The 144179-nt window shown below is 43.5% G+C and overlaps 2 protein-coding genes across 13 annotated transcripts; both read right to left on the bottom strand.

The window, feature by feature from the left end:
• Window positions 1-29899: 29899 nt before the first annotated feature.
• DNAAF11 (dynein axonemal assembly factor 11) lies at window positions 29900-102353 on the bottom strand. Of its 8 annotated transcripts, none has more exons than XM_020908623.2 (12): window positions 102161-102316; window positions 88245-88412; window positions 82245-82322; window positions 74648-74820; window positions 71441-71667; window positions 65104-65295; window positions 63187-63264; window positions 57857-57922; window positions 55849-55918; window positions 54921-55016; window positions 36084-36169; window positions 29900-30298 (listed from the first exon to the last, which is right to left on the bottom strand). In XM_020908623.2, the coding sequence occupies exons 1-12, from the start codon at window positions 102168-102170 to the stop codon at window positions 30121-30123; spliced, it is 1422 nt and encodes a 473-aa protein (XP_020764282.2). In that variant the 5' UTR covers window positions 102171-102316; the 3' UTR covers window positions 29900-30120. The 8 variants fall into 8 exon arrangements, 7 of the variants coding, with proteins under 7 accessions (XP_020764282.2, XP_070333092.1, XP_070333093.1 ...); XR_011491393.1 differs by lacking the exons at window positions 29900-30298; window positions 36084-36169 and adding exons at window positions 45162-45609; window positions 45697-52286 and having other exon boundaries at window positions 102161-102353; XM_070476991.1 differs by lacking the exon at window positions 54921-55016 and having other exon boundaries at window positions 102161-102325.
• Window positions 102354-116062: 13709 nt separating this feature from the next.
• TMEM71 (transmembrane protein 71) lies at window positions 116063-142800 on the bottom strand. Of its 5 annotated transcripts, none has more exons than XM_070476985.1 (10): window positions 142522-142784; window positions 140952-141033; window positions 139452-139512; window positions 136766-136978; window positions 134976-135148; window positions 128051-128236; window positions 123865-123940; window positions 119865-119926; window positions 119691-119751; window positions 116063-116288 (listed from the first exon to the last, which is right to left on the bottom strand). In XM_070476985.1, exons 1-10 carry the CDS (start codon window positions 142672-142674, stop codon window positions 116273-116275), a joined length of 1083 nt encoding a protein of 360 aa, XP_070333086.1. In that variant the 5' UTR covers window positions 142675-142784; the 3' UTR covers window positions 116063-116272. The 5 variants fall into 5 exon arrangements, with proteins under 5 accessions (XP_070333086.1, XP_070333089.1, XP_070333088.1 ...); XM_070476988.1 differs by having other exon boundaries at window positions 142437-142611; XM_070476987.1 differs by lacking the exon at window positions 128051-128236 and having other exon boundaries at window positions 142522-142800.
• Between the last annotated feature and the right edge of the window lie 1379 nt (window positions 142801-144179).

Below are 144179 nucleotides of genomic sequence, written 5' to 3'. Positions count from 1 at the left end.
AGGGAGGCCTGGCATGCTGCAATTCATGGTCACAAGGAGTTGGACACGACTGAGCGACTGAACTGAACTGAACTGAACTGATTGAACACAGGGACAAGACTCTGCGCTGGGCCCTTCGGCTAAATAAAAGATTGCATTTTCTTGAAGCTTACACTTTAGGAAAGGAGAGAAATTAAAACCTGCAGGCAAACAGCCACAATCTAATATTGAAAGTGATCCAGAGAGATAGAAAAAAGGCACATGATGTTCAGAGAAAGGGAGAGATTGCTTCCATGTCATCACCCAATTGTCGTAATCATCTTTGACTGACACTAACCCCAACTGTGCTCAGTTCCAATGGAACAAGAAGGAGAAAAACATAGGTTTACCAGTAGGAAGGCCTCAAGCTGCCCCCACTGTCCTGCTTGTTCCATCAGCTCTTGTTCAGGCTACCACCAACCTCCTCCTTGCCCCACCCCTGAGCCTTTCCTGATTCTCATCTATGCGGTCACTTTCACATGATTTGTCACCTTCTGCAGGAAGCTGGTCTTTCTTCAGTGTTTCCTGGTTCAAGCCCCACCCTGCTCTCTGTCCTATAGGTTCTCCCTGAATTACCCTCCTGTGATCATGCCCACAGGTAAGGGTCCCTTGGACCTTTTTTGCTTCTCAGGAAAGAGAAATCTCTAAGATCATACAAAATCCTGCCTTATCCTAAGATCATTTATTTTATTAGTAGCAATAATATTAATAGCTTTGTAACAGTCAGTATAACAAAATACGACTAGAGACCCTGATGGGTTCCCTTATGATTTGAAGACAGGGTGTAAACGGAGCCATTATTTCCCTCCTGAAGCTCAGGTGGACACATGAAAGCAGATTCTAAGGGTGCTTAAATGTAAGGGTGTTTCAAGGGGGACAATACATAAAACTGGATAGGGTTGAATGACTCTGATTCAGTCCCTTGAGCTACAGAAGTTAATATTCTGCCATAGATTCAAGGAGATGGTGTGATTTTGTGATCCTGGAAGCGTAGGAAAAGCAGTGTCTTAAGCTGAGCAGGGGCCTTCCCAGGTGGCGCTAGTGGTAAAGAACCTGCCTGCCAATGCAGGAGACAGAAGAGAAATGGGTTCGTCTCCAGGTCAGGAAGAACCCCCAGAGGAGGGCATGGCAACCCACTCCAGCGTTCTGGCCTAGAGAATCCCATGGACAGAGGAGCCTAGCAAGCTGCCGTCCATAGGGTCACACAGAGTTGAACATGGCTGAAGTGACTTAGCACACAGGCACACAATGTGAGCGGAGTTGAAATACTACGCTTGCCTTGACAGGTGGTAAAAGGAGGGATAGAAAGGTTCAGGGAAGTGGGCAGGCTACAACTGATTTACCATTTCTACACAGGAGCAGAGCCATCAAATGATTCTCAGGAAGGCTCAGAGGACAAACCATTTACTGCAGACATAAGGGATGCTCTGTTGAGTCAGCACCAGCATCATGTAAAGTGTTGGATCTCCCCTGTAGGCCAGGGTTCATGCAGAATAGGCAATGAAAGAGCTTGGCTTGCAGGTATAGCAATGGGGGCGGTAGGACCCTATACCAATAGAAGTTGGGGGAAGAACTTAACTGCCAGGAACCAGGGGGTTGCGAGTACTATGACCGTTAGGCTAACACACAGAGAACTATGGAGATGCTTAATTCAACATAGCATCCTTACAGGCAAAGCAGAAGAGTAGGGGATGAGGGTGATACTAAGCTGGTACCAGCAGAAGAAATCAAGGATGAGTGACCACCGTCATGGTGCCTGAGGATGAGGAGTTTGTCCTACTGACCTCCTCCTTCTGATGGCTCTTGGGACAAGAAGCCCACCAGCATCCTGGAGGATCGATTTCCCCAAACACATATGGAGAAGTGGATCTGAACAGGGCAAGGAGGGGCTGCAGTAGACATGCAGACACGGTGCCCAGGTGCTTTTCCCAGGAAGAACTTGCTGTCAGTTACAGGGAGTATGGCTAGCATACAACCCCAGTATCTGGCTCCCCAGGTGGCACTAGTGGTAAAGAACCCACCTGCCAATGCAGGAGACATAAGAGATCTGAGTCGGGAAGATCCCCTGGAGGAGGCATGGCAACCCATTCCAGTATTCTTGCCTGGGAAATCCCATGGACAGAAGAGCCTAGCGGGCTACAGTCCATAGGGTAGCAAAGAGCTGGACACGACTGAAGTGATTTAGCACACAATATTTGACTGAGATGTCTCACCTTTCCTGGGGCAGGTAATGACCAAGTTTGAAGGAAACAATCCCACTGTTACCGTCCTTGTGATTCCTCTAAAGCTTCCCCACACCTTCACAGTCCCCTTAAGAAAACCTCCTTGTATTATCTTAAGCTGAGACTTGACTCTACTTGCCCAATGATCAACGACACAGGACCACCCATGGCATGTGTGAGTGTCAGTTGTGTCAGACTGTTTGTGAACCCATGGACCATAGCCCGCCAGGCTCCTCTGTCCATGGGATCTCCCAGGCAAAAATACTGGAGCAGGTTGCCATTCTTATGCCAGGGGTTCTTCCCGATACAGGGATCGAACCCGCGTCTCTTGCATCTCTTGCATCGGCAGACAGATTCTTCACCACTGCACCACCTGGGAAGCCCATATCCCTGGAGACACCCCTAAACAAACCATTTGGAGGCGGCAGGCACATTTGAAGGTTCTGCCCTATTTAACAAGTCAGTGTAAAACCAGTAATACTCAGATTACAAACACAAACACAGACACGTAATATGGACCCTGCTTGGAGTTTTCTCGGAGATTTTTGCGTGTCTTCATCAGCCCATAGATGGGGCATTTTGTTCTCACTCCAAGCTGCTGACTGCCTGTCTTAGATGTCATCCACTGAACGTGGCACGGACTGGCCACCATCCGTCAGCCTGGAGTCACTCTCTTTTCAACACTGCAGATTCTGCCAGCCTCCAGAAAGCATTTGTTCTCCGGGGGCTTCCAAAAATATTGACAGTTCTTGGAAGAGATTCAACACTAATTTGGGGACTTTCTCTTTTTCTTTTCCATGGTGACAGCTTTCCTGACAGCATGAGGCCAAGCATGTCTGCTGTTAAAATGGTGATTTTTAAAAAAAAGATGATGATCTCATCGTGGTGATTCTGTCTGGGTGGGTATAAGTCGCAGAGATGTTGCCCATGCCAGGATGTGTAATGAGCTCTCAAGAGGATGATGAGCTCATCAGATTGCTAGCATGACTGGGGTCTTGGGCTTGGGCTGCCTTCTGTATCTCCATGGCATCTGGGTTCTTGCATATGGACACCTTTGCTTCTGAAAATGGCACAGCTGGCATTTTATTTTCCAGCTGGCCATTAGAAGCTCCTCCCTGTGGTAAGCTATTTGAGTAAATGCCTTCATCTTAAGCTCCACTAGATCTGTCATCCCTCAAATGTGCCCTTCACTCCACTGTCTCTTAGACTTTTAACTCTTCCCTTTACCTGGAATACCTGTTTCTACATATGCAAATTCTATGCGTGCACTCAGTCGTGTCCGACTCTTTGCAGCCCCATGAACTATAGCCCACCAGGTTCCTCTGTCCATGGGATTTCCCAATCAAGAATACTCGAGTCGGTTGCTATTTCCTTCTCCAGGGGATCTTCCCAATATAGAGATCGAAACCAGGTCTCTTGCGTCTCCTGCATTGTCAGGTGGATTCTTTACCACTGTGCCACCTGGGAAGCCCTAGGTCTAGCTCTAATTACGATTGTTGTTATCCCCATGAAGTCTTCCACCCGTCTTCCGTGTTGGGGTTAAGCAGTTCCTTTAAATGACATCCATAACATTAGGCATCTATAGTAATTCAGAAATAATATTTGTGCAGGATTTCACAGTTTTCTAAGCACTTTACACACACATTATTTAATCCTTACAACTTATGACATTATTTTATTAGTTGTTGCAAGACTTATTCACAGTGGCAGTCACGAGTATCATCCTTTCAAAACTTCACTTCTCCTCTTGGCCATAATATCGCTGGACTTCCCTGCCCTTGTGGCTTTCAGTGCGACCATGTGATTTACTTTGGCCAAGAAAGCAAAACTGAGACGTGATTTCTGAGCTAAAGCTTGAAAAATCAGGATTCAGCTTGCCACACTCTTTTTCTCTTTACCGTAACAAATGATGATATTTGAAGTTGTAGCTACTCTAACAGCCTAGGACTTATTTATTTATTTGGCCACACCGAGTGGCATGCAGGATGTAATGAACTCTTACCTCCTGCGGAGCACAGTCTTAACCACTAGACCACCAGGGAAGCCCCATAAAACCTGGATTCCCTGCTAGGTGTTGATGCTACAAGACTGGTTAAGAGTTGGTTCAGCCTTCCTGATACTAATGTGTGTTAAGTCACTTCAGTCGTGTCCGACTCTTTGCAATCCCATGGACTGCAGCCCTCCAGGCTCCTCTGTCCATGGGATTCTCCAGATAAGAAAACTGGAGTGGGTTGCCATGCTCTCCTCCAGGGGATCTTCCCGACTCAGGGATCAAATCCGCATCTCTTATGTCTCCTGAATTGGCAGGTGGGTTCTTAATCTCATGCCACCTGGGAAGCCCTCTGAAAATACTGCAACACTAGTGGACTAGTGCAAAATTACTAGTGCTGGTATTAGCTCATTACTAGGGCTAGGATATAGATTACTATGACAAAAATGAAACCATCTCCGTCATGAAAATATTTTAAAACGAATGTAAGTAGGTGGGACTAAGACCTTACATTTGTCTGAAAAGTTCATGGGAAAAGTTATATTTAAACTGATACTGGAAGGATGAATAAATATAATCCAGGCTAAAAAGTAGGAGTAGACTGTTTGGAGGAGCACGTGAAAGATTAGGAAGCAGGATAAAAGCTTAAAATGACAAAGAGATGGAGTAAACAAATGGCCCCCCCAAGAGATGAGGGTGAAAGATAGCACTGTGATGTCTTATTATAAGCACTTATTTTTTTTTTTTTATTGATGGCACAAAGCAAGTGCAGACAAATGATTGTTCCCATGTCTCTCTTCCCATGTGCAACCCTATGCTATTTTTTGAGGTCAAAGATGAGGAGTATTTTTATATTTTCTATATACTTGTTGTGTAAGGCGACCTGGCTCTCTTTTCCCCAGTGTCTACCTCTTAGTTTGGAAAAGATGTGGCTTCTGTAGTCAGTGTCCTGATTTTCAACTGTCAATGGCCCCCACTGTCTTCAGGAGGAGTTCAAACTCTGAGGAGGAATTTAAGGTGATTTCTGATCTGTTCCCAAGCTACTTTCCCAGGATCAAATGCACTACCTCTATACAGGATCAAACACACTACCGCTATACAAAACAGCACATCCTAAACTTTCAAGTGCCTGAGCCTTGTTGTTCATTCCCTCTATCTTGAAGATCCTGTCCCTAAAATGATACCATTTTTCAGGGTTCAACTTCAGGATCCTCACCTAGGTGAAATCAAATTCTTCCCTGACTCGTTGCCCTTCTTAGAATAACTCCCCTTCCTATCTGTTGTTTCTTCTACTTTTTTTTAAAAGATTTTTTTAAGATCATTTTTAAGTCTTTATCAAATTTTTAAAAATATCGCTTCTGTTTTTATGTTTTGATTTTTTGGCCACCAGGTACGTAGGATTTTAGCTCCCTGAACAGGGATTGAACTTACACCCCTATGCTGAAAGGCAAAGTCTTAACAGCTGGGCAGCCACAGAATCCCTCCTCTACTTGTTTTTAAGAGGGTTGTTTTCTTCTCTTTGGTTTTTGGTAGTTTTACTGTGATGTGCTTAGGTGTAATTTTCCTTTTATTTATCCTGCTTGAGGTTTGTAAGGATTCTCAAATCTCTTTAATGTCTTTCATCAGGCTTCCCAGGTGGGGCTAGGGGTAAAGAATCCCCTTGCCAATATAGGAGACCCAAGAGATGCTGGTTCAAACTCTGGGTTGGAAGGATCTTCTGGAGCAGGAAATCATAATCTTCTCCAGTATTCTTGCCTAGAAAATCCAATAGACAGAGGAGCCTGCTACAGTCCATGGGGCTGCCAAGAGCCTGACTGGTTACCAAGAGCCTGACACAACTGAGCACTTGGGCACTATGGGACTTACTTCCCCAACCAGGGATCGAACTTGGACCCCCTGCATTGGGAGCATGGAGTCATAGCCACTGGACCACCAGGGAAGACCACCCATCCATTGCTTTTTAAAAATCACTTCAATATAGATGAAGACTGTACAGTGTTGCATCCTGCCTTTAAACCCTAATGTTTAAACAGAATATTTTCCATGACTTTTCAAATTCTTTCTAAAACTAAGTTTGACATCTATAATTTATTATCATTTCTCCGTTGGATATGAGATGCCTTAAAAAAAATGCCAGTGTTATAAATAGGGCTGTGATGGACATCTTTATGCGCTGTCTGAGATGTCTTTATGTGCTTCTGATTATTTCCTAGGGTGATTAAATGGTCAGAATTAGAACCTTGAGGTCATAGGGCAGAAACACATTCATATTCTTGCCACATCTTGAAAATGTCCCCTCCAAACATGTTTACATGGCTGCTGGCAGCAGGGAAGCGGTGCAGTGATGGGTTTTGAAGGGGAAATCAAAGGCTTGCCGGGCTTTCCCTGTCCTGGGAGAATGATATCATCCCTCCGAGTCTCTGCCAAAAACAAGCCACTGTTGGATGGACTGTGAATCGTGACTGCTTTCTAAGCCAACAAAAAGCTCTCCGAAAGTGGGGTTTTACATTTTTTTTCAAGTGAGTGGGAGGCCAGCTGGCTCTGGATCTGAGCTTAGATGGAGGAAAGCTTGTGCTGAGCTACAAAGGTTTCTTTTTTTTTCTTGAAAAAATTTAAAAAAAAAGAAACGAGAGAGACACAAGAGGGTTTTCTCTTTACATCTAAAATCTTCAATCAAACCAGGAATGCATTTATTAATAGCACTAAGAGTGGTTTCTGAACTGAATTCATATCCTGACTCGTTAGCTGGATAATCTGGAATGTTATTTCACTTCTGTGATTGTTTCCTTCCTTGTGTGTTTGTGTGTGTGTGTGTGTGTGTGTGTGTGTGTGTGTGTGCATGTGTCTGTGTGTGTGTGTGTTCAGTCACTCAGTCGTGTCTGACTCTTTGCAATCCCATGGACTATAGCCCACCAGGGTCCTCTGTCCATGGAGTTTTCCAGGCAAGAATACTGGAGAGAGTTGTCATGCTCTCCTCTGGGGATCTTCCTGACCCAGGGATCTAACCCAAGTGTCTTGTGTCTCCTGTGTTGGCAGGCAAATTTACCACTGGGCCACCTGGGAAGTCCCTTCCTTCCTTGTACAGTGAGGTAAATAGCACCCACCTCTAGGTGTTGCCAAAGCTTTAGTAACAATATCTTCCACTCAATTCTTCCCCCCTCCCCAAGTTCCAGACCCCATCTGCCTACACAACACCCCTGCCTTGGGTATTCAATAGGTGTTTGCAGCTTAGCACATTCAAGGCTGACTCCCTGCCCTGCACCGCCCCCAGATGAGGTCGACTTCCTCCCACTCTGCCAGAACTCTGTACAAGTCCGCTCGTCCTTGCAATTTCTCAGATAAACACTTCAGAACCACCCTTGACTCTTCTCTCTTTCAAAAAGCACACACTCCTGCAAGCCCTGCTATGTCCCTCCTCAGGATAGATGCTGCACCCAGTTTCCTTCTCCCAGCTTTCACACCAGCCCCTAATCCCAGCTGACACGGTCTCTCTCATCCTTGTCACTGCTTCCAGCAGGTCCCTGGCTTTACCTGTTGCCCCGACAAGCAGCCAGAGTGGGGCTCTGGAGAATCTGACACAGAGCACCCACCATTCTGTGTTCTCGCCACCCACCCTGTCTCACTGGGGACGAAAACAGAGTGGACAGAGCCCCGGGGCTGCTGTGTCACCCGGTTCCACTGACCCCTGCCTGCGTGTCCATCACTCTTTCCAGACACGTGACCTCCAGGTCATCCTTCCAAGGAGTGCAGCTCATTCCCACCATGGGGCTGCCACGTTTTTTGCTAAATCAACTTGATATCCTCTTCCCCTATGGACTCAGGAAGTCCATTCCGAGTCTGACAACTCAGTGAGCTATTTGCTTAAATGATCTCATCATTTAACATCACAGTCCGTGCGGTTCTCTGTCCCTCTCTCTTGTTTGTTTTTCTCCATGCCTCTCACACCATATTTTTGGCCTCCTCATTTATTTGTTTGCTTGTTAATTTTTTTCTATCTCCCTTCAGTCGAATGTAAACTCTATAAGGATGGAGATTTCTGTCCCTTTTGTTTATTACTGTATCCTCAACCTGGAATGTAGCAAGTGCTCAACTGATGTCTGCTACAATAGAAGGAAAGGCATAGAAGATGATATATAAATGTTATTTATTATTATTTTCATCTTTACCGTATCAGGTTAGCCTCACTTAGCCAAATATGTCTTGAAAAGGATGTGCTGGTGAGCTTAATTTTCTGGTTTATTGTGAATTAAGTCATTTTTGATGAAACAGCACATTTTACATTGCATTTTTAAGAATAATCTTTTCCTAAAAGTAAGGATTGATTAAAATGGCTCTTACTTGCTTACTTAACACTCAAAGTTTTACTCAGCCATAAAGAAGAATGAAACAATGCTATTTGCAGAAACATGGATGCATCTAGAGATTAGGTCCATCCTAATTTGTCTGACTAAATGAAGTCAGACAAAGACACATATATGATATCACTTATATGCAGAATCTAAAAAAAGTGATATAGATGAACTTATTTACAAAACAGAAACAGACTCACAGACATAGACAATATATTTATCATTACCAAAGGGGACAAATTGGGGGGGAAGGGAAGGGATAAATTAGGAGGCTGAGAACTAACATATACATACTGCTATGCATAAAATAGGTAACCAGCCAAAACCTGTTGTATAACACAGGGAACTCTACTCCACATTCTATAATGACCTACATGGAAAAAGAATTTGAAAAAGAATAAACACGTGTATACGTAGAACTGAATCACTGCCATGCCTGAAACTACCACAACCTTGTTAATCAGCCATATTATAATACAAAATAAAAAGATTATGGATATACGTGTATGTCAGGTTGAGTCCCTTTGCTGTTCACCTGAAACTATCACAACACTTGTTTGTTAATCAGCTATACCCCAATACAAAGTGTAAACGTTTTCAAAAAATTTTAAAAAACCCACCCATAGCCTCCATCAGTTCTGATGAACAAAGAGTGGCAGCCTTGTCCACAAGCATAACTCTGTCTCTCTCCTCTCTGGAGTTCCAGCAAAATCTTATGGAGAGACAGAATAACGAGGAAGACAAGTTGAGAGAGCACTGCTCACTGACCTTTGAAAAGTCTCATTTCTCCCTTTCGATGCAGGCAGGAGCTGGCAGTGTTCCTGTTTGTGCTGTGATAGTTGACCTTCTCTCTAACTGTGCTCACGACACAGCCTGTGTACTGAGGAGGTGTCCAGGCCTGAGTCTGAATTCTGGCTCTTCTGCCCATTAGCTGTGGGATCCCGGTTATGTAACGTGACTCTATGCCCAGTCTGTTTATCTGTAGAATAAGGACCTCATAGAATTGATCCACAGATTAAAGGCGAGATTTGAATACTCCTTGCCAGTACCTAGTGGGTAGCTGGCCCTTGGGAGATTGTTAGCCACAAGCTTTTGGGGGCCTTCCCAAGAGGCTCAATAGTAAAGAATTCACCTGCAAAGCAGGAGACGTGGGTTCCATCCCTGATCTGGGAAGATCCTCTGGAGGAGGAAATGGCAACCCACTCCTGTATTCTGGCCTGGGAAATTCCACAGACAGAGTAGCCTGGTGGGCTACAGTCCATGGGGTCACAAAGAATCGGCCACAACTTGGGAACTGAACAACAACTCAAACCAACTTTTGGACTGCCAGAGTCCCTCATTCATCCCCTGCTGTGGATGGCAGCAGCTCCATCTCTGTCTGCAAATTTCTCGTCTCTCAAAGCAGGACCATCTTGAAAAGGACTGTGCTGGGAATCTAGACTCTGAGACCGGGATGTTGGTGGTGTCTGGAGGGATGTGAATGGTCCTGAAGGACAGATTAAAAAAACTCTTCACCCACCTGGAGGCAAGGACTCAGATCACAGGCCTGCCAAACAGACCTGGCCACAGATGGGACAGAGAGAAATGTTTTCCTGTCCAGACTCATCCCAAACTTTGCTCAGGCCAGCTCCTCTCTGTGACAACAGAAAAGCAGGTTTCTGCTGCATGGATTGAGGGAAATAAAAGAGGAAGAACTAGCTGGTTCACTATTAAAATGTGTCTCAGTGAATGGCCTGCTCAGCCTGATTGGTTAATCAGTCAGGAAGTTCCAAGCAAGGTGACACGGTTTTAGAAGACTTTTTATATTACTTTTCACATTTCGATATAAAAATAACCTTAGGTGTTGAGTTTTGTGTGAAGTGGGAGTCAGTTTCACTTTTTTCCATACAGATGTCTGCTTGACCCAGCACCATTTATTGAAGAAGCCATCCTTTTTTCTATTGCTCTCTTAGTCTCTTCTTTTGTTGTAGATCAAGTGTCCATATGGGGTGGCCCTGTCCCTGGACTCTATTCAGTTCCAATACTGCACTGTTTTAGTTATCAAATATTTCACATACATTGCTCTTCTCTATCATCAAAATAATCACCACCTCCATTATCCCACCACCAACATCACCATCATCATTAACATCATCAACACAATTACCATCACCATCATCATCATTTTCATCATCTTGATCACTAACGTTACTGGAGTGCTTACTATGTGCCATAGCTTCACATGCATTTAATCCTCACACCAGCTCTATGTGATCTGCATAATTATAAACCTTATTTTACGGATGAAGAAATGGAGGTTTGAAATGGGTGGGTACCATTCCCAACATCTCAAGTCTAGTAAGTGTCTGAGCAGGAGTTGGTTCCATCTTCATGGGAACCCTGGTCTACCAGTTCTCTATTTCCCCAGAGTGCTTCTCTCAGCTATTGATACAATCTTTCTAGCAATTATATGCCTCCTCTGTAGCCTAGAGATGGCTGTTTCAGGTCGTGGGACAGATGAAACTGACCTGAGTTTGCTCCAATTGATTAACAGCTGAATAAGTCAATTTCATCTCAAATGGGATTTTAAACTCTTACAGAATTTTTGTTGTTCAGTCACTAAGTCATGTCCAGCTCTTAGCAACCCCATGGACTGCAGAATGCCAGGCTCCTCCATCCTCCATTATCTCCTGGAGCTGGCTCAAATTCATGTCCATTGAGTTGGTGACACTATCCAACCATCTCATCCTCTGTCATCCCCTTCTCCTTTTGCCTTCCATCTTTCCCAGCACCAGGGTTTTTTCCAATGAGTTGACTCTTTGCATTAGATGGCCAAAGTATTGGAGCTTCAACCTCAGGTCTTCCAATGAATATTGAGGGTTGATCTCCTTTAGGATTGACTGGTTTGATCTCCTTGCTGTCCAAGGAACTCTCAAGAGTCTTCTCCAAAACAACAGTTCAAAAGCATCTGTTTTTCCATGCTCAGCCTTCTTTATGGTCCAACTCTCAAATCTGTACATGACTACTGGAAAAACCATACCTTTGACTCTTCGGACCTTTGTCGGCCAAGTGATGTCTTTGATTTTTAATACACTGTCTAGGTTTGTCATAGCTTTCCAAAGACAGATTGGCCTGGGGAAGGAGTTCACAATCCAGGTGAGGATAACCAATGATTGAGCTGCTTGAAGAACTATATAGAAGCTCCATATAGAAGTTCTCACTGAGCTTCCCTGTTTTCTGCCCCACCCCCAGTTCCTCTCCCATCCAGCATGGGGGATGGGGTGGGTTCCTGGCAGGTTAGACCCAGCATTTTACACAGGGCAGTGTTTCCATGATGCCAGGGAGTTACCTCGATCCTATCCCATTAGCAGAACTCACAGTTGATCTATTCAGTTCCTAGAGATGCCACATGCTCTGTGTAAGGGGTGACCTGGAGACAGAGCAATTCCAGTTAGGACCAACTGGCTCCCTGAGAAGCCTGGATCCCTGAGAGCTGAGAGGAACAGAGTGATGGAAGGACACTGGGGACCAGGGGGACTTCACCTTCCCTGACCCCAGGATTCTGCTGATGCCTAATGCAGCCCTGCTGGTATTTCTGCTGAGTTCCTGTTCTTGTCTGAAGTCAGGAGCCGAGGGAGTGCTAACTGCATTCAGGTAACACTTCCGAAGGTAATTTCACGCCCTGCCTGGGTGCTGATGAGGCACTATTAATTTGGGGACACTTTCACACCATTTCATTGTGCCAGCTTTGCAACCTGGCTAATTAACAGGGGAAAAAAAGCATAAGGGGATGATTTAAAGAGACATCGTAATGAAACAGTGCTCCCTACAAATGTTTTGATACAAGGAGAGGGTTTGGAATTGTTTTTATGTCAATGGAAGTAAAGCTATGAGCTTGTCATTATACGCACACAGAATTTCATCTATTTTCATTATAAATCAGTGTGGCATAGTATAAAAGGAACATGTATAGTGACAAGTGCATGGGTTTGAAATAAGTTAGATCTGAGTTCCAAAAGGGACTCAGAGGCAATGACCATTTTCAAAACACAGGTGGGGACACAAGTTTGGACAGATGATCTGACTGGAAGAGAGAGTATTTGAGACCTCATGGAATCTGAAAGAATGAAAACCTATAAACACATTCAGTCCTTTGAGGAATGTGAAGGACAGAATGTAGTGATTCAAACCTGAGCTATGGCACTTACTGTCATGCCCTTGAGTGCATTCTTTAACCAACCCAGACTCAATTTCTTTCTCTGTAAAATGGGGCCACGAAGTAAGTAGAAGTGTGTAGGAACTCCTACAAACCTACAAGCTTCCTTAAAGACAGCTAACCTGGCAGAGGAAAATTCCACATGTGACATGCCCCTGGACCTGGGCAGACCATGTTTGTACATCAAGATGGGGCAGCCTGCCCAAGAATGTGGCTGAACAAAGATGACCCTTTGTGGCTATTAACTCATTTTACCCTCAGGACGTCTGAATGAAAAAGATGGAGTTATCTGCATTTTTTAAAGAAGGAAACCAGGGTTCAGAGTCCCTAATAACTGACCTGAGTTCAAGCGGCTGGACTACGGCCGTGGAAAAAGCTAGCCAGTTGAGGTTCAGCTTGGTCTCCTAGGGATTGGTGCCATCTACCAGATTTGGTGGAGACAGCTAGTCTTTATTTTATAGCAGGACTCTGATTTTAGCTGGCAGATTGTCATGCAGAACAAAGACTCCATTTCCAGTCTGCCTTGGATCTCAGATCCACCATTAACTAAGTCTTGGCCAATGAGAAGCAGGTGTAGGTAGGAACTCCAAGAATGTTTCTGAAAGACAGCTAATTATGACAATGTACTTTTTTCCTTTGTCCAGCTAGACCATGGATGTGATGGCTGGAGCTCCAGAATCCTTATCAGGCACTGTGTGTGCACGCTTATTTGCTCAGTCTTGTCTGACTCTGCAACGCCATGGACTGTAGCCCACCAGGATCCTCTGTCTGTGGGATATTTCAGGCAAGAATACTGGAGTGAGTTGCTATTTCCTTCTCCAGGGGATCTCCCTGACCCAGATATTGAACTCACGTCTCCCGTGTCTCTGGCGCTGTAGGAAGCTTCTCTACTCACTGAGCCACTGGAGAAGCCCTGTCTGGGAGTCAAACCTAAATCCCGCGGCTGGCCAAGCTCACATCAGCTACGCGGCTTTGTGCGAGCATCCTACCCACTCTGAGCCTCAGTTCATTCATCTGTGGAACAGAGATTGTATATTATTTCTACCTCATTAAATGCTGTTATGAGGAATAAACAGATGCTCAGTGTGGAAGGACCTAGTTTAGTTTCGCAGGGGCCCGGTCAACATCTGTAGAATTCAACACTGCTGAATTTGAGAGAATTTTATTGTATATATGTAATTTTATTATATTTATATAAAATTAAACAGTATAAAGGCATATGAAGTATAATTCAATATAAATATGTAAATGGAGACTTAGATCATGGGAAAACACATTATAAAACAGGTCTTGTATTTAGGTTTGTATTTAAATGAATGCACTGCAGCTATATTTGTCTCTGTGGTCCCAACATATCTGGGCATGTTTAGGAATGTGGTTAGTGGTTTAAAAAGGTCTTATCATGGGGTGGGGAAGAAAAGAGGATGGAGCAGTTTGGTGGCCATCCCTGTAAGCCACCACATTTGGCAACTTGCTTGTGGCTCAGATCGATAAAGAAACTGAGACAGTGCTCGGGGCTGGTGCACTGGGATGACCCAGAGGGATGGGATGGGGAGGGAGGCGGTAGGGGGGATCAGGATGGGGAACACATGTAAATCCATGGCTGACTCATGTCAATGTATGGCAAAAACCACTACAATATTGTAAAGTAATTAGCCTCCAACTAATAAAATTAAATGAAAAAAAAAAAAGAAAGAAAGAAATTGCCTGCAATGCAGGGGACCCGGGTTCAATCCTGAGTTGAAAAGATCCCTTGGAGAAGGGAATGACAACCCTCTTCAGTACTCTTGCCTGGAGAATCCCATGGATAGAGGAGCCTGGGAGCTACAGTTCATGGGGTTGCAAAGAGTGACACACTTTGGAAGTCTCACAAGACGGCATATGGTCACAGTCACGGCTGTGATTTATTACAGCCAAAGGATACAAGACAAAGGCAGCAAAGGGAAAAGGCACATGGGGCAGAGCCTGGAGGAGACCAGCTGCAGCTCCAGAAACTCGCCCGGTGGAACCACACAGGATACACTTAATTCCCCAGCAGCAAGCTGTGACAGGTTATGCAATGTTGTCCACTGGGGATGTTCATTAGAGATGGGACTCAAGGGTTTCTCGTCTGCCTCTGCCTGGCATATACCAAAATTCCAGACTCCCTGAAGGAAAGCAGTGTTCAGTACCCACCACATTGTCTGCATGAACCATTTAAGCACTGGGATCTCTCTTATAAGTTAGGGGATGGTGGGAACCCTCTCAAAATCCAAGGACCCAGACGTCAGGCAACAGCCAATCTTATAATCTAAGGATGACAGTCTCAGGTCTGCTGTGTTAACTCTTCTCTCACAAAGAGCCTCTTGGGAGGGAACTTGGCCTTATAGTAGGAGGGATTTGCTTGATGGGCTGTCCCAGAAATAGACTAACCTTTCAAGGAGGGAGGGTGGGTTCAGAGTGTAGCATGGTGACTATTGCCAATTCTGTCTTTAGCAGAGCCTGGGAAAACCAGAATAGTTCTAAGGAGAGAGAGGGCTTTGTACAAGGCAGCCTCCTTAAATAAAAAGCCTAGTAATTCAGGGGAGAAGGAAATGGCAACCCACTCCAGGATTCTTGCCTAGAGAATCCCGTGGACAGAGGAGCCTGATGGGTTGCTGTCCATGGGGTAGCACAGAGTAGGACACGAGTGAAGTGATTTCTGGAACTAAGATCATGGCATCTGGTCCCATCACCTCATGGGAAATAGATGGGGAGACAGTGGAAACTGTCAGACTTTATTTTTGGGGGGCTCCAAAATCACTGCAGATGGTGACTGCAGCCATGAAATTAAAAGACCCTTACTCCTTGGAAGGAAAGTTATGACCAACCTAGACAGCATATTAAAAAGCAGAGACATTACTTTGCCAACAAAGGTCCATCTGGTCAAGGCTATGGTTTTTCCAGTGGTCATGTATGGATGTGAGAGTTGGACTGTGAAGAAAGCTGAGCACTGAAAAATGGATGCTTTTGAATTGTGGTGTTGGAGAAGACTCTTGAGAGTCCCTTGGACTGCAAGGAGATCCAACCAGTCCATCCTAAAGGAGATCAGTTCTGGGTGTTCATTGGAAGGACTGATGCTGAAGCTAAAACTCCAGTACTTTGGCCACCTCATGTGAAGAGCTGACTCATTGGAAAAGACCCTGATGCTGGGAGGGACTGGGGACAGGAGAAGAAGGGGACGACAGAGGATGAGATGGCTTGATGGCATCACTGACTCAATGGACATGAGTTTGAGTAAACTCCGGGAGTTGGTGATAGACAGGGAGGCCTGGTGTGCTGCAATTCATGGGGTCACAGAGTCGGACACGACTGACCGACTGAACTGAACTGAACTGAAGTGATTTAGCATGCATGCATGCATTGGAGAAGGAAATGGCAACCCACTCCAGTATTCTTGCCTGGAGAATCCCAGGGACAGAGGAGCCTCATGGGCTGCTGTCTCTAGGGTCGCACAGAATCAGACACGACTGAAGTGACTTAGCAGCAGCAGCAGGAATTCAGGAGAAGAGGTTTGGGCAGAGTGTTGCTGGATGAGGGAGGGCAGCTCTGTTGGTTACCAGAGGCAAGATTATGTGAACAGTCTTATGAATGAAAAATGTTGCTGCCATATCCGTAAACAAGGATGCTACGGACGTCAAGCCACTACAGCCGCCCCTGAGACTGCTAAAACCCTCAGTCACTGAGGCCATGCCAACAGTGCACCCTGAGGGGACTCAGGATGGAAAAGAACAGGGTACTGGCGCCAGAGAGCTAAGACATACATCAAAGGAATGATTTCAATGACCCCAGACTCTTACATATTCCCATTAACTAGAGATTGCTACTTTTCTTTAATGGTAGTCTTTTGATGTTCCAACTACCTGGTTTTTGTTGCAAAACACCTTATCTAGTCCGGCTCCACGCCGACCTCTTCAGAGTAGTCCCCCAGAGCTAAATGAGAAGCTGTCTTCCAGGCTTGAGGTCCTCAGAAAGTCAGCTAAATAAAACAAAGCATGATTCTCAACATTTAGGTTGTGCATTTTCTTTTCATTCAATAATCTTTAAACAAAAGAAGACCAGAGTTGTTTACAAGAAATGAGGCCAGATTATGTTACCAGAAAGAGTATGATCACTGAAAGGAGTCCAGATGAGGGTTTGGGGGAAGATTTCTCATGGTGGGTTTCGTTTTGCATGTCTGAGTGGACAAGTGGAAGTGGAAGTGGAAGACCACCCCCTGCCTTGGCCTAAGAGGTGGAGCTTCCTCTTAGGGATCGCCAATCAAGCCTCACAGAATCATTTGACAGTGATATGGAGCTTGCCCTTTCCTCCAAGTCTCCCTGGTCAGTGGAGGTAACACAATTAAGTTAGAAGAGGTTTGGAATTTGATCATTTCAATAGAGAGAGGTCTGGTACTTCCAAGGAAATGGGCAGTTGGGGCCATGCTGGATAAAATGGCTCTGGCCAGCACTGACAACATGTGGAGAGGTTTGTCCCCACGTGACCAAGCAGTTTTCTGGCACCAGCTGGGTGTCCTTCACATCAACCCGATTCCGATACTGTCTACCTGGAGAGGGCGTCATATTCCACAAGTTAAGGGCTCAGTCTTGCAACAATGCCTACCTTCTCAACTCTGCCAATCCACTTCCAACTGGCTATAAACTGGAATTTCCAATGGTCCCCACCTTAGGTTCAATTAATTTGCTAGCGCAGCTTACAGAAATCAGAGAGACATTTGACTTCCTGTGCTGTGCTAAGTCGCTTCAGTTGTGTCCTACTCTTTGTGACCCTATGGACTAGAGCCAGCCAGGCTCCTCTGGACATGGTGTAAGGCGAGTGCAGAGAAAAAGAGAGCAGGCCGGGCAGTCAGGCAAGATGAAGGAAATTTATTAGAGGGGAAAGAGAGGGTGACCGGCTCTTAAGGAGAACCAGCGTCCTCCCTTTCTGACAGAGTCCTTCTTCTACCCCACCAATGAAAAATTCTCTGAAGGGATGGTCATGTAGCCAGAGGTCTGGAATCTGGTGGTCTCACAGCTTTGAGAAGATAGGCACCAGTGAGATAACAGGATGCCATTTGGGCAATTTGGTCAGTCTCACAGATCACTGTGATTTATTCTTTGTTTGCGAGGTTGACATAACGAGCCATCTTATCAATGAGACCCCATGTGGGCCCTATCACATGGGATTTCCCAGACAAGGATACTGGAGTGGATTGTCGTGCCCTCCTCCAGGGGATCTTCCTGACCCAGGGGTTGAAACTGAGTCTCCTGTGTCTCCTGTGTCTCCTGGCAGGTGGGTTCTTTACCACTAGCGCCACCTGGAAAGCCCTTTGTCTGAGCAGTGAGTCTCAACATAAAACATTCACTGAACTGTGTTGTAAACAGATGTGCTGCCATCTAGCTGTGTTGTCCCGCTTATAGCGCTCAAGCAGAGCAGGTGTAGCATCCTCTGAAGGGCCCTAGGGTTTCAGAGTGGCCAGTGGGCATTTGCTGCAGCTTAAAGTCACCAGCTGCATTAGCCCATGACAAGAAAGTCACTGTGTCCTTTGAAGCTTTGAAGTCAGGCACTGACTTCTCTTCTCTAGCTATGGAAGTCCTAGATGACATTTTCTTCCAATAGAAGGCCCTTTTGTCCATGTTGAAAACTCTGTTGTTTGGCATAACCACCTTCATTATTTACCTTATACCAGATTTCCTGTATAATTTTCTGCAGCTTCTGTGAAAGCGCTTGCTGCTTCACCTTGCAATTTTATCTTACAGAAATGGCTTCTTTCTTTCAACCCCAGGAACGAGTCCCTTCTGATTTCAAACATTTCTTCAGCCACTTCCTCACCTCTCTCAGAGAACTGAAGCGAGTGAAGGGCTTGCTCTGGCTTAGACTTTGGCTTAAGGGAATGTTGTGGCTGCTTTGGTCGTGTCTGACTCTTTGCGACCCCATGGACAGTAGCCTACCAGGCTCCTCCTTCCATGGGATTCTCCAGGCAAGAATACTGGAGTGGGTTGCCATTTCCTTCTCCAGGGGATCTTCCCGACTCAGGGATTGAACCTGGGTCTCCTGCACTGCAGGCAGATGCTTTAACCTCTGAGGCATCAGGGGCTTCCCAGATCTTCTTATCAGCAATAAAGGCTTCCCAGATGGCGCTGGAGGTAAAGAACCTGCCCACCAATTAAGGAGACTTAGAAGACTTGCATCCAATCCCTGGGTGGTGAAGATCCCCTGGAAGAAGGCATGGCAACCCACTCCAGCATTCTTGCCTGGAGAATCCCCATGGACAGAGGAGCCTGGCGGGCTACAGTCCATAAGGTCACACAGAGTTGGACAAGACTGAAGCGACTTCGCACACGTGGACCAGCAATAAGGTGGTTTTGCTTTCTTGTCATTCCTGTGTTCACTGGAGCAGCTCTTTGAATGACCTTCATGAACTGTACCTTTGCATTCACAGCTTGGTTGACTGGCTCAAGACACCTGGTCTTCAGCCCACCCTGATTTTCAACATGCCTTCCTCACTAAACTTAATCACTTTTAGCTTTTGATTTAAAGAAAGAGATATAAGATGCTCCCTTTCACTTAAATACTTAGAAGCCCATGTCGGGTTATTAACTGGCCTAATTTCAATATCGTGTGTCTTAGGGAATGGGGAGGCTTGAAGAGAGGGAAAGGGCACAATGAGAACATGCACTATCTACCGATTAAGTTTGTTTATATGGGCACAGTCCATGGTGCCCCACAACAATTACAATAGCAACATCAAAGATCACTGATCACAGGTCACTGTAACAAACATAACAGTAATGAAAACGTTTGAAATAGTGCAAGAATCACTAAAATGTGACAGAGGGACACTAAATGAGCAAATGCGGTTGGAAAAATGCTGCTGATAAACGAGCGTTCTTGATGCAGATTTGTCACCAGCCTGAATTTGTAAGAAAAAAAAGAAAGAAAGAAAGAAAGGCAATATCTGCAATACAATAAAATAAAGTACAATAAGACAGAAAGTGCCTAGAGTTTATTATCTAAAGTCTTGGGGTTCAGCCAAAGCCAGTGTTCTGTGACAACCTAGATGGGTTGGTGGGGGGGAATGGGAGGGAATTTTAAGAGGGAGGGGATCTATGTATACTTATGGTTGATTCATGTTGATGTATGGCAGAAACTAACAACACAGTAAAGTAATTATCCTCCAATGAAAAATAAGCTGTGGTCCATATACACCATGGAATATTACTCAGCCATTAAAAGAACTCATTTGAATCAGTTCTAATGAGATGGATAAAACTGGAGCCCATCATACAGAGTGAAGTAAGCCAGAAAGATAAAGACCATTACAGTATACTAACACATATATATGGAATTTAGAAATATGGTAATGATAACCCTATATGCAAAACAGAAAAAGAGACTCAGATGTACAGAACAGAATTTTGGACTCTGTGGGAGAAGGCGAGGGTAGGATGTTTCGAGAGAACAGCATCGAAACATGTATATTATCTAGGGTGAAACAGATCACCAGCCCAGGCTGGATGCATGAGACAAGTGCTCGGGCCTGGTGCACTGGGAAGACCCAGAGGAATCGGGTGGAGTGGGAGGTGGGAGGGGGGACCGGGATGGGGAATACATGTAAATCCATGGCTGATTCATGTCATTGTATGACAAAAACCACTACAATATTGTAAAGTAATTAGCCTCCAACTAATAAAAATAAATGGAAAAAAAAAAAAAGACTGTACAGTCCTGGAGTCCAGTAGGAACGGCTCTGGGTCCCCTTTCAGTAAAGGGTCACATGCAGCTATTGGAGGTTCTGGTGGAGTTAGGGCCCTGGGGCATGGGTGGTGACCCCAGGAACGCAGCAGAGATGGGAGCTCGGCAGAGAGGAGGTCCCCAGAAGTTTCTACCTCACTGAGAAAAGGAGCCCTGGCACCATGAATGATTCCCAGAAATGCCTGGAACAAAAGCTGCAGCTCTGTCCTCAGTAGGTGGAGCGATAGCCAGCGATTTCAGCCTGTGAACCCACCTGCTGAGACCCAGGGAAATCTGGGCGGCAGGAGATAGAATGCAGAGATAACACCAGAGAAAACATTAACTCGTGGATAGGCAAGTACAATGTCAGTTGCTGGCCTCAAAGAAATACGGCCAAAGGAAATTTTAAAAAATTCTCTTCTATTTTTATCTGCATAACCTAAGGAACATTAAGTGGAATTCAATTCATAACTCTGAACAGGCCTCTTAGATCACCTCCAACGATCTTTATTTGGCCTTGTATCGATTTGTAAATATTTTTATTTATAGAAACCTCCAATTAAAGGAGAGGAGAGGCAGGCAACGGTATATGTTATAAAAATGATCCTGAGGTAAAATTAAGTATGCCTCTTTGCCCCCCATGATTGCCCACATCTTTTATTCATGCAACAGGAGAAGAATCACCTCCTCTTTCCTTCAGCGGCAGGAAATGTTGTCTAAAAGAACTTGAGTTTCACGGAGGAGGAAGGGCAGGTGGTAGACCATATTTTCCCAAGGTCTCCTAACAAGACGTGTCATTTCACACACTTGTGTAGAAGCCAGCGACTCCTCCAATGAGATGGTGAGACCAAATCCTCTATTCTTGGACTTAGACAGGCCTCTGGGATGGCCCTGATCAGTAGTAGCATGTGGCAAAAGAGAGCTGAGACATTTCTGAAACTAGGCCATGGAAATACCAGGCACTTTGTCACCCTTCTCCCTGGAAGCTCAGTCTTGGACCCTCACGGCCATGCTCTGAGGAAGCCCAGACCTCATAGACTCACGCGGGGGGGCCTGGCTTTCAGCCAGCTCAGGTCCTGGCCAAGAGCCAGCCTCAGCTGCCAAAGGTGTGAGTGAAGTCATCTCCGGGTTCATCCAGCCTCTGGATCTCAAGTTATCCACGGTTTTGGGGTTTAAGTTGAGGCTCCAGACACAAAGGAGAAAAGACACGCCGTGCCCAACATGTTGGTGTGTATTTCTGACCTACAGAAACTGTGAGCATGCTAAAATGGTTGTCCCATGGCACCACGCATGATTGGTTATGTTGTGTAGGGTAACTAGAGTGGGCATTCTTTTTCTCATTGATGGTGGAAGTCAGCAGACTCAGTAACAGTGTTCCACCACCCAGAGTGCCGAGGCGGAGCCTGTGGTTCACCAAGTCAGAGGTCCCTGCAGGACCCTGAAATGATCACTTTCCCAGCACAGATGATGCAAAATGATGACCTTTCATGTGAGATTTAATTTAATTTCCCTCTGAAGAGTCTTCATGTGCTTATAGTGATCCCAACAACTGGTGGTCTTAGTCAGGAATAGGGGCCTTGTGCACTCAACCCTGCTTCCTCCTTCACAGGAGGGCCTCCACTCTGTCTCTGGGCCTTGGTAACACCACCCCGCTCCCATCCAACCCTGAGAGGGCTCACCTGGGCCCTGGGAACCAGCCCATCACCCACCTCAGGTCAGGGATGACATGGACAGATGGTCATATAAGCCCCATGTGACTCTCAGGAGGCTTCCCAGGCGGCGCTAGTGGTAGAGAACCTGCCTGCCAATGCAGGAGACACCGGAGACACAGGTTCGATCCCTGCGTTGGAAAGATTCCCTGGAGAGGTCATGGCAACCCACTCCGGTATTCTTGCCTGGAGAATCCCATGAACAGAAGGGCCTGGTGGGCTACAGCTCTAGGGTTGCAGAATTAGACATGACTGAAGGGATTTAGCATGCATGTAACTCTCGGGAATGGTGACAACTTCAGTGTGGAGGGCAGATTGGATGCCTGGGGGGACGTGGTGGGAGATGTGGCCTCATAGCAGGTGGGGGCCTGTGTCTGATGGGCTCAGACTTGTTCTCCAGGCAACAGTTATGGGCTGTGTGGGAGGGGAGGGCGGTCACACCAACACAGCAGATGACGAGAGATGGCATACAGATGCTGACAGTGGTTTTGGAGACTAGAGGAGCTCTTTTTGAAGGAGAATTGATGGGACTGAGTTACCAACTGAAGGTTGAATATCAGTTCAGTTCAGTCACTTGTTCAGTTGTGTCTGACTCTTTGTGACCCCATGGACTGCAGCACGCCAGCAACACCCAGAGCTTGCTCAGACTCATGTCCATCCAGTCGGTGATACCATCCAACTATCTCATCCTCTGTCATCCCCTTCTCCTCCTGCCTTCAATCTTTTCCAGCATCAGGGTCTTTCCAATGAGTCAGTTCTTCGCATCATGTGGCCAAAGTATTGGAGTTTCAGCTTCAGCATCAGTCCTTCCAATGAAGAATCAGGACTGATTTCCTTGAGGATGGACTGGTTGGATCTCCTTGCAGTCCAAGGGACTAATGGTGTTTTCTCAGTTGGGTGATTGGAGAGGAAATCCATGAAACAAAAGCCAGAACACAAGAAGCAGAATGAGTAAAGCGGCAGGAAAGACGAGAGGAGACAATGAGAGAGAAGACTCCGGCTAGCCCAGCCGAGTCGCTGAATCTGAGGACTGTACCTGAGGTCTGAGATGAGGGGGCACAGCACTGGCAGCACAAACCACAGGGATGTGCCCACGTGTCCCGGAGAGGCAGGGTGTGCTCCTGGAAATGACGTGCCAAGGGGTCACGTGGCCTGACGCGATGAAGCAGGAGGAGCCGTAGGTCACTAGCAGGAGGGGAGCGAGAACCGGGAGACAAGGTTCTCAGGGGAGAACCTTCTCTGGCACCTGATGTGTTCCCTGCACTTAGTAGGTGCTCAGGAAATGTGCGTACATTGAAGAGACCCATGAGCATATCCAACTGAGGCTCAGAAAAGACACCAGACCCAAGGGAAGGAGCAACGAGAGGAAACAGGCGTGTCATTGAGCCGAGGTCTGCGGTGAGAGCGCAGACGCATCAGCCTGATGTGTGTCAACCGGAGACGCAGTGACACTTTCCCTCCGATGTGTCAGGCAAGCGCGACAGACCGTGAAAGGTGGCCGGTGCTCGCTGTGTGTGGAGCCCCAGCTGCCAGGCAGAGGGCAGCCTTCTGGGAAGGGGCGAGCACCAGGGCACCAACTTGGGCCTTGCACGGCTCACACACCTCCCACCAGAGTCACGGTTGCTGGCCTCCTCTTGACGTTGGCAGGCTGTTCACATGCAGGGGGCTCCTGCCTCAGCGCTTGTCATGGTAGCTGGGCGCGGGGTGCAGAGACATCACAGCTGCTCTGGTGCCGGTGGGACGTCATGGCCAGGGGTACAGAAGGGCCGGTTTGTGCTGCTCAAGAGAAAAAAATGCAGGGACTGGCCTGTTTGGGTCCTGGGGACAGAGGATGACATTACATGCCATGCAGTGTCCTTTCTCCTGGGGACTGAGGAGGAAAACAGCCTCTGCTGTCCCTGGGGGAGCTGATGCAAGGCTGAAGCAGTGAGCCTTCTTGAAGAGAGATGAGCTGAGGCAGAGGGCGAGGAGGGTGATGAAAAAAGAATTTGGAAAAACAGCCAGGGCAGTGATTCTGGCATTACAGGTTACTGTCAGTATACACTTTTTTTTTGGACTATACTGGGTCTTGGTTATGGCGTGAGGGTTTAGCTACCCTGGAGCATGTGGGATCTTAGTTCCTCTGCATTGGAAGGCAGATTCTTGACCACTGGACCACCAGGGAAGTCCCTGATTAGTATACACTTAACAGTGAGTGCTCACCTTGCAGCTGTGATTAAATGCTATAGGTTCCCCTTTCTTCAATGTGGGTGGTTTTACCCTGCCTCTGGATGAAAATTTAAGTGGACCCAGTGACTAATCACTGCAGATGGTGACTGCAGCCATGAAATTAAAAGACACTTACTCCTTGGAAGGAAAGTTATGACCAACCTAGATAGCATATTAAAAAGCAGAGACATTACTTTGCCAACAAAGGTCCATCTGGTCAAGGCTATGGTTTTTCCAGTGGTCATGTATGGATGTGAGAGTTGGACTGTAAAGAAAGCTGAGGACTGAAAAATTGATGCTTTTGAATTGTGGTGTTGGAGAAGACTCTTGAGAGTCCCTTGGACTGCAAGGAGATTCAACCAGTCCATCCTAAAGGAGATCAGTTCTGGGTGTTCATTGGAAGGACTGATGCTAAAGCTGAAACTACAATACTTTGGCCATCTCATGTGAAGAGTTGACTCATTGGAAAAGACTCTGATGCTGGGAGGGATTGGGGGCAGGAGGAGAAGGGGATGACAGAGGATGAGATGGCTGGATGGCATCACTGACTCGATGGGCATGAGTCTGAGTAAACTCTGGGAGTTTGTGATGGACAGGGAGGCCTGGCGTGCTGCGGTTCATGGGGTCACAAAGAGTCGGATGCGACTGAGTGACTGAACTGAACTGAGTGATATTTCCTTGTATTTCTAGGTGACCCTTCAGCCATTTGAATCTTATCTTCAGTCTCCATTCAGTAATGAGATTGTCCCCATCAAGGTCCAAACCCTGGTATGACATCAGGTCCTCGCCCCCCGCCCCCCACCCCCGCTGCCTTCTCAGGCTGATCAGGATGGAGACCAGCAGCTGGCAGGAAGGCTGTGCTCTCATCCTGCTCCCCAGCTCCCGCCCCCACCCCACCCCAGACACCAGGATCTCCAGCCCCATCCTGGAGGGGTTGGGGGGGCAGGGTGAGGGACGACAGGCAGAGGGGAGCGCGGCCCCTTCACCGCGCTGTGTGTCCACCAGCGGGCTCCCCGGCCCCGGCCCTCAGTTGAGCTTGGCTGCTGGGGAGCTGTAGCTGGGGAGTAAGGAAGGTCCAGATGTTTACTCCCTGCTCCCTCCCTGGGAAGGGAGGTGGGGCATCCTGGGAAGAAGGTGGGGCTCCCGTCACTTGTCTGCTACCCTCTCTGGTCCTGATGACCATTCCCTCCTCTTCCCACTCGAGCCCCAAACTCCGAGTGGCCAGGACCTTGACAGCTGCGGATAAGGTAAGTCCCTACAGCTCCGTCAGGCTTCCTGCTCTGTCGGCCGGGCGGAGGGTCGAAACTGACTTTTCTACCCCTGGAGGCCTTTTCATCGACTCCGGAGAGGTTCCCGGTTCGTCCATCCCCTGCATGCCCAGCCCTGGCCTTGGGGTCCTCCTCCTCAGCCCCCGGCACGCAACAGCACAGACCGAGCCTCTGCCGTGGGGCTTCTCACCCCTCCAGGGAGCCCCGATGGACAGCAGTCCAAGCTGCCATCATCTCCCACCTCCGGTCCTTAGGAAAATCTCGCACAGCGCTGCCCCCAACCTCGGGTTTCTCAGGCATGAGTCAGGTACCAACTGTGTGCCCCCAACTTCGGGAAACCCTCCTTGGAGCTCTCCAGTGAGGTTCCCTGGAGAACTTCTCACTAAGCCTGGACTACAAGGAAGGACCTTAAAGTGGACATAAAAGTTAACGGCGCTCTCCAAAGACATGAGTTCATCTACCTTCACCTTCGAAATCCCTTGAAAGCCCCCCACCCAGTAGGACTGAAGTGAGAACACAACACCACCCCAAGAACCCTCTAGCTTTATCCCCAAAGATATAACCTTCCACAAACCCCCTCTAGTCTGAGATCCCTTTTTCACATCCCCAAAGGGAGGGAGCGGTTTTAAGACCAGAGAAAGTAGGTTTGTGACTATTTCCTTGGAAAATATTGTCATGTGAGTTGTTTCATTCACTTTGGTAGGAAAAAAAAAACAAAACACATATTGGAAATTTGGTCAAAAATGATTTTAAAAGAATCCTATTTTAACAACTTGCTGGACTATTTTAGGGCCAGTCCCTTGACCTTTGGGAGTCTCAGTTGTTAAAACTGTAAAATGGGAACTTCCCTGGTGGTGCAGTGGATGAGAGAGTCTGCCTGCCATTGCAGGAGACACAGGTTCGACTCCTGGTCTGGGAAGATTCCACATGCTGGGAAGCAACGAAGCTGATGCACCAAAACTCTAAGCCCGAGCGCTATGGGCCATGACTACTGAAGTCCATGCGCCCGAGAGCCTGTGCCCCGCAACAAGAGAAGCCACCCGTGAGAAGGCACCCCCTAGAAGCCCACGTGCTGCAACTAGGAGTAGCCCCCACTCTCTGCAACTAGAGGAAGCCTGCACACAGCAACAAAGAGCCAGGGCAACCAAAATAAATAAATTAATTAATTAAAAATACTGTAAAACGTGAGAGTGAGTGCCGAGGTGTTCATTCAGTCTCCTAGTACACAGATGTCCCTCGCTTTTGCGCCAGTTGCTTTTATGAAAGACCTATGGTAGTATGTTCTCTCTAAATGAAAGAAATCAGGATGATTTTGGGTTTCACGAGAAAAGGCGAAGAGCAACCACTCTGTTCAGTGTTTCTTTTCCAGAGATCTGCCATATAGAGTGGCAGTGAGAGGAGCTCTGCAACCAAGCTTCTTCCCCATGAACCACACTCAGCATCTCTGCATCCAGCCACCAGGGCTGTGAACCGTGTCTGCGAGCATCTTTGCTTTATCTCGACGTCAGGCCATTGCTTCTTCGCCTTACACCACTTTGGTTTATACGAGGTTTCATTATTTTTGAACGAAGCCTGTGTAGTTCCTTCATATTTCCTCTAAATTCTGCTTGAAAATGGACTTTGTATGACTTTAGCTTTTGCAGCTTACAGGCACGAGTTGATGATACTTCCGGCATTCTACTTGGAAATCTTTCACTAACCCCAATAAGTCATTAGGGACATTTTTCCATGTTTCCCCCAGGCAGCAGTTTTGCTAAACTTTCTCTACAGAAGGAAGGTCTTTGAGCACTAAAGAGCATTTTCCGGTTTCCACCGATAGCCACCTGGAGGTGAGTTTCTGTCATCGGCCACAGAGGGGCGCTGCTCAGCCCTTCCTAGAGAGCACCGGACGCAGGGAGTGCAAGAGCTTGCCGCCTCCAGGTGCAGCACCTTCAGGACCCCTCCAGTTCTCCAGCTCTGGCCCCCTCCCTCTCCCTGGCTTCCCTGCAAGCACCAAACGTGGCAGGGGCTGCCGGGCACAGCCATTTCTGTCCAACATGCCTGTTTCCTTCCACGGGCCCTCTTGTCCTGGAGCTGCCAGCTGGGTTGGCTGAGACGCTCTCAGCGCTGCACTGCGGTCCGAGGCCCCATTTAGCCAATCCTCCTCCACCCTCAGCCCCCCCTAGTTTTATAGATGTCAAGCCTGTATCTAAAACCGAAAGTCTAACGCCTTTCCTACGCCAGCTCCCTCTCTTCATCATTCTAAGCCATTACTCCCAATAAATCTCTCACACTTCTCACTCTCTCTTGGTGTCTGCTTCCTGGAGGGAACCAACTGTCACAAACCTTCTCAAGGCCCTTCTAGCTTCTGACCGCCCCAAGCAGTGACTTGTACGTCTTTGGTTTTGTTAGTAACGCGACACTTCTAGGTGCCAAATCTGGTTCTGGTAGCTATTGCTGCAGGACAAACTCTCCCTATGTCTATAGGATGGCGACAACCATTTTATTTTGCTCACAGTGCTGTGGGTCAGAGATCAGGAAGGCACATCTGGGCCGTTCTTATTTCGGCTTGTCTCACGCAGTTACAGCCAGACGGTGGCCAGGACTGGACGTCAAAGACGGCGCACTCACAGGTCTGGTAGATGACGCCATCAGCTGAGAGTGCTTCTCGGGCTGCGGGCAGGAACGCCTGCTGTGGCATCTCCAGCACAGCAGCTCCAGGGAAGTTGGACTTTTTACATGGCACCTGGATTCCCCCAGAGGGAATGTCCCGAGAATCAAACGGCAGTGATATGGCCTTTTCTGATTCAGCCCTGACAATCACGTTGCTATTGTTTAGCCACTATGTCCAACTCTTTGTGACCCCGTGGACTGTAGCCCGCCAGAATCCTCTGTCCATGGGACTTCCCAGGCAAGAACACTGGAGTGGGTTGCCATCTCCTTCTCCAGGGGATCTTCCCAACCCAGGGATCAAACCCACGTCTCCTGCATTGCAGGTGGATTCTTTATCACTGAGCCTCCTGGGAGACCCTTGACAACCATGTAACATCATTTTATTATTATGCTACAGGTCACAAGCAAGTCACTAAGCTTGGCCCATATTCAAGAGGAGAGATCAGAGAAGCCACCTCTTGATGGGAGGAGTGTCATATGATTTGCAGACATCCACAGCGACCAATCCGGCAGTAGCAGAAACCAACAGCGAACTCCATATGTGGCAACATACCCCAGGGGACCGTCCATCACCTGCTGGCTGGCAGGTTGATTACACTGGAACATTTCCATCCATCGTAGAAGAAGCAGTACCTTGTTCTCACCAGAATATACACTTACTCTGAATATGAATCTGCCTTCCTTTCCTATAGTGCTTCTGCCAAAACAGCCATCTGTGGGTTTATGTAATGGCAGCCATATCCGCTGCCGCAGTACTTCCTGGAGCACCGCCTCTGACCAGGGGGCTCATTACAGCCAATGAAGCATGCCCACGGAGCTGTGTCTATGGAACTGACTGGACTCACCACGTTCATCATCACCCTGGAGCAGCTGGCCTGCTAGAACACTGAAGGGGCCTTTTGCAGACTCCCCTACAGTGCCAACCGGTGATAACACTGTGTGTGGGTGAGATAATGTTCCCAAGGATGAAGTATAGACTCTGAATTCCTATGCAACATGTGGTGTTGTTTCTCCCAGGGCCAAGGAGCATGAATCTGGGATCAAGGGATTGAAATGGGAGAGGTTCCTCTCACTAACACCCCTAATGATTAACAGGCCAGTTTTACTCCTGTTTCTGCAACTAGAGGCATTGGTTCTGGAGGCAAGAGCACTTCCACTGGAGAACAAACAGATGTGCTTTTTGACTGTGGGCTCTGTCACCACCTGACATGGTCCATGTGTGTATATTTTACTGCCTTGTTACCACTGACTCCATGAGGAACAGAGCAGGTCCCGGGACTCAGTAGCTACTTATGTATTTGTTGATTTGTGTGTGCGTGTATGTGGGGGAGGGGTTGGGGGAGGAGTCTGGTTTAAATGCTAGTAAGTCATGATCAGAGTAATGATAGTTTTCCTATACTGTATCTGGAATACTGAGTTAATAATGTTCTAGATAAACCAGAGGTAGTGGTTTAATGATGAGTGCTTTAATCCATGATTTCATCTATCTACACAAGCCGGTGGTTCTGGGATTTACAATCAGCATGTTTCTGTAATCTTTCTACGATTTACTAAACATTTTAACTAACCAATGCTTTATTACAAACAAATGATACAGCATTTTGAAGGTACACGCTTTAATTTTAAACTGGTTTGAGAATATTAATGTACAAAGTAGAAGCTAACGCATTGGAGTGGTAATACTGAAAATAACTGTGTCGACCCCGTAAATAATACACACACTCTCTGTATGGAGCAAATCTGGGTCTGGCAGGTCACAGGCAGTGTGGCCTGAGATTTCAAATCAAAGGAGGCACTTCAGGATTATCTTCAAAGTCGGGCTCTTCCTCACTTGGTATAATTTTGGGCTCAGCGCGCACTCTTCTGGGCGTGTGTTTTTTCTCCCGAACTATGTTGGCCACATCAGGGATGGAACGCTTGCTGGGATCCACTTCTAGTCTTTCCATTTGCTGGCTTCTAGAACAACAAAAAAGGCAAAGGAAATGGAGATATCATCTTGAAGTAAATTTCAAGCAGATTCCATTCATTCATTGTTTGGCAAACACTGGCAAGTCCTATCCCTGGAGCACGGGGGCAGAAATAGGAGACTGTCCTGGATTCAAGTGGCTTAGAGCCTTGTAGAAGCAGGAGTTGACCTTTGGAGAAATAAAGAGTTAAAGGGTGCTGCAGGGCCATGCTAACACACAGGCAGGTAGAGGACAGGACAGTTGGCAGACTCTGCTTACCTAAGACTTTTTCTGATAACTGAAATGATACAGCAGGTCAAGTCCCACAGCCAGGAGCAATAATAGAATCACACCTGGCAGGTTTCACTCCTGATGGAGCTAATCAGGCGCCTAAGACCCTGCTGCTTGAGATAATCCAGCCTGCCGAGGTTGGCGTGCTCAGTCGTGTCCGACTCTTTGCAACCCTTTGGACTGTAGCCCACCAGGCTCCTCTGTCCATGGGATTTTTCAGGCAAGAATACTGGAGTAGATTGCCATTTCCTCCTCCAGGGGATCTTCTGGATCCAGGGATCGAACCCATGTCTCCCACATCTCCTGCATTTCAGGTGGTTCTTTCTTTTTTTTTAATTTAATTGAAGGCTAATTACAATACTGTAGTGGTTTTTGCTATACACTGACATGAACCAGCCATGAGTGTACATGTGTCCCCTGTCCTGAACCCCCTCCCACCTCCCTCCCTGTCCCACCCCTCAGGGTTGTCCCAGCGCACCAGCTTTGAGTGCAGGCGGGTTCTTTACTGCTGAGCCGTCGGGGAAGCCCATGGTTTGGCACGGACACTCATACTACAAGTTCAGGTGCATGCCAAGCTTAGCCCACGGTTCTTGCCCTCCTGTGGGAAACTGCACCCAGTCCTCGCGGCAATAGCTGGGGTGAAATGGAACCAGGAAGCCCCTCTGCCGGCCAAGGAATCCCGTGATCACAGTCACATAGAAAACTCTAAATGATACAGTCCCCGGGCTGTTTTTCTGGCCATTTCCATTCCACAGGCTTGGAGTTGGACCCAGTAAGCTGTAGTTGTGTAAAGTTTCCCCCAGGATGTGGATGATTTTGAAATAATTTTGGAATCACAGTACCAATCATTCATTCACTCAGTTATTTGACAGATACACATTAAGAGCCTACTGCGCCCTAGCTGTACTAGACACTAGCAACACCGTGGTCTGTGCAGACAGACAAGGTTCCTGGGACCATCTCGGGGCATAGAGGGGTGCTCAACAGAAAAATCATCTCGCCGTCATGTAACTGTCTCACTGTCCATCCGTTCCCCCGTCAGACTGGCATCTTCGTAGCAAAGATTCTGTCTCTTTCACCTTATATCTCTGGCATACAGCTTCACTGAATAAATTGCTGTTGAATAAGTAGAAAAAATTCACTACTGTGCAATACTGAAATTAAATAGGCAATTAGCTCTGATCTATGTGGTTCAGACTGTAAAGAATCTGTCTGCACTGCAAGAGACCCAGGTTTGATACCTGGGTCAGGAAGATCCCCTGGAGGAAGGGAATGGCAACCCATTCCAGTATTCTTGCCTAGAAAATTCCATGGACAGAGGAGCCTGGCAACTACAGTCCATGAGGTTGTGAAGAGTCAGACGTGACTGAGCAACTAACCCTTTCAGTTAAGGAAAATCACGATCTACTCCAGGAGTTCCAAACCCATGTCCTCCGGCCAAATTCCTGCAGCAGACACAATCTGGTGGAGAAGGGAGGTTTGATTTTCTTTGGAAAGTGTAAATTCTTTTGCTCTTGCAACCATTCCCCCTCACGTCTGTAGTCTGCTCAGCCCTTGAAAGGATCTGACTTTTTGATTCCTTTGTATTTTGACTGGGCTTCCCTGGTAGCTCAGACAGTAAAGAATCTGCCTGCAATGCGGGAGACCTGGGTTTAATCCCTGGGTCAGAAATATTTTGGGTCCAATATACCTGGACCTGCTGAAGAAAAACACAAATTTGGATTTAAAAATGGCACTTTCTGAAGTCCCAGAATATACACTATAAACTATGCAGGGAGTTTCAGTTTTCAAAGACTTACATTACAGTCGTTATTAACTATAGCTCTACTTCTTAATTATTCTGTTCTTACTTAACAGGCTGTGATATCTATGGCTTAATTAAGTAAATATCTAAATTCATCTATGATAATTATGTTGTCCTTGACTTTGAAGAAAAGCAGCCCATCTCTATTCGGGGAATATCTCTTGGGCTATAGTTTCTGGATCTCAGTAATAAACAGTGAACTCAGTATTCATTTATCTGCAATGCCCCAACTTCAGATGTTCTGAGGAACGGTTTGTGTGCAGGGTTTTAATTACTCATGAATCCCTGAGGGTAATAAGCAGTGAACAGCAAGGCCTGGGGCACTCAAGGACCACATTCATCCCCAAAATAAAGAGGAGAGGGAGTTTTTTTCCCCTGCTGCTTCTGGCCTCACATCTGAGGCCTGAAGAGACAGATGCCCGCTGCAGGTTTTACCCGTCACCTGGCTGTCAGACCAGAACCTCTGGCACCTAGTAAGAACAGGTGGAAGACGGCATGAGTAAATTCATTATTATGGAAGAATGCAAGAAAAAAGAAAATGTCTAAAATCAGTAGGCGTAAAATACATCAAAGATTGATTCCTCTATTAAAGAATACAAAGGATTTTCAGGGCAGTGAAACTCCTCTGCGTGACACTATAGTAGTGGATGCATGTCATTATTTGCTGTGGTTGTTTAGCTGCTCAGTCATGTCTTTGTGACCCTCTAGACTGCAGCCCACCAGGCTCCTCTGTCCATGGCATTTCCCAGGCAGGAACACTGGAATGGGATGCTACTTCCTTCTCCAGGGGAGCACCTCAACCCACGGGCTGAACCCACGTCTCCTGCGTCTCTTGCACTGGCAGGTGGATTCTTTACTGCTGAGCCACCTGGAAAGCTGTTACACATTTGTCGAAATCCAAAGAACACACAGCACCAAGACTGAGCTCCTATGCAAATTTTGGATGTGGGTGATAATGATGCAGGAAGGCAGCTCCATCAGTTGTAACAAACCTCCTCTGGTAGAGGGTGTGGATAACGAAGGAAGCTATGCACCTGTAGGGGAAGGGGGTATTTGGGAAATCTCTGTGCCTTCTACTTGATTTTGCTGTGAATCTAACACTGGGCTAAAAGTCCATTAAAAAAAGAAAAAAAAAAAGACACCATGAGGAGAGTAAGAAGGCAAGCCCAAGATTGGGCCACATTTTATAATCCTGGATCCACCACTCACTTACCAATTTTGCAATCTTGGGCAAATGACCCCATCTCTACTAACCTCGGTATGTTAGGAATAGGAGGATTTATTTATAGTTATTTTGAAGATTAAAGATAACATGCAGCATCACATAGCACAGAGCAGGCGCTCAGTACTCAATAAACCCATCTTTGAGGAAGTCGTCACAGGACCACAAGGGTTAACTGGGTCTGTGACCTTCTCCCCAAACATGATCCTATCTGGTCCAATGAACAAAACCCTCCTCCCCTTGATCTACTCCCTCCACTTACTGTCTCCACCACATGAGGAAGGGACCACCCAGGCTGAGAGGGGGTTGAGGGGCCTGTTCTGACCCCTGACCCCCAATGTCCTGCCCTTTGTAGGCCTTTCCCCCAAACCAACAAGCTGTCTAACCTCATGCCCACATGCAGCCTTTATAGGCATCTGTTTGGGTCATGGATTGCCCAGTCAGAGGCTGATATAATGGGAATAATGAATTCTGTCAATGATTCAAGAGCACCACAAATAACCTTCCCATAGATGTATCCTGAGCAGACATGAGGTGATCCTTTCTCAGTAACAAAAATGAAAAAGAAAGGCTTTGTGGAGTTCCCTCTATAAACAATTGTGCTAAGATGTCTCTAATCATCAAGTATAATCACGGTGATGACAGTTAGCCTGGAGTCTTGAAAACCAGCTCCAAACTGTTGACAATGACTTGGTTTCCAACCCCTGCAATTCCTCACAAATGAGATTCAGATTTTTTACAAGTATGGATGCTGCTGGGGCTTAATTATGACCATGAAGATTCACAGGAGTCCTAATACCCTTGAATCTCTTTAAGTGATGAGATGGTTAGAGAGCATCACTGATTCAAAATGAATTTGAGCAAACTCCGGGAGACGGTGGAGGACAGTGGAACCTGGAGTGCTGCAGTCCATGGGGTCACAAAGAGTCAGACACGACTTAGCAACTGAACAACAATGATCTGAAATGGAAATTAATAAGCTAGGAAACACGAGAGTGGCTTTCCAAGGTTAAAAACAGCAACCCGCTTTTCAGAAGGAATTCAGCTCCATACCTGTTGTTTAAACAAACCGCATGTTTGAAAACCTCTACAAAACTTTGACAGTTGTCTTTGAATATGAGAATGCCTGACTGCTTGTATTATGCAAGGCATAAATACAGCTCCTGCTCAGGTATTTTTATAGTGATAATTCTGGCATATACATTTGTATCACAAAGATAGTTTGCCTGGGTCCAAAATAGACTTTGCCATCTGGATGGTACAAGTCTGGAAATCTTGAAAAGGAGCTGAGATGTTCATTCCAAGGATGAATTGAGAAGGAATGAGAGCTTTGTTCGAAATGCTCTAAAGATTGTCACCGCTTGCTGGGGGTGGGCATTGTTCTGAGGGTCTCTAGGGGCAGAGCTAGAACCTTCAGTTGGGAATCTTTAGGCTTTCTGACATTGGGGAACATTGGTGTTGTTCAGTCACCCAGTCGTGTCTGACTCTTTACGGCCCCATGGACTGTAGCACGCCAGGCTTCCCTGTCCTTCACCATCTCTTGGAGCTTGCTCAGACTCCTGTCCATTGAGTTGATAATGCCGTCCAACCATCTCATCCTCTGTCATCCCCTTCTCCTCCTGACCTCAATTTTTCCTGGCATCAGGGTCTTTTCCAATGAGTTGGCTCTTCTCATCAGGTGGCCCAAGTCTTGGAGTTTTAGCTTCAGCATCAGTCCTTCCAATGAATATTCAGGGTTGATTTCCTTTAGGACTGACTGGTGTAATCTCCTGGCTCTCCAAGGGACTCTCCAACACCACAGTTCAAAAGCATCAGTTCCTGGGCACCCAACCTTATTTATGGTCCAACTCTCACCTGACTACTAGAAATTCTCCTGAGAGGGTGAGGGTCCTGTAGGGAAGGAAGCTTAAGCCAAGGCAGGAAGATGGTCTATGATTGACAGGAGGGCACACACGGGGTCTCTAAGTCTTTGCAGCCCTGAGAGTTTTGGACGCTATGATGGGACACGGGGGTCATAAAAGAGAGATGACATGAGCAGAGAGCTAACCAGCGCTCAGCAGAGTCCTCGAGAAAAGCCACAGCTGCATGGCCTCCGGACAGTCCACTGCCCCCCTCCTTCATATTCCTTGTCTGCTTAACTGAGGATAAAACTTGTGAGGATTAAATGTGTTGCTATGGGTAAAGCACACAGACTGGCCTGATAGGAGGCAAGTGCCTGGTCAGTGTAGCTGTCAGCGGTGTAGATGTTGCCGCTTCTGTTAGTATCTTGGGAAATGGGGACCTAGACACGCACAGATCTGTGTCTGAGCCCTACAGATCAAGAGTTGAAGTTTGGGGAATACATATTCAGGGTATGAACCCTTTCTAAAGGTTCAGTCACCGTGCCTGGTGGGCAGGTGAATTCCAGCCACCGAAAGACGATGGAGAGAGCTCTAAACAAAGCTAAAGATGGGCGGTGGGGGCGGCCGGGGATGCTACCTCTGGCTTGTCTGCCCTCTGCTGCTGTCCGGCATGCTTTTCACCGGCTTCGACGTTCGTTGACAGCCTATGATTACTTCGCCCACCTGAAAATAAAAGCACACCACAGTCCGTGATACATTCTTTCTGATATAGCTTCAAAAGTATACACTGTATGTTTCCCAAATGCTAAAACACTTTAACTTTCACTACAATATTCCATGAAAGAGTCTGACTTTAAGCCCCTCCATGCGGATGAGAAAGGTACATTAGTGCCCCCACCCCTGGGGATATATCACAAGACTCCCAGGGCAGGCCTGAGAGCACAGATAGTAAGATCCCCTGCTGGAGGAAACGGCAACGCTCTCTAGCACACTCTAGTATTCTTGCCTGGAGAATTCCACGGACGGAGGAGCCTGGTGGGCTACAGTCCACAACGGGTCAGACACGATTGAGCATGCATGCACACGTACATACACACACACCGCACCCTACAGAGAGTATGCTTGTTTTCTTTCTTTATGGATATATTTGTGGTGAAGTTTAATTTATAAATTAGGCACAGTGATATATTAAAAACAATAACCAGTAATAAAGTTGAACAATCATAATGATATGTTGTATGTCACACAATTGTAGAAATTTAATACTTTTTCCATCTTAACTAAGCACCTCTCATGCATGGTGGCCATGCTTTCTGCAGTTTGAGGTACAACAGCAAAACCAGCACAGAGTTCTTCTTCCTTCTTCATAATTTCATGGGTAGAAGATTCGTTCTTACCCTACATCTCAGCAATCTCAGCATGTGGCTCTTTTTCCTTTCCTTATTAAGTCGGCAACTTTTACCTTTTCACTTAAAGGAAGCGCTTGAAAGCTTCTTTTGGCATATCTGAGCTGCCAGCTTCACTAGTCTTGCACTCTGAGACTGTTATTACATAAAATAGGGGTGGCCTGACCCCAAGCACAGCTGATCTGATAACCAAGGCATACACTGACTCAGGAATGAGTGGGATTATTTTTGACATCCTGGGCGGGACGGAGCGGGATGGTGCAATATTTCATCACGCTGCTCAGAATGGCCCACAACTTTAAACTTATAAATTGTTTATTTATGGAATTTTCCATTTAATATTTTCAGACGGTTGACAGTGCATAACTGAAACCAAGGACAGGGAAACCTTGGAAAAGGGGGGAATTATTTAGACCACAGATTGTAACTATTCATGTTAGTCTTGCAAAGCTACAGGCTACACTTCATTTGCCCAAGGCCAAGCGGGGGGACAGAGTGAATTCGTTCACTTAACAAATATTTTCTGAGAGTGAACCTGATGCCTGCCAGACACTTTTGGGGGTGTTGCGGACACAGGGGTGACAGACACACTGCCTTTGAGGAGTTCCCAGTGAATGTGCTGCAGGGGGAAATGGTCTGAGCTGGTAGCTCAAACCGCTAAACTGCCAGTTCACTGGACCCCGCCTCCTTCCACTGTAAAGTGAGGGGGTTAGCTAAAATCAGTCCCAAGGGCCTCTTCTCGATCTGAAAAATTCTGTAGTTCCATTATCTTTTAAACTGAATAAGCTCAGTGCTAAGTGTGTTAAGGTCTCAATAAATATGACTGAGTGACTTAATTCAACAAACTTCCAGCAGAGAGCATTCAGACCCAGCACCTTCCCTTAGGAAGCTAAGAGACAGAGGAGTGTTGTCGGGGGAGGGTGGGAGGAGGAGGCGGTTACGTGCTGGGCACGTGCCCACCTGAGCTGGGTGTGTACGTGTTTTATTCAGCCCCCACCTGCCAATCTTCCTATGAGACAGGGATTACTGGTAGGCAGAGAGGGAAAAAAGAAACAAGTCAAAACTCCTCTCCGTGGTCCACTGACCAAGGTGGGGGACTTCCGCTCTTCCTTTTCAAGGAATAGAGAGATCTGGAGTGGGTGTACATTCTTCTCTCCTCCACCCTCACCAGCTCCTTCTCTCAGATGACGGGATGCTTCATTTACTGGCCACATCTCACTGGCGGGCAGGGTCACTCCTCTGAAAGGTGAGCGCCACCGGCCACCCTTTCTCCATCCTGCCTGAGACTTCCTGCCACACAGCAGTGATCAGATCTGTGCAACTGATGATGAAGGAAAAACACTAGGCTTGGACTCTGAGGATCCAGCTCTGCCCCCATCTGTGGGCCAGGCAGGCATGCTGGACTAATTATCTGTATTTAAGGAGGGAGTTAGCAGCCCAGTGTTAGCCTCAACCCTCAACCAGATTCTCCAATCCAATCCTTACTAGACCTTTGCACTGGTGTGCTGAGCACTGAAACGAACTGACAGATAGGGTCGTGTGTTTCCCATCTGACTAGTGATTCTTGGCTGCATGAGCCACTGGTCAGAACCCCAGAAAGGCCAGCCCATTGTTCATCATATGTATGCTTCAATACATGGACGATGAAAGAACAAATGCAATGCATCCTAGTCTGGGGGCTGTAGCATCAAACTCAGGGAGGTGAGTGTTCTTATTGTCCTTGGTGGCAATCCATCTCCTTGTGGTGGTATAACGGTTCAGTTCAGTTCAATCTCTCAGTCGTGCCCGACTCTTTGTGACTGCGTGGACTGCAGCATGTCAGGCTCCCTGTCCATAGAGCTTGCTCAAATTCATGTCCATTGAGTTGGTGATGCCATCCAACCATCTCATCCTCTGTCGTCCCCTTCTCCTCCTGCCTTCAATCTTGCCCAGCATCAGGGTCTTTTCCAATGAGTTGGCTCTTTGCACCATGTGACCAAAGTATTGGAGTTTCAGCTTCAGCATCAGTCCTTCCAATGAATATTCAGGACTTATTTCCTTTAGGATTGACTAGTTTGATCTCCTTGCAGTCCAAGGGACTCTCAAGAGTATTCTCCAACACTTTTTTTTTTTTAATGTTCAAAAGCATCATTTCTTCAGTGCTCAGTTTATGTTCCAACTCTCACATCCATACATGATGACTGGAAAAACCACAGGTTTGACTAGAAGGACCTTTGTTGGCAAGGTAATGTTTCTGCTTTTTAATATGCTGTCTAGGTTGGTCATAGTTTTTCTTCCAAGGATCAGGGGTCTTTAAATTTCATGGTGGCATATAGACCAGTCTTTCTTTGATAGTGCAGTTGTATATTTTTCTATCATATTTTATAAAAATTCAATTTGTGTATGTGTGATTTAGTTCAGCCCCCTTTCCATAGACCTCATGGGAGGGCGTATGTGCAATGCAGAAATAAAAGATCTGCTAAAACCCCACCCTTTCATTATATGTATCGAACATCCCACTAGGGAAAATATACCTTCAAGCATCACCGATGGTTTGTGTGATGGGCAGACTTTTGCTGAGACTTCAAAAGAGAGGAGAAGAAGAAGAAGAACAAGAGCTGCATGTTCCAAACAAAGGAAATTACAAGGCTGGAAGAGTTTGTTCAGACACATTTTTTTGAAAAGGTATATTCTGCACAGCAAAAACCTGCAGAAGAAAACCATGGAAGAACCAGCAACAAAAGCCACCAGTGCAATGTTCACTGAATAATTAGAGGAGGTGACTCATGCAAAGGTTTGCCCAATGCAGCAGGTTTTTATTATCATCAAATGAGATTTGTTTTGGAGGAAGCTAATCTTAAAATAGTGTATTTGTTATGTTTTAAAGTCTATTTCAAGCCAATTTCATTGTTTTCCATTCATTTCTTGCTGGCCCATGATATATTTTCAGATGTTCATGTGGCAGAGTAGACATGTTTACACTATCTTAATGTGAAAACTTTTTTTTTTTCCTTTTCTCTAATTGAATTAGTGTAATGGATACAAACATTTCCCCTGTGTTCCTGGCCGATCCTTAAAGAAATGGAAATACTTTTCAGTTTCTATTGATGCCAGTTCTGGTTTATTAAGGGGCTTCCCAGGTGGCCCAGTGGTGAGGAATCCACCTGCCAATGCAGGAGACTCGAAGCGCAACCCCTGGGCCAGGAAGATCCCCTGGAGAAGGAAACGGCAACCCATTCCAGTATTCTCTCCTGGGAAAAGTCCAAGGACAGAGGAGCCTCGTGGGCTACAGTCCATGGGGTCGTAAAGAGTCAGACACGACTGAAGCAACTGAGCATACACACACTGGTTTATTGAGTCACATTAATGTCATGTAAGAGGGCAAAGAAAGAGTTGAGGAGACTAAACAGAGATGCTTCCCAGTTGAGGGGAACAGGAGAGGCTATAGGTGCTGGGGTAACGAGAACCGGCACCTTCTTCCTGGGGATGGGGGTGCAGCAGACCCTCCCTTTGAGAGGCAGGGTGGCAGCGTGTGGAGGAGCAGTGCTGCCCGGGAGAATGTCCTGTAATGATCGGGATGTTCCAGGCTGACCCTGGAGCGCGAGTACTTGAGAGATGATTAGTGTAACTGACACACTGAAGTGTTCACTTTATTTCATCTTTAGAGTAAGGTTAATTTCTACTGACCAAGCCAGAGAGAAGGGAAGTGACCAGAGTGAGCCCCAAACCCGACTGTGGGCTGCTCGACTCTTCTATGGGAGTGAAGGGCATCCAACCATACCCGTTACCCCTCATTTATCTGCGGGCCTTGACCACACTGCCTTTTCAGTTCTGGAACTCCCAGCTCCTTCCTTGACATTCCTGGCTCTGGGTGTGAGAGCCTGGAGCCTGTGTTTCAGTCTCTCTGGTCAACGTGGGGTATAATGTGGCTCCCTTGGCCTGACTCAGGACAACTCCAAAGGACCACGTGAACCCCGGAGCTCTCTGTGGCATCGGCTGGGGCCTCTGGCAGCTTCTCCCTCTTCCCAATCCTGGTTCCTCCCTTCCCAAAGGTGTGGATCCCTAGGCTGCTCCCTAACAAACATTTAGCATGAGAATCTCTGTCTCAGGGTCTGCTTCCTGTGGAGCAGTGGCATCTGAGCACTTAAAAAAACTGTTTTTTGTTTTTTTTTTCAATTATATCAAATGAAACCAGTGTTAGTTAAAATTCATGAAAATGTCAACTTTAAGAATAAAAGCTTTGGAGCCAAAAGCACAGGTTTTGTATTGCTTCGTGCTGTAAACGCACTAATCAAAATGGGAGCATATGCATAATTAGAGTCTTAAAGCACCCCATTTCTAACACTGTTATTTGTCCCATAATAATAAGCTCAGACAGAGATTCTCTGTGTTTATGGAAATGCAAATAGCATCACAAATTTGGAACTTTTCTTCACGGGAGTTTGCTGTGTACAGGAATCTCAATGTGTTGCTTATTTTTAAAAGATATTTTCAGCTCATTTAGTTTCAGAGGTTCTTTTAAGTTTAAAAATTAGGGGGAATTAAAAAATCAGCAGTGAGAAAATATCAACACCAACACTCATATTAATACCAACATTCATCTTAACATCAATATTCATATGAATGCACGAAAAACTCTTCTGATAAGAGATCTAGTTTTTCCCGGCAGAGGAGCGTAGGTTCAGAGGTCCAAGGTACTGAAATAGTGCCGTGTGGTTTCTCCATCTGCAGCCCGAGTGCTACTTCTCTAGAAAATGATGCTCATTAACTTCAAGCTTCTTACTCATTTGTACAAAGTGTGTTTAGGGATGACTAATGGAAAAGCTGTAAGAACCAAAATATGTCTAATAAATTACATAATGTGGGCCAACTGGCTTCCTGAATCCACAGAGGGAAATGTAATCAACAGCTTGAAAATTCAATTGTGGGACATGCACAAAGGTACAGATTAACATTTTAATAGTGTTACATATTTTTTTAAAAAATGATTTTTGATATGGGCCATTTTTTAAAGTCTTTATGAATTTGTTACAGTACTTCTTCTGTTTTATGTCTTGGTTTTTTGGCTGCCAGGCATGTGGGAGCGTAGCTTCCCAACCAGGGATCAAACTTTCACCCCCTGCACTGGAAGGCAAAGTCTTAACCACTGGACTCCCCAGGGAAGTCCCAACAGTGTCATACTATTTTAACTCATGCGTGCATGCTAAGTCACTTCAGTCGTGTCCAACTCTTTGTGACCCACGGACTGTAGCCGGCCAGGCTCCTCTGTCCATGGGATTTCCCAGGCAGGAATACTGGAGCGGGTTGCCATTTTCTTCTCTAGGGGATCTCCCCAACCTAGGGATCAAAACTGCGTCTCTTGCATTGCAGGTGAATTTTTTACCACTGAGTCACCAGGGAGAATTTGTATTTTATATAATGTATAGTCTAAAAAATATAGTTAAATCTTTATTTTATACTATTTTTTGTTACTACAGAATAATCTTTGTTCCATTAAATGCTTTTGTGCTTTAAATTTTCTCATATCCAATATTAATTTTGTCATAACTACTCTAATTTTGCTAACATTCAGCTAACACAGCTTTATTCAATCTTTTCTTTATATTTCCTGTCTTTTCGAGTCTTATAAACAAGATAGAAGAACCAACTTTCCAACCATTAACTTCCCTACAGATTTTCTGCATTTAATGTTTCCTTCCTCATGTTTTCTGATTCCATGTAACTGTATTGACTTTTGTTTGCACTTAACTTCCACAATGCTTTGTAACTTACATAACTTTATTTAATTCTACTCAACTTCCCTAAAAACATTTTATATTAAATATCAACATGAATAAACTAATATATATATATATATATATTTGGGGGTTGTGAAATAAAAAGTATTTATTAGTAGGTTCTCCCCACTCACACTTTTCCTCTTTTCTTGTTTTAGTCTAATCTTTATAAATCAAATAATTGTCCTTTTTGTATCACCTACACCACTTCTCTCAAGGTAATAATGACTTTTTGAATCCTTCTGAAACATTACTCAAAATAATTAAAGCTATTTCTATAAGATTATGGACTTTGAGAACAATACTTTAGAGAGACGGCTGTGTCTCAGGACTGACCCGTGGGTGAGGGAAGGTAACGGGTACAGGGGAATGGGTCCCGCTGTGCGCTCACTACGTCCTCAGCTCAGCGTGACGCAGCAGGAAGATACCCTAGCCCCGGTCCTCACTCTGCCAGATAGCCCTGACATATCTAACTCAGCACACGTCTCCCTTCCAAGACTCCACCCTAGGTGCCTGGCGCACAGTGCGTGTGTGGTCACTCAGTTTTGTCCAGCTCTCTGCGACTCCATGGGCTCTAGCCTGTCAGGCTCCTCTGTCCGTGGGACTCTCCAGGCAAGAATACTGGAGTGGGTTGCCATTTCCTTCTCCAGGGGATCCTCCCGAACCAGGGATCGAAACAGTATCCCCTGCATCTCCTGCATTGGCAGGCAGATTCTTTACCACTGGGCCACCTGTAGGTACTCATTAACATGTACAGAATATTTGAATAAGTGAATGAACAAATGGCAACAGGTTAGAACTAAGAGCAAAGACCCCTGGAGCTGCTTATTCCTGCCTATTCCATCTACAAATGAGGAAGAGGCAGGGGTGTCATGGGCTGCAGCTTCTTGCATGCTGGCTCCTGTTGCGCTGGGTCCAAAAGGGAAGGAGAGATTCAAGGAACCATAGAAGACCCCAAGAGTTATGACTATGACAGTCGTCTCTGAGTTAGTAACATCATTTCAAGTTTAAGCAGAAGAATGAGAAGCTAAGTTACTTAACAAGTGTCTGAGCTTGTTTGCAACTGAGACTTAGAAACTGAGGTGAAGGGCCAGTCTGGGTCAGTGGCTTCAACAAGGAGACTGAAGGCCCTCTCATTTATTTTTTGCTCCACAGCAATTTACACCGTACTTTATTCATCTTGCTGTTGTTTAGTCACTAAGTCGTGTCTGACTATTTGTGACCCCATGGACTTTGATCCTTGGGTTGGGAAGATCCCTTGGAGAAAGAAATAGCAACCCACTCCAGTATCCTTGCCTGGGAAATCCTACGGACAGAGGAGCCTGGTGGCCTGGCTTTATACTAAGTGCTTAATAAATCTTTGATAAATTGAATAAATATTTTAATTGATTCATTAAAAATTCATTGTCTAAAGTTTTTCAGAATTTTGCAGAACGTTTTCCATTTCTGAGTTCTAGCACCTTATTTCCACATTGTGGCAAGCCAAACATGCTAAATAATTCCCTCATCTGATATTAATAACTTCCATATAATTTATTTATGGGTGCAGTATGTTTTTCCTCCACTATCATTTTGCTTCAGTACACACATTTAACATCTTCACCCATGCCTCATAAGTAGTTTCTAAAAATGTCTCTACTTTTTTTCTTTATAAAACTTCCAAACTGTCTAAGCCCATTAGATACCAACCTGCCTTGACATAGCCAGTTGTTTGATTTGGGGGGTTGAGGCAGTTACTGGGAGAGGTCCCTCACAACTGAAACAGATTATTATCTAGCAAAACTTATCTCAACTTTAGAAGAAATGGATGCTTGTATATTGTTCATTTTCTTACATATTTCTGGCATTTATGTTAATCAATTATCCATAATATTGGCATTGAACATTTAAATATGCAAAGTTCAAATTCCTAGCAAGGAATATTCTTAATACTTCAGGATCAATAAGACTTTTTTATTTTCCTCTGGCATTAGAGGAAGATAATATATGTACCCAGATTTATTGTTGACATTTTAACAACTTCATGATTTGATAACTGTATTCTGATTGACTTCACTAAGAAAGTCACATAATTCATTGAGCCTGTTAAAAAAAGATTCCTTTAAAGAAAACAAGCTACTTTTTTTTCTCTTTAAAAAGGTCATTAATTCTAATTAGAAAATATATAAGTTACCATTGGTACATTATTTAAAAATCTTTGAACAGATAAAAATACCTGTATAAGTCAAATATTTTGAAGTACCTTCTATCTCAAATAAAGACAACTGGCAGCAAAGAAAATTTAGATTTTTGAAAAACTGATCAGAAAAATAGGAAGAATAAGAATATTGACTTTGATTTCAAAAATACCCAAGCTATCTGAGGAAAAATTTTAAAGGTGTAATTACTGATATTTATATGTACAATCAATACTGACAGTTGCACAGTTTCATGGCTTTGAAATAAAAGGAGAACAAATCTAAATATCAAACAGTTCCTTCAAAATTCTTTCATACTTGAAAAGTGCAATCTTATTTGACAGTTCCCCATGGAGGATCATCCACACACACAACCTAAAATTGAAAATGGTATTTTTATTAGGTTAGGACAAACATCAAGAATGATAACGATGTTTTAAAAAGAAAAGAAAATATCCTTTTGTAATGTTACTAGACATCATTTCAGTGGGAAATATCCTACATTTACCTGGACAAGTTTACGATTATTCTTGTTTGTTCTGGGCCAGTGATAGTTCAGAAGTGCTGGCGAGTTTACGTCACCCCACTCCCCACCTCCCACAACAGGGAACAGGCATCAACCAAATATTCTCAGGGGTTGGTTACTACTGTCCTAGTTCCATCACCCCTTAGGTAGAGTTATTCTGAAGTATGTGTTTCTCGGTCTTCCCAGGGAGGCTCAGTGGTGAAAGAATCCACCTGCCAATATAGGAGATTCAGGTTCAATCCCTGGGTTGGGAAGATCCCCTGGAGAAGGAAATGGCAACTCACTCCAGCTTTCTTGCCTGGGAAATCCACAGAAAGAGGAGCCTGGTGGGTTACAGTCCATGGGGTCACAAAGAGTCAGACATGACTGAGCACCTAACACTTACACTTTCACAGAGCAGATGGGCTTCCTTGGTGGCTCAGTGGTAAAGAACCCCCCTGCCAATGCAGGAGACGCAGGAGACAAGGGTTTGCTCCCCAGGTTGAGAAGATCTTCTGGAAGAGGAAATGGCAACCCACTCCAGAATTCTTGCCTGGGAAATCCCAAGGACAGAGGAGCATGGTGGGCTACAGGACACAGGGCTGCAAAGAGTCGGACACAGTTCAAGAGACTCAACAAGAATGACGTGTTCTGCACAGTCTCCCCGAGCTTCCCCACTGGGGTTGCTGGCACTTCTCCTGGTTGCCTCTCTCCCCTACTTTCTGATCAGCACCCTCTAACTTCTCAAACAAACCGCTGTACCTTCTCACCTTCCACTTCCAGGACGGCCACAAATTTAAAAAGTGTTTTACAGGTCAAATGTGAATCTGTGTCCCTCAATTTAATAGACAGCAAGGAGATCAAATCAATCAATCCTAAAGGATATCAACCCTGAATATTCACTGGAAGAACTGATGGCTGAAACTGAAGCTCCAATACTTTGGCCACATGATGCGAACAGCTGTCTCATTGGGAAAGACCCTGATGCTGGGAAAGATTGAAGGCAGGAGGAGAAGGGGATGACAGACGATGAGATGGTAGGATGGCATCACTGACTCAACGGACAAGAGTCTGAGCAAACTCCGGGAGATGGTGAAGGACAGGGAAGCCTGGTGCGCTGCAGTCCATAGGGTTGCAAAGAGTTGGACATAACTTAGCGACTGAACAGCAACAACAATAACTCTGGGACTCTCAAAGGACTCTCAAACTCTTAAGGTTTCCCTTAAGGAGGAAGAGTAGGAAACCGGTGTAGTCAGATTCCAAAACACCGACTAACTTACTACTGGGATCCCACTCAGGTCTCTGTGGACACCTGATGTAATTTTCACTGTGGGCTGAATACTTACTTGAAAAAAAAAAAAATCTACCTACCTACTACCTATCTACCTATAATTTGAGTCCACAGATGATGTTAATGTCTAGATGCCTGGGTTTGGCCAGGCATGTGTGGATGGTATTCACTACTTTCACTCAAGTTCACGGCCCAGTTTGGGGGCCATGGTGATAGCCGTTTAGACAGGCTGAGACTTTCTCAGGCCTGGCTGTCTTCTCACTCACTTTCCTCTGGGTTACAGTCCTTGGGAGTCACATCTCAAAGTGGGCATGGCTTCCTAGAGCCCACTTAGCGTGGCTTCCCTGCTAGGCTCTGGACTTTGGCTTTTTTCCTCTCATCCCTGTCTGGTCACTGAAAGCATGGTTTATTCTCTCAGTCTTTCCTTGATCAGCAGGCAGTAATTGCTTATCATCTCATCACTGTCAAGATGTTTTTAAAATATGTTGTCCATATTCCTAAATTTTCTTTATGTGACTGTCACTCTTAATGACCTACTTGGCAACTAGCTGATGGTGGAGCTCTAGATATGTTACTGAAAGTCATGAGCCTATGTAGATAGTGAGTGTAGAGAAGAGAAATGAGGTTCCAGGATTGAAGGATGGACATGCCAACTTTCAGAGGCCTGGGCAGGAGAAAGAACCAGCAAAGAAACATCCGGTGGCAGACCATCAAGTGAGCAGGACGTAAGAAGAGAAGCAAATCAAAGTGGTGTGTCTAAGGCCAAGTGACAGCTGTTTAAAATGGAGGGGTTGGTTAGTGGCGTACAAACCTCTTGAAAGGTCAGAGAAGAGGAGGAAGGGGGCTGACTGCTGGATCTAGTCACATAGAGAGGACTGGAGATCTCAAAAAGAGATGTTTCATGGATGTGGGTGGGGACACTGGAGAAGAGATGAATACCTCCTTGGGGTTAGCTCTAGAAATTGTGAAAAAAGAATTGGAACAGAAAATATAGATGTCTGCTTTCAGAGTTTTGCTGTGAAGCAGGTCAGATCAGTTAAGCAGAGGGGAATGTTTTTATTTTGTACTGTTTTATTTTGGAGAAGGGAGATGTTTTAGCATGTTTCCTAATATAAGTTGTGTGTGGAGAAAATTCAGTGAAGATGTAGAAGAGAGAATTGTTAGAGGAGGAAAATAGCCTTTCATAGGCAAGTGGAAATAGGAGCTAACACATATCTGGAGAGTTCAGAGAGATCACAGACAGTTCATTCATAGGATAAGGATGGCCAAGGAGGCCAAGTGGGAAAAGATATGCTATTTGGGATATGTGAAAATCATCCTTTGATGCTTCTATTTTTTTTAGCACTGCAAGTTTTTAGGAATGAGCTGAGGAAGAGAGAGAATGTCCTATAAGAGAAGTATGAATGGAACAGAAAAACCCAGCAAGATGACCAGGTGGCCCTCACTCTAGACCATCTTGAAATTAACATTCAGAGAGTAACACTGAGTTTATGTTGGGCATATCATAAGCACATTTGAGTAGAGATAAAGCACTGAGAAATGTGTTAAAATAATAAGGGAAAGGGCATCTGAGACTGTTTTCTAGAATCATGGTCTGTAATATTGACCTTTAATATGTGACCTTCATCTCCTGTGCTCAATAAAGCAAAATCAAGCAGGATATTCACTGAGTAAAGCTGTAAATATATTTTGCTGTTCAGTTCAAATGGCACCTTCTTTAATCTCAGTTAATTATTCTGAAAGAACACCCAAAGGAAATCAGGAAGTATATTCTTGGAGTGCTCCTGGAACTTGTCAGTTGAGAATCTAGATGGGAGTTTAATTGAATGACGATGCAAGTTTCCCTGTGAATGCAAAGTCTCCGTTAAATCTTGTTAAGTTGGACTGTGATGAGATCATGTGCCAGATACTCCCAGGCTGATGATGATAAGACTGTTCGTGGACATACCAGTGAGTCTGACCACACATTTAAGAAAATATATTGAAGACAAGCATAAACTCTCAGAAAATCTGATGGGGAATAATTCTACTCAGAATAGGAACTAAAATCATACAGACAGTGAAAGTGAAAGTCACTCAGTCATGTCCGACTGTTTGCCACCCCATGGACTATACAGTCCATGGAATTCTCCAGGTCGGAATACTGGAGTGGGTAGCCATTCCCTTCTCCAGGAGATCTTCCCAACCCAGGGATTGAACCCAGGTCTCCCGCATTGCAGGCAGATTCTTTACCAGGTGAGCTACCAAGGAAGCCCAAGAATACTGGAGTGGGTAGCCTATCCCTTCTCCAGCAGATCTTCCTGACTCAGGAATCAAATGGGATCTCCTGCGTTGCAGGCAGATTCTTTACCAGCTGAGCTATCATGGTAATGAATAATATTAATTAACAGTAACATGAGTGCAGGGTGTATTATGCCCCAAGTGGTCACCTAGGTGCTTTACATATTCATTTATATAATCCTCAATACAACTTTTTGAGGTGTGACTGATCATTAATATAACTGTATGGACAAGGAGTCTAAGGCACAGAGGGATGAATAATTTGCTCAAGGTCATGCAGCTGTTGAGTAGAAGTATCAAGATTTAACCCAGGTTCTGTGGCTCCAGAGACCATCTCTTTTCACTGTCTCTAAATGGTAACAGCAATAACAATTCAAATGGCATTCCTGGAGGCAGAATTGGATGAAATTATTTGAAAGTTAACCTGGAATAACACGCATGGAAAAATGATGAGGAAATGACTGTGGAGGGAGAAGAGTAATTATGGGAGATTCTTGTTGTAAATATTAAAATGTATTTTAAAGTTGCATTTAATGTATTTACTTGCTCAACAAAAATTTATTGACCACCTACTCTTTGTCTGGCTCAGTTCTAGGTAACAGTGACACAGTAGTAATAAGAGCAGACCAAAGTCCCTATTCTCATGAAGCTTAAATTTTTGTTGATGGAGACAGACAGAGAAAGAAACAATTAAATACATGACTGTCCAGTGGTGATACATTCTTCTGAAGAAAAATACAGCAGAAACAGGGGATAGAGAACACTAGGGTAGGGAAGAGGAAGCTTTCTAAATATTGGGATCAGGAAAGAACTCATGGTGAAATAACACTTGGAAAAAAAAAACAAAACCCAAAAGAAGGAGAGAGCAGACCATGAGGATACCTGGGAGAATGGCATTCTAGCAGAGAGGACAGCAAGTACTAAGGACCGGGGTAGGAGGATGCCTGTCACATTTGTGAAGTGGCAAGGAAGCCAGGTGGCGGGAATGATGAGAGGGTAAAGTGACGGAAGATAATGTCAGAGGGATCATGGCAGGAGATTCTTGCGGGGAGCTTGCTTTTAACTCTGACTAGAAAACATGACTTGGTCTGATTTATCACACTGTAAAATGATCATTTGGCTGCTGTGTTGAGAAAAGGATTAACGACTCTTCCCCAAAGAAGAACAGTGAATTTCTGGTAGACGGATGACACCGTGGGTCCACGTGTCCTGAATGGATATACCTAACGGAATAAACGGCGACAGGCACTGGAGACGGAGACTCTACATGGATCCGAAAACTAAGACTAAGGAATAAAACAGTCTGGAAATGAGCAGGAAACGCCACTGGCGTGTGGAGCAGGACTGAGAGAAACCTCATGAGGCGCAGAGTGTTTCCAACGCCTCTATTACCTGGGCAGTTGACCTTCCACTCCCTAAAGTCACTTTCCTTCTTATTTTTGTCTAAATTTTACTCATCTTTGGCTGTGCTGGGTCTTCACTGCGGCCCGGGCTCTCTCTAGTTGCAGTGAGCAGGGGGCTACTCTTCGTTGCGGTGCGTGCGCTTCTCAGCGCGGCGGCTTCTCTTATTTTGGAGCACGGGCTCTAGGTACTCAGGCTTCAGTAGTTGTAGCTCTTGGGCTGGAGAGTATGGGCTCAGCTGTGGCCCACGGGTTTAGCGGCCCCGCAGCATGTGGAATCTTCCCAGACCAGGGATCGGACCCATGTCTCCAGTCCTGGCAGGCAGATTCCTAACCATTGGACCACCAGGGAAGTCACCTAATGTCACTTTCTGAGAAAGCCAGAGTACTTTTCCATCCACAACCCCACCCAGCTCTTCCAGCTAAGGCATCAACCATTGAAATCATAGTGGAGGAGATGGCCTTCTCAGAGACGCAGGACCCACAGGTTAAGTTATAATGATGGCCAGTGGAGATGGGAATTCGGCAAGGAATGGTAGGGATTGTGATGTCTGGGTATTATACCAACCCACAGATACAGATGTTCCCAGATGTTGGGAAGCATCTCGTATGGTGGAGCTAGCATGAGATAAGAACTTTTGGGTGTGGAACTGAGCTGGGACAACCCACCAGCAGATTAGCAAGGGAATATTCAGCCACGACCCCTGTGACAAAGAACAGACGTGAAACTTGTCTGCTTATCAGCAGCCAGTCTGTACAGACCCAGCACCATTCAGGAGCAGGAAAGGGAAAAAGATCCATTTGACATCTATGACAAAATGATGAGTGAAGTGGCTAGTAAGAAATAGTTGAACAGTTTGTGGGTTCCATTAAAAATTTTGCATCCTGGAAAAAGTGTATACAAAGTTCGCCGCTGAATTTCCACAAACACAGGTGGAGTCATCAGAGCACAGACATCATCAAATAGATTAGCTCTCCACAAATAATCTTTACAAATACTATCCCAAAGAAGGAACAACTAAACAGCAGATTTGACCTTCTTTTCATTAATTTACAGTGTCTAAGTATTATAAACTACCAAGGACAATTTTAGATAGTTCCTAAAGCACTGAGTTATCACTTAACATATTGACAACACTGTTTCCTATGAATGAATCAAAAGTATACCTAAGTGTCTACTTGATTTTTATGCTTTAAAACTCTAAGAAGATGCCTCAGTCATTGTAATGTGGGTCAGATCGACAACTCCACAGTAAGCCTAGACACACAAACTTCAGTACATCAACTGTTTAAATCAACAGGAACTATAAAGATGCCAATTTTTAGTAATACTTATTTTCAATAGTAACCATAAGTGAAGTTAGAATTTTTATTGTTAACTTTTGATAATTTTTTAAGAAAAAAGCTTTTATTCTTTGAGTTTTATAGTCCTTGCAAATGTCAAACTCATAAATGAAAAACAACTAATTCTGGGCAAGTAAGTATTCTCCAAAGGTTGATTTTATCGACTGGCTACCTTTTAGGAGGATAGGTTGACATCAATGTTACTTTAACACAGTAGTCTAAAATCTTTTTTTTAATTTGTTACAACACTGCTTCTGTTTTTTGTTTGTTTTCTTTTTTTGTTTTGGATTTTTGGCCAAGAGGCATGTGAGATCTCAGCTCCCCAACCAGGGATCATACCCACACTCCCCGCACTGGAAGGCCAAGTCTCAACAGCTAGACCACTGGGGGAGTTCCTAAAATCTTAAAAAGTATATATCTCAAAGGAAAAAATGCTACTCAGTTTATCACTGAGAAAAAAAGAAGCCTCTGATTCTTTCTGTGTAAATTATCCATCTTCAACTAAGCACTTCTAAAATGCTTTTCTCTAATAAGCCATTTTTTATGCTTTGCATATGTATTTAACATGAAAAATTTAAACAGATATAAAGACAGAAAGGATAATGGAAATAGAATGCTGTATTTATTTAAAAGATTCATGGGAAAAGAGAGCAGAGGTCTTCTGATCAATGGCCTGGCACCCTGTAAAAGGTACACAAATTGCATGTCTTGATTTCCTTTTAGGAAACCAGCGATTACCTTTTAATCTGTGGCTCCTCACAATGGAAATTTCAAAAAAAACAAAAAAGAAAGAACAGTGCTGATCACAGTGTCATTCAAATGTCTCTGTCGAAACACCAAAGTAATTGAGTTATCTCTTAGATTTCCCTATAGGATATTCTAATCAGCACAGAAGCGTTTCCTTCATTTGTTGTTGTCAACAAGGACAATGAGATTCTTACAGTCATGTTTGTTGTCTTATTGCTTAACAACAAATTGTATTTGCTGTTTTATGGCCTCAGAGTTAAAATACATAATTGATTACTCAGAATCAATCGGTGACAAAACTGGCTTTGGGATAAAGTAAATCATTATAGAAACCTTATTGATTAATCAAGTTTATAATCTCTGTGCCCCCCAGGTCCCTTTTCTTCCTCAAAAGAACCTCCTCTTCCCCCTTTGAAACCTGAGTGACTGGAGCAAAGCTGTCCCCACCCTCAGCTCAAGGCAGGAGACTGTCTTTGTTGTTTAGTAGCTAAGTAGTGTCTAACTCTTTTGTGACCCCATGGACTGTAGCCTGCCAGGCTCCTCTGTCCATGGGGTTTCCCAAGCAAGAATACTGGAGTGGGTTGCCATTTTCTTCTCCAGGGGATCTTCCCGACCCAGGGATCAAACCTGTGTCTCCTGCATTGGCAGGCAGATTCTTTACCACTGAGCCACCAGGGAAGCCCATGGCATGAGATAATAGTAACCAAACATAAAATAATAGGAATGAAGAAAGGATGACCATCTCTTTGACCAGAGATGTTCCACTGTCCACAGTCAAGCTCATCAAGATTTGTTGGACTCTTCAGCTAAATTGACCAAATCAGTGAAGTGGAATTTTTATTCCATGGTGATAGGAGAGGGCCTTTCTCTGTGCCTTTCTCTGATTCTCTATCTTCAGGCAAGGTAAGAACAAGAAATCAAGTCACCTTAGTCACTGCTAGTGCTCAGGTCAGGAAGGAAGCTGGCTTGAGGACAAAGCTACATCAGAAACGGTCTTAACCTTCCCTTGCCTGAAACTTCTCTACCTTCCATATGTAGGAATGCTTCTTTATGGTGAAAGCCAGTTTTTCTGGGGGTTTCCTGCAGCTTGCAGCATGAAACATCCTAACTCATTCACCGAGTCTATATTGAGAAATCAAAATTTTCTGTACAGACAAATGATTTTAAGTTTAATTTCCTTAAGTTCTTTCAGGGTTGTCATCTGTCCCTGCTGAACTTGTTCTGGATTCTAAAGAGCTTCGGTCTCGGACATTCAGCTCTGAGATCAAGGTTAAGCAGTCTGAAAGCCAGGTGAGGGGAAGCTGTCAGTCTTCAGAAGTCAGCCATATCTAAAGGACACATACTTCTGTTCTCTATGTCTGTGAGTCTGTTCCTGTTTTGTATATAGATTCCTTTGTGTTTTTTTCCACGACTCTATATATGTAAGTGATATCATATAGTGTTTTCTTCTCTCTAACTGCCATTTAGCAGAAGAGGGAGGAGGAAGGACAAATTAGGAGGATATCATTAACAGATACAAACTACTATACATAAAATAGACAAGCAACAGGGATTTACTATAAAGCACAGAGTCATATTCAGCATTTTGTAAAACCTATAATAGAAAGTAATTATCAAAAAAAAAAAAAGAAAAAAGCTGAATCAATGCTGTACACCTGAAACTTGTGCAATATTATAAATCAACTATACTTCAATTTAAAAAACTGGAAAAAATACATATACTTCTCCTTTCAAACAAAAGACAAAAAAGAGTTTTAGTTAAAATACTATCTAGTCTGTTTCATAAAAATAATACAAAAAAACAATAATGATGACACCAATATTCACTGAGTGCTCACAGTGCTATGAATTTTATGTGCATTATCTTTCTTTGTTGTTGTTATTCAGTCACTAAGGCATGTCTGACTCTTTGTGATACTAGACTGCAGCATGCCAGGCTCCTCTGTCCTCCATTGTCTCCCAGAGTTTGCGCAAATTCATGTCCATTGAGTTGGTGATGCTATCTAACCATCTCATTCTCTGACGCTCCCTTCTTCTTTTGCCTTCAATCTTTCCTAGCATCATTATTTTTCTTAAGAGCAATGTTAGGAAATAGAGGCCCAGAGTTAGGTTACTAAGTGGCCCAAAGTCACAAAACCAGTAAGTTCAATATCTGGAATTCAGTCACATTTTAAAAAAAAATTTTAGGGACCCAAGGCCCATGTCAGGTAGGCCAATACATATCCTCTCAAAGTTATTTGTAAGGAAAGTACTGACCCTTACTTATTTGTAAGGAAAATACCGTGTGACAGACATGGTCAGTGGCTCCTGTGATTTACACCCCCCAACTCTATCCCCATTCTAGACTGAAGGCTGCAGAGACAAGAGCCGCTGGCAGGAGGAGGCAGCCAGTTTCAGCTCTTTGTTCTCACAGACCTTTGTTCTCCTACCTGACCTGGAGTGAGAAGATTTTCTGGCCATCTCAGCCAAAAGGACCTTGAGCAGAAGTCATCAGGAGCCCTAGCAGGTCAGGTTCCTTTAGGGACAGACATCTCCAGACGTGAGATGGATCAATGTGACGCTGCCTACCTTGGGCATGCAGACGACCAGGTGCCCTGTGGTCTGAGACCTTTTAGCAAAACTGCTGTCAGGTTTGACTTCTGCAGGGAGGACGAGCTGAAACGGCTGGGAGTAGACAGGAGGCGTGGGCAATGAGTGCATCTTACATCAGGAGTTCCTTTAAGAGGCATTTTCGTTACAGACTTAAAATTCACCAATCGTTAAAAAAAATCTGATTAGACTTATTAGGAAAAAAATAATATATGGGGCTATACTCCATAGGCACAAATTACTTTACCAATTTTAATGAGTGGTCTAAAGAACAATTATCAGTCATAAATCATGATTGGTCCAATTATGATAACATGGCTGATAAAGCATTTATAGATAAAACTTCCTATCATAAAATATCAACATATTTCCATTTTTAAGGTCTTTAAGCTAACTCACATGAATACTTAGAATCAGCAAAACATACTATTTCAAAAATGATAAAATTACAGTAGGAAAGGCTACCCACTTCAGTATTCTGGCCTGGAGAATTCCAGGGACTGTATAGTCCGTGGTGTCACAAAGAGTTGGACACAACTGAGTGACTTTCACTTTCATGAATGAAATCATTAACAATTTTAAATGCATATAATATTGAAATATAATTTTAAGCACAGGCTACCCATATAGACCATCTTATCAGGTCTGGGAAAATTTTAACTAAATAGATACAGGTTAAAAATACTAATTTTACTAAAAAAAAATACTAATTTTATCAAGGTACACCATGGTCAGCAACCATTTCTGCTAAATACCCTCCTGTTGTAAAATCATGTGTCTAAAAAAAATAGCACTGACTGAGTTTCTCTTTTTCTATTTTAAAATGGCTTAAAATTTTTTTTGAGGCAAATTAGTTTGGTCTTAGGCTGAGTTCTGCAATAGTAACAGCCTACAGGGTCACACTTACCTTTCCCTTGACCATCACTCGCACGTAAGTTGGCTGTACGTCAACATCGATTAAAGAGGTGTCCATATACCTTCAAAATTCAACAACCAAGTCTTGTAAGTTTTCAAAGACATTAAGTTGAAAGAAGAGCAAATACAAAGTCGCACTTATGGGGCCATTTTAACTGAAGAAAGTTCACAGTTTCCATGATACACAGGTCTTAGAATATCCATCTTAAGTTAATCCCCAGATCTCATAGGAAATCCAATATATCAGCAATTTCATTTTTAGACACACAAGTACACTTAGCATTGATTGCCCCTCACCCAAAAATATCTGTGACCTGAAATACCAGAGGTTCGCAGAAAATGGCTTGCCATGTTCTTTCATGAATACTTTGTTTTAAGCCCCTAAGACCGATGTGGATAGCCAGGGATGCTGAATGCACTAAGCTCCTGCTTCCTCGGGCTCTGTTCTGTTCTGTTTCCACAGCAGTTGTGCCGCTGCCCTTATACGACCATCCTGGAAGGCTGGTTCACCTTCTCCCCCGTGAGGTGTGTCCTTCCCAGAAAGCCCAGCACCCCACCTCCCCCCCAACCATGACAGTGACCCCAGGATCGAGGGGCCATTGTTTTCAACTCTACAAGCCGGGGAAAGGTTTAGATTCCACACCGTTCATTCAAATGAGAAGTCTGGCCAAATGATTATTTTTATACAAGTCAAAATACTGATTGTGAATGTTTTAAAACATGGCAATAACTCAAAAATCACAAATGTTAAGTAAGGCAGGTAGAACAAATACAGGGTGACAGGCTCAGACTCTGACCACACAGACTTGTGAGGTCTGACACCCCTTCCCCCTCCTGCTTGATTATCTTGGAGCACATGCCTTAATCCTTCTAACCTCTGTAGTCTTACCTGTAAAATGAGGATACAAATAGCACCTGTTTCCTAAGATTGCTATGTGTATTTTATCACAGTTAAAAAATGCAATGTTGGGCCTGGGCCTAAGGGGTCACATTCTGACTTCTGCAATTACTGTGTCTATTTTGACAAGACTCATCCCCCAACCCACCTTGGGTAATTCCAGGATAACAATCCCTCCCAGGTCACTGGATTACTGAGAGGTTAAATAATACAGAGCATGTAGCAAAATCCCTCAAAAAGGGAAGTGCCTTTATTATAGTATAAATGTCCACAGACTGCATCATCAGCAATCATTCATTCATTCAGTTCTATTGTTACTGAGCTCCTAACAGGTGTCAGGCACTGTTTTAGGTGCTGGAGAAATAAACACGGAGGAACAAACACAAGTTTCTGCCTCAACTGCACATTTTTGAAAATACAAGGAAATTTAGAGCTTGTCAGGTGGAAATCAAGAAGCAGGACAAGGTGGAAGGAAGTGCTGGGACAGGGCAGATGCTGGTCTAGACTGGATGGTCGGCATACACAGAGAGGCCTCTGATAAGGTGACATCTGAAAGGAGGCCTGAAGGCATGAGGACACCTAAGGTGACAGTGATACAAGCAGTGGGAGAGAGGTGTGTGGGCAAAGGTCCTGGGCCGTCAGACCTGGGGTGAGTGACACAGACAGAGGGAGGCACCTGGACAAAGGTCCTGGGACATCAATGGGTCTAAAGGGCTGGAGAAGCAGAAATACCATGCATGTGGATCCTAAAATTAGCAGCTGGATAGAGGGAGTGAGCCAGAACCTCCTGGCGTCTTCGAGGACTGAGGCACACCTAAAGACATGTGTCTTTAAGTGACTGTAGCAAGGAGGGGTGGAAGGTGACCCGGGCTGGTGGAGCGAGTGTCACAGCCAGGGAGAGCTGGGGTGGGGTGGGCGGGGGGACAGCAGCAGTCAGCATGCAGGGACGAGGGGCGGGCAGGGAGTGGGGTGGGTGAAACCAGCCAGGACTCAGGATGCGATAAAGAGGCTGCTGTTCACGTTTCAGAATTCAAGAGCCTGGGACTGAGAAGGAAAACAGAAAGAAACGCCATCCAATAAACACATGATAAAATGTCTTTACCTATACACGGCCAAGTCCAGGACGATCTGGTTACGCTTTTCATCATCTTTCAAAGTGAAGTCAAGTCTAAGAAACAATCCATTTAGGGGGAAAAAAAGGATGTCTTTAGCAATACTTGATAGATAACCCCATCCCAATATTAAAAGGAAATTTACTAATAACTATATCCTCATCTTCAACAACACACTTATTTTGGTAACTGGTCAATAAAACATCTGAGAGTTTAGCAATTTCAATAGAAACCTACAATATACTTAAAAATTATTTCTGTTTACCTGGTTTCCATATGAGAATCTTAAACTAGATACAAAAAAATTAGCATCAGTGCAGAGAGAGAGACATCTGGTGGCTAAAGTTTTCTTTTCCCTTCTTCATTCGGGTTTGTTAGAAGTAAACTGAAACGCAGAATTATTGCTGGAGGACCACATGTTGCATTTGCTTGCTATTATCCAGCACATGATTCCTCCACTTTTATTTTTTTTTATTTTTTATTTATTTATTTATTTTTATTTGTTGGAGGCTAATTACTTTACAACATTGCAGTGGTTTTTGTCATACATTGAAATGAATTAGCCATGGATTTACATGTATTCCCCATCCTGGTCCCCCCTCCCACCTCCCTCTCCACCCCATCCCTCTGGGTCTTCCCAGTGCACCAGGCCTGAGCACTTGTCTCATGCATCCAACCTGGGCTGGTGATCTGTTTCACCCTAGATATACATGTTTCGATGCTGTTCTCTCGAAACATCCCGCCCTCGCCTTCTCCCACAGAGTCCAAAAGTCTGTTCTATACATCTGAGTCTCTTTTTTCTTTTTTTGCATATAAGGTTATCGTTACCCTCTTCCTAGATTCCATATATATGTGTTAGTATACTGTAATGGTCTTTATCTTTCTGGCTTACTTCACTCTGTATAATGGGTTCCAGTTTCACCCATCTCATTAGAACTGATTCAAATGAATTCTTTTTGATGGCTGAGTAATATTCCATGGTGTATATGTACCACAGCTTCCTCATCCATTCGTCTGCTGATGGGCATCTAGGTTGCTTCCATGTCCTGGCTATTATAAACAGTGCTGCGATGAACATTGGGGTGCACGTGTCTCTTTCGGATCTGGTTTCCTCAGTGTGTATGCCTAGAAGTGGGATTGCTGGGTCATATGGCAGATCTATTTCCAGCTTTTTAAGGAATCTCCACACTGTTTTCCATAGTGGCTGTACTAATTTGCATTCCCACCAACAGTGTAAGAGGGTTCCCTTTTCTCCACACCCTCTCCAGCATTTATTGCTTGTAGACTTTTGGATAGCAGCCATCCTGACTGGTGTATAATGGTACCTCATTGTGGTTTTGATTTGCATTTCTCTGATAATGAGTGATGTTGAGCATCTTTTCACGTTTTTTTTTGCCATCTGTATGTCTTCCTTGGAGAAATGTCTGTTTAGTTCTTTGGCCCATTTTTTGATTGGGTCATTTATTTTTCTGGAGTTGAGCTGGAGGAGTTGCTTGTATATATTTGAGATTAATCCTTTGTCTGTTGCTTCATTTGCTATTATTTTCTCCCAATCTGAGGGCTGTCTTTTCACCTTACTTATAGTATCCTTTGTTGTGCAAAAGCTTTTAAGTTTCATTAGGTCCCATTTGTTTATTTTTGCTTTTGTTTCTAAAATTCTGGGGTGTGGGTCATAGAGGATCCTGCTGTGATTTATGTCAGAGAGTGTTTTGCCTATGTTCTCCTCTAGGAGTTTTATAGTTTCTGGTCTTACGTTTAGATCTTTAATCCATTTTGAGTTTATTTTTGTGTATGGTGTTAGAAAGTGTTCTAGTTTCATTCTTTTACAGGTGGTTGACCAGTTTTCCCAGCACCACTTGTTAAAGAGGTTGTCTTTTTTCCATTGTATATCCTTGCCTCCTTTGTCGAAGATAAGGTGACCATAGGTTCGTGGATTTATCTCTGGGCTTTCTATTCTGTTCCATTGATCTCTATTTCTGTCTTTGTGCCAGTACCATACTGTCTTGATGACTGTGGCTTTGTAGTATAGTCTGAAGTCAGGCAGGTTGATTCCTCCAGTTCCATTCTTCTTTCTCAAGGTTACTTTGGCCATTCGAGGTTTTTTGTATTTTCATACAAACTGTGAAATTATTTGTTCTAGTTCTGTGAAAAATACCGTTGGTAGTTTGATAGGGATTGCATTGAATCTATAGATTGCTTTGGGTAGAATAGCCATTTTGACAATATTGATTCTTCCAATCCATGAACACGGTACATTTCTCCATCTGTTTGTGTCCTCTTTGATTTCTTTCATCAGTGTTTTATAGTTTTCTATGTATAGGCCTTTTGTTTCTTTAGGTAGATATACTCCTAAGTATTTTATTCTTTTTGTTGCAATGATGAATGGTATCGATTCCTTAATTTCTCTTTCTGTTTTCTCATTGTTAGTGTATAGATTCCTCCACTTTTAAACAGTCTTGTCTTCTTTTTTCTTCTTTCATCGGCAACCTTTCCATTGCCCCAGAAATGCTGCCCGTGACCCATCACCTCCATTTTATAGAAGAAGAAACTGAGGCTCAGCAAGGGCTGACGTAGCCGGGAAAGAGGTCACATGAGTCTGGGAGGCAGGATCTCAAAGCCCCAAGTCTTTTAGCTGGACGTGAGGTTTAGTCCTAGGTATAACTTCCATACTGCCGATGCACTGTTCAGAGCTACCTGGTCAATTTCATTCTGAGTACTGCACTTATCGTAGTATTCTGTAAAGTACATAACTCACCGATGTTAAAGAATGCAGGCTAAATTGTTTGGGAAGATGTACCACTAGCCCTAGACTTGCTGCCGGCAGGGGGTCTGCTCCTGGCGGTGGCTCTCACTACTTCCAGCAGCCCTGATTGGGGGGGGACTCCTTCAGTGCACAGATGACACGTGCGTTTCTGATCTCATCTCTGGGACTTTTATTATAGGTGTTTTCCCGTCTGCCTTGATTGCTTATTGCCCCATTTTCTAGCCGCCAACTTAAACTCTCCCTTCATGTATCTCTCAGAAGGTAATTTCAGAGAGATTTTCTGTATAGCCCATGGGGTCAGTCACAAAGACTCAGACACGACTGAGTGACTTTCACTTTTTCTCCGGCAGAGACTGTACACACACTCCCCACTGTCTGCTCCCAGTTTACTCATGGTAACAGGAAGGAAAACGTTCATCTTTCTAGGAGCTTTCCTTAAGAGGGGGACTGAGTGCCCTATCCCCGCTTTCCCCCTCTCTCTTCCGCTGAGCAGAAGAGGTGGGAGGTGGCCAAGAGATGACCATGGAGAGCACTCAAGGACATACGGCAACTGTCCAGGGAAGAGGAGGCCGACGTCCCCCGAGCGGGTGGCGAGGGGGTGAATGAGAAGGGGGGGATCCCGGCAATTCTGGAGGAAGAGCGCGTGGGCTCCCTGATAACACGAGGGAGAAGAGGATGGAGGATGAACCTGAGGTATTGCTCTTGACACCCAGTGCATGCTCACTCCCAAGCCAGAGGACGCCGACGGGCTCGTAGGCTGATGGGAAGTGGGCGTGGGCGTGGAAGCGAGGACGTCTGCTCTAGTCAGGCCCAGCTCACGTCCACACAGGGTCTCAAGCAGCAAACTGAACACACAAGTCCCGAGCTCAGGGAAGAGATCAGCTCTGCTTGTGAGGAAGGAAAAAGTCTTTCCAGCCATGGGGGTTTGCTGAGATCTTGAGAGGGTGGATGTGGAAAAAGAAGACAGCTGAGGAGCTGACCCCAGGGCATTTAGGAGACAAGACAGAAAGGAGCCCGCAAAGCAGAGGACGATGAGAAGGTAGGAGGGTCAAAGAATCAGGAGCAAGGGGAAGACGGTGCTTCGAGAAGGAAAGTAATGATCAGTTTGGTCAAATGTGTTACATCGAGCGCATGGCTGAGATTTGAAAAGATGTGACTGAATATAAAAATGTTGTAAATGCAGAATATAAAAATGATGGGACTGAAGAAGTTTCAGTGGTCTTACTAGGGGCACACAGAGTCCAGAGGGTTTCCTTCAAGCCCTGCTGTAGGTTGAAGAGGGACAGTCTCCCCACTAGATTTTTAAGTTCCTTATAGGCAGAAATCTGTCATATTCACTTCTGCATCCCCAGGGCTTAGTATCATGTATTCATGCCTGCTGGATAAAGAAGATGTGTGTGTGTGTGTGTGTGTGTGTGTGGGGTTGGGGTGAGATTACAAAGTTGATCATAAACACCACTAGAATTAGGCAAGCACAGGCAAGTCAGACACACCACCAATGAGCTATGTGACCTTGTGTGAGTCATCCACCTCTCAGTTCAGCTTTTGGACCTATGAAGAAGAAATACCACCTGTCACATATGACTGCTGTGAAGATGAGTTAACGACACCCAAGAGTGATCAGGACTGTACCACCTCTATCATAGTAATGGCACAACAAATGAAATGGTCAAAGTAGACATTCTGACTAATGAAATGAAGCCAGCAAGACTGAGTTCACAGGCTTGTTGATCTATTTTGACTACAAAAGGCCTTCTCTGCCTGCTTCCCAGTTTTAATTTTAAAATAGCTAGATACTACTATGGGCTTCTCCAATATTTTGGCCACCTGATGCGAAGAGTCCACTCATTAGGAAAGACCCTAATGCTGGGAAAGATTGAAGGCAAAAGGAGAAGAGGGCGGCAGAAGATGAGATGGTTAGACAGCATCACCTACTCAATGGAGGTGAATTTCAGCAAACTCTGGGAGACAGTGGAGGACAGAGGAGCCTGGCGGGCTATAGTCTATGGGGTCACAAAGAAATGGACATGACTGAGTGACTGAACAACAACAAAAGATGCTATTATACATGAGGGTTTCTAGTTGGAATATTTTTCCCTCTCATCAACTCTGTTGAGGAATTTAAATTAATTTCTTATCTTAGCTCTAAAAAGTTCTGCAGATGAGTTCCAGAGTATGAAATAGGTGTACAGGTGATCAGTATTCTCAGCTAGCTTGTTCATGGCAGAGTTTTAAAAATTAAGAAACACAACAATGGAGCACTTGAAATTTTCAGGGGAAAAAACTGTATGTGGTCCAAAGTTTCAGGAATACAGAAATAACTAAGATTTCCTTATGTCTAGATCACTTTTTGTATGCCAAGAGAATAAAACGTAACATTATGTACTTGAAAACATAACGATGCTCTGCATTTAAATACGTACAAAATGACATTCTCATTAGGTCCTTCTGGTTTACTAAGAGTGTTCGGATATCTGAGCAAACGTGTGCTTGAAGCCATGGTATGACCAATACCACACATTTTGTGTCTTCAAGTCTCCACCTGATCCAACTTACTTGGGCTCATTCACGTTCAGGGCTCTCCCGTCCTCGGTGACCAACATCCTTGGTGGCTTCACTTTCTTCTTCTTTTCACTTAGTATTGGGGGTGGGTGGGAACAAGGGGCAGAGGAGAGGAAAAAAATACACAAAGATAATATACAAACAATTAATATGTGAGACAGTTTCAGAAAAATTAATGGCATATTTGTGAATACATCAATTCACTGTGATGAGGCCCATGGCTGGGAGCTGACAATTGAGCCAGATTTCTGTGTGATTATACCCATATCTGTAAAGCGAAAATGTGACCAAGACAATTTGCCAGATCATTCGAATGGGGGAGAAAACTCCTTTTCATGAAATAGCCATGAATGTTTAAATGAGTCTATTTTATGCATGATTTACTCAGCTAACTATCAATTCTCCATTTGTATATACAGCTTCTACTTTAGCTAAAATTACAGTTTTTAAAATGCCAAACAGAATCTATTTTATAGAAATAAAAATACCAGTACATAAAGATCTATGTGAAAGGATGCCTATCACAGCATCATCTGCAGTGGCAAGACGCTGGAACCATTGTGAATGTCCATCAATGGAGGAATAATTGGACTGACTGTGGTACATTCACACTATGAGACATTTTGCATCTATTAAAAAAAAAAAATGTGTTCACTCTTTACTACCAGTCTAAAAAGTTACAGAAAAGTGTTGATGATGATTTAGTGAGAACAAACATATAAAATATAAGTCCATTTTTGTTCTTAAAAAAGATCCCCAATCCCACATTTGCAGAAATCATTCATATGCTTGTAGAGGTGGGCTGGACCCAAGCCTGCTAACTAACTCTCATTACCATGAAGGGGAGAGACAGGAGGAAGGTGAATGGAGTAAAGAGGAAAAATTCATGGAATAACATGAAAGAAAATGTAGGATGCAAATTATATTTATTTAAACCACTTTCAAAAAATACATAAAAACTTTAAAAAGGCATATATGGACAAGTTCTAGAAGATCAGACGGACAGATGTGTTAAAATGACAGAACTATAGGCAATTCTTTGTCTTAGACTTCTATTGTTCTTTTAATATAGATTTTGTGTCAGTTAACTTTATTTTGTAATAGAAATTTATTCACATTTTTCTGCATCTGAAACTGGGTTGCCAGGTCCAATTAAGTTCATGTTTACATGAACTACATTATTCTCCACAGTGAAGTGAAAGTCGCTCACTCGTGTCTGACTCCTTGTGACCCCATGGACTGTATGTAGTCCATTGAATTCTCCCGGCCAGAATACTGCAGTGGGTAGCCTTTCTCTTCTCCAGGAGATCTTCCCAACCCAGGGATCGAACCCAGGTCTCCTGCATTGCAGGCGGATTCTTTACCAACTGAGCTATCAGGGAAGCCCTTGTTCTCCACAACCCCGGACAATTAAGGGCTGCTGCTGCTGCTGCTAAGTTGCCTCAGTCGTGTCCGACTCTGTGTGACTCCATGGACGGCAGCCCACCAGGCTCCTCTGTCCATGGGATTTTCCAGGCCTGAGTACTGGAGTGGGGTGCCATTGCCTTCTCCGACCATTAAGGGCAAACATCTCAGAAAGTCATTAGATGGGGTAGACACAGCACCTGAACTGAATGACTTGGAGGACTGGTATCTTTAAACCAGGTCATACTATTTGACACGTTTAAAGTTGTTAAAAAGCAAGGGACATACAAAAAAAACTCTACCTAAAATGCCATGATTCACAACAACCTTCTTTAGGTAGTCTAATATTAATAAATGTTAGTAGATACACGTCAACAAAAAGCTGAAGTTAGGAAAAGCAAAGTCTGTGTGTGACAGCTAGCACAGATTTAACATAGATGATGGATAAAACAATGTGCAATCAAAAATATATTCTATCACTCTTGATGATAGGAAAAAATGGAATACCTTAATCTTTCTTGGTCTCTCCGTTGTTTTTCCATATGTCTCAGAGTTTCCAATCGAGATTCAGGAGTGTACAAAGAGGGCTTATTCCAGAATTCCAGGTCGTCTTCCCTGTCATCTAATTTCTTTTCCTTGCATTGCCCTTCTTGTGTTTCTGGTGCCTGGATGTAGCCTTTACTGTCTTCAGAAGGTGAGCTAGGAACAAACACAGGACACATAAAGACCAATAATGGACATCTGAGTCTCATCCTGAACACTGCCCCTGAAATACCTTATATGGTTTTTCTTTTCAATATATTATCTTCTTAGCTTTGAATAACAAAATGTGTCCGAGAGAAAGCCTATCGGAGCTAAGTTGGAGAAATGAGTGCCACGGCACTGGGCTAGGCCCCCCTTACCCACCACCAGGAAAGCTGCAGTGATCAGAGTCAAGGGTTCCTAGACCGGGCTGATATGAGTGATCTGGGGGCTTTACACACAGTGCAGGCCTCTAGGCTCCCACCAGTCTACCCAGTCCGTCTGGAGGGTGCCGAGGACCCTGGCTTTACAATGTCATGGGAGGTTCTGATGGTCAGACAGAGACCGGGGGGCCATAGTAACCAACCCACGCTCAGCCCTGCACCCTTCAATTCCATCCTTCACACTGCTCCCAGAGGAGTCTTGCTAAAACAACCTGATCGTGTCTTCCAGGTTCGTTAGGGGCTTCCCTGGTGGCTGAGACAGTATAGAATCCGCCTGCAGTGTGGGAGACCTGGGTTCGATCCCTGCGTTGGGAAGATCCCCTGGAGGAGGGCATGGCAACCCACTCCACTATTCTTGCCTGGAGAATCCCCATGGACAGAGGAGCCTGGCTCAAAGAGTCAGACATGACTGAGTGACTAAGCACATTCCAGATTCTTTAATGATCCTCTATCTCTAAAATTCTTCAGTGGGCTATATGACATTGCCCATGGTATGGACTCTATTTACTCCATTTTGCATGGCTGACTTTGGGTTTTGTAGCTTTATATGGTATGGGCTTCCTTGGTGTCTTAGTAGTAAAGAATCCACCTGCCAATGCAGGAGACACAGGTTTGATCCCTGGGTTGGGAAGATCCCCTGGAGAAAGAAATGGCAACCCACTCCAGTATTCTTGCCTGGTAAATCCCATGGACAGAGGAGCCTGGCAGGCTACAGTTCATGGGGTTCAAAGAGTCAGATGCAACTGAGTGACTAAACAACATCAATATGGGAATGCTCTTTTTTTCATTCATGTTTTATGTACTATCAGAGAATTAAATGAGTCTCCATAGGGCATCAAATAATTATTCTGATGGTCAACATTCATTCAGCAAGGATTCAGCTAATATTTATTGAATGTCTTTCTGTGTGTCAGGCACCAGATAGGAGACCGTTCTAGCAGAGAGAAGAAACAGGAGACTGTTCTAGCAGAGAGAAAGGACACTGGAGCAGTACACAACAGGTATAGGCTCTCGCCCCTCACCTCTCCCTAGAGTTTGCACTGTTACAAAATGATATTAAACGAAAACATCTACAGGAAGCCTTTAGTACCAGGATGGCAAATACTAAGTACCCATTAATTGTTAGATTTTGTTGTTGTTCTTGTTACTGAAATGAGATAACACAAAACGCTCATTTAGTTGACCTTCAAATAAGATGCTTTTTAAAAGGACAGACCAAAAATATGAAATTTAAAGAATACAAACAGAATATACAGTAAAATTCTGCTGAAACACCCTATGTGTTATAAGATGCAGCCAGACAGTTTAATAAGCAAAATAGTGCAAATTACCGAAAATAAATGCTTGCCATATAGCCATGGTTCTTTATGGTACTGAAAAAAAAGGGAATCTATAATATTCTACAAGATTTTAGGTAACCATCACTGAAATCATTACTTTCATTCTCATTAAAAAATTTTGTTTGGCAAACAGACTCACAGACACGGAAAACAAACTTATGGTAACCAGAGTGGAAAGGTGGGGTAGGGGATAAATTAGGAGATCATGATTAACATATATACACTATTATATATAACACAGATCAACAAGGACCTACTGTGCAGCACAGGGAACCATATTCAATATGTGGTAATAACCTATAATGGAAATGAATCTGAAAAAGAATATATATATATATATATATATATATATATATGTATATATATATATAAAATTGAATCACTCTGCTGTATACCTAAAACTAATACAACATTGTACATCTGCTATACTTCAATTAAAAAATCGAAAATAAAATATGGACAAGGTGAGTTTATTCTAGAAATACAAGGATGGCTTAATTTTAGAAAAATCTCTCAATGTTAATTCAACACATCAACAGAAAAATACGCTTATCTCAATAGATACAGAAAAAGCATTTAACAAAAATCTAGCATCCCTGATGATAAAAGCTTTTCATCAACTTGGAATAAAAGGAAACTAACTCAACTCTTCAAAAGCCTCATAGGACTCACTATACTTAATGATGACGAATGGGGAACATTCTTTTAAAAGTCAGGAACAAGATACAGATAACCATTCTTACTGCTGCTATTCCACTCCACACTGGAGGCTTAGCAGGTACCATAAAAAAAATAAAATAAAAAGCAGAGGTAGAAGGATTGGTAATTTTTTTCAAGTTACTGTTTATTTTTTAAAAATGTGTTTTTCTACATAGAAAATACAGGATGATCTACAGACTAACTACTGCACCTTCTTAAAAACTTCAGCAAGATTGCATGCATGCTAAAGTGCTTCAGCTGTGTCCAACTCTGTGTGACCCTGCAGACTGTAGCCCACCAGGCTCCTCTCTCCATGGGATTCTCCAGGCAAGAACACTGGAGTGGGTAGCTGTTCCCTTCTCCAGGGGATCTTCTGACCCAGGGATGGAATTTGTGCCTCTTATGCCTCCTGTGTTAGCAGGCGGATTCTTTACCCCTAGTGCCACCAAGATTTCTTAATACTATTTGCCCCATATACATCAGAAAGACCCAATAACAAATCTATCTTTAAAATCCCATTCTACAAGATACTTATAAATAAATCTAATAAGAATTAGCATAAAACCTTTATAAAGAAAATTATAAGAACTTACTGAAGGGGTCCGAAGGTCTAAATAAAGAGAGCTATTCCAAAATTCAGCAAGGAAAGAATCAATGTCCTGAAGATGTCAACTTTCCCCTTATGAACATATAAATTCAATGCAATTTCAATCAAAATTACACTAGGGATATAGGGGGAGTTTGAACACCTCCCAAATTCTCACAGAAGGGTAAAAAGAGACAAGAGGAATCAAGATGATTTTGAAACAGAAGAGTATCTCCCAGCAAAAATCAAGACTTATAGAAATTAAAACCATGTGGTAGTATTCCCATGGAAGAATCTAGGGAGCCCAGAAATGGGCCCATGAATCACTAGAGAAGGGAATATAATATGGGAGAAGAATGGCACTTTAATTAATGGGGCTGAAACAGACAATCCTGTAGGGGAAATGACTAGCACCCTACCCCACACTGTTGTCAAAAGTTAACCCCAGGATAGATAGATATGATACTGGGGTATTGAATATTTTCATAAATGAGATCAAAATGTATAAAATAAGTTTAGCTACATTAACATATCTAAATTCTAGAAAACAAAAGCACTTATCGAAATTAAAGACAAGTCACAGACAGACTGCAAGAAGGTATTTGCAAACCTCATAACCACTAAAGAATCTGCATCTAGAATATAAAAGAGCTATAAATTAGTAAGAAAAAACCTTACAACTTATTTAAGATAGATGGAAGTCTTGAACAGAAGAAATCTAAATAGCTAATAAACATAAAAGAAGACATTTAAGATACTGAAACTCACTCTTAATTCTAGAAATGCAAATTATTTTGTTTTGTTTTATTTTGTTTTTTGTTTTTTCCATTTATTTTTATTAGTTGGAGGCTAATTACTTTGCATCATTGCAGTGGTTTTTGTCATACCTTGAAATGAATTAGCCATGGATTTACATGTATTCCCCATCCTGGTCCCCCCTCCCACCTCCCTCTCCACCCGATCCCTCTGGGTCTTCCCAGTGCACCAGGCCCGAGCACTTGTCTCATGCACCCAACCTGGGCTGGTGATCTGTTTCACCCTAGATAGTATACATGTTTCGATGCTGTTCTCTTGAAACATTCCCACCCTCGCCTTCTCCCAGAGTCCACAAGTCTGTTCTATACATCTGAGTCTCTTTTTCTGTTTTGCATATAGGGTTATCATTGCCATCTTTCTAAATTCCATATATATGTGTTAGTATACTGTAATGGTCTTTATCTTTCTGGCTTACTTCGCTCTGTATAATGGGCTCCAGTTTCATCCATCTCATTAGAACTGATTCAAATGAATTCTTTTTAATGGCTGAGTAATATTCCATGGTGTATATGTACCACAGCTTCCTCATCCATTCGTCTGCTGATGGGCATCTAGGTTGCTTCCATGTCCTGGCTATTATAAACAGTGCTGCGATGAACATTGGGGTGCACGTGTCTCTTTCAGATCTGGTTTCCTCAGTGTGTATGCCCAGAAGTGGGATTGCTGGGTCATATGGCAGTTCTATTTCCAGCTTTTCAAGAAATCTCCACACTGTTTTCCATAGTGGCTGTACTAATTTGCATTCCCACCAACAGTGTAAGAGGGTTCCCTTTTCTCCACACCCTCTCCAGCATTTATTGCTTGTAGACTTTTGGATAGCAGCCATCCTGACTGGCGTGTAATGGTACCTCATTGTGGTTTTGATTTGCATAGAAATGCAAATTAAAATGAGATGCTATTTAACAACCAACGTGATTGGCCAATGTTTTAAAAATCACATTATCTACTGTTGACAAAAGATCAGGAACTCTCCAACACTGCTGATATAGGAGTTTAAGTTAATACACTTTAAAAAACAATTGGGCAATGCATACAAAGTTGAAGAGATGTTTATAATTAATATGCAGCAATGTCACTGCTGAATATATGCTACAGAAACTTCTGTACTTGCACAAGGAGACGTGTGCACCATTGTGTGAAAGAAATGAGAAATGGAAAACCACTGACACAGCCACCCAAAGAGGAGTAGCTGCATCAGGGCTGATCTTCAGCTGACCCTCCTCCTGCCTCCCTCCTCCCCTCCACCTCCTCCCTCCTTCCTTCCTGTGTTCTCACACTAGGGCCACACGGATCGCTGGAGTTGGTGCTTATTCTGATCTGTCGGGGCCAAAGAATCACTCACTGTCGAATATTTTGAATGCCCGCTCTGGGATAAACTGTGACTTATTCAGTCGATGGAATTTTATTTCACAGCTAAAATGAATGAATTCGTCTTACATGTCTTCATATGCGTAAATCACAAAAACATAATACTGAATGAAAAACAAAGCTGTAGAAAGATATCATTCATGCTAAAAAAAAAGAAAAAAACATAAAACTACTCCTGGTTAAGTAGTATTAAGTACTACATAATTATGTGGTAAATATATGACAATACAGTGGGATCGACATGATACCAAACACTACTAAAGTACTGACTTTAGAGTGGTGGATGCCACAGGATGAAAGGAGCAGAGGGACGGGGGAGAAACACTGAAGGAGCTTCTCTATCGATGCTCTATTAAAAAAAAAAAAAGGTAAACATGCCCACTATTGACATTTAATACATGTGGGTGGTGGCACACACAATAGCTATAGCTGCCTATTTATTTTTTTTAACTTTTATGTATATCTGAAATACATCATAATTATTATTTTCCCAAGTTTAAGAGATTCTGTTATCAAAATATTGAAAGATTTCATTGTATGGAATCAAATCAACTGACTACAGTTGCAATTCCCTTAAAATAAGCAAGCATGAAAAATTCATGTTTATAAAAACGACCAATTAGGGGCATATTAATCACATTAAAAATGCATTCATTAAATAATTCACAAAACAGAACATCTTATGCAATCAAAATTGCTCAATTTATAATAATGTGATTTGCATTTAACTTCTCTAAAATATTCCTACTTTAATAAATCAAAGTACACCTGCTAATTCAGCTTTCCTGTGCATCTTTCAGAGAGCTTTGTCTGAGGATAATTTTAGATGAGAATTAAAGCTGCTAGTTTAGAAAGGTTTCCCCCCACTCAAAGGGAAGAAAGCCTCACAGAATGGTCACAAACAATGAGATGATCATACATGGTCTTCCCCAAAATTCATATCATAATTTATTTTTCAAATCAATCATCTGGACTCTAAGTGGCACTGTAAACACCTTGGGAAGAAAACTTTTTAACCTAAGTTTTGCTTTTAACATAAGTCAACCAGAGAGTACACTCCGTTTACCTACAGGGGAGTACTGATGTCCGTGTACCAGTGTCCATCAGAGCCGGTGTGATTTCTCTCCATCTTGCTTTTGTTTTCCTCCTCCTTCAGCTTCCTCTGAGCTTCTTCCTTGTCCTTGGCTCGCTTTAGACAGTAAGCTTTCTCCTGCTCTCTGATTTTTTGTTCAACTGCTGCGAAGTTCTGTAATGCCCGAATCCTTTCTGAACGCTCGATTTCTTTACCATCCAACCACTGGAACAACAGCAACAAAAAAAAAACCAGCCAACAGTGCATTTATCCCAAAGCTGCAATCTGAATCAGCCCCAAGAGGACTTTACTTGCAAGACTGGAAATAATAAATAATGCACCTTAGTGATACGGAGTTGAAAGCAAAGTAATTAATGGGAAATATCACGAACTTTGATCTAAATCAGTGTTTTACTTCACACAATTAATACAGTTTACAAAGCATCTTTACTGGTAATAACAATAAGTAGGTCTTCTGTGGAAACTGATTATTAATGACAAGCTTTCAAAATATATTAATTCTGTAACTGCTCATTGTGTTAAGAATTTTAATATCTCAGGGAGAAAGGGCCTTGTATATTGCCCAAAACTGAGCTCTAATGCAAATGGGCCCAGAATCGACCCACACCTTGATCTACCACTTGCAGCCTTCAGAACAGTGAGATAAATTCCTGATGTTCAAGCTACCCTGTCTGCAGAACATTGTTATCATAGCCCTAGGAAATAAGACATCTGTTAGGACAACTCTGGTCAAAGTAGATAACAAGCTTTCAGTGAAATGGTATGTACTGATGAATCTATTTGCAGCGAAGATGTACAGAATGTACTTGTGGACACGCTGGGGGAAGGCAAGGGTGGGATGGACTGAGAGAGTAGCATTGACACTCATACACTACGTGTATATACACACGTGTGAAACATGCAGCTAGTGGGCAGCTGCTGAAGGGCACAGGGAGGTCAGTTCTGTGATGACCTAGCGGGGCGGGAAGGGCCGGGGCAGGGAGGCCCACGAGGGCGGGGATATGACTGATTCACGGGGTTGCATGGCAGAAAGGAACACAACATTGTAAAGCAATTTCCCCCCAATTAAAAGAAAAATAGATTCTGAAGTTTATCAGCCTATTTTTAAATACTAGTAAACACATTTATGAGTACCATTCTTCAAAGAGAGGCTGTTGCCTGTTGTAGCAGCTGAATCACAACAGTCTTTCTGAAAGGAAAGACTTGACCTGAGACCTGTACATTACCCCAGAGAGAAGCAGGGAGTGTGGTTATTGTGAGAATGGTGGGCTTTTAGGTTCAAATCCCACTGGGGCCACTTGCCAGGTGTGTCACCTTAAACAAGGAGCCCCAGCTTTCCAAGGCCAGGCTTCCTCATCTCAGGATGCTTCTAATCACCTCCCTGCAAGGGTCCAGGAGCATCAGCGATGCTGTGTCCCAAGCCCCGGGAACAGCCCTGACCCGTGATTCAGGCTCCTGTCTGATGGCTCACACACCCCTAGCCCGACACTGCCGGGCTGACCAGGCCCAGCTGGGATGACGGTCCCACACCCTTCCGGGGACATGGCATATAGCATCCCTGTCTCTAAAATTCTGCTTCTCATCAGTTCATTTTTTCAGGAAGTGCTCGTACAATGATGACTGGCCTGGACGATGTCTGAGCTACTATATCACTCATTATAAATATATGTTCTATATTCAATTATCTGAGTTGTTCATTCTTTTAACCAAAGACATTTTACATTAGGAAAAAAATGTATTCTATTAATCCAGCAATTTTGCCTACACAGAAGACAGCAGTCTAAACACAAATGCCTTCTGAGGATGGAGCACAAGGCCTGGGAGAAAGCCAGCGCCTCCACACGTTCTCTGTGCAGAGGCAAAATGCTGCTCCCGCTGCTGGGGGCGCGGGTCACCGAGAGGATGCGACTGCGAGCTGGACCCGGGTGATCACAGGCTCCTCACCCCGCCCCTGTCCTGGCAGGTGCGCTCTGCCCATCGTTTCCACACTAGGAGCTGTTCCGGGGTGCAGCCTTGAGAGTGGAAGGTTCTGTTGAGACCCTCTGGACTGAACCCAGTTAATGCCTCTCTACAAACCTGTGAGATTCTAGCTGGCGGGTGCAGACCCATACACATCTTATTGCCCAGAACAAGCTTGGTAAGGAAGCTTCCTTGCTTATGAGACCCGCCACCTGCCAGTCTGTCTCCGGAGAGGCCACCCCTTTCTCTGGCCTCTCCTTGCCTTCTGTGTATGGAGGCCTGTTCCACACTTCACCAGAGAAGTCTCGAGGTTTCAGACCAACACATGCAGGTCAGGAGCTCTTGGAGTTATTAACACATTAGCATTAATAGTGCTATTTAAATATTCTCGGGTGTAGGATTTCTCCAGAAACTGTGTGTTGTTTCCTGGTTTGCAAAAATATCAGACATGGGGAGATGCAGAAGAAATTAAAACATAGAGTAGCAGTTCTCGAATGAGGTCCCTGGACCAGCGGCCTCAGAGTCACTCGAGAGCCTGTTCCGAATGCAAACTCTTGGGTGCCCATCAGACCTACTGAGTGGGGTACTCAGGCAGGGGGATGGCGGCGGAGAGGGGGCAGTGACCACGAACCCCATCTAAGTATTCCAAAGCATACGAGAGCCTGAGAATTAACATAGCAAGTGAGTTAATAAAAAGCAATAGTTTAAAAAAAAAAAAAGGCACAGGAGTTTAAGAGTATGAACTCACTCAGATGTGTCCAGTTCTGCGCAACCACATGGACCGTAGCCCACCCAGACTCCTCTGTCCATGAGATTCTCCAGGCAAGAATAATGGAGTGGGTTGCTATTTCCTCCTCCAGGGGATCTTCCTGACCCAGGGATGGAGCCCACATATCCACCTCAAAAGCCCTAAGCTTTTGGTGAGCTCTTAGTAATAAAGGACGCCCTCTATACAATGACTTGAACCCATCAAGAAAGCTCAATTCAACTCTGTGCGTTCTGAATGAGAAAGGAGAAAAATATGCCCATTTATTTCTCCAAACTTTATTAGAGTTATTAAAAAAATTTTGAAAGTTCAGTGAGCCAAAGAATTCGTTTTGATTTTTCTGGACTATTCCATTCTCTAAAACAACACACTCTCTGAAAACGCTGGGAATAAATCAGGAATCACTGTGTAGCTGCTTCATTTTTTCCGAGAATTTCGTATCACGGAGATAAAGCATACCTTTAACTGCTGAAGAGTTGCCAGCACGAACTGTCTGTAGCCGTCAAAGTCAGCACAGGGGTTTCCCATGAGGAACAGCTCCTTCAGGTGGATGTTGCCTTGAAGGGTTTTAACACTGCTCAGCTCCCCGATGAAATTCACCGTCAAGTCAAGCTTTGTCAGCCCTTCACAGCCTGGTGGGAGAAAGGAAAAGAAAACAAAGCCCAGAAAGTCACCCAGGTAGTAGAACGTGTACAGTGGCACATCACAGAAGTAACATCTGCAGGGATTGGAAGTCTGTTCACTAACTGCACTGCCGACCAAGGATGGGGTGGGGAGGCAGCTGGGGGGGGGCGTTCAGGAGGGAGGGGACATATGCATGACTGTGGCCGATTCATGTTGATGCATGGCAAAAACTATCACAAAGTTGTAATTATCCTCCAATTAAAATAAATAAAAATTTTTAATGTTAAAAAAAAATGGCTTAGTCTTGATTCACTTTTCTGGGTCTCTCTTTACTTTCAATCCCTGAGTCCCTCAGGTCGAAGGAAATCCTCTTCGTGCCCACATCTGCAAACTCTGGGCTGTTGACATTTGGATTCAGTTACTAACTGGGGTGAAGAAGGTCAGGTATAAGCTGCTGCTGTGGGAGGTGCTGCATCAGAACAAAGGTCCCTTTAGGGAAGGCACTGGAATCTGTGGGCCTGAGAATTTTACCAGTGGTTAGGACTCATCTCAGTGCAAAGGGTGATGGCAGGAATTCCCCCAAAGAGAAGGCATTCCATAAAATCAAGCCTCAGAATTCATCTTTATAAAATCACCAAAGAGACACAATGGCTTCAAGATTACCATGCACTGAACCGAAGATGTCAACAAATGCAACAAAAAGGAGTGCGGTCCTCAGAGGGATGACAGAAAAACGGACAAGTCACTGAGCAGACTGCAGTAAATGTGTCCCACCAACTTTATTACAGAGATAGCCAGATGATATAGAAACCCGAATCAATTTCAAGTTTGAATTGACTCCCCTCATCTGAATTCCATGAGCACTTGGTAGTTAGGAGTGTAGACCGTGGAATTTGACAGACCTGAGTTCAAGTCTTAACTCTGACATGTCCTTGCTGTGTGATTTTGCAAAAGTCACAAGCCTCAGTCTTCTCATCTGCAGTTATAATAGTATTGGCACCTGGTTCAGAGGTGCTTGTGAAGACAATAAAAGATGATTCGTGTGAAGTACTTAGCACAGTGCCTGCCATTTAGGAAGCTTTGATAACCATGAGCTAGGATGAGAACCAGCCCAGTGAGCACCTGTCTGGTTCTCACGTGGCTTCTTAGCACATGTGCCTACAGGGAAACGGGGACACTTAGTTTCCATGGGCAGTGAGTTTACCGTTTCTCACTACCAGCCAAAGAAGAGCTGACCTTGTTTCTACGGCGGCCCTGTGGGAGAGGTTCACATAAGGCTGTCTCCCCCGTGACCGGCTCACAGGTGCTGGATTAATATGGCAGATTTGGTAGGCATCAGTATCTAGAGAACCATCGCCAGCTGACAACCCAGTTCTACCTTATTCTGTGCTCATTTCTTCAAACTTCTACATACTCCACTTTTCCTACAGGCTTCCTGATTATACACTGCTTTTCTGTCATTGTTTTGCAGCTATATAACTTAGGGTAAATTTTGGTTCCTGATATCTTATATTAACTTCACCAATATGAACCAGATTGGTTCTGAATTCAACCAGAATTCAGATTGGTTCATAGCTCTGCAATCATGTCGCCGATGGCAAGGTGCTTCTCATTTCTAAAGGCTGTATGATGGAGCCAGTCTCGCTGAATGAAAGTGTTCTCGCCCCTTACTGATCCTAGCACCTGTCTCCACCTTGTCTAGAATCCCACGTGGCCCTCCTCTCTAGTCATACCCAAGGCCGGTCTCTCCCAAATAAGTTAGTTCTAACTCAGCGCTTCCAGATATAGGTTCTTCCATCCATCCATCTATCCAGGAGTTACTGGGTACCTATGTATATAAGTTGCTGACCCAGGTCTTCAGGATAAAGTGATAAAAAATACCCATGGTATTTCACTTTAAGCTAATGTGCAGTGTGGAGAAAAAGAAGAGAATTGCAGGAAAAGAAAATTTAATATGCAAAGGCACCAAGAAGTGAATCTAGAGAGGTAGGCAGAACTCAGAGGTAGGCAATCCCCACTGAGACATCACAAGTCACCTTGACTCTACATTCACTGCTCTTCTATCTCAATCTCCTGGGCTCCGCCCATAGTAGCTGGCCTCTACCCCCAACACTCTATACTCTTCGAGTAGACTTGCTCCTCTAAAGGTGACCAAAGACCGTCCTGCTGACAGATCTAATAGACCCTCTTCAACACACGATGTCACTCGAAGAGTCTGCTGCATATGGTGGGATTGACCATGGACTGTCCCTTAAATCCCCCAACTGTCTTGAAACAGGGATACTACTGTCTCCTTGTTCTCCTTTATAATGTCATCTATTCCTCTCAATCTTTTACAGGCTTTTCCACCCCATCAGTGGTGATACAACCCAGATTTCCATCAATGACCCAATACTCCCCTCTCCTTGTGGTCCTGACGACAACAGTCATGTTCACTGGTTTTACTAACCCCAGATCCCAATGACTCCCAAATAAGAACCCACATCTGACCATCCAACTGAACACCACTCTCCTGTTTCTACATGTCTGCAAGACATTCCACATTCAACACGTCCAGACTGAATTCTCCACATTTTATATCACTTTCAACTCCTCAAAACAGCTTTTCTGCCTTCTTTATGTCTAGACGTTATTGATGTCATCACCATTTTGTATCAGACATGATTTGCTTCAGTTTGTATCTGACTGTATCACTTTGACTTTTGAAACTGTGTGTTGTATTACTAAGGTAAAATATGAATTATTAAAAAGACGAATACCTAAAATACACAAGAACAACTCAACACTTTTATATATTTGAGATTCCGCTACATAGGTGAAGGAAACTCAGTAACTTCTTATCTTCAAAACTGAATTTTTAATATATTGGCAAGGTTATCATATAAATTTTTTTTTCAGCATTCTACCTATCAATACATAAAAGAGGCTCTTAAATGTTTCTTTTTCCTCTTGATCCAGAATTTCATTGGGAAGGAAAAGGTCCTGGTCAAATACATCAACTGGGAACAGGTAGTTTGTACAAAACTGTTCAGAACAGTTCTATTCACAAGAGCAAAAATAATTAAAAACACCTACAGTGCCAAACAATAAACAGTTATTTAAAACATATCAATATACTTGTTAATTCAGTCATTAAATCATAATAATGTGAACTCAGTCACTGTATGAAGAATAAATATGAAACTAGACAAATAAATATAATTAAGTTTATATCTCTGTGCCTGTATGTTTCTTTATATTAGCAAAAAAAAAAATGTTAGATGTATTTTATGAAGTGTAAAGGATATATCTGGGGTAATCTGACTTAAGATACAGGTTGCCTGGTATTTCTTAAGTTTACTTTGTGACACTTGAGAGATATTTTAACCATATTTTCTTCCATATAAGAAAAGACTGACATTTGGAAGACTCCAACAAACTAAAAAATTCAGATAATTTTTGGATTTTGCTGTAATTTTGTAGATGCAGAACCCTCCAAATGTTCATTATGTTTTTCAAAGTGATGAATCTTAATTTTTCTTCTGCTAGGCCTACACATAAGCAATTAAGCCACATCTGCCATTTGAAAGAACAATTCCTGCTGAACTAGCCAGCCAGAGAAAACCTCCTCTTCGGAGTTAGGGTACCCCTGCCTTCAACTGTGTCCCACCCTTTATCCTCTGTGCTGAGAAGATCCAGCTCAGCGACCCACAGGGGTCTGAATGTCACTGAAACCAACACGGTGATTTCCCAAGGGGGAGAGCTGGCACTCACAGAAGCCCCTCCCGTCTTCCCAGGTTAGGGTAGGTGAGGGGGAGTGATGGAAAAAATAGGCACTTGATTCTATCTGGTGAATCCACAACAAGAAAAAAAAGAAAGAGGGATACAGTTATGGTTTGCCATCCAGCAAAACGAACAAACAAAAATCCAGCTTATGTTTAAGATTACACTGAGATTGACTCAAGTAGGTGAGCTGAGTATATACACCCTCCTCTCTACCTCAAACATTTAAACCAAACAAAAAGTACACATCTGCCAAAAGACAAGGCACCCACCGCTCCCTACTGCCCAGCTCCCCAGGCAATCCCGAGCCCAGTGCATCTGTATTAGAGCTGGAAGGCAGAGCACCAAACGAGGACGTGTCCACTGCGGACCAAGCTCCCAAAGCTCAAAGACAATAGTGACAATGCTACCCTCTAGTGGTCTGTGGCCAACACACACCGCAAAACCCAGAACTCCCCACCTCCTTTCAGATTCTTTGCTAAGGAAAAGAACAAGCCCTGGACAAGCCAACCGAGAGGGAGAGTTTAAATTCCTTCTCTGACATCATAGACTGACACGTCACTGCTACAGAACATAGATATAAGGCAGATTTTGTCATTGCATGCGTTCACATGAGACTATGGTAAGCAGGCTGGAGAGTGGAATCTGAGAGGGAGCTAAGGCAGAAAGATGCCAGTGACGAAAAGAACCATCTCAGCTCCAGCACTGATGATGGTTTGGGGGCTTTCTTAGTGATGATGCTGCAGGTTTTGAGAATGGACATTAAAAATGTATGACAAATATTTATGTCTTTATTGATATACAACCTTGATGGCCACTGAAATACCAGTGTCGACACTGTGAGACAAAGAGGCTAAAGTCCAACACAACCCAAGTAATGTCCTCCTAATTTTAGCCCTTGGCAGGTGGGAGTGGGGTGGGCAGAGCGGCTTGCCTGCTCCATGCCTCTGCCCACTCGCGGAGTCCATGTGCTGCTGCCAGCCAGGCAAGAGGCTGGATGCGTAAACACAGCCTCACAACTGCAGAGTAAGCCCACACAGGCACCTAATCAACCAAAGCCTTTGCGGTTTCAGCAGACACCGAGTGGTACTGGACGCTGAGGGGGAAAAATAACAGCACAAAATAGAAGCCTGCGAAGTGTAAAACAGGAAACCTCCCAGAACGTAGAACAATACGACAACGCGGTTTAAATAAGGAACACAGGGGAAGCGACATGGAAGATCAACCTAGTAGGACGTTCTACTAGATTAAAAGAAGTTCTAGGGGAGACCAGAGAAAATAGGGGATGGATATGCCTGTTACCTCGGTTGTGGTGATGGTTTCACATGTGTGTGCATAGGTCCAAACTCAACAAACTGTATACATTAAACATGTGCAGGTTTCTGTACATTGATTAAACCTCAATAAAGTTATTGAGGAAGAAAGAACCCATTGGGTTCCAAAGAACACCAATGAGGAAGTTGACAAGAAAACCCACAAAATGGGAGAAGATATCAACAGATCACTTATTTGATTGGACGCTAGCATTCAAAACATAAAAATAAGTCTTACAATTCAACAGTCAAACAACAAATAAGCTGGTTAGAAAATGGGCAAAGATTTTGAATAAAGAAGATTTCTCCAAAGAAGATACACAAATGGCCAATAGCACATTTTTTAAAATGCCCAAACTCATTAGTCATTAGGCAAATGCATATCAGAACAAAAATGAGATACCACTCTACACCCACTAGGATGATTACTACAAAAATAAATAAATAAAAACAGAAAATGACAAGTGTTTGTCAGGATGGAGCACTCATAAATTGCTAGTGGGAGTGGCAAATGGTGTGACTGCTTTGGAAAACATTTGGCAGTTCCTGAAAATAGAATTAAGCACAGAGTCACCATATGACCCAGGAATTCCATTCCTAGGTATACTAAACTAACAGAAAACATAAGTTTATGCAAACACTTGTACATGAATGTTCACAGAGGCTATACTTACAATAACCAAAAAGTGGACACAACTCAAACATGCATCAGCTAATGAACAGGTAAACAAAATGAGGTGTATCCATATTGGAATATTATTGAATATCATTATTATTATTTGGAATACTATTATTATTATTGGAATATTATTTAGCCCTTAAAAGGATTAAGTACTGATGCATCCTACAATATGGATGGACCTTGGACACATTAGGCTAAGAAGTCAGAAGACCAAATATTGTCCATATATTGTTTGATTCCACTTACATGACATGTTCAGGATGGGAAAATCTATGGAGACAGAAAGCAGATTAGGGGTTGTTAGGGGCTGAGATAGGAGGTGAATGGGGAGTGAATGCTAATGAATATGGGGATTTCTTTGGGGGTGATGAAAATGTTCCAGAATTAGATAGTGATGTTGGGTCCACAACCTTGCAAATATACTAAAAATCACTGAATCATGCATTTTCAGACAGTGAATTTTATGTTGTTGTTCAGCCGCTAAGTCATGTCTGCCTCTGTGACCCCATAGACTGTTACGTAAATTATATCTCAAATTTCAAAGTACTAAATAGTCCAAATATTTCCATTTGGAAACATTTACATGATAAATCTGAAGTACATTAGAGAGATTAAATGTAAAGAATGATATGACTATACTTAGAACTTTGATGGAATATATCTGTATTCAGAAATCATAAAGAAGAAAAAGACTGATAAACTGGACTATACCCATTTCAAAAATAAGACTTTGGAACAATACCAGCATCTTGATTGAAACAAAAGTAGCAGACTCAAGAGAAAAGATTTATAACATATATAATGAGGTATTAATATCTGGAATATATATGAGCACATGAAGAAAAATCAGTAGAAAAAAAAGCCAAAAGTTATGAAACAGTTATTCACATAAGAAAAAACACAAATATTCAATAAACATCTGAAAGGTTATATGGAAAATCAATAATAATAAGTGAGGTACAAATTTTAAAGTTTGCTAGAGAACAATGCCTTCTGATCACTAAGGAAAGATAGCTTATAAAAAGCATTAGTGAAGCTGGGGGGAAAGTGGGTATTCACACTGACCACCAATACAAGTGGGAATCAATGCAACCTTCTTGGAGAACAATATTTTCCAAAACTATGTATGTTAAAACCAAGGAATTCTAAGAATCTACCCTAGAAAAAAATTTACATATGTACACAGAGTGCAATATAGAAAAATGCTAATTGCAGCCAAGCTGTTAGAGCAAAATGCTGGAACCACCCAAGTGTCCATCTGCAGATCAGCGGTTGGATAACTGAGTCTACAATCATCCCATCATCCAGGGCTCCCCACCTTTCCTGGATATCAGAAAAACAAGGCAATTTCATGGAAGAAATTCATTTTGAAAACAATATTCATAGTATGATCCCATTGATACAAAGCAAAATGTAGTAATACTGCCTTCTATACACCAGAAGGTTAATACCACTGACTCAGGGAAGGAAGCTGGGTTAGGAAGGGGCCAAGGGGACTTCCACTATTGAATTTATGTATCTTACTATCATCTGACTTTTTCCAACGAGAATGACAAATATAAGACTGAGGTAAAAATGTTAATTTGAAAAGTCTACCTATTGTTTAAGCAATACTGTTTAAGTCTAATTTTAAATATCAATTTTAATTAATAAATAATTAGAAGAAAGTTCTTACCTTCTAGATTTTCAATTTTTTCAATGTTGTTTAAAGCCAAATTCAAATATTCAAGTTTCTTGAGTTTGCTAACATTTTCTGAAACATACAAATAATGGAGTTAGTTAACTTTCAAGATAAAAGACATTTTTACATAATCTGTTATGAAAATGACAACAAGAGTCTAAGAATCATTATGGTTATCCAAAATCATGTTGCTTTTCCAAACCTGTACCTGTACATCAGACATGGCTGGTTGCCTACTCAGCATCCGTTTCTCCCTCTCTTCTTCCCGAGGGAACCCAGTTCTGCTCATGTCTCTGCTCAGCCCTAACTCTGGGGTTAGGCTTAACCATGCAGGCCAAGCGCATGGCAATCCCATGTTCCTTGGTAGTGAGAGCTCGGGAGCCCAGGCCGAGTCATCCTGCCCAGGGCAGTCTCCTGGCAAGTGTGGTACAGGGCAGGGCGTGCACAGCCTGTGCTCCTGATCAGATGAGAGGCAACGGCCTGAGTTTTATGCTTGTGAATTTCCTTTCTCTTTTTCCTGTGTGTGTGCGCAGTTGCTCAGTCTTGTCTGACTCTTGGCAACCCTTTCGGCTGCAGCCTGCCGGGCTCCTCTGTCCACGGGATTTTCCAGGCGAGAGTGGAAACACTGTCTTTACTGACTTACAGTCATCCTGCAAAGCTGAAGGAATCAGCTGTAGGATGAAGCCCACAGTGGCTGATGCAGCAGAGAGAAGGAACCGACCAACCAACCCTGGAGACTGGCCTGTCTCTAGAGTTAATAGTTGGGTTAGAGGGCAGATTTCCTCACTGCTAAGTCATCTTGAGTTGTGTTTTCCTTTGCTTGAAGTCAAAATCATTCTGATACAGGATTATGGTTTTAAATAAATATGCAAGCCCATATAGGCAAAGCAAAAGCATAAATAAGTCAAGGAATCATTCTAGGATGGGGCCCTTTAAAAACAGCTTAAATAATACCATAGCTTACATTGCTGAGTGCTTATTACAAGCCATACAATTTTCTAAGCATTCTGCATATTATCTCATTTAATCTTCCTAATAACCCTATGAAGTAAAAACTACTGCTGTCTCCCTTATACAAATGAGAACATCAAGGTGCAGAAAATTAATCTAGTTATTCAAGGTTAAGTGGCAAAGCCAGGAACTCTGACTGCAGAGTCTGGCACTAAATCATTACATCGCACTTTTAAAGGAGAGTCCTTTCTAAGACAACACAAATACAGAAAACCCTGCTAGGAAACATGCATCACGGCAGGCTCACTTGACACTTCCTCTGCACCATTTTCCAGGGATATTGTGACAGTCAAATATGACAATTTATAACCATCACCTTCATCATCATCAATATTCATCTAAAATTTATAAATATCACATATTTGCTTCCATAGACCTGAGAAGAAAAATTACCTCTCCGAGCCTCAGTTTACTCATTTTTTTAAATGAGGATTTTTGAACAAAAAGCTTCTCTCAGCAATTATACCATTCTAAGCGATACTGATGCTGACAAGAGTTCCAAACCAATATCCGAGTATTTGATCATCAGAGATTTGTAGAGCTCTAGGTGGCAAAGATTATAATAGAGCACCTAGTCTATACCCCAAACAGAAATATACAGTTATCATTGTTAAAACTGCACAACAAAATACCTTTCCTTCTCCATTTTTGTTATATGTATAACCCTCTAAATGCTAAACTATATAACCTCTAAATGCTAACTGGTAGAAGAAAAGTTAAGATTTGTTTTGTAAGGGTTTCCTAAATTAAATCAAGGACAATGGGCCAAATTGGTCAGGAAAAAAAAAAAAAAAACTCTCTATAAGGAAAAATACACAGAGTTTCCTGGGCACCTGGAACAGGGGGTTAGTGTTCTAGACCAAACCATCCTGGGATCAGTTCCCACGCAAAGGCTATATAAAACCAGACCTACAAACCCATCCCCAGGAATTGACTGTGGCTCAGATCATGAACTCCTTACTGCAAAATGCAGATTTAAATTGAAGAAAGTGTGGACAACCACGACTAGACCATTCATGTATGATCTAAATCAAATCCCTTATGACTACACAGTGGAAGTGACCAATAGATTCGAAGGATTAGATCTGACAGAGTACCTGAGGAACTATGAACAGAAGTTCATAAGATTGCACAGGTGGCAGTGATTAAAACCATCCCCAAGAAGAAGAAATGCAAAAAGGCAAAATGGTTGTCTGAGGAAGCCTTACAAATAGCTGAGAAAAGAAGAGAAGTGAAAGGCAAAGGAGGAAAGGAAAGATATACCCATTTGAATGAAGAGTTCCAAAGAATAGCAAGGAGAGATAAGAAAGCCTTCCTCAGTGATCAATGCAAAGAAATAGAGGAAAACAATAGAATGGGAAAGACTAGAGATCGCTTCAAGAAAATTAGAGATACCAAGGGAACATTTCATGCAAAGATGGGCACAATAAAGAACAGAAACAGATGGACTTAACAGAAGCAGAAGATATTAAGAAGAGGTGGCACGAATACACAGAATTATACAAAAAAGATCTTCATGACCCAGATAACCATGATGGTGTGATCACTCACCTAGAGCCAGACATCCTGGAATCCAAAATCAAGTGGGTCTTAAGAAGCATCACTACAAACAAAGCTAGTAGAGTGATGGAATTCCAGCTGAGCCATTCCAAGTCCTAAAAAATGATGCTGTGAAAGTGCTACACTCAATACGCCAGCAGATTCAGAAAACTCAGCAGTGGCTACAGGACCACAAAAGGTCAGTTCCTATTCCAGTCTCAAAGAAACGTAATGCCAAAGAATGTTCAAACTACTGCACAATTGCATTCATCTCACATGCTAGCAAAGTAATGCTCAAAATTCTCCAAGTGAGGTTTCAACAGTACGTGAACTGAGAACTTCCAGATGTTCAAGCTGGATTTAGAAAAGTCAGAGGAACCAGAGATCAAATTGCCAACATCAACTGGATCATAGAAAAGGCAAGAAAATTCCAGAAAAAGATCTACTTCTGTTTCATTGACTATGCTAAAGTCTTTAGTGTGTGGATCACAACAAACTGTGGAAAATTTTTCAAGAGATGGGAATACCAGACCACCTGATCTGCCTCCTGAGAAATCTGTATGCAGGTCAAGAAGTAACAGTTAGAGCTGGACATGGAACAATGACTGGTTCCAAACTGAGAAAGGAGTATGTCAAGGCTGTATACTGTGACCTTGCTTACTTAACTTACATGCAGATTTCAATTCAGTTCAGTTGCTCAGTCATGTCTGACTCTTTGTGACCCATGGGCTGCAGCACGCTAGGCCTCCCTGTCCATCACCAACTCCTGGAGTTTACCTAAACTCAAGTCAATTGAGTCAGTGATGCCATCCAACCATCTCATTCTTTGTTGTCCCCTTTTCCTCCTACCGTCAATCTCTCCCAGCATCAGGGTCTTTTCAAATGAGTCAGCTCTTCACATCAGGTGGCCGAAGTATTGGAGTTTCAGCTTCAACATCAGTCCTTCCAATGAACACCCAGGACTGATCTCCTTTAGGATGGACTGGTTGGATCTCCTTGCAGTCCAAGGGACTCTCAAGAGTCTTCTCCAACACACAGTTCAAAAGCATCAATTCCTTGGTGCTCAGCTTTCTTTATAGTCCAACTCTCACATCCATACACAACTATTGGAAAAACCATAGCCTTGACTAGACTGACCTTTGTTGGCAAAGTAATGCTTATCTAACTTATATGCAGAGTACATCATGTGAAATGCCGGGTTGGATGAAGCACAAGCTGGAATCAAGACTGCCGGGAGAAATATCAATAATCTCAAATATGCAGATGATACCACCCTATGGCAGAAAGTAAAGAAGAACTAAAGAGCCTCTTGATGAAAGTGAAAGAGGAGAGTGAAAAAGCTGACTTAAAACTCAACATTCAAAAAACTAAGATCACGGCATCTGGTCCCATCACTTCATGGCAAATAGATGGGGAACCAATGGAAACAGTGGCAAATTTTATTTTCTTGGAGTCCAAAATCACTGCAGATGATGACTGCACCCATGAAATTAAAAGAAGCTTGCTCCTTGGAAGGAAAGCTATGACAAACCTAGATAGCATATTAAAAAGCAGAGTCATACTTTACCAACAAAGATCCATGTAGTCAAAATGGAGATTCTGGGAGCGCATCCTCTCAGGCTCTGAGTCAGTAAGTCTGGGGTGAGGCCCTGGCCACATTTTAACAGACCCTGGACAGTCCTCAGGTGACCCCTGGAGCCACATCAAGCAGAACCTACCCCCCACCCCACCGCCAGCCCGCCTGGAGCTCCCCGGGAAGAACAGAGTTTCAGCAAATGCAAGTGTTTTGCAAACTGCTCCCTCTAGGGCCCAAGAGCATGTCTGAATCCTCCAGAAACAGTTTTACTTGCTAAATAAGCACCTAAACGCCTATGGGTGGAGTTGTGCTGAAAAATCCCATTATTAGGATTTAAAAGCGTGTTTAATTTAAGAATACTTTGGAAGCAAAAATTCAAGCTTTCTCACAGCTCTGAAAAGGACTGAAATACTATGCTGCTAATTAGTAATTGTGACGGACCCAGCTGTGGAGATGAAGATTTCGGGAACTCTTTTAGAGAGGCACAATTAGGACAACTCTCTAATGCCCTCGTGATAAAAGCGGGTAGTTTTCTGTAACAGCCCTTTTAGTGGGACAATGTGCCAGAGTTTCTAATTTCTGGTAAAGTACAAGATGCCAAAAATAAGTATCTGAAGGAATATAATGAATTTTAATAAACCTTCAAAAAGTATGCAAATTCTAGACTTTTTGCTTCCCTAGAGCCCATTTTTGGTTATCCACTAAGCTTCAGGTGACTGACTACATCACCAGAGCTTCTAACCACAGCGATGCTACCACTGGGGGCCAGGCACGTCTTCATTGTAGGTGGCAAGGGGAGTCCGGGCAGAGAGCTAAGCACATTGTTCTGTGCAGCTCTAATACCACACACGTCCGTGTGTCAGAGGCTGTTGATTGTTTTACAGATTCAAGACTAAGACACAGATCAACAGTTAACTGACTTGCCTAATTGCACGGTTTTTTCAGCGGCGGAGGCAGGGTTCAAACCTGGATCTAGGTGCTCACACCACTAAGCTTCTCTGCGGCTTTTCTGAGGGGTGGGGGGGGGGTGCTCCTGCTGTTTCCATGTGGCAGGACCCCCGTTATTGTGACTCCACAGGCTTCGCTTCTCTCTGTTCCCTTAACTCATTCTTCCCAGGGGTGGGGGTGGCAATTGGATGGGGAGGGCCGACTCACCTGATGCGTGAACTAGGAGAAGGAACTGGGCATGCCCGTCCCACTCTCTCCTGGGTCTGGGGTCTCCACCCCTTCTTGCCACAAGTCACAGTAGGGAAGCCTGCGGTGGTCAAGTTCTGCATGCAGCTGGGTGGTGCATATGCTTAATTTTGGGGGCGCTGCAAGAGTAAGCCATACTCTCCAGAGTTTTTACTAGTTATATTGCTGATTTTTGGTTCTTCATTTTACCTCTCATTTCATTCCAAACTGGAGCAGTAAACAGGGCTGTCATTGTGAACCCCTCTCAATACCCAATCCTGAGCATGATGCCTGGCACATGTACATTCTCGATACATAGACCTGGCTATCCCAGGCTGGGATCTGACAAGGACTTAGTCAGCTCTCATATAACCCTTTCAGGTTCATGACAAATGCCTGGATTCCTCTCTATGACACTTTTTAAAAAATCAGGTTTTAAAGGTACAGGTCAACTAATGTGTTCCCAGCCATCAACAGGTCCTCCCGACTCCTTGATGGAGATCCCCGGGGCAAAGAAGATGGACTGGGCACAGAAAGGTTTGGGGAAACAGTTCCATAAACAACCACTGAGAGATGGTTGCATCTATTCCTCCATGCAATTCTCTTTCTTCCTCTAAGAAATAACACTGCATTTGCCAATATTCTGCCATTCAAAATGTTAAAGAAACCATGAGAACAAAGTCCTGAAGACTTACCAATTTTTCCAATGAGGTTATTTTGAAGATAGAGGATTTTTAAATCCCGGCACCACTTGTCAATATGCTCTAGTCTTTCTATTTCTTGCTGGTGCAAGGAGAGTTCCTCCAGGGAAAAAATTACACAGTCATTGTGCTCGGCATTCCGTCTAATGAGATCTTCTGTGACTGAAAGAAAATGCATTATGTATTACATCTCCATCCCCATTAATATTAAGCTGTTAACGCACTGGTTTTTCCTCACAGTGAGATGTGAATTCTCTAGGCCCAAGTCATTTTTCTGAAGGAAAGAGATCAGAGAAGTGCTGCCTCCTGTTGGGAGTTTTTATGACATTAGCGTGACTTGGAAAAAAGAGGCGATGATACATTTTGTCTTATGCTGGAATCTACTTATATTTCACTGGATGGATGGAGACCAAGTTGATCGGTAACGACCATGAGGATTGGGATCCTGAGGTGGTATCACATCAAACTGGGTGAGACCCACTAAGTAATGTCTCTGCCAAGACAGAGGCATGGCATGGCTGACAGAGGGCAAAAGCAGGAAAGCATCTCCATTCAGTAGCCACAACCATTCTGTAAGGAAAGGGTCACTCACTCATTCATTCATTCACCTGGTATTTATTTAACTAGAGTGGAAGAGACAGAAGAGAAATAACCCCAGATTTTACAGGGCAATCTTATAAAGCAACCACCACTGGATCTGTTTCCAGGAGGAATGAAAGAAGCTGATCGCAGAGGGAGGGGTTACAAGAGGCCCACTCCCCCCTGACAAGAATGATGCATAGTACTGGGCTGGCCTGATGCCACAGGCCAGGAACATATGATGATGGGGGTACCAAGGGACTGCAGACAACACTTGGGTCCACAGTGGGAGCCAAGAACAGGATATGAATCCTCTTTAAAGTGTTTGGGTTGGCCAAAAAGTTTGCTCAGCTTTTTCTGAAACATGGAAAACCCAAACGAACTTCCTGGCCAACCCAGTAGGTAATAAAAACAAGAAGGCAATCACAATGGAGAATACTTGTATTTTCCAGTGCAATTAAAAAACTATGAATCCATTTGAATCCTCACATTTTAGGTGGAATGTAGAAATAATCACGTTCATCCCACAAAATAATAAAGATTCTCCTCTTGGCATTTACAGGGTGCTAAGAGTTGTCCTAAATGCTTTGCGTGTATGAACATGTGAGTAGGGACCATTGTCATTTACATTTGTTAGATGATGACTTGAGGCTCAGAGAGTTTAAGTAACTTGCCCAGGGTCCAGCTACTATAATAAGTGCTTGAGCCAACTGACTGTGTGCTCTGAACCACCACACTCCACTGCCCCAAGTGTGAGCCAAAAAGAGCCTCTCAAAAAGTCTCAGGCCTCCTGAATACACAAGCTTCTCTAGTGGAGGCAGAGCTCTCCAGCTGCCCCTCTACTGAGCCACATTCTTACCAGTGAAGTCTGCCTTTTATAAACAATGTAAAAACGTGTACAAACTCCATCATTTGCGTGCAGTTAGCTGAACCCCCTGCTACATCCAGTGGAGGGAGGCGAGGTTGCATGTAATGACGGTTCTTTGGAAGAAAAACCAGGGCAAGGCAGAGGCTGAGAGATTCAAACACCATACCCGGGAGATGTGCCTGCTGCTCTGAGCTTTTTGGCTCAACTAACAGCAGAGATGGGTTTCCCAGGTGGTGCAGTGGTAAAGAACTCGTCTGCCAAGCAGGAGACATAGGTCCGATCCCTGGGTTGGGAAGATCCCCTGGAGAAGGAGATGGTAACCACTCCAGTATTCTTGCCTGGGAAATCCCAAGGACAGAGGAGCCTGGCGGGCTACAGTCCACGGGGTTGCAAAGAGTTGGACAGGACTGAGCGACTGAGCATGCGACAGCAGAGCTGGCTGCAAGCGAGGCCCTGGTGGGGGGCAGCCCAGAGAGGCAGGTAGGAGGCTAATGGGGCAGCCTCTGCCCTGCTCTCTGGGATCCCTACTGCGGGCTGCACTCTGCTGTCTCTGGCCACCACTGCTGTCATTAAACCGGCTTAAAAACACTACTCTAGTCAAGGAAAAGAAAGACAATACATGCTCTGAAAACCAAATTTTAAGAAAAGGGAGTTAAAACTACTCTCCCCACCTCCCACTACCAAAGCTGGTTCTAACAGCTTGAGTCAACTGGGGACAAATGGGGACAGCCAAGCTGAGGACACATCAAAGCTGCTGTGTGAAGTCAACCTATCACCTGCCTCTGCAGTTGATCTCCCAGAATGCTCTCCACAAGGATGCAACATGGATTCAGGGGTTGGGATGACACTACCGATGTTATGTCAGCTAACTTGATGAGATGCAGACATGATGCACTGTGATGATGCAGACAGACCCTCGATGACCAACGGTGTGTACGTGACTTAAATGACACAAATTCCTGGGACAGGAAGAAGCTTTGCGGCTGTTAGACCTGGAGTCAATGGGCCAGGAGGATAAGCCCTTCCGGAGCCCGTGCCCTCCCCTGCAGACCATTGCCCCCAGGCAGAGCAAGGAAATCCTCTGCCTCCCAAGTCCTACACTGGCTGCTTCTGCAGGCCACACCATCGGGCACGCACTCCTTCACCCAGAGGTGTCTGAGGAGTGGCTGCTTTCTGGGGACATGGTTGGCTTGGAAGTGTTGGCTGAAGTGTCTGCCTTCATATGTCGGCAGGAAGGACCAGGCTAGAGACAGGGATGGGAAGAGGAGGGAGGTGTGGGCAAGGGAGCTGGCACAGAACCCAATGAGCTTGGGAAACTTATACTGAATGTAGCCTTCTGGGTTGTTATGAAGGTATACTCGTCAAGGAAAGAAGATGCATTTTATTTAGCAGTTTGATGTATAACTTGATACATGAGCCTCCACTTATATTCCTGACCCAGTTCCCCAGTTTCCCTGGCTGAAGGCTTGGTTGGGTACCCAGCTTGAAGACACAGCCTAACTCGAACCCTGCAAGAGCTGTCATCCAAGGATATGGTTAAGGTGAACGTGTGCAGGGCATTCTGATTGCATCCTGTGAAGCCTCACCTGGTCTCTGGCCTGAGACATCTACACCAGCATCTGCACAGGCCACGTGGGGCCTCCTGGGGATACAAAAGGTGTCACAGGTTCCTCATGCTCTACAGTTGTGCAGGCTTTTCTGATCTGTCCAACCCTGGAGACTTGCTGGTCCCTCCAACTGCTGCTGACTGAGTTCCCACTGGTGTCAAATGTCCTTCCTGTGTTCTCTTGCTGCCCATATCTTAAAAATCTAAGAGATCCTTTTATTATGCTATTATGTGTGTGAATGGGATCATTTGCGTGCAATTATCAAATCTTCCCTTTCAGAGGCATGTAGGCATTAGTAAGGAATTATGTTGATCCGTATCTTCTAATCATGAGAATTAAGATGATAAAAATCACTCCTAGTTGAAAGTGGTGTGGAGGGGTGGAAGAGTTGGCATAAATACAAATTTGTACACACACACACAGGAGAGGAGGGGCTAAGATTCATTCAGCATAACTGGGTAGTTTTGCCCAAGAGCAACAATTATACACAACTAGGACAGATTAATGGAGAAGGCAATGGCACCCCACTCCAGTACTCTTGCCTGGAAAATCCCATGGACAGAGGAGCCTGGTGGGCTGCAGTCCATGGGGTCGCTAAGAGTCAGACACGACTGAGCGACTTCCCTTTCACTTTTCACTTTCATGCATTGGAGAAGGCAATGGCGACCCACTCCAGTGTTCTTGCCTGGAGAATCCCAGGGATGGGGGAGCCTGGTGGGCTTCCATCTATGGGGTCGCACAGAGTCAGACACGACTGAAGTGACTTAGCAGCAGCAGGATAGATTAAAAGACAATGGAGAATCACAGAGGAAGGTGGAACTGTGAAGGTCTGGAGTTTCCCAGCGGCCCTTTTTTGAACTCCTCTGTATTAAGCAAACCGCCGGGCAGCACACAGTTTCATAGCCCTCAGGAAACTGTTCCACAACACTGCCTCACCTGTAATGGTAAACATCAGGGAAAAAACCAGGGTCCCTGAGAAGCAATGAGTCAGAGTATCCACCTGGTGCATGGAGATTATAGTGCCTCAGACTTTTAAAGGAGAAAACATTTTGCAGTTTTATGTACAGTTTAGACCAAACATTCTTTAACTCCAAGCAGTACTGTGTACCTTTAGAAAGCCCTACTCCAAATAACACAGCCCTGCATTTATGATAAATCACTTGAGGCACTTAAAAAGGCTTTGGAAGCATTAATGTGTCCCCATAAGACTATCTGACAGATAGTAATACAATGCCTATCTCTGGTAGATAGTGAAGGACAGGGAAGCCTGGTGTGCTATAGGCCATGGGGTCACAAAGAGTTGGATGACTTGGTGCCTGAACAACAATGATCATATGGTATAGGAGAACGTGCCAAGGCACTTCCTATATAAAACATATTGCTTTCACTTCCTTTTTGGAGAAAATTCAAACGGTAAAATACAGGACTCAGATAGACATGGAGAAGTATCTCACCTATAGAAGGCCATAACCAATATCTGAATGGGCGGTTGATGAAGGATACTGACAGTTATAACCACAGATTCATATTCATTTCCCTAAAAGAAAAAGGTTTAATGGAAACTGATGCAGAGGCTTCTTTTCAATTCCTTAATATGACTGGGTTCTCGATACCTCGAGAGAGACCCTACGGGGCAGGGGGTGGGGCAGGGCAGAGGGCAGGAGGAAAGGTTTTCAGGAATATCAGAGGCTGTCACGTTGTGTTTGCTATGACAGAGCTTTTCAGTATTGAACAAGGTTCCAGAAACTCACAAAGCCAACAATGCAGTGTTTGTCCTTCAGGCTTTGTATCATGTTTTGTAAACAACTCACCCTCTCTTGCCAGGGTAGAGTAAAATCAGTAATGGATGCTTAAGGCAGATTCTGCAGAATTTTTAAACATCTTGAAAAACCAGCGGATACAAACATGAAACAGAGACTTAACATAAATACACAGAAAGCGGCTGTTGCTGTTGTTTAGTTGCTCAGTCGTGTCCATCTCTTTGCAGCTCCATGGACATAGCCCACCAGGCTCCTCTGTCCATGGGATTTCCCAGGCAAGCATACTGGAGTGGTTTGCCATTTCCTCCTCCAGGGGATCTTCCTGACCCAGAGACCAAACCCAGGTCTCCTGCATTAGCAGGCGGATTCTTTGTCACTGGGCCACCAGGGAAACCCAGATGAAGGGGTTACAAATAGGTAAAGATTTCATCTTGTAGCATCTAAACTTTTTTTCTTTCCTTGTTTTCCATGGAAATTTTTAGAAACAGGATTTCTCAGTCACTGGCCCTGCCTCTTCTCACTGACTCAGGGTTATCTGAGTGTTGGTGGTGGCAGTGACCACCGCCGCCCCCCCCCACCACCATTAGGGGCATGGACACAGAGCGTGCAGTTCCAAACGGGCAGAGTGTATGGGGCAAGGATAGAAGGATGCAGAAAGTACCGTGAGTTCCAAGGAGGGAGTGACCCACGCCACTGAGTGACAGAAGAAGGTCAAATGGGGCATTATGGAGGAGAAGCCTGGGCTGAATCCTGAAACGCGGGTAGACATTTGCCAGATGTACCAGTAAGGAAAGCATACCACAGGCCGGGACAGATGCTCTGAGGCCCAGCTCCACGCTTCCGGCCTGAAGATGACTTCCTGCAGCTGGGAGGGCAGCCCTCAGCTGCCCACCTTCTTTGAAGTCACCCCAGCTGCAGAGACATCTCAACCGAAATCAAGCTCCCCTTCCCAGGAAGGCCCACATCCAGGGCCTGATTGGTGTGGGCCATAAAGGCCCAGCCCTCTCACCCCAACTTGGGGAAAAACAGAGGTCCGTCCGAGTTCAGAGCTCCTTTCGTAAGCTCCAGGCTGGTTAGCTAAGGCCTTTGTTAAGATGCATCCCAATCCAATTTCCCTCTGTGCCCGACCTGGTTATTTTCTCCAATGACATTTCCTCATATGCTTCCTGCACACTAGCCTCCATTGAGAAGTCTGTCTCCTGGGGGCCCCAATCGGGAAGAGCAGACACCCCAGGTGGTACACAGGAGCAGCCGCTGCCTTACACAGAGCACTCAGCGCCCGTTCCCCACTGACAGTAACCTCACGCGGTGGAAGATGTGAGCCAGTCCCTTTCCTAATCATCAGCTCAATAGGAGGGCTCTGTGCTTGTGACCTAAACACCTCCCAAAGGCCTCATCTCCTAATAACATCACCATGCGGGTCAAGGTTTCAACTTACAATTTTGGTGGGAAACAAACATTTGGTCTACTGCAAATGGATACTAGAGGAAGGGAACGTACTGATAAGAGTGATACAATCAGGCATTAGAGAAACACAGGGGAAATTGTAACTTAAAGGAAGATTGTATTGAGGTGGCTACCACTAAAAACACAATTGATGAGGTAAGGCTGAGAGTGAACCGAACATTAAAAGTTAATTGTGAACACCAAACTACTATATTGGTAGCAAATAGAGAGGTTTTCCCCCTGAAAATGAAGAACAGAGAGCTGAGAACCAGGATGGGGACTGAATCATTACAGAAGCAGAGCCTTCAGGTTCCAGACACACTGGGGTCACAGGCACAGGATTTAGCCTCCAGCCTATGATAACTAAAAACCAAGACAAAATATAGGAAAATAATGCTGTTTTTCCAAACTCGTCATTGAGAAGTCAAAAGGAAAAAAGTATTTTGAACAGAATATAATGTGAAAAAGATAACCAGTATATCAAAATCTGTGGGGTACAGCTAAAACCTAGCTTGGAAGAGATTTAGAGCACTAAATGCCTATAGCAAGAAAGAAAAGAGGTCCCAAACACCCACTTCCTCTTTGAGAAACAGATCCCAAGATGACAGAGATGCTGGAATGAGCACATGAGAACCTTCCGGCAGCTCTGCTGGTTTCCTGCAGCTGCAGGAACAAATTACCACCAACTTAGCTGTTGACAGTTCTGCAGGTCAGAAGTCAGATGCGGGTCTCGCCTGCCTGATAATCAGGTGTCAGGGGGATTACATTCCTTTCTGGAGGTTTCAGGGGAGGACCTGTTTTCTTGCTTATTTGAGTTGTTGGCGGAATTTGGTTCCTCACAGTAACAGGACTCAGTTCCTCATTTTATTGCTGATTCTCAGCTGAAAGCCCCCCAGATTACAGCAACTTCAGCAGCTCAGAAGTTTCTGTCCCCCCAGCTCAAGAAGTTCGCTTGAATTCTATCTCCCTTTACTGCAGCAGGAAAGTGCCTCTAGAAAAAAAACTAGTTTAATCCTAGACAGAAAACTGGGGTAACATTGAGGCACTTTTGCATTTCCCTTCTCACAAGGAGCACAATTATGTCCCACCAATTGTTCCTGAGAACAGCTACCTTATTCATGTGGCCCAATTTCACATCTGTTTACGGAGGAAGGTTAACTCCCACACCAGTTACTCTATCAGTGCTGCAGAAGGAAGCCCCGAAAACGCCTCATTTTTATGACTAAGCACTTTAACCAAGTTTTTCCAATGGCCTGTCTCAAGACAGCTTCTGTGGTACTTATTTCAGACTGTTACAGGGAGGATTAAGTGTCCTATGCATGTAAAGCATTCAGCAGGGTTATGGAACACTCTCCGAGGAGGACTGGATAAAGATGAATTATGCACAAGTTTAAATCTTCAGTGTTCAAGTGCGCTGTCTGATGTCTGAGCAATTTCACTGTGACCACTCATATAAACTTATATGAATATAATAGTCAAAGTATTTTAATTTTCTTAAGGCAGAAAACACATGCCAAACCATTCCTCTTTCACTTACATTAATGAATAATTACAGAAAGCAAATAGCTGTTCTAGCCGTAAAGTAATATACTGTCAAATAAATTAAGTTAAAAACAAAGTTAAGCAAATCAGCACAGTCTTTAGTACAAACTTCAGTCTGAAAATTAAATTAGGCCTTCCATAAAAAATAAGGGCTTCCCTGATAGCAAGAATACACAGAAGAACTGTACAAAAAAGATCTTCACGACCCACATAATCATGATGGTGTGATCACTCACACTCACCTAGAGCCAGACATCCTGGAATATGAAGTCAAGTGGGCCTTAGGAAGCATCACTATGAACAAAGCTAATGGAGGTGATGGAATTTCAGTTGAGCTATTTCAGATCCTAAAAGATGATGCTGTGAAAGTGCTACACTCAATATGCCAGCAAATTTAGAAAACTCAGCAGTGGCCACAGGACTGGAAAAGGTCAGTTTTCATTCCAATCCCAAAGAAAGACAATGCCAAAGAATGCTCAAACTACCACACAATTGCACTCATCTCACACGCTAGTAAAGTAATGCTCAAAATTCTCCAAGCCAGGCTTCAGCAATATGTGAACTATGAACTTCCAGATGTTCAAGCTGGTTTTAGAAAAGGCAGAGGAACAAGAGATCAAATTGCCAACATCTGCTGTATCATCAAAAAAGCAAGAGAGTTCCAGAAAAACATTTGTTTCTGCTTTATTGACTATGCCAAAGCCTTTGACTGTGTGGATCACAATAAACTGTGGGAAATTCTAAAAGAGATGGGAATACCAGACCATCTGACCTGCCTTTTGAGAAACGTGTATGCAGGTCAGGAAGCAACATTTAGAACTGGACATGGAACAACAGACTGGTTCCAAATAGGAAAAGGAGTACATCAAGGCTGTATATTGTCACCCTGTTTATTTAACTTATATGCAGAGTACATCATGAGAAACGCTGGGCTGGAGGAAGCACAAGCTGGAATCAAGACTGCCGGGAGAAATATCAATAATCTCAAATATGCAGATGACACCACCCTTATGGCAAAAAGTAAAGAAGAACTAAAGAGCCTCTTGATCAAAGTGAAAGAGGAGAGTGAAAAAGTTGGCTTAAAGCTCAACATTCAGAAAACTAAGATCATGGCATCTGGTCCAATCACTTCATGGGAAATAGATGGGGAAACAGTGGAAACAGTGTCTGACTTTATTTTTGGGGGCTCCAAAATCACTGCAGATGATGACTGCAGCCATGAAATTAAAAGACGCTTACTCCTTGGAAGGAAAGTTATGACCAACCTAGAGTTGGACTATAAAGAAAACTGAGTGCAGAAGAATTGATGCTTTTGAACTGTGGTGTTGGAGAAGACTCTTGAGAGTCCCTTGGATTGCAAGGAGATCCAACCAGTCCATCCTAAAGGAAATCAGTCCTGGGTGTTCACTGGAAGGACTGATGTTGAAGCTGAAACTCCAATACTTTGGCCATCTGATGCGAAGAGCTGACTCATTTGAAAAGACCCTGATACTGGGAAAGACTGAGGGCAGGAAGAAAAGGGGATGACAGAGGATGAGATGGTTGGATGGCATCACCGACTCAGTGGACATGGGTTTGGTTAGACTCCAGCAGTTGGTGATGGACAGGGAGGCCTGGCGTGCTGCAGTTCATGGGGTCACAAAGAGTTGAACACGACTGAGCCACTGAACTGATACTGATACTGATAGCTCAATTGGTAAAGAATCTGCCTGCAATGCACGAGACCGCAATTTGATTCCTGGGTCGGGAAGATCTGCTGGAGAAGGGATAGGCTACCCACTCCAGTATTCTTGGGCTTCCCTTGTGGCTCAGCTGGTAAAGAATCCGCCTGCAATGTGGGAGACCTGGGTTTGATCCCTGCATTGGTAAGATCTCCTGGAGAAGGGAAAGGCTACCCATTCCAGAATTCTGGCCTGGAGAATTCCATGGACTATATAGTCCATGGGGTCACAAAGAGTCAGACTTGACTAAGCAATTTTCACTCACTCCATAAAAAAAAAAAAACTAAAACCCCTGCATTTATCCATAATTGTTTTTTTTCTTATTTTTGAAACTTTGTTTATGTGCTTAGTATGTAAAGCCGAATAATTGATGCTTTTGAACTGTGGTGTTGGAGAAGACTCTTGAGAGTCCCTTGGATTGCAAGGAGATGCAACCAGTCCATCCTACAGAAAATCAGTCCTGAATATTCATTGGGAAGACTGACGTTGAAGCTGAAACTCCAATACTTTGGCCACCTGATGCAAAGAACTGACTCATTTGAAAAGATCCTGATGCTGGGAAAGATTGAAGGGGAGAGAAGGGGACGACAGAGGATGAGATGGTTGGATGGCATCACCGACTCAGTGGACATGAGTTTGAGTGAACTCCAGGAGTTTGTGATGGACAAGGGAGGCTTGGCATGCTGCAGTCCATGGGTTCACAAAGAGTCGGACATGTCTGAGCAACTAAACTGGACTGATGTAAATATATACAATTTTTTTAAAGGATGCTTTTCTTGGAAGCCCATCTTTCATGAAAAAACTTTTTCTGGTATAGCTAAAATGTTTACAAGAAGTATTTCTCAATTATTCATAGGTGTGTGATGAACAAGCCATATGACATCAACAACGTATCTCAGCTTCAAATTGGGACTTCCCTGGCAGTCCAGTGCTTAAGACTCTGAGCTTCCAATACTGGGGGCTTGAGTTCAATCCCTGGTTGGGAAACTAAGATCCTACATGCTGCTAGGTGTGGTAAAAAAAAAAAAAGAAAAAATAGAGCTCAAAATTAATGGTAAACAATACTGTCCACCAAATGAATTAGGACAGAAAGTAGGAAACACGATTTAAAAGATTTGTTATAAGCAGCTGATGAAGTCTACAATATAACAGGCAATGCATTAGGGGATGATTCTAATTGGAGTTTCCTATTCAAGGTGAACTCAGAGGAATTAATATAAAACTGGTTTTTCCTCTATGTGCCTTTAAGAAAATACAGACACTATGAAAGGCCACTGAGCTGGACCTCAAATTGAATGCTAACCTATCACATAAGAAGTATAAAGTTTGAGACCAGATGCTTAAACCTTCTGCAAACAGAGTCCATCCATATAGTTTTAAAGATGGTGTGAACTAGAGACCACTGAGCATCCTCCAGCAATAACATCCTATGGCTTTGAGGGTACTTAACTTCCCCTGGTACTTTGGCCACCTCATGTGAAGAGCTGACTCATTGGAAAAGACCCTGATGCTGGGAGGGATTGGGGGCAGGAGGAGAAGGGGACGACAGAGGATGAGATGGCATCACCGACTCGATGGGCATGAGTTTGAGTAAGTTCCAGGAGTTGGTGATGGACAGGGAGGCTCGGCATGCTGCAATTCATGGGGTCGCAAGGAGTCAGACACGACTGAGAGAATGAACTGAACTGAACTGAAGTAAACTTCCCCTGGCAAATGCATACACAGATCATATCTTAGAGACTAACCACCCTAATTTGATAGTCACAGTAGTATCAGGACAAAATGAATTCAATATTAATTTTAAGAAAGGAGCTCTTTTTTTCTCTAAGTCATAATCTGTACTGGATTAAAAGTTCAGAGAGGCACTAATTCATTTTCCCCTACCCACTGCTCCCAGGCTTGACATTGCTCTCTCTGGACAGACATCAACACTAAAAGTAACTTCTTTGACTTTCAACATGAGAGCTCACACCTCGGCCTCTCTTTTCCTCACCAGACCTTCCCTTACTCTCAGGAGAGTAAGTGTAGCAGCAGATTAAAGAAAGACAGCTCTGTTCAAGTTCACATTCCAGATACACTGCTGACTGTGTGACAATCGGCGGGTTGCTTAAACTCTCTGTTCTTCAGATTCCTCAACTGCAAAGTGGAGGTTGTCTGTCTCACAAGATTTTTGTGAGAACTCAAGGAGTTAACACTGAGATACCGCTCCAAACAGTGCCTAGAAGGCACCAAGAACATGACAATCCTAAGCCCTTATTACCATCTTCTCTTGGAAGCTCAAGTTTTTTCTTCTGATGTAGTGAGTTCAGAACTGTGAAAAGAGCAGTAAAAGCCAAGGATCTTATATCTCAGTTTTTTATTCCATCGTGACCGGTATTTTAAAACAAGTGTTGGCTGTTGGTGGGAATGCAAACTAGTACAGCCACTATGGAGAACAGTGGGGAGATTCCTTAAAAAACTGGAAATAGAACTGCCATATGACCCAGCAATCCCACTCCTGGGCATACACACCGAGGAAACCAGATCTGAAAGAGACACGTGTACCCCAATGTTCATCGCAGCACTGTTTATAATAGCCAGCCAGGACATGGAAGCAACCTAGATGCCCATCATCAGACGAATGGATAAGAAAGCTGTGGTACATATACACAATGGAATATTACTCAGCCATTAAAAAGAATGCATTTGAATTAATTCTAATGACATGGATAAAACTGGAGCCCATTATACAGAGTGAAGTAAGCCAGAAAGATAAACACCAATACAGTATACTAATGCATATATATGGAATTTAGAAAGATGGTAACAATAACCCTATATGCAAGACAGAAAAAGAGACACAGATGTATAGAACAGACTTTTGGACTCTGTGGGAGAAGGCAAGGATGGGATGTTCTGAGAGAATAGCATTGAAACAAGTATATTATCAAGTGTGAAACAGATCGCCAGCCCAGGTGGGATGCATGAGACCAGTGCTCGGGGCTGGTGCCCTGGGAAGACCCAGAGGGATGGGATGGGGAGGGAGGTGGGAGGGGGGTTCAGGGTGGGGAACACATGTAAATCCATGGCTGATTCATGTCAATGTATGGCAAAACCCACTACAATACTGTAATTAGCCCCCAACTAATAAAAATAAATGGAAAAAATAAAATAAGTGTTGGCTTTCTTCCTCAAAGGGAGAAGCTCCAAGAGGGCTGGCCCGCCTCTGTTTGTTCACCACTGAACCCTCAACATCTGACACAATGTATGTCAGTGTTAGTCGCTCAGTCATGTCTGACTCTTTGTGACCCCATGAACTGTAGCCCGCCAGGCTCCTCTGTCCATAGAATTCTCCTGGCAAGAATACTGGAGTGGGTTGCTATTTCCTTACTCCAGGGGATCTTCCTGACCCAGGGATCAAACCCAGGTCTCCCACCTGGCAGGCAGATTTTTTTACCATCTGAGCCACAGGGTAGGAACTCCAATATGAGTTTGATATGTTAATGATTTAACAAATGAAAGTGGACAGGATTCAAAGGCCGAGGGCAAAGGATAATCCATGGAAAAGTAAAAAATGCTGATAAGCAAAAAAGAAAACCATGGGATGGGGATAAGGGAAGGGAGAGGAAATAACACTCTCAAGATTTGGGACAGTGTAAACATTTAAAATCACCATCCCCTTTCCACCACCAGACTGTCAGCTCTTCCAGGGAAAATACCCCACCATCTACCCCGGTCTCTTGATTTAGAAATATTCACTATGACACTCCTACAGTAAGTGACAAATTCAGGGCAACTGTATAAAAGTGCAATTTGGAAAGGTGAAAGATAGTGTATTGGAATAGTTCAATCTGAAATAATTGATACAATCTAAAATATAAGTAACTACTAATCCTGCCACTTCACAGTCTCTTGGTATATTAATAATCATATTTACAAGACTGACTGTAAACAGATACTATTATTGCCTTCATTTTGGAGGTGAAGAAGTCTCACAGCTGGTAGCAGGAAGGTGGAGGAGGTAAGGCTCTGGGGTCGGGTCCCTCAGCCACGAGGCTACACTTTGCTCCCAGTGTGGCTCAGAGACTGCAGGCAAGGGGACGCGCGGGCTCGAACCGGGCGTGTCTGACTCCAAGACGCTTAGACTTTCCACGAGCCCTTCCATGAAGTCCCGTGCCTTTCTCCCCCAGGCCCACGCCTGCCCCACTTTACAGATCGGGAACCTGGGCCTCGCAGGGGCCAAGCAGCCCAGCCAGTCGGCGCAGAGCCTGCCCCAGCGGGTCTGCTGAGGGCCAAGGGCCGGAAGGGCTGGGGTCCGCGGGCAAAAGGGGCGCCGAGGGTCCCGAGAGGCCCGGAACGAAGCCCAGAATGGGGACTATCGAGGGCAGAAGGTGGAGGGGGCGCTTACTCCGTCCCATGTCGCCCCTCGAGGGTCGCGGGCCCGGGAAACTCCACCAGGACCCGCCAGGACTCCCCGGCCTCCTTGCAATCTCTCCTCCGCGCGTCCGAACCTGGGATCCATGGCAACGGGGACTCTACGGAGGCCGCGCGGGGCCAGGCGGGGCCGCGTTTCCCGACTCTGGAGGGGCTGGGAGGAGGGTCTACCCGAGAAGACAGAGGTGCCCCGCAACCCAGACCTAGTCCTCCTCCACGGCCCCACCCTCCACCTTGGCAGACTGCTTCCCTGACCCCAGATCAGCTGGCCAAACTAAACACAGAATCACAGGACGCTCTGTTTCCTGAGGGGAGCTGCCTTCTGAATCTGCCTTCTGAGTCCCCTTGGCCCGCCCTTTGCTATTTTCTCTTTGTATTTGATTTAAGGCCTTCCACCCTGGAATCGGCCCACACTCCCGTTTCCCAGGGGTGTGACCTTAAACTTCGTTAACCTTAATTTCCACCTGTTAGATGAGGACTGATAATAACCTCCAAGGATCATTGTGAAGCTTTAATGAAATAATTTAAGTGAATGAAAGAGACTTTTAAAAAACAAAAAGCGGATTCAGTATTTAGGGGATCGAGCAGGCTACTCAGGAAAGGTGCCCCATTCTCTGAGATAACTTCTTCATCTTGGGACGTTTTTACGGAAATCTAGAGTAAGCGATTCTTCTGATAAGAGGAAGGTCTTAGACTTTTTGACATTCTGGTGGACTAGAGAAGAGATATGGCTGATAAAACAGGGAAACCAGGAATATTTACTTAATAATTTGTTATGGGCCAGGCTGGGGTGGTCATGCCTTTTTCCACCCAGCATCACAAGACGCTGTGTTTCTTAGAATCAGAGGACCCCTGGGCCACGCAGGACAGGTGTACAGTGTGCTCCGATTGTTACAGTTCACTGATGGGAAGGGAAATTGAGAAATAAATCACAGTGTGACAGCTCCAAGTGAAGTCAAGTTCATTTCATTCCAACCAAACGTGGTAGTTTAAAAAGCCTTGGTATGTGTCTACTTATGCAAACCATTATTCAAAATAGACTTGTTTCTTTGGCTCTTGGAAATGTAACAAGATGAGCGGGACTTCCTGAGAAAACTGCTGCAACATATTCTATATTTAAGTAGAAATAAATTTTAAAGAGAGTTTTAAAAAATTCCGGTAACAGCAAAACAGGCCTCCTATTTCTTTTGTGCTGGCTAAATTCCAAGGACATTGACCTAGAAAGTTATTGGGTTCTTATTATATAATTCAGTATTTTTATGATGTGTAACTAATACTTTAGTTACAACTCCATTGCATTAATTAACTTTGCATTAATTTTCCTTCTGAAGAATTTCCTCATTGCAGCTTTATAACGAGTAAACCAATCTTCCATGCTTACCAGCACTTATAGTTTCCTGTTCTTCCTTTCTTCCTTCTTTAACCCAGAATTTCCCATTGGTGGATGGAAAGATTTAAATATACATGGATAGAAATTAGGCTTCCACAATGGCTCAGCAGGTAAAGAATCTGCCTGCAATGCAGGAGACAAAGGAGATGCAGGTTCAATCTCTGAGTCAGGAAGATCTCCTGGAGGAGGAAATGGCAACCCACTCCAGTATTCTCACCTGAAAATTCCCCTGGACAGAGGAGCCTGGCGGGCTACAGTCCATGGGGTCACAAAGAGTTGGAGATGACTCATCAGTAAAGCACACACGGATGGGTAGAAATTAGTCTACATTCCTCCCACTGAAAGGCAGTGTCAATGCCCCTCACCTTGAATCTGGGCATGCTTCTGCCCACTTGAACTAATAGGGTACAGAGAAAGAGGTGCTATGTGATTTGCAGAGTTAATTCATAAAAATCTGTGAAGCTTCCACTTTGCCAAACACTGACTTATGGAGTCCTGAGCTGTCCCATAAGAAGTCTGACTACCCCAAGGCCACAATGCTTGAGAAGCCAAGAATAGGTATCCCCACCAGCCAAGCCCCAGCCTTTCGGCTCTCCCTGTCCACATGGCAGATATTGAGTGATGCCGTCTTGGACCTTGTAAGTCAGCCCATCCATCTCTGACTGTAACTGAGCGACTGCTCTCTATCAATGCCACATGGTACAGGAGAATCACCCAGCTGATCCCTGCATGAATTCCTCACCCACAAAGTCATGAGATAACTTTGAGAGTAATTTTCCTACAGCAGGAGACAACCGAAATGGTGGTCATGTCTGCTGTGGGATGTGGACAAGTCTCTTCCCTTGTACTCTTATCAGTCAAAGTGGGGGGAAACACACCTGGATTCAAAGGGTGGAGAGGCCCCTTCCACTGCATGTTTTTGGAATGGTTTAATGATGTCCAAATAAATGCAGTTCTTTAGTTGCTTTTACTTGATCGGAATATGTTTGGTTGATCTGTGCAGAATTCTGTAGAAGATGCCTCATTTAAGCAGGAATCTGGGCTCAATGGTTTCTAAGCATCATTTGAGCAGCTTCAGTCCTCTGAGGCTTTTTCTCTTTAAAGCAGGTGTCAGTGTTCTTGAGAACTAATCTGATACAAACTGAGACAATTCAATAGGTTGTCTGTGCTGCTCATGTGCTCATTCATGTCTGACTCTTTGCAATCCTATGGACTGTAGCCAGCCAGGCTCCTCTGTCCATGGGATTTCCCAACCAAGAATACTGAAATGGGTTGCCATTTCCTTTTCCAGGAGATCTTCCTGACCCAGGGACTGAACCTGTGTCTCTTTCATCTCCTGCATTGCAGGCGAATTCTTTACCACTGAGCCATCGGTAAGTCTGGGCGAAAAAAACAGCATTTGATTCTGTTTGCTCTTAGAGGCCCAGCCCGTGGGAAACTCCCAGAAGTAGGGTTTGAAACACCACAGAGCTCAGGTCTCCCCCTGACTCCTCCAAGACTGTGTGCGGTCCATCCTCTTTGTGCCCAGATCAGCCCACCTTCCTCAGTCCCATTAGGTGGTCTCCAGAGTCTAAAATTCCACACCTGAGTTCTCTTCCTGCTTAACTAGACCAATAATTAATTCTCACCTGAAAAGGAAAGCAGTATAAAACATTGATGTGTGCTTTAAAGCCCATTAATTAAACTGAAACCCTTCGCTGTCAGAGCAGATGAGTACACAGCTGTTTGGGTAATCCTTCTATTACATCCTACAGCACCCATGGGAAAGGGTTCAAACTCAGCTAGTCATTGCCGTGAAGAGCATGGTCTTACTAGTGGCAGGTCACAATTGAGCTCAGAGTCTGAAAGATAGAATAAAATATTTTCTTCATTTCCCATGAGGCCGGCCCTTCTTGGGTGGTCACTGGCATGCCCTCTCCCTTTCTGGTCTCCTGAAATGTTTCCTTACTTACCCCTCAGCCCGATCTTTCCCCACTGCCTCTCAGCTCCATCCTACCATGCCCCATGGACATTAGTTGTTTCTGGACCCTCTCCAGCCTCAGTGGAAGGAGACTAAGTCTTCCAGATTCTTTCGAGTAAAGCATCTCTAACGCAGAGTAGAATCTTGCTCACATTGACTGTCACTCCTAACCTTATGTTTGAAGTGGACATTTGTTTTGTCTCTGTATTTATTCCTCTGCATCTTGTTGGAGGGCAGTTCCAGGTGCCAGGTTCCTGATATAGAAGCCAGAGTTACCCACACTGCCCTTTTGTTCTATTGCCAGGGTCGGTTTTCATGACTGTTAACAAAGAACCCGAACTGATACAATTTTGATGATGATGATGCTAATAGATACCCTTCCACTAATTGGGATAATGAACAGAAACCAGAAGGTAAAGAAGATAGAGGGTTCAATCCTGCCTCTGCTACCATCCAAAGAGTCCAAATCATCAACATATATGTCCGTAGAAGGAAGGTACATTGATCTCAGAAGGCTGGTGACCAAGGTTTTTCCCTGATTAGTTTATTTATTTCCTTCAAGCTCAGGAGTTCTGTCATTTTCTAGTACCTCCTGGAAGACTTGCACTAGCAGGGAGTGAAGGCCTAAAAAATTGTATAACAGAGGAAAACATAAATTTTTAATTTTTATTAATTTTATTTTATAAATAAATTTATTAATATTATTTTATTAATAAAATATTAATTAAATAAAATATTTAATCTTCTCTGAGAACTGGGTAAACAACAACTTTGTTCAGTTTGGTGTTAGCACATCTGGGTTCAGCTCATAGAAGCCCCAAGATCAATAAGACCTTTATTTGAGAACCATTGAGCTCTATTAGCTACGGACAGGGATATGAAAAAAATGAAATCCACCAAAATTAAAATTGCATCCCCAAAAACATTAATCCTGCCTTAATATAATCTACAAGGATAAACTTGAAATGAGGCCCCTGGGGAAACTGCAAGTAACTGCCAATTTTGCTAATGATAATAAGTTTATTTTAATTGCTAATATATTCCTAATTACTCTAGTTCTAAAATGTTTACTTCACTGTCAGTCATCTTCTTTGATGTATGTTCTTTGAAAAGACTTTGTCATATCAATCAACCCTTTTCAAGTTGGGTGGCAGCTGCTGGAAATGATCTCACCTTCCTTATCACATGGGCACCATTTGTCCTAAGGCAGAAAGAGCACTTGCCCACAAAATCTTCTAGAATTTATAGCTTCCCATTTCAGCTTAGAGAAAAGTATAGGTTCAAAGGCTTTGGTTACATGAACAGAGGACTGACCGCTGTCTATTCCAAATTCCGATCTTAATATAATCTTTTATTTGCTCTGTCTCTTCTTGCCTACCTGAATGTGTGTTTGTGTTGTGTGTGTGTGTGTGTGTGCATGCCTGCCTGTGTGTACTCAAATAATTGTTTCAAGAATATGATGTAGTTGGTGTAAAAATTTTTCATCTAGGTGGGCATTAAAGGGTCCCATTAACTCATTTATTTATTTATCTTTTAACAAGCATATACTGAGTTCCTTGGGCTGGGGATACAGTGATGACTGAGATTTAAAGGTTTTGGCCGTTTGGAAACTTACATACACGTAGGGGAAGACAGACAGGAAGCAAGTAAACAGACTACATAAGACAGGTTGATATGATAATATGGGTTATGAGGGAAAAATGGAAGATGGAATGAGTTCAGAGGAGGGCTACTTGGGCAGTCACCTAGGTCACATTTGGGAAGAGACCTGAATATGAGAAGGAGTCAGTTCCATGAAGACCTCAGGGAAGAATTTTCCCAGGGAGAGAGAAGAGGTAAGGCTCTCAGATGGTGAGAACCCTGCCCTGCTAAAGGAATGGAGAAAGGTGACTGGTGTGATGGAACAGATGAGCGAAGAACAAGGGTTAAGGGGTAGGAAGGAGGATAATCATGTAGGGGTAATCATGTAGGACCTTGTAAGGCTTTTATTCCCAATGTGATGGACATAGACACACATAGAGGGGAGACCATGTGAAGACCCAAGGATGAGATGACTGTCTACAAGCTAGACAGATCATCCCTCGCTGGAGTCAGATCCTTCCCTCGCTGCCCTTGGAGGGAACCGAGCCTACTGACACTCTGATTCTGGACTTCCAGCCTCCAGAGCAATTGAGGAGATATTTTTCTGTCCTTTAAGCCTCCCAGTTTGTGACACGTCATTACATCACCCCTAGCAAAGTCATATTGGAGTCAAGGAGGACTGTTGAATTTTTCACTAGGAAAGCCAAAAAATGGAATTGCCACGAACTGACATGGTGAGGTCAGTGGATAGGGAAGATTTGGAGGAGGTAGGATTCGGAAGCTCTGTTTTGCACATGTTAAAATTGAGGTATATTTTAGACATCCAGGTGGAAATTGTGAGAGGTCAAGTGAGTACGTGAATGTGGAGCAGAGGTCCCAGCTGGAGACAGAGTTGGAGAGGCCATGGTTTGCAGCGGTGTTTACAGTCACATGCATGGATGAGACACCCCAGAAAGGAGTTTAGACACAGAAGAGGTCCCGGGACAAAGCTGAAGATACTCTGAAACTTGAAAGTTGGTGTATGTGGGAGAATTAGCAAAGGAGATGTGGAGTCCTGCCCCAAGGCCACAGGTGCGAGGCCTGGTACTAAGGCCACAGAAGCAGAGCCCAGAATCAAGGTCACCCCAAAGCTGACTGAACCCCTTTGTAACCTTTGCCAGAAGGCCCCCTGATCATCACAAGCCAGCTTCTTGACCCCAGATTAGGCAAGGATGCCCAACTCAGCAGTCACCCTATAGCACCCTAACTGATCACCCAACGCCAACCTTCTGGCAGAAATTTTCTTTGTCTTGAGGTTATAAAAATTGGCTACTAACCCACGAAAAGCGTCAACTCTCCCTAGCCTGTCAGGAGGTGTCACCCTGCTGTGCTCGCAGGGCCCACATTATCTCTGCTCTTTGCTCTCAGTAAATTCGCTGCCTTCTGAAATGCTCTGTGTCTGGAAATTCTCTTCCAACCTGTGCTCAGACTGCCTCAATGGGAGACACAAAACCAGTGAGGCAGGAGGTAAAGCCAAGTAAGAAAGGTGCTTTGAGAAGGAGGGAGCGACTATGTGAAATGCTGCTATAGGTCAAGTCAAGTGAGACCTACACTGGATTTAGCAACATAGAAGATCCTTGCAGCTTTGACAGGGGCTGCCATGATGGATGGTTAGAGTGAAATCTTGATTGAGTTCAAGAAAGACTTGGAGGAGGTGAATTGGAGACAAATGAGTACAGAAGACAAGGAATTGTCCTTGTTCCTCCTACCAAGGAATTGTTCTACTACTAGGAGCAGAGAAATGGAAGAAGAGAGTTGTAAGGGGTGTGGAGTCAATCAAAGGCTTAATTAAGGCAGGAGTTATGACAGCATAATCAAGGCGCTACTGCAGAAGGGAGAACAATTCCTGGAGCAATTTCTATGAATAGATAAGAGGGGGTGGGTTTCAGTGCATGAGCAGTGAGTTGGCCTTAGATAGCAGCAAGGACTTTCCATCCAGAGAACAGGAAGGAAGAGAGAAGGAACAGATGCTGGTAGGTGGATAGATATGGTTAGCTGTGTCTTCATAATTGTTACTATTTTCTCAGCAAAATAGGAAGCAAGGACATCAGCCAAGAATGAGACTCAGAAAGATGTCCTGAAGATATGAGGGAAAGGATAAGGTATGAAATAGTCCCCTGTAGAGTCGGAGAGCCATACACAGGCTGTGGTATGGTGATTTCCAGGCACCACCAAACGCACTTCAAGGGCTGTGATCATGAATTTAAAGAAAGGCCTGGTTGCATGGTCTTTCTCAAGTCATGTTCAGTGTATGGGCAAAGATGCATAAAAGATGTCGCCTTGGATGTAACCAAAGATGCGGTTTTACCAGGAAAGCACAAGGAACATAAATAAGTGCAAACAAATGACTTTAAAGATGACTCATGGAATCTTGGCCTTACCAGGTGGTTCAGTGGTAAAGAATCTGCCTGCCAATGCAGAACACACAGGACACGTGGATCCCTGGGTTGGAAAGATCCTCTGGAGGAGGAATTGGAAACCTACTCCAGTATTCTTGCCTGGGAAATCCCATGGACAGAGGAACCTGGTGGGCTATAGTCCGTGGGGTCACAAAGAGCCAGACGTGACTGAGCATGTATGCATGGAACCTCAGGTGGAGGAGAACAAAAGTGACATGATACAAGATGAGAGGCAGAGAAGCTGACAGGTTTGATATAATTTGTCTCTGACGGCACTGAAGGAGTAGAAAGATAGTGATTTGGAAAGATGCTTCATGTGATTTATTTTATGTTGTGAATTTCATCTCAATTAAAATTTTTAAAGAAAAAAAGACTATATTAGGGTTTTTTTTAAATGTACTTGGACTAACTTCAGCTAAAAGATTTCTCAGAGACTCTAGGAAAGAGCTGGGCAACCAGAGTGGGGAGACCCAGCCACAGGGTGAGTGTGGCCCTCCTTCCAGGCTCTCTCACAGCCTGCCTCTAATCACCTCTTTCCCTGGGAGAAAGAGAATCTGATTGGCCAAACTGTATCCTGTACCTCCACGTCCTCCAGGGCTTGGGATTAGCAGCCCCACTAAAACCCATGGGTTGGGGTAGGGGTGACTAAGAAAGATGCTATAGGAACCAGACAAGGGGAAAAAGGATACTGGACAGAACAAGACAGCTGGTGCCCACTATAGACACCCCTCAGAACACATGTTCTTTCAACAGCATCTGTCTGTTCAGTATTCACTGAGCACCTCCCTAGTTGCACTGGCTGGGCACTGGGGAAAGAAATGGTCCCTGCACTACTGGAGATTATGCTTCTGAGGAATGACAGATGCTGGACTTATGCGGGACTGAGCACTGTGCCGGGGGTATAGAGGACACCTGGGAGACTCTATGATACAGGTGGAGGTAGGAGCATCCCACCCTCTTCGGGCCCCATGGCTATCTGGAGTCCCCTCCGTCTTATTGCCCATCAGGCTGATGATGTCACTGCCTGTTGTCTGCCTCACCCATTGAACTGTAAGCCCTGAGCTCTATGGAGCTCAGAACTGCCACTGGGGTTAAGATTTGAATAAAGGGAATGAGAAAGTAAGTGAGGATACAGTGGCGTCCTGGATACACTAGATTTTAGTTTATTCCTGCTTCCCTTTTGATAAAGGGTCTTCAAAACTCACTTTTATTATGTGGCCATCTTGGCCCCCACGTTGGGGGAGGGGAGAGATAACTTTCCTGCGGGGTGACAGCTGATGGCGTGGCCCTTACATGAAAGCACAGTGGGGTCTGGGCCTGTCATCACTGGAGCTCCCTGCTTCCATCAGGGCCAGGGCCGCACAACTGACCCCAGATGGTGGCTGCTTCCGTGTCCAAAGTCCTCCTCTCTGGGGGGCCTGTTTCCATGTCTCATCAACCTTGCCATCAAGACAGTTTTCTTGGCTCAACACCAAGATGTTGGCGGTGGCTGTCTTTGGGTTGAGGAATCCCGGGTTGCCTTTTCTCTTTTGCGTATTTGAATTTTCTCTTTTTTTAATTAAATGAAATGAGGGTGAAGCGCTTACCAAATGAAGAAAATGTAGCTGGTTATTTTTAAAGTGAATCCTTTCTCATGCCAGGATACAAGCTCATTTTCTCTTCTGTCTCCTCTTTGTCATTAAAGTGGTACCACCACCACCACCCCCCCCAAACTGTACAACTGCAAGACATGAACGTATCTGTTTTACAGCTGGAGTTCAGAGAAGCTGAAGTATAGGCCCAATCTCACAAGGTCATAAATGACAGCAGCCAAGTCCAACCTATCCCTGTCTAACTGCAAAACCTAATTGTTGGGACTTCCTTGGTGGTCCAGTGGCTAAGATTCTTGCTTCCAAAGAAGGGGGGCCAGGTTCAACCCCTGGTCAGGGAATTAGATTCTGCATATTGCAACTAAGACCCAGCTCAGTCAAATAAATAAAAATAAATATTAAAAAAAAAGTTAAAGACATATTGGCTTTATAATCACTCCACCTTGTGTTAAATATTGGAAGAAGGATTTATTCAGCCAGATTGACATGTCCTTGGCCAAGCTTCAGCCCACATCTCACCTGATTCTTATACCATCTCATCTACTAACTGAAAAACCTCACATGGTCCCAGAAATCAGAAAAACTGTTGCCCTACTGCTAATGTTACTCCTTCTGCTGCTAACAATGGCAGACCCCGCTTGGGAAGAGCTCGGCGTGTACCCAAGCTCTGTGTCAAGTTTTAAGAGCCTTGCTGGCATGGAATCATTTACTTCTCATACAAATACTAGGAATTAAATAATACTTTATCCTGTTTTATGGATGAGAAAATTCAGCCGTAGAAAAATGAAACACCTTGTCCAAAGCGACATAGCATGTAAGCAGCCCGGTCAGAACTCAGCCCCAGGTCCAGCCTGACTCCAGAACAGCCATAACGTGCTGTTAACTATTTTGCTGATTTTCAAACGATGTGACTCAGCAGAGGACGAAACAATGAAATGGGGAAGGTGGAAAGATCTAGCATGTGGTCCTTGATTTTTCCTTTCACTGAAAAAAAAGGCAGGGGGAGAAAAAGGGAGCCCCTGGCATAGAGCTTCCACCACCTCCCTCACAGCAGATCATTTGCAGCCTGAATGTCAGTTTCACCCACACAGAAATATGCTAATGCAATTCAGGTTAGGGTGGCGGGTGGGTCACTCTCTCTTCACCACGCCAATACGAAGTATTTGCATTGAAAATCAAAATCCTGGTGTACCAGCCTGTATCTCTCACCCTGCCTTGCATTTTCTTTGTTTTTCTCTCCTTTAAGGCTACAAAAGGATGGTAGAAAATTTTGGTAGAGTGGTTGCCAGCTCTTCGCACCCACCTGCTAAATTGCACCCTCCAAGCCCCGAGGTACCCCGTCTGGTTCTCTAGCAGGTGTTGCTTACAGCTGTAGCAGATTTTACCCAGCATGGGACAGATGGAGGGGATACAACCATCACTGCGGGACAGATATTTTTTAATACATGATCAGACCTTCATCAAGGCTTGGTAGGGAAATGTGGCATTGAGGCAAAGTATGCCAACTTAGCAGGTGTCTGCTCTGCTGTATTGTATGAGCAATAGTGGGATTCCTTTTGGCAGGGAGGGGGAGATGGTTGGCATCCACTATAGCATATGCGGATCGTTTTGAGTTGCTCTGAAGTAACTACAGTAGATTTTACTTGGCGGGAGATTTTACACAGGAGCCTTAAAGACCTGGGGTGCACAAGTCACGCATTCTCTCTGAAATTTACCTGCCTCGTCTTTAAAATGAGGGTCTCGCAGGGTCTGCTAGAGCTCACCAAAGGTCCAAATGGTTCCCTGCATTTCTCAGCTACCCCCACTGGTGGGATCATGTGATGTCCCTCACTCCTGGCACGTGTCACTCGCCAGCCTGAGGCAGGTAAGTAGGCAAGCTTGGAGGTCAGAGATGGCCAATGGCATGGTTATAAGCAGAAGGAGGGCTGCCTGGACCACATCAGGAATTGCATGGATTTGCCTGTTGTAACAATTGAAACCCAACTATGGGCTATGGTAAGGATTACAGGTAACTAAGATAAGACCTCTGGCACGAAGTAAAGGCTCCGGCGTGAGCTGACTGCAGCTGCAGAAAACTCTACAAGCAGAGGTCCTAAAGCAAACCAGACAGTATTAGATGATTTCTCTGTCATCTCATTCACACCAAATCTTTGCGGGCCTGGATTTGAGATATAAGATCCAAACAAAGACAAACACGCATACACATAAAGAGGGAGGGGATATACACATGGCTGATTCACTTTGTTGTACTACAGACACTAACACAGCACTGTAAAGCAACTATACCCTTAATTTTAAAAAAAGTAAAGCAAGAGGTTGAATAATTCTGAAAAACTATAAATAAAATGCTATACAAGCCGTATCATGTGGGGGAAAAAAAGGTAAAGGTCACAGCTGTCCCCAAAAGATAACTCTTTCCATTTAATCTTTCGACTCATGGAAAACATTTTCCTGGGTTAGAATTTCCAGAGAGAGTGATTCAGGCAATATTTGGTCTTCAAGGTGCATGTCTCTCGCCCATAACCCTTCTCAGCAGCAATCAGCGGTGGGAAGAGTAAGGGATGTGAAATCACACAGACCCAAGTTTGACCTACCCTTTGTGTCCTTGGGGAAAGTTATCAAACTTTTCTAAGGTTATCGATCAAATGTTTGTTATAACACCTGCTGTATTAGTCAAGATTCTCCAGAGAAACAGAACCAATATGGCATATTAATACATGTGGTATGACATCTATAGATATATTTAGATAGAAATAGCCATCTATCTAGAGAGCTTTTAAGGAATTATCTTATGCAGTTGTGGGGGCTGACGAGTCCAGAATTTATAAGGCAAGCCAGTAAACTTGAAATTCAAGTAAGAGTTGATACTGTGGTCCTGAGTCTAAAGGCTGGAAAGGTAGGCAGCATTTGTTTGTTGCAATCTGTAGGCGGAATTCCTTTTTTGCCAGGAAACACCAGTCTTTTTTTTTAAAGCCTTCAACTGATTGCACAAGGCCCACCCACATGATGGAGGATAATCTACTTAAAGTTAATTGATTGTAAATGTTAATTACATCCAAAAAACACCTTCAGAGCAATATATCAACCAGTATTTGATCAAACCAAATCAGTGATGACTCCTTTTATTTATTAGCATAATAGCTTTTCAACAAAAAAATGCCCTAAGTACAATCAGTAGAAAAAGTGATATTTTGACCTTACCATTTTAAACACAGGCAATTTTCTCCATACAAATTTCTAGTTAAAGAATACCATACAAAGTAAATTTGAATTGCAGGCCACGTTTGCTTTGGGAGTATATATGAAGCAAGAGGGATGGAGAGGGAGCATCTCCTATGATGCATGTGTAACCATACCTTTTTTTACACATTTTTTAAAGCACTGTGGTGCTTTGCCTTTATTTTGCTGCTAAAGGATTTTTTTTGTTGTTGTATCTTTGCTTGAATTTCAATTTGAGTGAAAAGTAGTCATGAGTCCCAAGATGATTGAAAACTTGGTAAAGAAATTGGTTCAAAAGAAGAACTTTCTAAAAAATGGCTCTCTCCTGCCCATTTTCCATCAACCATTATCTACTGTTACCATCTTCAATTACACCGTTTCCTTGGGGAGAACTGCTAACTTTTTCTACATTGTATTTTATGTACAGACCACATTTATTTACTTTCAAGTTGGTATTGATTATGTAAGTTCCCTTTCTTTGTTCAACTGCAGCAGTTCATCAAAGGATAGGTACAGACAGGCAGGCCCAGGAACCCTTGTTATAAGCTCCTCATAGAATTTTCTCTAACAAAACTAACGTTTGAGAACCATTGCCTTAAGGTCTAAGGTATAATAGGCGACTATTCATCCAGGAGGTTTGTTCTCTGTCTCATTTCCCAGTCCCTTCCCTTCCAACTGTTAGTGTTTGCAAAGGAAAGAGCCCTGGATTTACATGTAGTCCCCATCCCAGTCCCCCCTCCCACCTCCCTCTCCACCCGATCCCTCTGGGTCTTCCCAGTGCACCAGGCCCGAGCACTTGTCTCATGTACCCAACCTGAGCTGGTTGTCCGTTTCACCCTAGATAATACACATGTTTCAATGCTGTTCTCCTGAAACATCCCACCCTTGCCTTCTCCCAGAGTCCACAAGTCTGTTCCATACATCTGAGTCTCTTTTTCTGTTTTGCATATAGGGTTATCGTTACCATCTTTCTAAAGTCCATATATATGTGTTAGTATACTGTAATGGTCTTTATCTTTCTGGCTTACTTCACTCTGTATAATGGGCTCCAGTTTCATCCATCTCATTAGAAGTGATTCAAATGAATTCTTTTTAATGGCTGAGTAATATTCCATGGTGTATATGTACCACAGCTTCCTCATCCATTCGTCTGCTGATGGGCATCTGGGTTGCTTCCATGTCCTGGCTATTATAAACAGTGCTGCGATGAACATTGGGGTGCATGTGGCTCTTTCAGATCTGGTTTCCTTGGTGTGTATGCCCAGAAGTGGGATTGCTGGGTCATATGGCAGTTCTATTTCCAGCTTTTTAAGAAATCTCCACACTGTTTTCCATAGTGGCTGTACTAATTTGCATTCCCACCAACAGTGTAAGAGGGTTCCCTTTTCTCCACACCCTCTCCAGCATTTATTGCTTGTAGACTTTTGGATAGCAGCCATCCTGACTGGCGTATAATGGTACCTCATTGTGGTTTTGATTTGCATTTCTCTGATAATGAGTGATGTTGAGCATCTTTTCATGTGTTTGTTAGCCATCTGTATGTCTTCCTTGGAGAAATGTCTGTTGAGTTCTTTGGCCCATTTTTTGATTGGGTCATTTATTTTTCTGGAGTTGAGCTGGAGGAGTTGCTTGTATATTTTTGAGATTAATCCTTTGTCTGTTGCTTCATTTGCTATTATTTTCTCCCAATCTGAGGGCTAATTAATATTATTTTCATGAGCATACTATCATTGTGAGGGCAAAACTGAGATTTTTTAAAAAACTGACATAACCAAATTAAAATCCTTTTTTCCACTCAATTATCCAGTTGTTCACTCTCTCCAATTGTTAATTCCAAGCAGACTACAAATCAGACAGTTTCTGGATATTCAGATTGAAGACATTCATCAGAGGCACTCATGAATGGTTGTCAGATTTTGGCAAACCTGATCAGAGAAAAGAGAAAAGAAATTCATCATTTATCCACGTACACAGGAAATGCAGTATCTACTTGAATTACTGCATGGCACACACACACACACATACACAACTACCTTAAATAATCAGAACTAGGACAGTGGAGCCCCAGGTCTTTCCTACCTACTACTTCTCAGTTCTCTCTCTTTTCTGGAACAGGCTACAGAGCTTTTGGTCCCTAAACCCAGCTTGGTACTTAGCTAACCACTATTTTATATTGTCCTTTTCTCCCCACCCCTTCTAGAATAGAATTCCATACTGGGTAACAAGTGAGTTTTCCCCATGATTCGAGGCTCCCAGGTAGATCAGTGGTAAAGAATCCCCCTGCCAATGCAGGAGATGTGGGTTCTATCCCTGGGTGGGGAAGATCCCCTGGAGTAGGAAATGGCAATCCACTCCAGTATTCTTGCCTGGAGAATCCCATGGACCAAGGAGCCTGATGAGCTGTAATCTATGAGGTCGCAACTAAATAACAGCAACAAAATTGATTCACTATTCACCAACTATATAAACATCCATTCTTGCATGGGAAAATAGAAAAAGAGATGTTACCCATTTTGCTACTATGACATCATAAATGTAAAATGGACCCTTCTGGTGCTAACTTGTTTTTGGCGACATGGGGTACCTCTGATGACCATCATTGGAAAGGGGCCTTTGAGCCAAAAGTGAACAGTACAGACAGTTCCCAAACTCGAAGACTTTAAATTTAACCAAGAAGGCAGTTGAGTAAGAACTGCATGATGTTATGAAAAGAGATGTAACTTGAGAAGCATAAAATGTTAAAAAAAACAAGCATGCTATCTATCTAACTATGTGCAGTGCAGGACAGATATGGAAGGGCTGCTCCACAATGTTGAATCAAATACAGTGCTTGTCCTCAGCTCCCTTAGATTCTCATCCTTGGTTCTTGGAGGAGACTTATGAGTCACTCTTGACTCCTGATGCTAATAATCATGTCTTTGGCTTATTGGTTTCTGGATATGTTTATATGTAAGGAAGGGGGTTGCAAAATCTTTAATGTACAGGCTCAGAACTCTTGGCTCTAAAGGAAGTACTTTAAGAAATGATGCAGCAAATATATTCAATGAATATTTATGGAGTACAGTACCTACTCTTTTTAAGGCATTGGATACAGAAATGAAGTCAATAGTCCTTGTTTTCAGATCTTGACTGCAAGAGTGTGTGTATATCAGGTCAGAAGGGTGGGAAACAGGTTTAAAAAAAAAACAGAGGGAATGAGAGAATAAGTTGAAGTATGTATACAAGTAATCAAAGAAGTGATCTTGTTCCATAAATGAGACTATAGATGAGAGTGTTTAAAATGGAAATATTCTGGTCTTGATATAATTTCTTTTAGGAGGAGCACAGAACAGTGGGAGATGCCCTTAAAGCAACAGATGACAAAACCCCTGCAGCTCAGACACTGGCTGATCCGACCAGCCTTCCCTGCCCACCCTCGTCATCTCTCCTGGTCTGGCCAAACATCTACCCTGATGATCCCATAGCCTCTGTGCTAACTCTGTACTTGCACTTATTGCCTTAAAAACACAACTTCACCTTGCCCTTCACAAGTCCTCCTAATTAGACTCAAATCTTGAGGCGTTGGCATCGTAACCCTGGCACTTAACGACGGTGTCTGACCCTTGGCAGAGGCTCCATAAACGTCTGCTGAGCATTACTGGACACCCAGCACAGAACACATTGTGAGTTCTAAATGAAGATAATGTTAGGTTAAGCAATGCCACTTTAGAAATCAAGGGATAAAGGTTCTTACAAACCATCTTTCCAAGACTTTCTTAGTTAATGTGCAAAGAATTATCAGAAGAGGTGATTAAAAATAAAGAGCCCCTCCCCTTCCAAATTTGGATTTGGAAGTCTGGAATTGGAATCCATACAGCTGGTTTCAAATGAACTACCCAGTTGATTCTAGGGCAGATGTCCCCAATGCTGTGCTTTGAGAAACTCTGCCCTCATTACAGAGCTTTCTAACAAGATGATACTTGTTCTGATTAATTGTACATATTCATCTTGAAACCCAAAGAAATAGATTTATACAATGTATACCAACTGACATTTTTGTGAGCTGGGTTACAAAACAGCTCTGCCGTTGAATCTTTTGTTCAGACATTATATGTTAGTCCAGTCCAGCTTGCACCGAAAGCTGAGCACCTATGCACATCTACAGTTAACCTCGTGTGAGATAGGCCTGCGTGCAGCCTCACAGCTAGAGGGAGAAAATCGGGTATCTCAGGAAGGTTTTACTTTATTTTACTTTAAAAAAATTTTTGCCCATGCCATGCGGCATGTGGGATCTTAATTCCCCAACTGGACCGCCAGGTAAGTCCCTCTTAGGAGGATTTCAAACAAATGTCACTAATTTAATGAACTTGAGCCAAGTCTGGGAGATAGTGGAGGACAGAGGAGGCCTGCAGGCTTCAGTCCAAGGGATCACAAAGAGTCAGACACAACTTAGTGAATGAACAACAGCAACATTAATTTATAAGGGCTAAAGAATAATGGTTTCTCAGGTGACCTCAGGATCCAATTTTCTACCTATCAGGTTAGATAAAACTTAGCTCTACCAACGCTTGTCCCTAGAAACCTGGAATGCCAGGAAATGAAGGAAAACATTGCTCAGGGTGTCAGTAAATCAATATTGGCTGGAGTCCAAAACAAAATAAATCTTCGCTAAGCCCCGCTGTGATTTCAGAGTTAAATACAAGGATTTCATAAATAGGGCAACGGAGTGTCAAGAGCAAAGGCCAGTAAACTAATTTGAATCACAGACCTCAGCCTCCAAGCTCTGGGACTTTGCCTCTGAGAGCCATATTGAAGTGAAGGTAAATAAGACAATCCGTCTGGCAAGGGGAGGGTGCTTTGCAGACTGTTTGAGATTCTGTGAGCATCTCACCCAGACCCCAGTAACCCTTTGAAATATGCTGAACTATGCAGTCAGAATACAGGGGGATCGTTAAGTGGGTGAGAGATGGTGGAGAAATCACAGTTTGTAACAGATCATTTCATGGGCAGTTTGCCAGTTCTTTAGGAAACTTTAAGATAAAGCCCTTTTAATGTGAGGTGTTTATGAAGTACAGTGCTATATAATCTATAAAATCCCTTCAAAGACTATTTAAAAAAATTTTTTAAGTCATATTATTTCCTAAGTTTTGCTGCCTTAAAAATTAATTCTATCTATTTTGGTATAAGTATTTAGGAGACAGGTTGGTAACAGAAATTATTCTTCAGGACAAAGAGTTAGGACCTTTCCTGCATGTAGTCGTTGCCATTCATTGCTCAGCAGAAAGCTTTCTCAGATGGCAGATTATGGTTATCTTTGTACAAACAATGAGAACACAAGAGACACTTACCAAGTGCAGCTGGGGGCTTTGAAATAGTTGGCAAGGCTGAAAAAGGATGACTTGACAACATCTTGGAGGAGAAAGAGAAAATATTTTTATTATTTTTTTTAATTTTGAGAAAATATTTTTAAATCCAGATAAAATATGGGAATCAGAGCAGTAATGTGGGAAATAGTTACTTACAAGCAATGATTATCACCAAGGAACAAGAGAAGACACTGGCTATGATTCCTCCCAGAAACCACCTGAAACAGCAGGATTGCTCAGGCTTAGCAACTGATTGTATATTTCCAACACATGAGATGTTCTTTTAGACTTACTGCAGATGAATGAATTTAGGATATACTATAGAATGACAATAACCAAAACAGTGTAGTATTGGCAAAAGGATAGAAGTACACCTGAATGGAAAAAAAATAGAAAGCCCAGAAATAGATACAAGTTGAGTGATTTTTTTTTAATGTTTAAAATTTTTATTTATCTATTTTTGGCTGTGTTGGGTCTTCACTGCTCTGTGGGGTTTTCTCTAGTTGTGGCGAGTGTGGTCTGCTCTTCATCGTGGTTTGTGGGTTTCTCAGTGCTGTAGGTTTCTTGCTGTGGAGCATGGGCTCTGGTGTGCAGGGGGCTTCGGGAGTTGTGGCACATGGGTTCAGTAGTTCCAATTCCTTCTCTAGAGCACAGACTCAGTAGCTGTGGCCCAGGGGCTTAGTTGCTCCGAGGCATCTGGGCCCTTCTGGGACCAGGGATGACACTTGTGTTTGCTGCCTTGGCAGGTGGCTTCTTTACCACCAAACCACCAGGGAAGCCCGAGTTAAGTGATTTTTAACAGAAGTGCAGGAGCAATGCAATAGAGAAAGGAGACTGTTTTCCACAAATGCTGTCGAGCTGTTTAGATGTGCAGAAGCATGACACTACACATAGACATCACACCTTAACATAAAATTCAACTCAAAATGAGTCATAGGCTGAAATGTAAACCACAAAAGTGTGAAACTTCTAGAAAAAAACAAAGGAGAAAATTTGTATGCTTAAGGTTTCATAACCTGGACAAAAGAGGGTGTTAAACTTTCAGGTTTTTGTCGATCTAATGGATGATTGTATCCCAGAGTGGATTTTTTTCTTTTTAAAGAATAATATCTTTATAGCTTTGTGCTCAAGATACGAATATTGGAAGAGATTACAAATAAATACAAAGGCAAAAGGAAAATATCATGAAAAAAATCCCGCCACCCTGAAGCATTCATTATTAAAATGTGACAAATATCCTTTCAGACATCTTTTTATAGGCATTTTTAAAACTTTAAAAATTGAGGTTTCTACATATAAACTACCAAAATCTCCAAACTCCAAAACTGCTGACCTGCTACCAAAACATATATGGGGAAACTTCAGGCACTCAGGTAAGGTTAAAATAACTCATTAGAGATTTTTAATTGCTACCTGCCTATGCAAGAGAAATAGTTTGAATTCAGACAAGTTAACTGCCTACTTGAAAAAAAAATTAGTACAGGTGTACCTTGAAGATATTGCAGTTTCAAAGACCACTGAAATAAAGTGAATATCATAATAAAGCAAATTGTGTGTATATTTGGTTTCCCAGTGCATATAAAAATTATGTTTACACTATACTGTGAACTGTTAAGTGTTCAATAGCATTATATCTTTAAAAATGCATATACCTTAATTAAAAAAGACTTTATTGCTGAAAAAAATTGAGCTTTAACAAATGTACATTAAAGCATATAAAGAATTTTAGTGTTATTTTAAAAATAAAAAACTGCCATCACCCAAATCAAGAAATAAAATATTTTTAACACCCCATAAGTTTTCCTTTACTGATCCTTCCTACTTTACTCTCCCAAATTAACCACTATTCCCACATCTATAGGAACTGATTGGTTTTGCCTTTTCTTGAATTTTTTATTTATATACTTGTGTCTGTCATCTTTCACTTACAAAATAGTTCTGAGGTTCATCCATGCTTGGCCCATAGGAAGAGTTCTTTTTTGAAAAAAAAACAAATCACTAAACTAAAATCAAAAGCTAAACTTTTTACTTTAGAATAACTAGATATACAGAGAAGTTGCAAAAAAGTAATACAGAGGGTCCTCAAATATCCCTCATCCATCTTCCCCTGTCATTAGCATCTTAGATGGTGCCTTTGTCATAATTATAAGGAACCAACACTGGTGCCTCACTAATAACTCAACTCCACACTTCATTTGAACTTAACAGCTTTTCCCTAATTGATCCACTTTCCAGCGTCTTACATAGGCTATCACATGACATTTAGTCATTTTGTGTCCTTAGTTTGGGCTGTGACAATTTCTCAGACTCTCCATAGTTTTGATGACTTTGACAGTTTTGAGGAGTACTGGTCAGATAATGTGGCGTGTCCCTCAAGGTGGGTTTTCTTGTGATTGGGCTTCCCTGGTGGCTCAGTGGTAAAGAATTCACCTGCAATGCAGGAGACACAGGTTAGATACCTGGGTTGGGAAGGTCCCCTGGAGAAGGGAATGGCAGCCCACTCCAGAATTCTTGCCTGGAACATTACATGCATAGTGGAGCCTGGCAGGCTACAGTCCCTGGGGTTGAAAGAGTCAGACATGACTTAGCTACTAGACCACCACCACCACCACCACCATGTTTTAGACTGGGGTTTAGAAGACCCTAGAGGTGAAATGCCACTCTTCTCATATCAAGGTGGTGTTTGTCAGGCTTCTCAACGGTCAAGTTTCCTTTGCCTCCTCTTTCCAAACACTACTTCTTGGAATCAAGTTTCCAGAGGGAGTCAAGTTCTCCTCTTAAGGGGGAAGTTTCTACATAAATTAATCTAAGAGGAACAATCCATTAATAGTCCTGTGAAATAAAGAAAAGTCTCCATGATCAGCTAAGTTTGGGAAAAGCTAAGTTAAGTAAAGCTGAACAGGTTTCTTCACTATGTTATTTCACTGAGCCTTTATTATGCTAATGCACTCTGTGATTCCCCCAACTTGGGATATATAATGCAGAATTCTGCAACTTTATTTTTAACTACAGGACTCCCCCCAGCCCCTTTTTGTTCTTTTGGTCCCATTATGATCTAAAAATACTTTCCAAACCTCATAATTATCTGGGAAGCTGTTTTAAAGTACGGATTCTCACTAGATCTAAATTGGTATCTCCAGGGATGAGATCCAGGACTTCATATTTAAAAATACAACTCTCCCAAGTGATGTGAGGTACTTGACCATCAAGAGGAAGGACTTGAGGACAAGCAGCACGTACTAACCAGTGTACAAGGACCACAAGACCCCAGGATGTATCATTCATTCCTGTTTCATTGGTTCAACAAATATCGAGGAGGTCCTAGCACAGTATCTCTGTTCTCAAGGAACTTACAATCTTGTAGGGAGACCTAGATCATTAACTTTTAAACACATGAACATAGAAGAGGCCAGGTGGTGATAAATGCTCAGGAGAAAAGCCAAGCGAGATGTGTGTGACAGAGAATGGTATTCTGTCTCTGTATGGTTGTCAGGGAAGGGCTCTCTGCCGATGTGACATTTGAACAGATAACCAGAAAGAAGTAAGGGCACAGGTTATTGTTTCTCCAGGGAAAAAAGACTGTAGTAGGCAGAATAAATAGCAAGTGCAAAGGCCTTGAGGCACAAGTGGGCTTAGCACAGAAGGGACTTGATGACTGCCCCGGAGATTTGGGTAAGAAAAGAATAGGAAGGACACGCTGGACAGAGGGTAGAACAGAAACATGCTTATAATCAGGCAAGCACATTATGTCCTCTGAGATGCTGAGAAGACATTTTATGTGAGGTTATGAAAATATAATGGGAAAGATGGAGTCCCAGTGGGAACTCCAAGTGCCCCAGTGGGGATGTCATATGCCCTTGAACTCCACATAGGGTTACTTGGGTTATATCTGTAACAGGGAGTCACTGAGGATTTAAACAAAGGACAATGCCTGGTACAAATCCAATTTCTAGCAAGATCCACCACCTTAGGTGTGTTTTGTGAGATAATGGGAGGAGGGAGGTAGTAGATAAAAAGCCAATGGACAGAAAAATGGACAAATCTTAACCACAGAGCTACCTAAAATGCTTTGTGGAATAAGGCAAGGAAATCATCAATCAATTACAGCTTCATTAATTACGAAACACCACTGCACGAACATAAAAAGCTAAATTACCTTGCACAGGCAGAAATGATTAAGCATGCAGCAAGCAGAATTGCTTGAAAGAAGACCTCTCGTAACAAACTGGTTTCTAACAAGAAAAATAAAAAATAAGTGAATTAGAAATCATTGTTGATTAAGTAATCTTGGAACAACAAAATCATACTAAAACTATTTTTTTGATACACCAAAAAAAAAGGGGGGGTTTTAAATGTATGTCAGTTCCAATAATTTGTCCTAAGTAACATGATCAAGAGCTTCCCCCTTGCCTCAGTGGAAAACAATCTGCATACAATGTGGGAGCCGCAGGAGACGGGGATTTGAGCCCTGGTTCGGGAAGATCCCTTGGAGGAGGGCATGGCATCCCACTCCAGTATTCTTGCCTGGAGAATCCCATGGACAGAGGTGCCTGGTGGGCTACAATCCACAAGGTCACAAAGAGTTGGATACCACAGAAGTGACATGGCATGGCACGACAATAAGATTAAATTATCAAATGCTGTTATAGGGCCTTTCATTAGAAATTTTCTGAAAAGTATCAGTTTTTACCTAACACTTAAAACATAAGCAACTGCACTACATAGACAGCTTGGGGCTTGCCTTTTACCTCAATGTTGGCAAAAGGCTTTGTAGAATTGATGCTAATGTCAGAAATCCAACTGGGATGATGATTATAATATTAAAGTCTAAAATGTATAGAGTGCCTTATAACTCACAAAGAGCTTTCATACATCAGTTCATGTCATCAATACTACCAGATTGGGAGGCAGGAACCATGATCACAGTTCTGCAAAGGAGAAGACCAAATTTCAAGTGATGAAATTCATCCAAGGTCATGGAGCTGTGTCGCCAGAGCCAAGATTGAAAAACCACATCTAGCCAGAACATCATGTTTCATCCAAAATAGGGTGGATAAGAGAATGGCAACTTGGCATAGTGGGAGTCTCTAAAGGACTAAAAAAGAGAATAAATAGTCTGAACTATTTGTCCTTACACAACTCTTCACTATCTTAAAATACTTCAGCGCTACTGAGCCATGGTGGAAATGACTGCAAATCATCCAGCAGTTATAAAAGGAAGAGTTAAACCAATTGTGACTCTGAGTCTTATTTTAACCACCTAAAAGGAATCAGAGCTGCTTTAAAGATGACCACGTAAAGATCTAGAGGAAAATAGAACAGATCTCAGCTTCATTTTTGCCAAATGCTTCAAAAGCCCAATTTTGCAAGTTGTTTAAAACTTGTAAGGTTTGAGCTCTGCATGTACTTATTTTTGCTATTTATGTTCTGAATTAGATTGAGTCAGCTTATAAGAACCTACTTAGTCCATAATATGGGCAAAACACTGAAGATGGGCAAATGCAAAATATAGCAGTTGTGAATGACATCACTGCACATATATAGTATTTCATATCAATATATACAGAGATTTAAATAAGTTATTGTGGGTTCAATCGAACGCTCAACCATCCTTCTAAAGTGTGTTTCTATTCTTAGCCTCCTCTGATCTCATGTGGAATTTGAAACATATTTTCTCCCAGAAATAAGTGTAGGTTGACAAACTGCAAAGATCCCTAGACTTGAATACTGCAGGAAGACTGGGTTGAAATTCAAGTTCTATAAAGACCTACGTTGTGATTGTGGACAAGGTGTTCATTGATTCATTCCATCAGTAGCCATTCACTTAGCATTAATTTTGGCTTAGCTCAAGTGTAAACTCCTTCAGGAAGTCTTCTTGGATGTTTTCACCTCCCCATTGGCCCTTAGCTGCTCTGTCTTTGAAATCCCACTATACTTCATGCATGTCTCCATCAACAAACTTTCCACAAAGAATTGAAATTATTGTTTTCTTTCTCTATGTTTCCCCATCAGACTATTGAGAATAGCTGGCATCTATTTGCTGGTCTTCAGCAGCAGTGTCCATATTTTCCTTGAGAAGTCCCTTTTCCCTTCCTCCTAGTGCGTGGTTCCAGTGGACAGGCTGATTTCCCTCCCAGCCTCTGATGCACTCCAGTCCACTTGGAATTTCACATGCGTGCATATGTGCTGTCACTTCAGTCATGTCCAGCTCTTTGCAGCCCTCTGGACCACAGGCCCGCCAGGCTCCTCTGTCCGTGGGATTCTCCAGGCAAGAATACTGGAGTGGGTTGCCATGCCCTCCTCCAGGGGGTCTTCCCCACCCAGGGATCTAATCCACATCTCTTATATCTCCTGCACCAGCAGACAGGCTTTTTACCACTAGCATCACCTGGCAAGCCCCTGGATCTTCATATACTTACTGACAAAGGGATAGGTTTTGTCATGTAATTGGGACCCTTCCAGAACCAAGGTAGCCAGCCCTCTTTTCCTAGGTCTAGAGTCTGTTTCTGCTGACTTTGAATGGGGGAAGTTGCAGGCACAGAGCCAGCAGAACTACCATGGAGTAATAAAGAGCATTTCAAAAAGTAAACTGGACAGTGGAAAAGAGACTTGAAGAGACTGGCAGAGACCTGGGATCTTTGCCTGGAATGTTTATTAATATGAACCAATACATTCAATGACTGATCAATCCATTTTGAGTTGGGTTCTCCTCCTCTGGAACTCAAAAAACGATAACTGATAAAATGATGCCAGGCACACTTACAACTTTAGCATATGGATCAGTATCTCAAACAGTCTGCACACTCAAAACCTACATGAAGGAGATAAGACAACATCAAATGGAGACCTCATCCACTCAGGGCTTCACAGCCAAGTGAAACAAAGGAAGATGGCGCGGAGAGAGATACTCGGTGCTGGGCACTACAGCATCTCAGGGAAGCCAAGTGCTACCTCCAACTGCCAGCAGGGGGCAGAGAAGGCCCCACAGAGGCGGTCTCCTCTGAACAGGACCTTGAAGGAAGAGTAGGGGTCTTCCAGGTGTATAGCCGTGGGAGACATTCCAGACACAACACAGAACTCATACAAAGGCTGACTTGGCCTACCGGAACTTGAGTATTCTATTCTGTAAAATGGAGACAGCTCATTTAACTGGTCCACCAACTCTCTTGGAGACCCTGTTCGGTGCCAGGCACTACATGGGCACTTGGGACTCTGCAGATGCCTAAGGGATGGTCACCACCATCCTGAAAGGGCTGACAGCCTGATGGGGGAGATAAAAAAGTAAACATTCAAGAACAGTACAAGAAATGGGCAAGAGAGAGGGGAGTCCTGAGAGCTGGAGGAATACAAAAAGGGGTCACTGAAGACCTCGTCCCCAGAAAACAGGGTGGACTCCCTGGAGGATGTGGGACACGAAACTGTCAGCGGGAAACTGTCTAAACAATAAAGACTGCTGTCCTGGTCATCCTGAGTCCTGGAAAGGGAATAAAAAAGTTCCTCAACATCTATCTAATAGCTGCACTGGGAACAAAATGAAGCAGGGCATGTTGGTCATCGGGAGTGGAAGTGGTCAGTGAGATAAATATTCAGGATTTGAGGAAGGCGAAGAAAGAGAAGACATTATTTTTTCATTTAACCTCCATCTTAGGTAATCGTAACATCACATGTTTGGAGCGCTTCGTATACATGGCACATCATGCTAAGTGCTGGATGAGGATTATTTCAATCATTTATCGATACAGGGTGGGAACTATGATTATCTCCCTTTGCAGATGAAAAGGTGACGTTTTGGAGAGTTGGGTAAACTGAAGTGGGAGCTGGGCTTTGAAACTTGGCAAGCTGGGGACAAGACAGCACCTTGAGGCAACACTGTGAGCAAACCTGGTCCATCCAATATTAGCATAGAGATTAAGGAAGATGCTTGCTGAATTCATTTCAGATTTACTACTGACAGCAAGCATCAAGGCCTTGATATCTTTTGACTTTCCTTGCCAGGGGCATAGCAAGAAAGAATGTTCTTTCTCTTGTTTATTTTCTTCTAGCATATATCAAACACACAGCTAGATATGAAGACGATGATCACAGACACCTATGTACGCACGACTCAGCTTTAGTCACATTTAGCATTTTGCCAAATGTCTTCAGGGTTCTTAAAAAACAAAGAAAACACTGCAAATCCAGTCCTTCTGATACCTCTAAGATGACTCCTCTGGGTCAGTCACGTCCTCTGCGGATGCATCACCTGGATGCAGGCTAATGCCAGCACCTAAGGGGACGTTAGTCACTTCCGGGCCCTGAAAGGAGGAATTATGTGGGTGCGGCAAAGGTTTAAAAAAACTCACTTGGATGATCCAACGTGTCTTCCTGGAAACGTTCAGAAGCTGTCCACTGGGACTGAGGAGACGAGCCACAGGAGTTTTCTCTGGGTCTCTGAGAGGCAACGGGGCCAGCAAACGAGGCTTTCACAGACTCTGCGTTCAGCTTCTGTGACTCCCAGTCATTAGTCAGAGAACAGTCAAAATCACCTCCTGGAAGAGCAGAGGGGTTCAGAGTGTGTGTGTGTGTGTGTGTGTGTGTGTGTGTGTGCGTGCGTGCGTGTGTGATTTCTGTGGCTCTAATGATCGTAGCAATAGTCTCAGGAAGCGCAGAGAATTGTAAATGAACGACCAGAAACATTTTTTCCTAACCTCTGTTTCCATGGAGCATAAAGTGACCAAGGGGAGATGACAGCAGAGAGGAGAGCCAGAGGCAGCCCACGGGCGACAGCCCCCCAAGAAGGCGCCAAGCCCGAGACGTTTGGGAAGGGGAGCCAAGGTCGAGGGGAAGGCCAAAGCTTCATGGGCCTGGGGCAGGCGGAGCCGTGGAATCGTTCACTGCAGAATATTGTATAACTGCATACACGACGCAGTTCGGGAGGCTGGGAGTCGGAAGTCAGAGCAGACAGTGCTGTGTGCCAGCCATGGCTGGGGAGGGACAGGCACATCGGTCCGCAGTTAGGAGGCAAAGAGGTCATCACTGCGCGGAAACCCGGCAGAAAGTGTCCAGATGGAGCCCGGGAGGGAGTGTCTGAGTGCTTGAGCCGAAACCTGAAGGCCGAGGAGCAGTACTTCCAGAGAGACGGAAGGAAGAGCGCAGGCCAGGAAGAGACAGACACACAGAGGGGGAGGGGAGAGGGAGGAGGGGAAGGGGGGAGGGGGAGGAGGGAGGAGGGGGAGGAGGGGGGAGGGGCGCAAAGAAGGGAAAGAAGAAAGAAAGACATCAGCCCCCAGGCAGAGTGTGGCGGGCTCCCAGAAAAATGAGCTCTGCTATGTGGCCAGACAGGAGCCCTTGAGTGTGGGCAGGCCTGGAAGATGGTTCTGGCTGGATGGCTAGTGCTGTGCTTAGTCATTCAGTCAGTCATGTCCGACTCTTTGCAACCCCATGGACTGTAGCCCGCCAGGCTCTTTGGTCCATGGGGATTCTCCAGGCAAGAATACTGGAGTGGGTAACCTATCCCTTCTGCAGGGGATCTTCCCAACCCAGGAATCGAAGTGAAGTCTCTTGCATTTCAGGCTGATTCTTTACCAGCTGAGTTACTTAGGATTGCTAAGCGGGGATCAAAATCATGAAGGGCCTCATGGGTCATGCTCACTTGGGAGCTCAGATTTATCCTGTGGGCAACTTGGAGGATGGGAGTACTGTGAGGTGCTTTGTGTGTTGAGGAGCTCACTCAGAGGTGAGAGGTGGCGAGAGACCCAGCCCTGTTCTGGAAGCTGGGAGTGACTGTGGAGTTCCAAGAGACTCTTGGGGGTCCTCATATAGCAGTGCTTCTTAACCAGAAGTCATTTCTCTCCCCAGAGGACATCTGACAATGGCTGGAGTCATTTTGGATGGTCACAATTTCAGCAGGGGAGAAGGGATAGGGTGCCACTGGTATCTAAAGGAATAAAGCCCAGGGATATTGTGAAACCATATTTAATACACAGGACAAGCCTGGTTACTGAACCAGTGAACTGACGCTTTTGGACATGGGAATTCCTGCCAACCCTGCAGGTTCCTTCCTACCCTCCCGCCCACAAGTTGCTGCCTCTTGATAAAGCAGTCTGCAGAAGCATCTTTGCCGGTTGTCACAGCAAAAGGAAATGGTAGGAAGCGGACCATGCAGAGCACCAGTAATGCCCAGGCTGCAGAGGAGGCCCTGGACCTTGTTTACTGCAGCACTAGTCACAACGGCTAAGACACGAACAACCCAAGTGCTCATCAATAGGTGAACGAATAAAGAAAATCCTGCCATTTGCATCATCCCAGATGAACGAGGAGGTTCATCTAAGTGAAATAAGCCAGTCATAGAAAGACAAACACCATATGACTACACTCATACACGAGGTATCTAAAATACTCAAAATCAGAGAAGCAGAGAATAAAAGGGTGGCTGCTGGGCGTGAGGGGGAAGGGAGCTAAGGGGAATTGTTCAACAGATATAAGGTGTCAGTGATGCTAGATGAATAAGTTCTAGAGCTCTGCTACACATGTGGCTATAGATATCAATGTAGTATTTTATGTACTTCAAAATGTGTTGAGAAGGTAGATTTTTTTTTTTTTCTTAGCACTCACACACAAAAAACCCCACAAACAAACTCTACAAAAGACAGAAAACTCCACAAAGGGACACAAAGAAACTCTGGGAGGTGTTGGATGTCTGTTCCTTGACTGTGGTGATGATATTACAGGGGGTTTGCAAATATCCGAACTCATCACAGTGTCCATATTAAACATGTACATCTGCGTATATCAACTGCGCTGTGCTGAGTCACTGAGTCACGTCCGACTCTGTGCGACCCCGTGGACTGTACTACTCTCACTCTAAATCTCGCAGTATTGGAGGGATGTTAGGCTCTGATATCTTGAGTAAAGATCATATACAGCCAATACTGACCTTGAAAACCTCATGTAAATGTCCAGTTGGTAGAGCTGTATAAAACGTGTGTGATGTGACATGTGTTAGTCACTCAGTCATGTCTGACTCTTCGTGACCCCATGAACTGTAGCCTTCTAGGCTTCTGAGTCCTTGGGATTCTCCAGGCAACAATACTGGAGTGGGTTGCCACCTCCTTCTCCAGGGTATCTTCCCCACCCGGAGATCAAACCCAGGTCTCCTACTTTGCAAGCAGATTCTTTACCATCTGAGCCACCAGGGAAGTCTACATATATATATCTCTCAACTATATCTCCATAAAGCTGTTCTTAAAAAAAGAGAGGAAGGAAGCTGTGTGGTCATATTCACATGGAAGTGAGGAGGAGCTGGTACCTTTGGTGGCTGATTATATATTCAAGAGTGGCATTGAACTAAGATCTGGGGAGACGTGATGAGGATGTGACAACACTAAAAATATTCCTGTGCCGTTGCCCAAAGCTGCTCTGTTGAACTTACGCTTTGCCGCTGAGAGTTAGATGAGATAAAAATGTATCGCATATAGAATTCTGGAAATATTGCACAGAAATTTCTAAAAGAAAATTCTAAAAGAAGAAATGGCATTAAAAGGAGAAAAAAAGATAAAAAATTCTTACAGACAAAAGAGTCTTAACAAAAAATGATCAAGGAATTTTCATCTCTGAAAAGACATAGTTTTCCCCCAATTCACAGTTCCCTTCACTGACATTTTTTTCCCCCTTTTCTAACCTTAATAATAACTGAAAGGGGCTTTCCTGGGGGGGCTCAGTGGTGAAGAATCCACCTGTCAATGCAGGAGACACAGGTTCGATCCCTGACCCAGGAAGATCCCACACTCTGCAGAGGAACTAAGCCAGTGTGCCGCAACAATTGAGACTGTGCTCTGGAGTCCAGAAGCGGCAAGAACGGAGCACAAACGCCGTAACTACTGAAGCCTTCATACTCTAGAGCCCATGCCCCAACACAAGAGAAGTCACCACAATGAGAAGCCCACGCACTGCCACTAGAGCAGCCTCCAGCTTGCTGCAACTAGAGAAAAGCCCGTGTGCAGCAACAAAGATCCAGCACAGCAAAAATTAAATAGAAAACATGTTAAAAATAATAAATGAAAGAATCGTCATGCAGTAAGCAAGTGAAAGTTGCTCAGCCACGTCTGGTTCTGTGGGACCCTATGAATTGTAGTCCAGCAGGTTCCTCTGTCCATGGGATTCTCCAGGCAAGAATACTGGAGTGGGTTGCCATTTTTTCCCCAGAGGATCTTCCCTACCCAAAGATCAAACCTGGGTCTCCTGCACTGTAGGCAGATTCTTTACCATCTGAGTTACGAGGGAAGCCCTGCATAATTCAGAGAACATATCAATAAATAGTTCTTTGGGATTTTATTTGAAGATATTAATTTCATTCTGTTTCTCTTGGTTTATTTAAATTGTGTGGTTGGCTTCTGATTTTTTTTTTTTTTTGGCTTCTGTTTTAAAAGGATGAATCTATTTCTCCCAAGCAAGTTCCCTATCCTTACATACAAAATAGGCATTATCATTTTCTATAGAGGGAAACACAAAGCCATGTACAGATGTTGCCATCAAAGACATTTATGGAGGAGGCACTAGATCAAGAGAAAACTGCGGACCTCAGATGGGGGTCTTCTCTGAGGTCATCATGTTTTTCTTTCTTGGGACCGGCAGAAATAGAGCTGGAAGTCCTGAAGAATCCTCCCTGTCTACATCCTGGATCCTCTATCAGTATGACTCATGGACTCTGAGGATGCAGTCCACATTGCAGCATTGGCTCTGGGCAGCCACGAGACACCAGAGTAGAGAATGAATTGCGGCTAATGAGGAAAGGTGTCTGGATGCAGCTGTGGAAGGGGTGAGCTGAGGATAAACAAAATAGGCAACAGCAACAACAACACAAAAAAGCCCATTTTAGCCTGAAAAATGAAGGAAAAGAAAATCAGAGGAAGTAAGCTTTGATTGCATCCATTGCCCAGAGAGAAAACGGCAAAACAATTTAATTTTGAATTCTTCTCTCGAGTCTTCTAACTCGGCGATGTTTCCAGAGAAAAAGGAATTGCTGATAAAAGTCACGGGGCATTGGGTAAATCTGGAAAGCAAGAAGTCTGGGGAAGATTTGATTACAGTTGACAGCAGAGATGAGCGCTTTCAAAGCCCCATGTGCACCCGGGTTGACTAATTACTGATTGGGGGTGGGGGGAGTTGATTTTGTTATATTTAGAAGAGATTTGGAAACCATGAGAGTTTTAACAAGATACCTCATGCACGTGCAGCACTGCTGTGGTCCGATTGCTTATATTTTGAAGCAGCAGCAGTGAGAAAACAACATGTGAATTTCCAAATATGTGAAACTCTGCCTTTAGAGTGGCGATTCCCAAATTTTAAACATCCATGGATAGTTCACCTGATTTTTGCCACCTCCCAGAGCCTTCTTAACTCCTAGCCGTTTCGTATTTTCTTAGACTGTTTCACCTTTGTCTTTTACTTTAAAGGAAAATTTATATCACTCATTTAAATGCCCTAAAGAAAAAATAAATGTAAGAACAAGTACAATGAACATGAGACCTTATTTAATTTGCACTAAATATTTTTGTAGGGGAAAGCTCCTAGCCTGTTCTTTGTTAAAAGAGAGTAATGGAACTCCCAGTGGTTTGGTCTCCGTGCTCCCACTGCTGTGCAGCCACGTGAATCAGCCATGTGTGTACATGTATTCCTTTCCTCTGAGCCTCCCTCTCACCTCGCCCAGGCCCCCATCTAGGTCGTCACAGAGCACCAAGCTGAGCTCCCTGTGTTACACAGCAGCTTCCTGCTAGTCATTCCCATTTTTTTACACAAGGTAATGTGTGTATGTCAATGCTACTCCCTCATTTCATTCAGTTCAGTTCAGTTCAGTCGCTCAGTCATGTCTAACTCTTTGCGACCCCATGAATTGCAGCACACCAGGTCTCCCTGTCCATCACCAACTCCCAGAGTTTACTCAAACTCATGTCCATCAAGTCGGTGATGCCATCCAGCCATCTCATCATCTGTTGTCCCCCTTTCCTCCTGCCCTCAATCCCTCCCAGCATCAGGGTCTTTTCCAATGAGTCAACTCTTTGCATGAGGTGGCCAAAGTATTGGAGTTTCAGCTTCAGCATCAGTCCGTCCAATGAACACCCAGGACTGATCTCCTTTAGGATGGACTGGCTGGATCTTCTTGCAGTCCAAGGGACCCTCAAGAGTCTTCTCCAACACCACAGTTCAAAAGCATCACTTTTTTAGCGCTCAGCTTTCTTCACAGTCCAACTCTCACATCCATACATGACCACTGGAAAAACCATAGCCTTGACTAGATGGACCTTTGTTGGCAAAGTAATGTCTCTGCTTTTTAATATGCTATCTAGGTTGGTCATAACTTTCCTTCCATTCACTACCACTCTTTAATATGCTGTGTAAAATGGTTTTTGTTTGTATTCATTTTCTGAACTGGGTCTTCAGAAAATAATTTTAAGCTTATCTTACTTTTTCCATTTTCTGATTAGTACTTTCTGGGTCCTAGCCAAAAAAATTCTGTTTGGTAAAGGTTGTGATGATAGTCCTCTAAATTTTCTTCAAGAAGATTCATAGACCCTGTTTTTGCATCTAGGTCTAATATCCACCCCAAATTGGGTTTTGTGTATGGTGTGAACTAGTATTGAAAATACTTGTATGTGTATATAACCATTTTATTACATTTTCTTGATTAAATAAAAATATATAACCATCAGAAAAAAGATATGCTTTGAGTTCCTATCACTATAGTTTTATATATATATGTGTAGATATGTATCTACACATACATCTTTAGATACATTAATATCATATAATGGGTACTACATAACATATATATTTAATTATACATATAGCATAAATTTCAATAGGAGTATGTATATGTGTTATACTACGTATGTATATCTTGTTTTACAAATAGCAAAGTTAAGAGACTTTGCAAACTTAAGTAACTATCACAGTGTGCCCAAACTAGGACTGAATTCTGATCCTGGTATCCTTTGTCTACCCATGTCCTGTACAGAAAAGATCGATTGGAGATGTGCAGATATGTTCCAGGTATTATCAGCTTAATAATTTGTACATTTAAATTAAGCTATTTTGCATGAGATGGAGATAAATACATTTGGAAAACATAAGTAGTGTGGAGAGAACTTAAAGTGAATATTTAAAAGGTGGCTCATCCTCCATATCAAAATGACCATTGTCTCTGGATTTGGCATTGGTCCAGAACCATGTGGTTGCTACTCCCCATTTGGAAATGCTACCTCACCATGGAAAAAAGAGGTTCAAACTTACCATTTTCTTTGCAGTAGTTTGTTTCCAACCTCCTGACCCCCTCCAACCAGACATCCTCACTGGGGGAAGAGTCAACATCATCAAAGATGCTTTCATGCAGCCAGGAATCAGAGGCACTGAGGTTGAAGAGAGAAGAAAAAGAACGGCGGATTCTCCTTTTCTTTCTAAATATTCTGGAGAGAAAAGAGAGTAGTAAGGTGAATAACAAATAGCAGTCAACTCACAGTCAAAGCAGAGAATCCAGTGAAAGCAGACACGGGGGCACATGTCCATCACCCAGGTCCCTGAAGCTCATTGCAGTTTTTTCCTCCATTAATTCCAGAGAAGTTTCTTAAATTTCTATATGTATCAGATGCTTGCATCAGTGTCAAGGATATTGAGATAAGAGACAAAACCTCGGGTCGAAAAACAAAAGCAATGCAGACACAGCGAACACTTTCATTGACCTCATCCTGAACACTTTGATCAACCTCATCCTGTGTCTGGTGTCTTTCTTAGTGATTTACGTATAGTAACCCACACTATCCTGGAAATAGCCCTGTGAGGTAGGTACTACTGCTACCCCATATCTCAGGTCAGGAAACTGAGGCACAAAGAAGTTAAATAACTTGTCTGAAGTCATAGAGCTAGTAGCTGACATAGCTGGGCTGCAAACCCAGGCAGTCTGGCTCCATCTTTTCTGCCCTTGGTGACTGTGCTGTGTGCATGTGTTCTGACAGTGTCAACTGGGGCTGCTTTGAGAGCACCAGGAGAAGTATTGCTAATCTGGAGATAAGGAAGGCTTTCTGAGGTAAACAAACAAATAGTCTCATATTGAGTCCTGCTAGGAACTGAGGCAGGAAAGGTAAAAAGCGGGAAAATAATGAATGACCTTGACTGTTACGTGAAGGAGTTAGAATTTAACATAAAGGGCACAGATGGCGGTGACCTGATTGGGTTTGCATTTCCAAAAGATTTGGGTTCTCCACATGTCCCCACTCCCAACAATCCAACAATCCATCCTCTACCTTATAAGCAGTGTTACCTTGCTAAGGATGAATCTGACCGTTTGTCAAGGGCTCCTGTCAATCTACAGAATCAAGCCCGGATTCCTCAGGATGAAACGTAACCCCCTCCATCCACCTCTCGTGGAGAGCTGTCTTTCCACCCTAAGCTGTATTTCTCCCAAACGACTTGCCGTTCCTCACACTGTATCAGGGTCTCTTGGGCCGCCATGCCGGCCCCCTCTCTCAGGAAGTCCTCTTTCCTACATCCTACTTATCTTAAGCCTTGAATCAACCATCCTCATCTCTAGGAAGCTGGTTTTAATCTATCCTGCCAAAGAAAATGGGCCTCTCTTCCTTCTCCCCTCCGCTACCCTCCATCCAGGCTTCTACCCCAGCACTTCTATTGCTTCATTACTTTAAAAAAAAAAAAAACTAGTTCATTCTTTTAATTACTTTACTTATTTTTGGTTGTGTGGGGTCTTCACTGCTGTGCGGCCTTCTCTCTAGTTGATCACATGTTACAGCATGCAAGATCTTAATTCCCTGGCCAGAGATCAAGCCTGCACCCCCTGCCATGGAAGCAGGGAGTCTTAACCACTGGACCACCCGGGGCATCCCAGTTCATTACTTTTTTTCGTTTTCATGTGTCAGGCACCCCTGCTTCTTATGAGCCCATGTACTTCCATGATCTGGAGCAGAAATAGACTGCTTATAAACAATGCTGAATGAACCAATGAATGAATGAATGAACAATTGACAGATGGGTTGGAATGCAGATCCTTTGACCTAACCTCCTCTACTTACCTGACTAAGTTCTCCTTGTAGAGAACCCTGGTCTGGGAGGGGCTCAGGGTTATGTTGCCACCTTCGTCGCAGAGAAAACTGTCTTCGGTCCAGATGTAGTAGCCGTTGGTGAGTAGTCTGGGACTTCGTCGACAGGTGACCGGGGAGCCCGTCGGGGGATCTCCAGAGAGGCCCTCAAAGGGACTGTCACCATCGAGGAAATCACAGACAGAGCTACAGGGGGAGGAGACAAGCCCTTTCAGTCTACAGTCTCCATCCAGCCACACACAAACCACACGTGTAGTGACTGTGAAGGAAAACCACCTCTTTGCCATCCTGATGACCAACTACTTCTGCAATTCTGACAATGTCTCTCTTAATCCTCTGAGCTTCATCACTTCACCTGTGAGACTACTGAACTATAGCACGTTTAGTGGTTCTTTCTGTTTTAAACACTTTGATGAAAACTTAGGGCGAATTGGTTTCTTCACCATATGATGCCCCCTCCACCCCGTCCTTGACATGGTCCGTTTTCTTGGCTGGAAGAAATTGCAAAACAGCCTACCTGGGATGCTGGAAGCTCAGAGCATCTTTCACTCCCCACCCTTTCTTTGAAGAGCCCTCCAATTGCTACATCCTTACTCTTGTCACTGTAATAGGGAAATTGCAACTACACAGCCACCAGACGCTAATGAGTTATAGGAGAACATGCAGTCAAAGAGATCTTTGGGGGGATTCCTCTGTGGTCCAGTGGTTAAGAATCTGCTTTGCAAAAAAAGAAAAAAAAAATCTGCCTCGTGAGGCAAGGGTTATGGGTTCCATCCCTGGTTGGGGAGCTAAAATCCCACATGCAACTAAGCCTGTGTGCCGCAATAGAGTCCAACCACCGCAAGGAAAGATCTGGCAGCTGCGACTAAGATCTGATGCAGCCAAATAAATACACAAATATTTTTTTAAAAGAGGTTTTTGTTTTTTTTTGGGTGGGGGGGTTGCCAATTTTCCTCAGATCAGCTGCATACATGATCACACAGTTAACTTCCCTGATCTGCTATCGAGGGAAGTCCTCGACTTGGTCGCGCTCATCTGTACCTGCCTTAGGTTTGAGAAACAATCACATGTCTATATGGTTGAAATGCAACTTCATGCCTCACCCTTTACTGAAATTCTGAAAAAAATTTTAAGTTTAAATCTTATTTATGTTATATGCAAGATAGATAACCAAAAATGATGTACTGTGTAATACACTGAGCAATATATATTTTGTAATAACCTCTATGGGAAAAGAATCTGAAAAACAATATACATATATTCTGAATATACACATATATATATATTCAGATTATATATAACTCAATCACTTTCTTGTGCATCTGAAATTATCACAACATTGTAAATCAACTATACTTCAGTAAAAAAATTTAAAAACTTAGAAAAATAAACTGGTGCCATCAAAATAAAAAGACCACTCACAGTTACATGCACTAAAGTTAGCAAAGAACTATTTTAAATGGATGTTAATTTATGGAAAACTTACTATGAGCCTGGCCCCTATTTCATACTTTATGTGCTTTTCACATGCCTCCCTAAAAGTTAATTAGTATCTTCATAGTACAGCAGAAAACAACAAAAAAAAAAAAAAAAGAGAGAGAGAGAGAGAGATGGAGAATGGCAAATATATTAGGTATTTGAGTGTCAGAGTTAAGATTTTGAATCTGGGTCTATCTGATTCTAAAGCATACGATTTTTCCATAAGAGCTGCTTGTTCCTCTGGTTGATTCATTTGATAGTAGCAGGAAGCCCAGAATTTATAAAAGGGGGCAGGTTCTAATATCAGTGCATGATTCCTTTATACTACTGTCATGATTCACAAAATGCTAGAGGAAACATCAGCTGATGCCTGTGTAAGGAATAAAAGATAGAGAGGGAGAAAAGAAAAGAAAGGAAAAGATAGAGACTTCTTCGCGGAATTTGAACATAATGGCAGATTCAGCATGTCTTTGAGGAACATGAGATTTGGCTGGCTTGTGCTTTGGTATAGACTCTCACGGCTCTTGAAAAATGAGGCGGTTAGGGTTACGGTTAGGGTTAGGGTTATTTAAAGTATATTTAAGAGAATATCAATTTAAGAGAAAAAGTAACAATACATCAGTATTTGGTACGCACCAAACAAAAGCAATTCACATTTGCCCACACATTCCTCTCCCTTCCAACCTCCATTATTAGGTTAGGCAAGTTTTCAGTTCATATGTGCATAAGACTGGAAATATATTTCCATATACAAATTGAATGAAGGCTAAAACCAGTATATATATATATATATACATATATATATATATATATATGTATATATATATATATTGGTTGCACCATACAGCTTGTGGAATCTTAGTTCCCTGACCAGGGATTGAACCCAAGGCCATGGGAGTGAAAGCACAGTGTCCTAACCACTAGACTGAGAGGGAATTTCCAGTATTTTAAGTATTTATTTGTTTACTTATTTATTTGGCTATGCCAAGTCTTAGTTGCCGTATGCAGGATCTTTCAGTTGTGGCATGTGGTATCTAGTTCCCCTACCACGGATGTAACCTGGGCCCCCTGCATTGGGGGCGCAGTCTTAGCTGCTGGATCACCAAGTCAAGAATACAACAAAATAATGCATACAGAAAAAATCTGACTGATGTTTCATGAGAAAAGTCCCCTAGAATACCTTGGGAGAATGCATCGGGGAGACGGCTCTACAGCATATTCTTTCTCTGACTGGGCAGAATCTGCATAAGCAAATGAGAGAGAAATACAAATTTATCACACTGTATCAACATGCATGATTGCACACAGTGAAGGGTGTGACTAGCTGCTGTCCCAGCCTCGGCAGATTTCAACAGGAGCAACCCTCCAGTGACTCATGACTAACATAACTCGTTCTCAGGACTCTATGGGAGCAAGAGCTAATTCAGGGGTTTCTATATTCTTTCTCATCTCTCCTTCAACCCTCTTTGAGAGACTCCTTAGTCTGGATGAGGCAATAATAAACCAGGCTTCCCTGGTGACTCGGCAGTAAAGAATCCACCTGCCAAGGCAGGAAACTCTGAGTTTAGTCCCCGGGTTGAGAAGATCCCCTGGAGAAGGAAATGGCAACCCACTCCAGTCTTCTTGCCTGGAAAATCTCAGGGACAGAGGATCCTGGGGGCTACAGTCCATGAGGTTGCTGAGTCAGACATGACTTATTAACTGAACAACAACAAAAGTAATAAACCATTAGCATCAAACTGACTCATGAAAACGAGGAAGAAAACGTCTTGTGGGAAGCTGTTGAAAACCCAAATCGATTACCTAATGTGCTGGTTAGTTTAGCTTACTTAGTCATTTGAGGAATTCAATCATCTGTCTAGATTCTCTCTCATTAGTGCATCTGAAGGCACTCCTGTTACAAAATAATGAGCAGAAGACATTATTGGAGGAAAAAAATGTCTGTTTTCTATAAATGATTTTCCAGTGTATGACACCTGTGAATATTCTTAATTTTTTAAAAAGATTGTGCATTCATTCATTCCAGTTTAACTAAAGGGCTGGCAACAGATTTCAGTGGGGAAAAGCTGCAGTTGATTAATATTCTAAATGCTATTGCAGCATTTTATATTGTATAGAAATGGTGTGAATACTTGTAATAGACAGCCTCAGTGAAACTTGGTTCCATTACTGATAATTAATATCTAAGACAAAGAAAGGAGCTTAGACTTTCAGATTGAGTTGGCTGATTTGAAGGAGAAAACTGTAGGTATGTGAGGGAGGGTTAGAAGCAGGGTTTGGGGAAAAAAAAATGACAAGAGGAAGGAAGAAATTTGAAACCACTACCGTTTTAACAACGCCCATATTTTCTGTAAGTAGCTATCAAAATCATTCAGTATTTTTTTTAATAGACAAACCGTTTTGCATCTTAATGGTAGCTGATAAACAATCTTCTTTCACTTTTATGCACAGGCATCTAAAAAAAAGTGATTTTTTTTTTTCCTACTAAAAGGAAAAATACCACATTTCTCTCAAGGAAAGAAATGAAGTCGAAATCATTGCCAAAGTGAATGCTGGCATTTAAGAAGCACAAGCTACTGACAGATGGTTAATGGTATGAGTATCAGCAAAATCAGAGCAGGGAGATTGCTAAAAGGAGTCTAATCATTCAAAAGATAATTGCGTAGAGCAGTTCTCTTACATTTACTTGCTACTGGTGTTGACATCAGTTGAGATATTTGGTACATCTTGGGATGGCTGCTTGTCCGAACTTCACAGATTTTCTGCAGAAGACATTAAAAAAAAAGGTGGATTATGTATTAAAAATAGAAAGATGATGCCAAAACAGATGGCATTTACTCATTGCACCAGTCAGATTTGTTTACTGAAAGAATACAGAGATAAATGGGGTTGAAGGCAGAGTTGAAGGACCACTGAGCTTGTGTCTGCCTCGATGATATTATATTTCATTTTCCATTGGGTCACTCAGTGCCTCTAAATAATCTTTTTCTGTAAATAAGGATAACATTTTATTTGGGAAAGCAAAACTTACAAAGGTTGACTTGTATTCAAAATAAAATAATGAAAATTAATTATTTGGTCAAGAAATCCAGAAAAAAATAAAAGATTGGTTTTAGAATTCTCTAAATAGATGTATTTGTATTTTTATCATCCAACACACTTCAACCTCATTATCAAGTTCAAACAATGCTAGAAGAGTGGGGACTGTCTTTTGCTTAACACCTCAAACCACTGACAGGTAGTTACAGAGAGGGCTGGGTGTCTTTATCGTTACTATCAGTCTGGACATTTCCAAATAGCATGAGAAGCATTGCACTAAAAATAGCATATTGCTGGGCAGATTTCAAAACTCACCTTTTATGAACATATAATTTACTTTCTCAGTTACAAATTAAATACATATACAAGTGTGTATGTTATGTAAACTTTCATCACTTATCACTCATTGCATGGATCTGCTTTCCATGGATCTTTCAATTTTGTATACATTATTATCCTAGCAACATAGTAAGGTAAGAAAAAATTCTTCTCTAATTCATCACCTCTATCCACATTTTTTCAAATGTGATAACTAAGATTGTTTCTATAGCTGTCACACAATTAAAACAAACCCAAATAATTCTATAGATTCAAATTGATTCTTTCAATAAACTAGACACAAAACCTGCCAGACAATATAGATCTTGCCTTACAGGGACCTTAAGAGAAATCAGGAGAACTTTCTGGCATTCCTTGAAAGATCTCTAAATCAAAGCATATGCATAGATTTCAATGGTTTGGAATATAAAATAATACTGTTTGCTCTACAATACTGTACAATAGTATGTCAGTAGTCCTTTCCATTTTTGTCCAACCCAAATTATCCTGTGTTAATTTCCCCCAATCATCAAGTTTAGTTTTAAGCCAACAAGTTGCACAGAACAAAGTAAGGTCTTACTGCTACATCTTATTAATTGAAATACAACAGGCTACAGTTAACTAACAGTTAATCAAATATTAGTAACACTGAGAAAGACTTCCGGTGCAGCTCTAAAACTTTTCAAGAAAGCAGACCCTATCTATCAGTTCCATGAAAGCAACTCATCTGTCCTAAAAATGTGTCTGTCTTCCTTCCAAAGAAAGTTCCCAGCCTCTTCTTCCAATTCATAAATAACAAAATAGTTACTGAAATATGACGCTTTCTGCGGTTGAGAGTCAGCAGAGAGATCCAGGACTTAGCAGGTCTTCAGCTGAAAATAATGACAGCGTACCAACAGGTGCAGAAGTCTTTTAACAAAGGGAAACCCGTCTCTCCCTCCTCCTAACAGATAGCTGCACACATCGCCCTGTGCAGGCTTTTGCAGAGAACTTTTGTCTTCAGCAGCCACTTGCTCTTTTGACTGTTTCCGAGAATAGAAGAGCATGTAGTTCTCTGGAAAGCAGCCTACAACTGCTCTTGTTTTCTTTTAAAAACAGTCTGCGTAACCAGAGGCTGAGAGGCACAGTGAGGTCACACTTCCTGTGCGATTCACATCAGTGGCGCTCACGCTGAGGAACATGGTGAAGATGAACGCAGGCTCCTGGACCAGCAGCAGGGGATGAATCAGACCAGCTGGACGCATCACGGGCACACCAGGGATGCTCTTCTGCGCCAACTCATCACCCCCGCTGCGAGAACATAAGAAAAACTTTCAGAGAAGCAGCACCGCTCACTTATCATATTCTGGACATTTTCAGTGCGAGTAGTGTGTGGTTGGGAAAATTACCTGGAGCAGGGCATGGCAACCCACTCCAGTATTCTTGCCTGGAGAATCTCAAGGATAGAGGAGCCTGATGGGCTATAGCCCATAGGGATGCAAAGGGTTGGACACAACTGAAGCGACTTAGCATGCATGCATTTAGTGACTAGTAATACTTTGCCAAAATTGTTATTAGTGATCAGGCATTGATGATATTCAATTCAGAAGACTATCAAATACCAGAACTTGATCTGAAAATGTCTGCAGTGCCAATATGTTTATCCATCAAAGGTTGGACTTTTCAAGAAACTCTGTGAGTGGCATTTTAAATTTTATATCTAAATGTCTCTAGAGCTGAAAACTCTTCCGCTATTATAAAACTTCTTATGCTATGGTAAATGAAAGTGTTAGTCACTCAGTCATGTCTAACTCTCTGCAACTCCATGGACTGTACCCCACCATGCTCCTCTGTCCATGGGATTCTCCAGGCAAGAATACTGGAATGGGTTGCCATTCCCTTCTCCAGGGGATCTTCCTGGCCCAGGGATTGACCCAGGTCTCCTGACCTGCAGGCAGATTCTTTACTATCTGAGCTACCAGGGAAGCACCAGATGCTATTGTAGGGTCCCTACAAAGCCTGCAGTTGTCAGTGATAAAAGAAATAGACCTTCCAGCAATACTGTGGTGCATAGGGTGATGGAGAGTCACACAGACAGAGATTCAAACTCTGTCTGCCACACTAGCTGTGTCCCCAGTTTACGACTTCACCTCTGAGTTGTAACTTTCTCATTAAGTTTATAAATGTAATAATATGTATGTTGCTGGATGGCTTGGAGCATTAAATGAGATTTTAAAAAATGAGAATTAAGTGAGTCTTCAGCTCAGACGTCCGAGATGGATTCCTTGTTTGTTTTCTGTAAATCAGCTTCCCTTCTGAGGCACCAGTCACCAGGCTGCAGGAAAGTTAATCTCATTCTTTCTTGGGGGTTTCCTTTTCCCCTGAGGTTATGCCAAAGGCAGAGTCTTCTGTAGAACACCCCCAGGCAGGAGAAGCTATTAGGAGGCAATCCCATCTAGTCTGTGGTCCGCAGCTTTCAAAGCTGACCCCCAAGAATCCTTTGCAAAATCCCCTCCTGTATAGTGGGGGCTGAGGCTAATAATTTGCCTCTTCTAAATAGAACAAAGAATAT

Source organism: Odocoileus virginianus, chromosome 15 (assembly GCF_023699985.2).
Source record: "Odocoileus virginianus isolate 20LAN1187 ecotype Illinois chromosome 15, Ovbor_1.2, whole genome shotgun sequence".
NCBI classification, from domain to species: Eukaryota; Metazoa; Chordata; class Mammalia; order Artiodactyla; family Cervidae; genus Odocoileus; species Odocoileus virginianus.
Note: the sequence above shows the minus strand (reverse complement) of the source record. Positions and strands in the feature narration are given on the sequence as shown.

Coding starts and splice junctions, on each gene's coding strand:
- DNAAF11 (XM_020908623.2), bottom strand. Junction 71,668..74,647: donor CAACTCTTCAGCAGTTAAAG/GTATGCTTTATC, acceptor CTGTTGTTCCAG/TGGTTGGATGGTAAAGAAAT. Junction 55,017..55,848: donor GAGTGATGGTCAAGGGAAAG/GTAAGTGTGACC, acceptor GTCTACTCCCAG/CCGTTTCAGCTCGTCCTCCC.
- TMEM71 (XM_070476985.1), bottom strand. CDS start 142,674: ATGCTCTTCTATTCTCGGAAACAGTCAAAAGAGCAAGTGGCTGCTGAA. Junction 135,149..136,765: donor TACAAGGAGAACTTAGTCAG/GTAAGTAGAGGA, acceptor TTTTCTCTCCAG/AATATTTAGAAAGAAAAGGA. Junction 123,941..128,050: donor AGACACGTTGGATCATCCAA/GTGAGTTTTTTT, acceptor TTTTCTTGTTAG/AAACCAGTTTGTTACGAGAG.